Consider the following 144,179-nt stretch of genomic DNA (forward strand, 5'->3'; position numbering starts at 1 on the left):
ATGTGGCGGTGTAGGTTGACGTGGCGGTGTAGGTTGATGTGGCGGTGTAGGTGGAAGCAGCGGCGAAGGAGGAATAGGTAGCCAACACTGATTTGTGTTATTTTTTATTTTTAAATTGGGGTATCCCCCAAAATATTGGGACATATAACAAAATAAAACAAAGAATAAGTGCACTTGAGTACAAGAATGGATGGTTGAGGCTGGTATAAATGTCTATTCTGCACAAGGTACGGACAAGTCCTGTTGGATCCATGCCTGGTTCATTTTAATAAACGTAAGCTTGTCCACATTGGCTGTGGCCTGTGATAATGCTCTCTGCCGTGCTAAACACACGTTCACACTATACACTGGCTGCAGGGCAGGTCAGCACCTCCAAGGCTGACAAAGCTTTTCCACATTTGGGCCATGCTAACCCTGCCTTCTCAGGTGCTGGCAGTGCCTCAGCTGCGTTGGCGACCTCTTCCTCCTCCTCTGCCTTCGCCTTGTGCTTCCACTGTGCTCCCGATGTCAGGTGGGAATGCCATCAGCAGCGTGCACTTGTAGTCACGCATCTTCCGATCAGTAACAGATGTTTTCACTAAATTTAGTTTCCTGTCAGCAATGCAGAGCAGGGGTTCATTCACGGCAAAAGGGGGTTCATGTCACCCAGCAATAGAACAGAGGATTTTGAGAGATTTAGGCCCCTGTCACCCAGGCACAGCAGGGGTTTGTATACGCCAAAAATGGTAAAATGTCACCCGACAATTGAAAATAAGAATTTTTTCAATTTAGGGCACTAAAATTGGCACTTTTTTTGCATTAAAATGGCTCTAAAATAGTCCTTGAAAAGGCTAGAGGGATGTAAAAGGCAGTAAAATGTGCTTAAGAGCATGGCAACTGCTCTGCAAACAAATGTGGATAGGGAAATAATTTAAAATGAAATAAAATAACAAAAAATTACAAATTATTAACCTGCAACTCAGAGAAGGAGGAGGATATGGAGTCGGAGGTTGAGGAGGCGATGAATGTGGTGTTGTAGGTGGAGGCAGCAATGGAGGAGGAGGTAGCCAACAATGTTTTTTTTTTTATTATTGGGGTAGGTAGCCCCCAAAATATTGGGACAAATAAAAAAAAAAAGAAAACAAAGAATCATTGCACTTGACTTGAGTACAAGAATGTATGTTTGATGGTGGTATAAATGTCTATTCTGCACAAGGTACAGACAAGTCTTGTGGGATCCAAGCCTGGTTCATTTTAATGAACGTGAGCTTGTCCACGTTGGCTGTGGACAGGCCGCTGCGTCTGTCTGTAATGACGCCTCCTGCCGTGCTAAATACACGTTCAGAGAGTACACTGGCTGCAGGGCAGGCCAGCACCTCCAAGGCATACAGGGCAAGCTCTTGCCATGTGGACAATCTGGAGACCCAGAAGTTGAATGGGGCAGAACCATCAGTCAGTACGTGTAGGCGTGTGCACAGGTACTGTTCCACCATGTTGTTCAAATGCTGCCTCTTGCTAACACACTCCATATCAGCAGTTTGGGACGGTTGTTGCGGCGAGGTGACAAAGCTTTTCCACATGTCGGCCATGCTAACCCTGCCTTCTGAGGTGCTGGCGCTGACACAGCTGCGTTGGCGACCTCTTCCTCCTCCCCTGCCTTCGCCTTGTGCTTCCACTTGTCCTCCGGCGTCAGTCGGGAATGCTCTCAGGAGCGCGTCTACCAGCGTGCGCCTGTAGTCGCGCATCTTCCGATCACACTCCAGTGAGGGAATTAAGGACGGCACATTGTCTTTGTAACGGGGATCCAGCAGGGTGACCACCCAGTAGTCAGCACACGTTAAAATGTGGGCAACTCTGCTGTCGTTGCGCAGGCACTGCAGCATGTAGTCGCTCATGTGTGCCAGGCTACTCAGAGGTAAGGACAAGCTGTCCTCTGTGGGAGGCGTATCGTCTGCGTCCTCCGTATCCCCCCAGCCACGCACCAGTGATGGGCCCGAGCTGCGTTGGATGCCACCTCGCTGTGAACATGCTTCATCCCCATCCTCCTCCTCCTCATCCTCCTCCTCCTCCAGAAGTGGGCCCTGGCTGGCCAAATTTGTACCTGGCCTCTGCTGTTGCAAAAATCCTCTTTCTGAGCCACTTCTAAAAGACTGGCCTGAAAGTGTTAGAGATGACCCCTCTTCCTCGTCCTGGGCCACATCCTCTTCCATCATCGCCCTAAGTGTTTTCTCAAGGAGACATAGAAGTGGTATTGTAACGCTGATAACAGCGTCATCGCCACTGGCCATGTTGGTTGAGTACTCGAAACAGCGCAACAGGGCACACAGGTCTCGCATTGAGGCCCAGTCATTGGTGGTGACGTGGTGCTGTTCCGCAGTGCGACTCACCCGTGCGTGCTGCAGCTGAAACTCCACTATGGCCTGCTGCTGCTCGCACAGTCTCTCCAGCATGTGCAAGGTGGAGTTCCACTTGGTGGGCACTTCGCATATGAGGCGGTGAGCGGGAAGGCCGAAGTTACGCTGTAGAGCAGACATCCGAGCGGCGGCAGGATGAGAACGCCGGAAGCGCGCACAGACAGCCCGCACTTTACGCAGCAGCTCTGACATGTCGGGGTAGTTGTGAATGAATTTCTACACCACCAAATTCAGCACATGCGCCAGGCAAGGGATGTGCGTCAAACCGGCTAGTCCCAGAGCTGCAACGAGATTTCGCCCATTATCGCACACCACCAGGCCGGGCTTGAGGCTCACTGGCAGCAACCACTCGTCGGTCTGTTGTTCTATACCTCGCCACAACTCCTGCGCGGTGTGGGGCCTGTCCCCCAAACACATCAGTTTCAGAACCGCCTACTGACGTTTACCCCTGGCTGTGCTGAAGTTGGCGGTGAAGGTCTGTCGCTGACCGGATGAGGAGGTGGTAGAAGAGGAGGAGGAAGCCGAGTAGGAAGAGGAGGCGATAGGAGGCAAAGAATGATGCCCCGCGATCCTTGGCAGCGGAAGTACGCGCGCCAAACAGCTCTCCGCCTGGGGCCCAGCCGCCACTACATTTACCCAGTGTGCAGTTAGGGAGATATAGCGTCCCTGGCCGTGCATACTGGTCCACGTATCTGTGGTTAGGTGGACCTTGCCACAGATGGCGTTGCGCAGTGCACACTTGATTTTATCCGATACTTGGTTGTGCAGGGAGGGCACGGCTCTCCTGGAGAAGTAGTGGCGACTGGGAACGACGTACTGTGGGACAGCAAGCGACATGAGCTGTTTAAAGCTGTCCGTCTCCACCAGCCTGAATGACAGCATTTCAAAGGCCAGTAGTTTAGAAATGATGGAATTCAGGGCCAGGGATCGAAGGTGGCTAGGTGGGAATTTACACTTTCTCTCAAAGGTTTGTGAGATGGAGAGCTGAACGCTTCCATGTGACATGGTGGAGATGCTTGGTGACGGAGGTGGTGTTGTTGGTGGTACATCCTCTGTTTGCTGGGCGGCAGGTGCCAACGTTCCTCCGGAGGCGGAGGCAGCAGCAGAAGAGGGAGCAGGAGGGGCCTGAGCCCTTTCTTGGTTTTGAAGGTGCTTACTCCACTGCAGCCCGTGTCTCGCATGTAGATGCCTGGTCATGCAGGTTGTGCTAAGGTTCAGAACGTTAATGCCTCGCTTCAGGCTCTGATGGCACAGCGTGCAAACCACTCGGGTCTTGTCGTCAGCACATTGTGTGAAGAAGTGCCATGCCAGGAAACTCTTTGATGCTGCCTTTGGTGTGCTCGGTCCCTGGTGACAGTGGCCAGTAGCAGGCGAACTGTTTTGGCGACGGCTGCTCTGCTTTTGCACCCTGCTCCCGCTTTTGCTATGCTGTTGGCTCGGTCTCACCACTGCCTCTTCCTCCGAACTCTGAAAGTCAGTGGCACGACCTTCATTCCATGTGGGGTCTAGGACCTCATCGTCCCCTGCATCCTCTTCCACCCAGTCTTCCTCCCTGACCTCCTTTTTGGTCTGCACACTGCTGAAAGACGCAGCAGTTGGCACCTGTGTTTCGTCATCATCAGAGACGTGCTGAGGTGGTATTCCCATGTCCTCATCAGGAAACATAAGTGGTTGTGCGTCAGTGCATTCTATGTCTTCCACCCCTGGGGAAGGGCTAGGTGGATGCCCTTGGGAAACCCTGCCAGCAGAGTCTTCAAACAGCATAAGAGACTGCTGTATGACTTAAAGCTCAGACAGGTTCCCCGATATGCACGGGGATGATGTGACAGACTGATGGCCATGGGTTTCAGGTGCCACCTGTGCGCTTTCTGCAGAAGACTGGGTGGGAGATAATGTGAACGTGCTGGATCCACTGTCGGCCACCCAATTGACTAGTGCCTGTATTTGCTCAGGCCTTACCATCCTTAGAAAGGCATTAGGCTCGACCAAATATCGCTGTAGATTCTGGCGGCTACTGGGACTTGAGGTAGTAGGTTCATTAGGACATGTAGCTGTGGCAGAATGGCCACGTCCTCTCCCTGCACCAGAGTCTCCACCAACACCACCACCACGACCATGACCGCGTCCCTTATTAGATGTTTGCCTCCTAGTTAGCGTTCACAAAGCAAAGTAAAAAGTGGTTAAGTATGTTAAAAATAATTAACCGCCAATATAAACCCTGATGTAGGGTATTGCACTCTATTATTTTTTTTTAACTCTATATGACAGCGGTATTTGTGGCCAAAATGTGACAGTCACCTATGCAAGTGTAATCCCAGATGTGCAGTATATCAGAGGGATTTTTCACCACAGTATCCTAAAAGCCTTATTTGTGGCCTAAATGTGACAGTCACCTATGCATGTGTAATCACAGATGTGCAGTATATGAAAAAAAGTTTTTTTTTAACAACAGTAACCTAATAGCCGTATTTGTGTCCTAAATATGACAGTCACCTATGCAAGTGTAATCCCAGATGTGCAGTATATCAGAGGGATTTTTCACCACAGTATCCTAAAAGCCTTATTTGTGGCCTAAATGTGACAGTCACCTATGCACGTGTAATCACAGATGTGCACTATATCAGAGGGTTTTTTCACCACAGTATCCTATAAGCCTTATTTGTGGCATAAATGTTAGTCATTTATGCACGTCTAATCCCAGATGTGCAGTATATTAGAGGGTTTTTTCACCCCAGTAACCAAAAAGCCGTATTTCTGGCCTAAATGTGACAGTCACTTATGCTTGTCTAATCCCAGATGTGCAGTATATTAGAGGCTTTTTTTCACCCTAACCAAAAAGCTGTATTTCTGTCCTAAATGTGACAGTCACTTATGCACGTATAATCCCAGATGTGCAGTATATGAGAGGCTTTTTTCACCCCAGTATGACAAAGCTGTATTTATGGCCTAAATGTGACAGTCACTTATACTTGTCTAATCCCAGATGTGCAGTATATTAGAGGCTTTTTTCACCCTAACCAAAAAGCTGTATTTCAGTCCTAAATGTGACAGTCAATTATGCATGTGTAATCCCAGATGTGCAATATATTAGAGGCTATTTTCACCCCAGTAACCAAAAAGCTGTATTTATGCCCTAAATATGACAGTCACTTGTGCTTGTCTAATACCAGATGTGCAGTACATTAGAGGGTTTTTTCACCCTAACCAAAAAGCTGTATTTCTGTCCTAAATGTGACAGTCACTTATGCTTGTCTAATCCCAGATGTGCAGTATATTAGAGGGTTTTTTCACCCTAACCAAAAAGCTGTATTTCTGTCCTAAATGTGACAGTCATTTATGCACGTGTAAACCCAGATGTGCAATATATTAGAGGCTTTTTTCACTCCAGTAACCAAAAAGCCGTATTTATGGCCTAAATATGACAGTCACTTATGCTTGTCTAATCCCAGATGTGCAGTATATTAGAGGGTTTTTTCACCCTAACCAAAAAGCTGTATTTCTGTCCTAAATGTGACAGTCACTTATGCACGTGTAATCCCATATGTGCAGTATATGAGGCTTTTTTCACCCCAGTATGCCAAAGCTGTATTTCTGTCCTAAATGTGACAGTCACTTATGCTTGTCTAATCCCAGATGTGCAGTATATTAGAGGTTTTTTTCACCCTAACCAAAAAGCTGCATTTCTGTCCTAAATGTGACAGTCACTTATGCTTGTCTAATCCCAGATGTGCAGTATATTAGAGGCTTTTTTCACCCTAACCAAAAAGCTGTATTTCAGTCCTAAATGTGACAGTCAATTATGCACGTGTAATCCCAGATGTGCAATATATTAGAGGCTATTTTCACCCCAGTAACCAAAAAGCTGTATTTATGGCCTAAATATGACAGTCACTTGTGCTTGTCTAATACCAGATGTGCAGTACATTAGAGGGTTTTTTCACCCTAACCAAAAAGCTGTATTTCTGTCCTAAATGTGACAGTCACTTATGCTTGTCTAATCCCAGATGTGCAGTATATTAGAGGGTTTTTTCACCCTAACCAAAAAGCTGTATTTCTGTCCTAAATGTGACAGTCATTTATGCACGTGTAAACCCAGATGTGCAATATATTAGAGGCTTTTTTCACTCCAGTAACCAAAAAGCCGTATTTATGGCCTAAATATGACAGTCACTTATGCTTGTCTAATCCCAGATGTGCAGTATATTAGAGGGTTTTTTCACCCTAACCAAAAAGCTGTATTTCTGTCCTAAATGTGACAGTCACTTATGCACGTGTAATCCCATATGTGCAGTATATGAGGCTTTTTTCACCCCAGTATGCCAAAGCTGTATTTCTGTCCTAAATGTGACAGTCACTTATGCTTGTCTAATCCCAGATGTGCAGTATATTAGAGGTTTTTTTCACCCTAACCAAAAAGCTGCATTTCTGTCCTAAATGTGACAGTCACTTATGCTTGTCTAATCCCAGATGTGCAGTATATTAGAGGCTTTTTTCACCCTAACCAAAAAGCTGTATTTATGTCCTAAATATGACAGTCACTTATGCTTGTCTAATCCCAGATATGCAGTATATTAGAGGGTTTTTTCACCCTAGCCAAAAAGCTGTATTATCTGTCCTAAATATGACAGTCACTTATGCTTGTCTAATCCCAGATGTGCAGTATATCAGAGGCTTTTTTCAACCCAGTATGCCAAAGCTGTATTTCTGGACTTGCAGATAGCCTGTGCTGGTGCACTATCGTTGCATAAAATGGCTGCCGATCATGTATTGATATTGACTGAGGAAAAAAAAGTTTGTTTTCAGCAGTAGTTGGCTCAGGGCAGGCTTAAAAAAAATGTGCTCTGCACCCACAAAACACTTTTGCTGTAGATCGCTGAGTACAAAAAACAGTTCTTGATAAGATTTCTCCCTGATCTCTCCCTCACAGCAGCTGCAGCCTCTCCCTACACTAATCCGAGCAGAGTGACGGGCGGTGCTACGTGACTCCAGCTTAAATAGAGGCTGGGTCACATGCTGCAGTTGGCCAATCACAGCCATGCCAATAGTAGGCATGGCTGTGATGGCCTTTTGGGGCCAGTAGTATGACGCTTGTTGATTGGCTGCTGTGCAGCCTTTCAAAAAGCGCCATAAAAATCGCTGAACACCGAACCCGAACTTTTACGTAAATGTTCGGGTTCGGGTGCCGAAAACCCTAAAGTTCGGTACGAACTCGAACTTTACAGTTCCGGATCGCTCAACTCTACCCATCTGGGATCACTGTCCAGATCGACCATAGAATCCCTGACCGTAACAACCAAACCACCAGACACGACTATATCTGCTGGGGGGGAGGGTGTAACATTCAGGACGGTGCAGCAATCCCTTTATCCATCCAGCTGTTGCTCAACTCCCGTAACCGGAACCCTAATGACCTTTGTGTCTCTCTAACTGGGCCCTATTACTTCTTGTGTGGGCAGGCTGCTTACAGAGTCATTCCAACGAATGCTAGAGGGTCATGCTCCTTAGTCAGGTTAGTCCCCGCCTCCTACATTGCTGATGGCCACGAGGATCTTATGGTGCAGAGGAGGGTGAGTATGGGAAGAAGGACTAGGAGGGAGCTGTTCTCTGCAGGGGACCGTGCTTGGGCATAGTTTCCGGCATGGACCGGATGGGGTATAGAACTTATGAAGCTGCTGAACAAATTTTCTACCATAGTGGATGAGATGTTCAACGAGACAGTCGAAGAAGAAGTCTCCCCTGAACAGCAACAGTTAGAAACTCTTCTCCTCCAGGAGTAGATGGCTCTCGACTATCTTTTAGCTGAAAAGGGGGGTTTCTGTGAATTCATCGGGGAGGATTGCTGCACCTGACCTGGGTGAAAGATACTGGTGACAAGGTTCAGGCCCATCTAGATAGAGTTAAGGCGTTGCAGGGACAAGCATGTGTGATTGCAGATGAAGGTTGGAACCCCTGTAAAGGTCTGGGGGGCTTCGGTGATATGCTGTTCTCTATAGGATCATGGCTTAAGGAAATAGGAGTGTATGTCCTGTTACTGCTGTGCTTTCTATTTCTTTTCTATGTGGCGGTCAGAATGACCTGCTGCGTGATGAATCGAGTCACGAGGAGCCGTTCAAAGGACCACGTTATGATCGCAGAGAACCATCGCTTGGAGCAACCGGATTCTTACTCCAGGGAGGACCAAACCAAGAAGAACCACCGCATTTTAAGGAACCGTCATGGAGAATCACCCTTCCTTTTGAAGGCATTTCTTTATTAGAGACACTTTAGAGACTTTTCACTGTCACCACCCTTGCCAGACGTCGCGGTCAAGCAGTCGAAGAGGCCCAAGAATGATAGGCCAGGTTCTTCTTGTTAGTTCATCTGTAGTGTAGCATGTTCCCCTTTATATGTTTATTCCCTTTAGAGGTCTGGTTTGAGTGATTGTAGTGTTAGGAAGCCGCTGAAATGACGACATATGGCGAAAAAGGGGGGAACTGTTGTGGAAAAATTATTGTTCGCCGTATGGTCGCCATCTATCCTATGGAGATGCGCAGATTCGTTCGCATTCGCGTTTGCATCTGCGCAGAGACTTTCGCACGATGGTCTGGTCGTCCTGACCTGTAGCTGATTTGTGCCTGGTATTACAGCAGGATACCAGTGTCATAGCGCCGGCTGAGGCGGGAGGGATGGGGACCGTCAAACAAAGGTTTCTTCATCCACGAGGATAAGCGTGGAAATGGAAAGGGCGCAAATAAGTGTGCAAACGCGCGAACATAAGTTCGTGCGATCATTCACATCTTCGCCAGCCAATCACTTTATACCATAACCGGTCTCCTCATTGGTCATGATTGTAAGACCGCCTCCCATCTTCTGGTATAAATAAACCACGCCGTTGGAAGCAGGCACATTATTGGAACCTACTTCAGAACGTCTCTGTGATGTTATTTTGGAGGAATTGCGCACACATAGACGCACACTACACCAAGAATTTCCCGATTGTACTTCTGGCGGTCGTTTTTCGGTTGTGAGAACGAGACAAAGGAGCACACGGCGACATCAGAACCGGCCCGGATCGGCTTTACAGCCATACTAACAGCTGCAGTGCAACTGCAAAACTGACACTTCAGGAAAAAATCCGGTTCTTATCTTCCATCAAAGACGGCTCCTTTGTCACGAGGGTATCGAGAACCACGCCTGACTCCGTTATACCCTGGGTCAGGAAGTCGCAGCGGTTGGCTGCACGCTCTATTTAAGATAGGGCTGTTTTCCTTATGGTAGCTTTCTGGGTTTGCTTTGCAAACCCTTTTGGCTCACGCAGGGATCTGTAGCTCCTTCTCCTCAGCTGTTCCTTGTCCAGCACTCCCAAACCTCCTTATATTCCTCTCTCACACTTCTCTGGTTGCCAGAGATAGAACTTCCTGCCTGGACATCTATTCTGACCTTCTGGAGCTGTGTTGCTGCGTTCTCTGGTAGTTGGTCCAGAACGCTACCCTCCGGATCCCTGTTGGACCTTTGTGGTCTATTGTGATCGCCCACCTGGGTGTATGTGTTTGTCTGTCCTCTCCCTGGTGTTTCCCTCTTAGTGATAGTGGTGCGGACTAGCGATCCCACCGTCCCGTTCACTATCTAGGGCTCATTTTAGGGAAAGCCAGGGTTTAGGCATGTAATCGCCGCACGGGTGAGGAACCCGTCTAGGGGCATCAGGGCAGTCAGGTGCCAGCCGCAAGGTGAGTTAGGGGTCACCACCTTTCCCTCTCCCTTGGGCAGGGCTTTCCCTTTTATCCTCCCTGTGCGTGACGTCGGTCATTACATCCTTGTTTCTTCTTACATACCTCCCCCTTTGTTCAACCCTGAAGAGGTGAACACTTGCCAGACAGTGGACCCGGGACAGGGCATCCGCGTTTCCCTGTAACCTGCCTGCCCTGTGTTCCATGGAAAACTTAAAGTTTTGCAAAGATACGAACCATCTGGTGACCCAAGCATTCCTCTCTTTGGCCTGGCTCATCCATTTGAGAGGGGAGTGTTGGGTCACCAGACGGAACTTTCTCCCCAAAAGATAATAGCGGAGAGACTCGAGTGCCCACTTGATGGCCAGGCGCTCTCTCTCCACTATACTGTACCTAGTCTCTGCTGGGGTGAGCTTCCGGCTGAGGAAGACAACGGGATGCTCCTCCCCGTTAAGATCTTGAGACAGTACAGCACCGAGACCTACCTCGGAGGCATCGGTCTGCACTATAAACTCCCTTTTGAAGTCGGGCGTCACCAAAACCGGGGACCCACACAGGGCCGACTTCTAAGCGGAGAAAGCCTTTTCCGCCTGCTCATTCCAGTGGACCATCACTGACTTGCGTCCCTTCAAAAGGCCTGTCAATGGTGCGGCGACTGTAGCAAAATTGGGGACAAACGTCATATAGTACCCCACCATACCCAGGAACGATTTTACTTGCCGAGTAGTGACAGGTCGGGGCCAATTCCTAATTGCCTCAACTTTGTTCACCTGAGGTTTGATCATTCCACGCCCAATTACATACCCCAGGTACTTCTAACCCTATCGCACACTTTTTTGGGTTAGCGGTTAAGCCAGCCTTCCTAAGGGAGTCGACTACAGCCTGTACTTTAGGTAGGTGACTTTCCCAGTCGGTGCTATGGACAATGATATCACGTCAAACTTGGACACCTCATTCAGTTTGCTGAAGTCATTACAGAACCGCAATGTCCCTTCTGGCTTGGGTATTAATACTATAGGACTGGCCCACTCACTTTTTGACTCTTCAATGACACCCAGCTGGAGCATTAGCTGCACTTCCTCTGTGATGGCTTTTCGCCAAGCCTCGGGTACCCGGTACGGTTTTAACTGGACTTTTGCCTGAGGCTCAGTGATAATGTCATGCCGGATTACGGACGTGCGTCCAGGGAGGTTTGAGAACACATTAGTGTTCCGACGAATGAACTCCCTGGCTTCCTGAGCCTGTTTAGAGGAGAGGTTGTCAGCAATTTTCACTGCGGCAGCCGCTTCCCCTGCTTCAGACCGAGGGGCCGAAACCGCTTCCCCTAGGAACCCTGGTCATCGGCTGTCTTCCATACATGTTTCCCTTTCCTTCCATGGCTTGAGCAGATTCACATGGTACACCTGCTGTGGCTTTCGCCTCCCTGGCTGGTGTACTTAGTAATCTACCTCCAATTTTTTCAAGTACCTAGTAGGGCCCCTGCCACCTAGCTAAGAACTTACTGTCTACAGTCGGTACCAGCCCAGCACCGCCTGCGTCCTCCGAATCTCCTCCTTTCTTCACAGTCAGATTGGCGTAATCTTGGGATGCGCGAACTAGCGCACGTGCAGTGCCGGTATAGTGTTTCTTCCCTGTGCTGGCATCAGCCTCAGGGAAGGAACTGCGCATCGCGAGATTACGGCAATCTATCGTTGATGAAAGGAGGAGATTCGGAGGATGCAGGCGTTGCTGGGCTCCTTCACAGGGGGGCGTGGCTGGGCTCCAGGAAGGTTAGTGCAGCCCATTTGGCACCTTACAAGTAGGGATCGACCGATTATCGGTTTTACCGATATTATCGGCCGATATTCAGGATTTTGACCGTTATCGGCATCTATTTTGCCGATATTCCGATAACGTATTGGGAACACAGAACGCGCTGCTCAGCGCTCTCTGTGTTCCCTCCGCAGCACAGGGGAGAAGGAAGCAGTGTCTCCCTCCCCCTGTGCTGCCTGCCGCCAATGAGAGGAGAGAAGACAAGAGGAGGGGAGGGGCTGTGGCCACCGCTCCACCAATGAAGAAAAGTCTTTCATTAATTCATATACAGGAGGCGGGAACTGGCTGCAGAATCACATAGCCGGCTCCCGACCTCTATGAACGGTAGCTGCGGTCCGCGGTAGTTAACCCCTTAGGTGCCGCGGATCGCAGCTACCGCTCATAGAGGTCGGGAGCCGGCTATGTGATTCTGCAGCAGCTCCCGCCTCCTGATATGAATGAATGAGAGACTTATCTTCATTGGTGGCGCAGTGCGCCCCCCACCCCCGTCCCAATAGTAAAAACATTGGTGGCGCAGTGCCCAGAATATCGGTATAAATTATCGGCTATCGGCCTGAAAGTTCACAAATAATCGGTATCGGCACTAAAAAATCAATATCGGTCGATCCCTACTTACAAGGCTCATTTACATATCTCTAAAATCATTTTTTTAACAAAATAAAAGCACACAGCCCTATAGGACCGGTATATTGCGGACATGCTCGCGGCGGTCTAGCCGTGCATGTCCGCAGCTCTTTAACCGAAAACGGTTGTTGACCAGGTCCTAATAGAAAAGGGGATTTGGCCAAATCACTGTGAAGCAACTAAATACTATCACAGATCAATAACCAGACCAACAAATAATGGGAAATAGCCAGCTCCCATACATCATAGCATGTAACTGCAGACCGCACACAGTCCTGTCATTCCTACAACTACTGCTCTCAGCATGTAAGTACTACAGCCAGAAGGCCAATCAGTCAGCGGTCACGTGACTCGGCAGCTCTACGAGCAAGAGCTTTGCTTTCCTAATTATTATTGTCATTTGTGATAGGACCCAAACACTGCCAATCAAAAAAACAACCAATTTATAAGCAGCTAAACAAAACGCCTGGCTAGTACCGGTAACCAATAGGGGACAGGTAGTCTCATCCAATCAGCGTTCAGTTATCAGTATTCTATTTGTTATCCTAAACGGCATTGAGCCATCATAAACCCGCCCAGTCTGTGCTCTAACCAATTAAAATACAGCCCTGCCCCAAGGCCAATCAGGATAAAGGTTTCATTGCTGGTGCTTGTGTATCTGTCAGGACTTCAGAGCAATAAAAAGGTAAGTAGCGGTGTCAGGGCTCTAGCGAGCGAGTGTGAGGAATGGCGGCGGGCAGTCGGGGGTTGGCACCGTGCTTCTACCGTAGGGGCGTGCTCGTCTTCCCTCAGCTGTGTCCAGTGTGGCAGGTGATGGAGCGCTCCTAGGGTTACACGGTGTTCCTATATATTCAGTTACTGCGGTCATCTGCAATCCGCTGACAGGCGTGGATAGACGGGCTAGGAGCGGCTGCTATATGTGATTAGTCAGGACAGTCATCCACTGTACGTATAGGTGCAATCATCTGCCCATAAGGGCTCGGAGAGAGACAGGGTGCTACAACCGGATCCATCAACAGCAGCAGTGCTTATTATACAGTAAGGCCCCTTTCACACGAGTGAGTTTTCCAGGCAAGTGCAATGCGTGAAGTGAACGCACAGCCCCCGCACTGAATCCTGACCCATTCATTTCAGTAGGTCTGTGTACAAATACGGATGATGTCCATGTGCATTTGTTTTTTTGTGGAACGGAACATCTGGCCACTAATAGAACAGTGCAATCCTTGTCTGTTATGCGGACAATAATGGGACATGTTTTATCTTTATATGGAAACGGAATGCATACGGAGTACATTCCGTGTGGTTTTTTTTGCGAAACCATTAAAATGAATGGTTCCGTATACAGAAAACGGCAATGTAACAGAAACAAAAAACGTTTGTGTGCAAGAGGCTAAGTCTTACATTTTTCACGCACGTAAAAATTAAAATCACAATTGATTGCACTCATGCGGAAAAGACAAACACTGAACGCAATTGCATTCTCAACTGACTGAACTTGCTTGCGAGTTTCACTGAACGCACCCTGAGATCTGTATTTCTCATGTGAGAGAGGCCTAATGCAAGGCTCTTCAGTGTGTACCGTATTTCACGTATATACGGTACCTACTTCCAGGGTGTACATAAATGTTTCCACAGATCCCCGCTTACTAGATGGAGGGGTAAAGCGTGGCCCTTTGCCTCCACCAGATCTGTATGCAATTTTTATTTATTTTTTTTCATTCGCATAGCCCTATGAGGGCTTGATTTTGTAGGACAAGTAGTACTTTTGATGGCGCCATTAAAGGGTAGCTGTCTATTTTTATTTTTTATATTATTTTTTTGTAATTGGCTTGGTCTGACTAAGCCTACTTTCACACCTGCGTTAGGTGCGGATCCGTCTGGTATCTGCACAGACAGATCCGCACCTATAATGCAAACGCTTAGATCCGTTCAGAACGGATCCGTTTGCATTACCATGAACAAAAAAAAAAGATTTTTTTTTTTTTTTTTTTTTTGTTCATGCAAACTGATCCGTTTTGACTTTACATTGAAAGTCAATGGGGGACGGATCCGTTTGAAAATTGAGCCATACTGTGTCAAATTCAAACGGATCCGTCCCCATTGACTTACATTGTAAGTCTGGACCGATCCGTTTGCCTCCGCACGGCCAGGCGGACACCCGAACGCTGCAAGCTGCGTTCAGGTGTCCGCTTGCTGAGCGGAGGACAAACGGAGCCAGACTGATGCGTTCTGAGCGGATCCGCATCCACTCAGAATGCATTAGGGCTGGACGGATCCGTTCGGGGCCGCTTGTGAGAGCCTTCAAACGGAGCTCACGAGCGGAACCCCGAACGCTAGTGTGAAAGTAGCCTTAGTTTACCTTAGTTCCCTAGTTAATACTTTTGTATAGGTGTTAAATTACCCAGTAATTGCAGCTTGTTCTTTCCTCCCCCAGGCAGTGGTGCGGCTAAAACAGCCCTGCTAGGTGTCCTCCGTCCTCCATCTTCTATATACAGAAGACGGAGGACGTAGTAGTGGGCAGTCCCGAACGCTGCGTGCGCGCCTCCCGTCGGACCGGGATAGTGCCGATATTCGCGATAAAATTTGCAATCAACTACTCAGGAAGAAGATGGTGTGTTTTAAGTCTGAGGAAAGCCGATTGGTTGGGGTGAGGCTGTGCGTTCCTGAGATGAGCCGAATGAATTCTGGGTAGTTAGGGAGGGAGTTCTTACCTCAGGGGTAAGGCATCAGCGGCCATCTTGAGAAGATACTCGGAAAGAAGTCTTGTGAGGAGCGGTTGCTATGGACGGAATCTTATTAAACAAGTGGTATGTGAGCACGATAATGAGTAATTATGGATTATCACCACAACAGCAACAACATAGATGAAAATTTAATTTTGAGTGAAAATATGAGTTATCCTTTAACCACCTCAGCCCCCAGTGCTTAAACACCCTGAAAGACCAGGCCACTTTTTACACTTCTGACCTACACTACTTTCACCGTTTATTGCTCGGTCATGCAACTTACCACCCAAATGAATTTTACCTCCTTTTCTTCTCACTAATAGAGCTTTCATTTGGTGGTATTTCATTGCTGCTGACATTTTTACTTTTTTTGTTATTAATCGAAATTTAACGATTTTTTTTTGCAAAAAAATGACATTTTTCACTTTCAGTTGTAAATTTTGCAAAAAAAACGACATCCATATATAAATTTTGCTCTAAATTATTGTTCTACATGTCTTTGATTAAAAAAAAAATGTTTGGGGTAAAAAAAAAATGGTTTGGGTAAAAGTTATAGCGTTTACAAACTATGGTACAAAAATGTGAATTTCCGCTTTTTGAAGCAGCTCTGACTTTCTGAGCACCTGTCATGTTTCCTGAGGTTCTACAAAGACCAGACAGTACAAACACCCCAACAAATGACCCCATTTCGGAAAATACACACCCTAAGGTATTCGCTGATTGGCATAGTGAGTTCATAGAACTTTTTATTTTTTGTCACAAGTTAGCGGAAAATGATGATTTTTTCTTTTTTTTTTTTTTCTTACAAAGTCTCATATTCACTAACTTGTGACAAAAATAAAAACTTCCATGAACTCCACTATGGCCCATCAGCGATACCCTGGGGTCTCTTCTTTCCAAATGGGGTCACTTGTGGGTAGTTATACTGCCCTGGCATTCTAGGGGCCCAAAATGTGTGGTAAGGAGTTTGAAATCAAATTCTGTAAAAATGACGAGTGAAATCCGAAAGGTGCTCTTTGGAATGTGGGCCCTTTGCCCCCCTAGGCTGCATAAAAAGTGTCACACATCTGGTATCTCCGTATTCAGTAGATGTTGGGGAATGTGTTTTTGGGGTGTCCTTTTTACCTATACCCATGCTGGGTGAGATAAATATCTTGGTCAAATGCCAACTTTGATAAAAAATGGGGAAAAGTTGTCTTTGCCAAGATATTTCTCTCACCCAGCATGGGTATATGTAAAAAATGACACCCCAAACACATTCCCCACCTTCTCCTGATACGGAGATACCAGATGTGTGGACACTTTTTTGCAGCCTAGGTGGGCAAAGGGGCCCATATTCCAAAGAGCACCTTTCGGTTTCCCTCGTCATTTTTTAGAGAATTTGATTTCAAACTCTTACCACACATTTGGGCCCCTAGAATGCCAGGGCAGTATAACTACCCCACAAGTGACCCCATTTTGGAAAGAAGAGACCCCAGGGTATTCGCTGATGGGCATAGTGAGTTCATGGAAGTTTTTATTTTTTGTCACAAGTTAGTGGAATATGAGACTTTGTATAAAAAAAAAAAAAAAAAATCATCATTTTCCACTAACTTGTGACAAAAAATAAAAAATTCTAGGAACTCGCCATGCCCCTCACGGAATACCTTGGGGTGTCTTCTTTCCAAAATGGGGTCACTTGTGGGGTAGTTATACTGCCCTGGCATTTTGCAGCCTAGGTGGGCAAAGGGGCCCTAATGTGTGGTAAGTAGGTAAATGACCAGTGAAATCCGAAAGGTGCTCTTTGGAATGTGGGCCCCTTTGCCCACCTAGGCTGCAAAAAAGTGTCACACATCTGGTATCGCCGTATTCAGGAGACGTTGGGGAATGTGTTTTGGGTGTCTTTTTACATATACCCATGCTGGGTGAGAGAAATATCTTGGCAAAAGACAACTTTTTCCATTTTTTTTATACAAAGTTGGCATTTGACCAAGATATTTATCTCACCCAGCATGGGTATATGTAAAATGACACCCCAAAACACATTGCCCAACTTCTCCTGAGTACGGCGATACCAGATGTGTGACACTTTTTTGCAGCCTAGATGCGCAAAGGTGCCCAAATTCCTTTTAGGAGGGCATTTTTAGACATTTGGATACCAGACTTCTTCTCACGCTTTGGGGCCCCTAGAATGCCAGGGCAGTATAAATACCCCACATGTGACCCCATTTTGGAAAGAAGACACCCCAAGGTATTCAATGAGGGGCATGGCGAGTTCATAGAAATTTTTTTTTTTTGGCACAAGTTAGCGGAAATTGATATTTTTTATTTTTTTCTCACAAAGTCTCCCGTTCCGCTAACTTGGGACAAAAATTTCAATCTTTCATGGACTCAATATGCCCCTCACGGAATACCTGGGGGTGTCTTCTTTCCGAAATGGGGTCACATGTGGGGTATTTATACTGCCCTGGCATTCTAGGGGCCCTAAAGCGTGAGAAGAAGTCTGGAATATAAATGTCTAAAAAATTTTACGCATTTGGATTCCGTGAGGGGTATGGTGAGTTCATGTGAGATTTTATTTTTTGTCACAAGTTAGTGGAATATGTGACTTTGTAAGAAAAAAAAAAAAATTCCGCTAACTTGGGCCAAAAAAAAGACTGAATGCAGCCTTACAGAGGGGGGGGGGGGATCAATGACAGGGGGGGTGATCAATGACAGGGGGGTGATCAATGACAGGGGGGTGATCAGGGAGTCTATATGGGGTGATCACCACAGTCATTGATCACTCCCCTGTAAGGCTGCATTCAGACGTCCGTATGATTTTTACGGATCCGATCAGTCTATCAGTGGATCCGTAAAAATCATGCGGACATCTGAATGGAGCTTTACAGGGGGGTGATCAATGACAGGGGGGTGATCAGGAGTCTATATGGGGTGATCACCACAGTCATTGATCACTCCCCTGTAAGGCTCCATTCAGACGTCCGTATGATTTTTACGGATCCGATCAGTCCTATCAGTGGATCCGTAAAAATCATGCGGACATCTGAATGGAGCTCTTTACAGGGGGGTGATCAATGACAGGGGGGTAATCAATGACAAGGGGGGTGATCAGGGAGTCCTATATGGGGTGATCAGGGGTGATCAAGGGCTAATAAGGGGTTAATAAGTGAACGGGGGGGGGGGGGGGTGTAGTGTAGTGGTGCTTGGTGCAACATATTACTGAGCTGCCCTGTGTCCCTCTGGTGGACGATCCAAAACAAAGGGGACCACCAGAGGACAGGTAGCAGGTATATTAGACGCTGTTATCAAAACAGCGTCTAATATACCTGTTAGGGGTTCAAAAAAATCTCATCTCCAGCCTGCCAGCGAACGATCGCCGCTGGCAGGCTGGAGATCCACTCGCTTACCTTCCGATCCTGTGAACGCGCGCGCCTGTGTGCGCGCGTTCACAGGAAATCTCGCGTCTCGCGAGAGGACGCACCGGCGCGTCCACCCAGAACAACAGGACCGCCGCAAAGACGCAATCCTGCGTACGGCGGTCCTGAGGAGGTTAATATTGCATATGATGTAGTGGGAAGCTGGAAAAAAACATTCCAATACCAGGAGTGGAAGCTACACAGATATAAGATATAAGGGTGCTGGCACACAGTGCAGTTCTGACATGCATGCAGGATAATTTCGATACCCAATCGATACTTTTGTCCGGGATTTCCATTTTTTCGATACTGGGCTGCGCTGCTGCACAGTCTAGTATCACAGAACATGAGTGCACTCATGTTCCCTCAGCAGCACAGGGGAGAAGGAAGCAGTCTCTCCCTCCCCCTGTGCCGCTGCTGCCACCAATGAGGAGAGAGGAGTGGGCGCACTGCGCCACCAATGATAGCAGGACTTTAAATGGGTCCGGACTTTAAGTTACCAGGCTACATAGGGCGGCGCCCAGGGATCTCCCTGCACTTACTATTATTCCTGGGCGCCGCTCTGTTCGCCCGCTGTGCCCCCATTACTGTCTCCTGCTCCGTATGCTAATTACTACTATCGGAGCAATGGGCAGGAGACATCAGCTTCTCTCCTGGGCATTCCTTCTCCCTGGCTGTAGCGCTGTGCAATCGCAGCGCAGAGCGTCACAGCCAGGGAGAAGTCTTTAACTTTTAATACAGGAGGCGGGTGCCGGCCGCAGAATCGCATAGCCGGCACCCTGCTTCTGACAGGGAGCTGTGATCAGTGGCAGTTAACCCCTCAGGTGCTGCACCTGAGGGGTTAACTGCCGCTGATCTGCTTCCAGTACCTGCCTCCTGTATTAAAAGTTAATTATCATTGGTGGCTCAGTGCGCCCACCCCCCTCAACCCCCCCAGTATTAAAATAATTGGTGGCAGTGCCCACAGGGTCCCCTGCCCCTTATTGGTGGCAGTGGTAGCTTCTGATCGGAGCCCCAGCAGTGTAATCCCGGGGCTCCGATCGGTTACAATGGCAGCCAGGACGCTACTGAAGCCTTTGCTGCCATGGTAAGCCCCCTGCTGCTGTGTGCACTATGCAGGTGAAGTCCTATTCACCCTGATAGAGATCCTATAAGGGTGAATAGACCAGGGATGAAAAGATCCCAGTTCTAGCCCCTAAGGGTACTTTAACACTAGCGTTAGTGTGATCCAGCAGGCAGTTCCGTCATCGGAACTGCCTGCCGGATCCGCCGATCAGTGTGACAACTGACAGCATTTGTAGAGGGATCCGGGTGTGCATCTGTCTACAAATGCATTGCAAGAACGGATCTGTCTCTCCGCTTGTCATGCGGTATCGGACGGATCCGTCTTGCAGTCTTTTTCACAGTTTTCCCCCCGCCTCTGTGCATGCGCAGACCGGAAGACGATCTGTCCTTCGGTTGTTTTGCAATGCCGGATCCCGGCACTAATGCAAGTCAATGGTAGGCAAAAAAGAAAAAGGCAGAGCGTGCTCAAACCCTGTTGCACCGAGCACGGACCATGCTGGGAACCACAGCGTAACTTAAGTAAAGGAGAAAAATAAGTCCAGCTAGATTTAAAATGTTACCTTTTATTTTTCAGTGCAGATTAATGATGGCACAAGGGGTGAGCTGATGGCACTGGGGTGAAGGAGAGCTGATGGCACTGGGGTAACGAAGGGTGTTGGGACTAATGGTAGGGGGTCTGAGTTTTTATAAAGGAAAACAGTCTATTATTTTTTTCTTATTGATTACTCGATGAATCGTAAAAAATAATCGATAGAATACTCTATTACTAAAATAATTGTTTACTGCAGCCCTAGTTCACAGCAAGCACAGTATATGGGAAAGTACGTAAAAGTATGGAAAAAGGAAAATAGATTTCTCTTATATTTTTACTATCTCTTGTCCTGACACAGACGCTATTGCAGCACAGATGTGACAATTCACTGCAGGGACCGTTTATAGGAAAATTATGGAAAAAATATATTTGTTTTTCCCCTCCCCCACGACAGCACCTTAGAGAGATGGCTCCGCCCCAGGACAGGAAACCTGCAGCATAAAAAGGTGGAGCCGCTCTCCCACCTCAGTGAGGTTTCCTGTCCTGGTACGGGAGCCTGCAGTTGTCGTCCTGACCTGGAAGTCCCGGTAGATGCCGGAGGGTTGGAGGCGGCTTGTTTACCTGTCCGATCATCCCCACAGGCGTCGGGGGCAGGATACCGGTGAGAAGATCCCGGGTCACAAGGGCAGAAGGTGCTGGTCCCTCAGATGAGGAGGACCGCACCAACGGATCTAGGGTGGCCAGAAGGCCCCAGTATTGCTGCAAACCAGCCAGGACGCCACCGGATGTAGACGCTGGTGGGTGGCGTCTGGACAGGAAGTGCCATGCGTTCCACGGCCGTGCGCTTCCGGTCGGAAGCTCGGCTGCCCGGCAGTTTTAAAACCAACTACATACAGGTATGAGGGTGCTGGAGTTATTGGACGCCGTTGTCTGTTTTCGGTGTGCCTGAAGTGGACCAAGTTCCTGGGCTATCTTGGCGTGGAGAGGTTTGCCAGTAACTATGTATCCTCTCAGGCTGAGAGGAATTCTTGGTGGCAGTAGATAAACCTGGGCAATTATTTTTGCAGGTTACGTTCATTATGGATGAAGAAGGGAGATCTGAATGTGCAGATATTGAAATCTTGCCGCCGGTATTGTGAGTCTATTCTCGCTCCCTTTCAGGGTCTAGGCTGTTACTTAGATTGGGTATATTCCATTTTTCTTAGACGGTGCCTAAGAAGGTGGCCGACAAAGAAAAAGAACAAGAATGCCCTATCTGCAAGTGCTCGCTGTCTTCTACTTATGTCTAAGAAGCTCCTGTCAGAGTGCAATTGAGAAGACAGTGGCCGAGGAGACTCCGAGTCTTCTAAAAGACATTAAGTCTATTTGTCGAAGTCAAAAATTCCTTGAAAGCCGGTTAGGAAGAGCAGAAGAGAGTGAGACAGGAGTCGACGTGGACTCGGAACGCTAGTGGCTCCTCTCTCGGGGAAGGGGACTCTAATGATTCCTTCTCTTCGGAGGATGACACCAAAGAAGGAAAGTTCCTTTTTCCGGCAGAAGATACGGACAAATTGTTAAAGGTTATCCGATCTACCCTGGAATTGGAAGATACCAGAGAAAATAGATCTGTAGAGGATGTTGTGTTTGGGGGACTTAGGGAAAAGAAGCGTAGGTGTTTCCCTGTCCATAAATCGGTCTCAGCTGTGATAGAGAAAGAATGGAAAAAACCGGATAAAAAACCGTTTATTTCTAAAACCTTTAAGCGGAAGTACCCCTTTGAGGAAGAGGCATCTACATCTTGGGACAGGGCCCCGAAGCTGGATGTAGCCATTTCCAAGATTTCTAAAAAATCCTCTCTGCCCTTTGAGGACATGGGTTTCTTGAGGGATCCCTTAGATAAAAGAATAGATTCTGCCCTTAAGAATTCATGGGAATCTTCTGCGGCGGCTTTCAGGCCTAGTATAGCCGCCACAGTGGTTGCGAGATCTATGTCACTGTGGTTGGATAGGCTACAGGGGCAGATTAGGGATAAATGCCCTAGAGAGCAATTGTTGGCATCTATGCCCACTTTCCAGAAGGCCGCGGACTTTATTGCAGATGCCGCAGTGGACTCGGTGAGGCTGGAAGCGAGAGCCGCATCCCTTTCCAATTCCGCGCGACGTGCTTTGTGGCTTAAGAATTGGAAAGGGGGGGATATGCCGTCCAAGCTGAGATTGTGTAGCATTCCCTGTGATGGCCAGTTCCTTTTTGGGTCTGAACTTGACTCCTTACTCGAAAAAGCGGCAGATAGAAAGAAAAAGTTTCCCCAAGAATCTTTCACTCAATTTAAGCAATATAGACGGCCCTTTCGGAACCCGAGTGGATTTCAGAATAAAAAGCAGACGGGGGACAGAGAGCAGGGAGCAAGGCCTAGATCAGGAAGTAAGGGCTTTTTGTTTAGATCAGCCGCAGCTCGTGGGGGAAAAAAAGGAAAGCAATGACGCCATGATCCCAGTAGGAGGAAGATTAAGATTCTTTCTTCCTGCTTGGGAAAAGATGGCGGGCAGATGGTTGATAGGTCTTCTACGGGAAGGTCTAAGGTTAGAATTTTTGAGATACCCCGCGGAAAAATTTGTGATTTCAAAGTTTTCTATAATTATGCTGCAAGAAATAAAAAAACTAATAAACAAAAAAGTGTTACTTTCTGTCCCAGAGTCAGAGATAGGGAGAGGTTTTTATTCCACCCTGTTTCTAGTGAAGAAACCAGATGGGTCATACCGGACTATAATAAACCTCAAATACCTGAACAAATTCCTGAAAGCCAGGAAATTCAAGATGGAAACCATCAGGTCAGCAATATTTCTTTTATCTCCGGGTTGTCATATGGCGGTTCTGGATTTAAAAGATGCGTACCATCATATTCCGATTCATCCAGATCACCAGAGATTCCTCCGGGTGGCTGTAAGAACCGAGACTGGGCTTCTTCATTACCAGTTCCAGGCACTCCCCTTTGGCCTTTCCATGGCACCTCGAATCTTTACGAAGGTAGTGGCGGAGATGGCCTCCTTCATCAGGAAGGAGAACATCACATTTCTGCCTTACTTGGACGACTTTCTGGTGGTGGCCCAAACTCAAGCGGAGTGTGTCAGGGCTCTGAATCGGGTGATGGAGGTACTTCAGTCCCTGGGGTGGCTTTTGAATACCCAGAAGTCCAGGATGGAGCCATCATCAAGCCAGGTTTTCTTGGGTCTGGTTTTAAATTCCAGGCTGGAGAAAACTTTCCTCACAGAGGAGAAGGTAGCCAGGATTCAGGGAGTAGTTCGGCGGGTTCAGTCAGGAGGAACCCTGTCTATAAGGAAAGCTATGTCCCTGTTAGGAGTCTTAACATCCTGCATGCCAGCAGTCCAGTGGGCGCAGCGACACTCTCGCCAGTTACAGGGAGAGATTTTGGCTGCCGCAAGGCGAGCAGGGACGTCTCTGGAGTCAGTTATAAGTTTGTCCGACGTAACTCTTTCATCCCTAAATTGGTGGAAAGAAGAGAATCTGACTCAGGGACTTCCCTGGTCCTTTCCGGAACCGGTAGTTGTGACTACGGACGCCAGCCCCTGGGGATGGGGGGCTCACGTGGAGGATCAGATGTTTCAGGGAGAGTGGTCCCAGGGTCAGAAGCTGTTCTCGTCAAATCGAAAGGAGCTGAGAGCTGTTTTGTTGGCCTTGAGGGCAGTTCTTCCTATGATACAGAACAGACATGTGAGGGTGATGTCCGACAATCGGACAGTGGTCTCATATCTCAATCGTCAGGGAGGAACCAGGTCAGATTCCTTACAGAAGCAGACAAGATGGATTTTCGAGGAAATAGAGGAGAAAGTGCTTCATCTCTCGGCCATTCATATTCGAGGGGTCGAGAATTTTCAGGCAGACTTCCTGAGTCGCCACAGGCTACGTCAGGGGGAGTGGTCACTAAGTCCAAAGATATTCTCCCAGATAGTAGATTTATGGGGTCTGCCTTCGGTAGACATGTTTGCCACAAGGGAGAACAGAAAGGTGCCGGAGTTCTTCTCCCTCAGTCCAAAAGAGTGCCCATCTGGGGTGGACGCCTTCCTCCAGAGATGGGACTTCCCGCTAGGTTATGCCTTTCCCCCGCTACAAATGATTCCGTTAGTGATAAGGAAAATCAGATACGAAAGGGCGAGAGTGATTCTGATAGCTCCCTTCTGGCCGAAAAGGGCGTGGTTTTCCCTGTTGAGGGCCATGTCGGTTTCGGATCCATGGATCCTGCCGGGAATTCCGGACCTATTGTCACAGGGTCCAGTATTCCACCCGGAGGTAGAGTCTCTGCATCTTTCGGCGTGGAATTTGAGAGGTCATTTTTAGCCAGTCAGGGATTCTCTAAGGAGGTCATTTCCACTCTGATGAAAAGTAGAAAGGAGGTGACTAATATTATTTATGCACGGGTATGGAGGAAGTTCCTATCCTTTATAGGCACAGAAAGTGTTTCCTGGCCATTAGAATTTTCAGTGGTTCAGGTGTTGGATTTTCTACAGAGGGGATTGTCCCTAGGGTTGGCAAAAAGTACATTAAAAGTGCAGGTGTCAGCTTTGTCGGTCTTAGGGAGAAGGAGTTTAGCCATGGACCCTTGGATTGTTAGGTTTTTTAAGGCAGTAGATAGGATTACGCCAGTAGCAGGCCCTAGATTTCCTCCTTGGGACCTTAACTTGGTGTTAAATGCCCTAACTAAACATCCCTTTGAACCTCTAGTCTCTTGCTCAATTAAAGTGCTTTCCCTTAAACTAGTTTTGCTGGTAGCCTTAACGTCAGCCAGAAGGGTTGGGGAGATTCAGGCCCTCTCCATTAACCCTCCTTTCATGTCCATCAGAGAAGACAGGGTAGTTCTCAGACCAGATCCCGCCTTTATGCCGAAGGTTCCTTCTAGGACTAATAGGGCTCAGGAGGTAGCTCTTCCAGCTTTCTTTTCAGAACCAAAAGATGACAGAGAGAAGGAGATGCATTCCCTCGATGTCAGGAGGTGTATTTTGCAGTACCTGGAGGTGACTAAGGACTGGAGGAAGTCTTCTGCCTTATTTGTTCTGTTCGGCGGGGCTAGGAAAGGTAATACTGCCTCTAAGGCATCTATTGCCCGCTGGATCAGAGAAGCTATATCCTTGGCGTATTCAGTATCCGGTGTGTCTCCCCCTATTTCTGTGAGGGCTCACTCCACGAGGGCGGTGTCCACTTCTTGGGCTGAGAGGGCCAGCGTATCCATTGAACAGATCTGTCGGGCTGCCACCTGGTCTTCTCCGTCCACTTTCTATAAACACTATAGGCTTCAACTTGACTCTATTTCTGACCTTCTCTTTGGTACAAAAGTCTTGAGTACTGTTTCCCACCCTGAGGCTGATCTCTGAAATCTCTCTCTAAGGTGCTGTCGTGGGGGAGGGGAAAAATGATGATTACACTTACCGGTAATCGGATTTTCCTGACCCCACGACAGCAACTCTTTATTCCCTCCCTGTTGGTGTAAGTCTGTGTGTTCACGGGTGTTGCAAAAAAAAAAAAAAAAAAAAAAAAAGAATGTTAAACTGAACTAACGTAAGGGGGAGTCCCTCTCATGCTCTGGAAACTCACTGAGGTGGGAGAGCGGCTCCACCTTTTTATGCTGCAGGTTTCCTGTCCTGGGGCGGAGCCATCTCTCTAAGGTGCTGTCGTGGGGTCAGGAAAATCCGATTACCGGTAAGTGTAATCATCATTTTCAATAATCTTCCTATCTCTGCCCCTGACACACAGAAGGTATTGCTGAACAGATGTCACTGCAGACAAGTTCTATAGAAAAAGAATCTCAAAGTATGGGGGGAAAACAATCGAAGACTACTTTGCAAGATTAAATTGCTGCCACCACACCCTTAAAAGGACTTTTGGGTCTTTGAGACGTTTAAAAATTGAATAAATTGCGATCATAAACTCCCTACACTATCTGTCCCTTCCTAAGCACAGCTCTCCCTGACTCTCAATGAGCTGAACCAGTGTCATTGGGTGCTATATAGCACCCAATGACTTGTTCCGGCCAGCCAATCACTGGAATGGCTACTGGTATTACAGTGATGGCAGTACTTACCTGCATGTTTATTGGCTACTTAGCAGCTGCGAAACGTGCGGGGAGGAGACTCGAGCAAATTCGGTACTAGGCAGAGTACCGCCATGTGCCGGGCATAGCTATGCTCGAGCCAAACAGGTATTCGGCCAAGCATGCTCGCTCAACCCTACTGGCGATGCCTATGATGTTTATGGATCATCAAAAATGCTTCCATCATGATAATACAACAATCTGCATCCGTTCTGAACAAATCCAGTTGTATTATCTCTAAAATGACCAAGATGGATCAGTCTCTAAAACTGTCAATGGGGGACCGATCCGTTTTCTTGTCTTGCTCCGCAGTACATGGCGGACAGAAAAACTCTGCTTGGGGATGCAATCAAACGGAATGTATTCTGGTGCACTCCATTTCATTCAGTTCAGTTTTGTCCGCATTGACAACGAATGGAGACCAAACGGAAGCGTTTTCCCCTGCTATTGAGATCCTATGATGAATCTCAAAAAGGGAAAGCGCAGATGTGAAAGTAGCTATGATAAAATTATATAATATATAATTTTTATTTTTATTTTTTCCCCTTGCACCCATGACGGCACCCTTGAGAGACCAGGACAGGTAACAGGAACTTTCGTGGAGAGCTCTTGAGGGGCCCTGCCCCTATACCACCAGTCCCTGTTTCCTGTCCTATGGATAGGACGATATTTTATGGAGAGCAATATTTAGGCTGCAAGGAGCCTGTGAAGACCCTCTTGATAGTGGTTACCTGGTGCAGCGTAAGTCTCTACTAGGAGCCACCTGCAAAGTCTGGGGTCCTCCTTCTGGGTCCTGGATAAATCATCAGGCTGGTGTTCCTGGGCAGTCCCAGCATTACCTTGAGGTGATGCTGATACGCCGGATCTTCCTGTCCGTGTTTCAGCAAGTCCGGGGCCTTTCTCTGCCTGCCTGGGCAAACTTGGAGGCGGGGCGGAGAGTTTTGTTTCACGTGACCTGTGCGCGAACTGGAAGTTGCGCAGCGCAACTTCTGGTTATTTGGAACGCACGTGGTGAGCATTCCTGAAGTGGGGGAGGGACTCTTCCTACTGAGGCCACATGAGAGCACCGGCAGGGACCCAACAATAGGGTTATTTAAAACCCTTCAGCGTGCGGTCAGAAGGAGCCCAGCCAGCCTACAAGCATCGGTGGATCTCTTATGGAAGACTCTCTATTCCTGTCTGTTATAATGTGCGGATGGAGAGTAGTCAGCGCACTGATGTTCCAGGAGGAGGTCATGACACCAGACCAATACTCCCTGGTGGAGTAAGGGGGGTCAATCCCCTAACTTTTATTTTCCTCTGTCAGGTTCTAATAGGAGCTTGATCTCTAATTTAATTTTTAGAGTATCAAAGAGGTCCCTAGGAAAGTTACCACAAAGACCAGAGGGAATGAGTTTGCTGTATGCAAGAAAAAGCTTGCCCCTTCCTGATCCAAGTTATGTCAGCATTGTGTGGATAATGTGGTAGAAGAGGAATCCCCATCTGTGCTTCAGAGTATTAAGGATTAGAGTTGTTGCGATACCAAATTTTTGATTCGGTTTCGATACCATGAAAAAGTATTGCGATACTCGATACCATTCGATACCACGCGAAAAAAATAAAAAAAAAAGCCACGTGCATTCCTCATTTTTAAAAATGGCGAATCGCGCAGTTTTTATTTTATTTTTTCTGTTCCGGCATTCACCACCTAGATTTTTTTTTTATATTTTAATAGTTTGGACTTTTCTGACGTGGCGATGTAATATGTTTATTTATATATTTTATATGTGAAATTGGGAAAAGGGGGGTGATTTATACTTCATATTTTAGTGTTTGTTTTTTTTCACTTTTTATTTAATAACTATTTCCCCCCTTAGGGGCGAGAACCTGGGATCTTTCATCCCTTTTCCTATTCACCCTGATAGATCTCTATCAGGGTGAATAGGACTCCACACTGTCCCTGCTGCTCTGTGCTTTGTGCACACAGCATCAGGGATGTTACCATGGCAACCAGGGCTTCTGTAGCGTCCTGGCTGCCATGGTAACCGATCGGAGCCCCAGGCTTACACAGCTGGGGCTCCGATCAGAAGCTGCCACTGCACCACCAATGAGGGGGAGTGGAGAGGTCCCTGTGGCCACTGCCACCAATGATTTTAATACTAGAGGGTTGAGAGGGGCCGGCGCACTGTGCCACCAATGATTTTAATGGGATGGGGGGATTGAGGGGGGGGGGGCACACTGCACCACCAATGATTTTGGACCACCGCTGATCGCAGCTCCCTGTCAGGGGCAGGGTGCCGGCAATGCGATTCTGCTGCCGGCACCCGCCTCCTGTATGTGTTAAAGACTGACTACTGTATATGAGTCCAGACTTTCACTATTAGGCCACACAGAGCGGCGCCCAGCGATGTCTCAGCACTCACCATTTAGTCCTGGGCGCCGCTCCGTTCGCCCGCAGTGCCTAGGGTTGCCACCTTTTCTTCAAGCCAAACCCGAACAGAAGGGAGGGAGGGCCCTTTCCAGGCCCCACCCATGTCCCACCTCCAGCCACGCCCATGCCCCGCCTCCAACCACGCCCATGTCCCACCTCCACCCCTGATTGCTGTCGCACCGCAATCGTTACGCCCCTGATCCCACGCCTGCGCCGTACTGTTTAGTATTCGACGCAGACGCAGGATTTACGGGACGAAGAGGAGAACTCGGACGTCAATCAACTAAACATGGGCGTGCCACTGCCAAAGGTGAATGGACGGAGCCTCTAGGTGCTGCAGCAACGCCCTCATAGCACCTAGAGGCTCATTAGCATATCATGTCTTTATTTTAAAGGGCTTCTGTCACCCCACTAAAGTGATTTTTTTTTTTGGGGCTAGTTAAATTAGTTATATTGCGATATATGAAAATATAATGGTGTTACTTACTTTGATCCAGCAGTTTATTAAAAAAATGAAGTTTTATAATATGTAAATTCGGTCTCTACCAGCAAGTAGGGCGGCTACTTGCTGGTAGCTGCTGCAGAAATCTGCCCCCTCGTCGTGTTGATTGACAGGGCCAGCCGGCATTTCAAAAATCGCGCGCCTGTGTGGATTCGGCGCAGGCGCTCTGAGATGAGGAGGCTCGTCTCCTCAGAACTCCCTCAGTGCGCCTGCGCCGATGACGTCTTCTATTTTGGTGATGTCATCGGCGCAAGCGCACTGAGGGAGTTCTGAGGAGACGAGCCTCCTCATCTCAGAGCGCCTGCGCCGAATCAACACAGGCGCGCGATTTTTGAAATGCCGACAGGGCCAGCCGGAGGAGGAGATCCCGGCTGGCCCTGTCAATCAACACGACGAGGGGGCGGTTTTCTGCAGCAGCTACCAGCAAGTAGCCGCCCTACTTGCTGGTAGAGACCGAATTTACATATGATAAAACTTCATTTTTTGAATAAACTGCTGGATCAAAGTAAGTAACACCATTATATTTTCATATATCGCAATATAACTAATTTAACTGCCCAAAAAAAAAACAACACTTTAGTGGGGTGACAGAACCCGTAGAGAGAACGGGCAGCAGCAGGGAGTTATAAAACACACTGTATGCACTGCTGACATCAGCCCATCGCTAATGTCAATCAGCTACATAACATAAATGGTTTTTTCTGATTGACAGATTCAGAAACCTGAGGCAGTTTAAACACTGTTACCAAACATGCTTCAAATGTATTATATATTATACCTTTTTAGAGTAAAGTAAGTGATTACCTAGTGTCACAGTCAGACTCAGTCTTGGTCATGTTGAAAAAACTAGCAGGGCACAGCGGCACAGTCCTGGGCGGCACTATTTGGGCAGGCTGCTGGAGCCTGGAGCTGCTGGAAGAATGATTTCAAATCTCCCTCCCTGCCTCTCTCTGATGTCACTTCCTGTGGACTTGACTTAGTTCCTTATCAGAGAGAAGGAGGGAGGGACTGAGAGGCAGAGGAGGAGCGAGGAGACTGGAGACTACTAAACAGTGAGTGAGCTGCTGCGGCTGCGCTGCCTGCCTGGCAGCCGCATCACTGTAGTGATTGTAGACTGGAGGAGGAGGGGGACTGGGGGAGGGAGCGCTCTGCTCAGCTGATCATCAGTGACAGTGCAGTGCACTCAGACAGCAGCAGCTTAAATATGCGATCGGACGGACTCCACACTGACTGTCTGCAGTTTCAATGAATAGAATAATCCTGTGTCCGGGTCTAAGAAAGGCTTGTACCCGGGCACAGGATTGCAAACCCGGACTGTCCGGGTCAATCCCGGACGGGTGGCAACCCTAGCAGTGCCCCATTACTGTCTCCTCTCCTGCTCCACATGCTGCTGATTACTATCGGAGCGATGGGAGGAGACATCAGCTTCACTAGTGGGCGTTCCTTCTCCCTGGCTGTAGCGCTGTCCAATCGCAGCGCAGGGAAAAGGAACGCCCACTAGTGAAGCTGATGTCTCCTCCCATCGCTCCGATAGTAATCCTATCATTGGTGGCGCAGTGCGCCCGCCCCTCCTCGCCCCTCTCTTCTCATTGCCGCCCCTCCTCCACCCCCTCTCTTCACATTGCCGCCCCATCCTCCGCCCCTCTCTTCTCATTGCCGCCCCTCCACCGCCCCTCTCTTCTCATTGGTGGCAGCGGCAGCAGCACAGGGGGAGGGAGGACAGCTTCCTTCTCCCCCGTGCTGCTGAGGGAGAACATGAGCGCGCGATAGCAGCGCGCTCATGTTCAGAGATACTAGACTGCGCAGCAGCGCAGCCCAGTATCGAAAAAACGGAAATCCCGGTATCGTATCGATACCGGGACAAAAGTATCGATTGGGTATCGAAATTTCGATACCCGCAACAACCCTATTAAGGATATTGTCAAATCTGAAGTTTCTGATTTAATGAAAATGTTTGAGTGCCTCCCTTCCTCAGCCTCCGGCAAACAGAGTCCCTCTACCATGGTATCTGATTCAGATTCTTCAGACGAGAACAAGCAAGGAGAAATCCTAGAAGTTTCAAACTCTTCTTCGGATGAGAACCACGGGTAGACTTTATTTTCCCCTAAGGATATGGAATCTCTGCTGAAGGCTATTAGAGCCACTATGAAAGTGGATGAATCTAGAGAAAAAAGTCGGTCCAAGATATAATGTTTGGTGATCTGGGGCCAGGGTGAATAAAAATCAATGATATAAAAAAAATCGGATATTTTTTTTTAAATTTAAAATGCTTTTTAAGGAAAATATATTACCATCCAAAGGTTATTCCATCATGAAATAAAGATTAGTTTTTTAATTATGTAGAATAAGGCTGTACGTGGACTCCCATATTGTTGAATGGATTAAGCAGTGGCTGAGGGACAGAAAATCTGGCAACTAAAATTTAATGTGGATAAGTGCAAAATAATGCACCTGGGGTGTAAAAACCCAAGAGCAGAATATAAAATCAGTGATACAGTCCTAACCTCAGTATCTGAGGAAAGGTATTTAGGGGTCATTATTTCAGAAGACTTAAAGGTAGGCAGACCATGTCATAGAGCAGCAGGAAATGCTAGCAGAATGCTTGGGGAGAGGTATTACCAGTAGAAAGAGGGAGGTGCTCATGCCGCTCTACAGAGCACTAGTGAGACCTCATTTGGAGTATTGTGCGCAGTATTGGAGACCATATCTCGAGAAGGATATTGATACTTTGGAGAGAGTTCAGAGAAGAGCTACTAAACTAGTACATGGATTGCAGGAAAGATTAAAGGACCTTAACATCTATAGCTTGGAAGAAAGACGAGACAGAGGGGATATGACAGAAACTTTTAAATACATAAAGGGAATTAACAAGGTAAAAGGAGAGAATATTTAAAAGAAGAAAAACTGCTGCAAGAGGACATAGTTTTAAATTAGAGGGGCAAAGGTTTAAAAGTAATATCAGGAAGTATTACTTTACTGAGAGAGTAGTGGATGCATGGAATAGCCTTCCTGCAGAAGTGGTAGCTGCAAATACAGTTAAGGAGTTTAAGCATGCATTGGATAGGCATAAGGCCATCCTTCATATAAGATAGGGCCAGGGGCTATTCATAGTATTCAGTATATTGGGCAGACTAGATGGGCTAAATGGTTCTTATCTGCCGACACATTCTATGTTTCTATACGTGTATTTTTTTTTTTGGTAAATAAATTCCATTAATCCATTCACAATGTCATACTCTTCCAGAGGTTTTTGTAAGATTATTGGGCAGTTTCTCTGCCTACCAGATATTATCACAGATGCTTGGTTTACTTTTGCAGTTCTCAAAACTGAATTTGACTCGGCAGAGATCACATGCCTCTTCACAGCAAAAATGTTGAGAAAAATACCTTAATCCTAACTTCTACAAACCTATGAATGCAGAATCAACCTAATCAAACTAATATGAAAAGTTGTCCTAAAAATATTCATCTACTTGCATATTATAAGTTATACCCCCAAGAATTAGTTTATGTAGAAAACTATGATTTAAATCAAGCCTTACTGACTAGTGATTTAAATCATCTTGATTTAAATCAAATCCACCCTGTCTGGGGCACAAAAGATCAAGAGTTTTTTCCATTAAATTAAACATAACATTTTTTAATTCAGAAAAGAAAATGGAAAAAACCTGACAAGAATTTTTTTTATTCCCAAAAATGTGAAAAGAAAATACTCCTTTGATTAGGCTGAGTCCTCCTGCTGGGGATAGGCCTCCTAAATTGGATGCCCCAATCACTAAGATCTCAAAAAAAAATCTGCTGTGTTATTTGACGATCTTGGCACCTTAAAAGCTCCTAATGGCTAGACGAGCAGAAGTTTACCTTACAAAAGTATGGGAGGCCTCTACCCAGGCATTTAAACTGAATATTGCCACTACTTCTACTGCCAGATCGTTAAAGTTATGGCTGCAAGAACTGGAGTCCCATATCCAGAATAAAACCTCCAGAGACCAATTACTAGTAGTGTTCCCCAACATCCTTAAAGCAGTAAACTTCATCTCAGATGTTTCTGCGGATGCATTAAAATTAAATGCAAGGTCAGTGGCTCTATCTAATTCTGCCAGGAGAGCTATTTGGCTTAAAGGGTTTCTACCACCAGATTTTGACCTATTTAGCTGTCTGACACTAGCGATCTGCTAGTGTCTGCTGTACCTAACCGTGTGTTTGTATTACCTTTTGTCTGCTGCGGTTAACCTTAAAAATGTACTTTTATTGATATGCAAATGAGCCTCTAGGTGCTATGTGGGCGTCTTCAGCACCTAGAGGCTCCGTCTACTCGCCATGTCTGCCGCCCATCTCGTCTTTCCAGTCTAGATTGACAGCCTACTTCGCTCCATCCCGGCCGAATTCTCGCGCCTGCGTACCGTAACCTATGGCCGAAAACCATGCATCCTATACAACCAGATACAACCACATGCAAATGGATGGCATTGTTATTTATTGCTGTAAAGGAGTCCATGTGAGGGGTCCCTAAAGGATAGACCATCCATTTAAAATCCTCAAAAACTTAGTTTCTTGGTCATATCATACCTTGTGCATTGAGTTTATAGTCCTAGAACTCAGCCCGATGTGCTCTTCTTGCAGATTTGTCCACTCAGATAACTTGTTCACTTATGGTTGTGAAGGTATAAATTTATCACCCATCCACAGGAGTGTCCGATCGGCTGTAGTCCCATAAAGGCACACGTGCAACTCCATTCATACAGATGCAATGGAGTCCTTTCTAATCTGTGGGGTACCAGCAGTTGAGCCCCCCCCCTCCCCCTCCATCGATCAGATACTTATCCCCTATTCTGTGGACAGGAGATAAGATTTTAAAACTTGACATAACACCTTTAACCACACACACATGTACTGCAGTCACAGGAAGATAGTTACAGCGACCCCCTGCTTAAAAAATTAAAAACAATACACATTAGGGTGGGTTCGCACTAGCATTCTGCCATTCCGTTATAGGTTCCGTTTATAACTGAATTGATGATAGAAAGCAAAACGGAAGCCTTTAAGAGACATTCTGTTTTGCTCCGTCCTTATAGAAGTCTATGGGCAAGCATAACGCATCCGTCTGGACCAGTGTTTTATGGTTTTTTTTTCTGTCCTGCATAACAGAAACCATACGGATCCGTTATGCTTGCCCATAGACTTCTATTAGGACAGAGAAAAACGGAATGCCTCTTAAAGGCTTCCGTTTTGCATTCTGTCATCAATTCTGTTATAAATGGAACCTATAATGGAATGGCGTAACGCTAGTGTGAACCCACCCTTAGCTAGGAAACCTACAGAACACTTACCTGGTGACTTTCCTTGTCTTCCGCTAATTCTCAGACTACCTGATGCATACTGTATATTTGGTAGTCTAAAACACGTCCTGCTGCCCTCGGATTAGCCAGCATTGATCACATGAACAGTGCTGACCAATCCAAGAGCAGGGCTGATAGGAAGTGTCTTGGACTACCAATACAGTGTGCATCAGATGGTGTGAGAAGTGGTGGAGCCAGGGAATTGCCAGATCTGTAGCTGAAAGATAAAGAGGAGTTCACCATGTAAGTGTTCTGTTCATTCCCCAGTTAATTAAGTGAATAATGTTTCTTGAAGCAGAGGGCTGCTTTAAGTCATGTTACTGATTATCTGAAAATTCTGTATGGATTTATGCGCTGATGTTAATCCCTCTGCGCTGGTGCCGGATGCACCAAAGTTATGTAGAGGCTCAGGTCCCCCACATAACTTTGGCGCGTGGTGCAGCCGGCCGTGCGACATGATTTAAATTATGCCAGCTCCCTTGCTAGCGTAGTTTAAGGCAATTATCCACAGCATAAACTGGTGTGGAAAAAGATGAATGAGACCGGCGGGCCGGCCCGTCCTCTTCCTCGCCCCCTTTTTACTTTTTCCACCTCGGAAAATTCACAGATTCGACTGCAAAACCACTTTAATAAATTACCCCCATAGTTTGTATAACTAAACATTGGTTCAAGAGTTCTAACCAATGCATGGTGTCATTTTACGTAATTATAGGAGCTATCTGGGATTTGAGGCTTTTAAAGGGATTGGCCACTTTCTGATAAAATTTCAGAAATGTATAAACTGATGAAACTTAAAGGGTCGTTCCTTACTGCAGCACACATGCTCCCCTCTCTTGTCCATGGGTCACCTATGTAAATACTGGAAGCAGTGGCTGCCAAGTTCATAGCCCTCATAATGACAGCTGAACTAGCTACAGTTGGGTCCATATATATTTGGACACTAGCACAAATTTTGTTTTTATTACTTGCTTACTAAAACCTATTTAAGTTAGTTGTATAATGGACATAAAGTCCAGACTTTTAGCTTTCATTTGATTGTATCCACATTAAAATTGGATGAAGGGTTTGAGTTTCAGCTCCTTTACTTGTGGCTTACCCTGGAGTGGAGGAATTAAAAAATCCACTATTAAGTAATAAAAAAAAAAGTTATAGGGATAAGTTGGTGCATGCCGATCAGGGCAGTAATAAAGAGACATTGAGATGGAGTATACTTGCTACACAGAAGAGAGGCTAGTTTCTGTGCCTCCATTGTCTTCAATGTTCTCACATTCTAAAGGCCCTATATTTTATCATCTTCGCACAGCCCTTAAAGTGGAAGGTTTTTTTCACTTGTAAATCGACCAATGTAATCTATTTACTAAAATGTCCGTGTGGCTTATATATATATATATATATATATATATATATATATGACCATGCGAATGATTAGAGATCGAATATGCAAATACAAGTCGACAATAAGAACAAAGAACTTGCTGTTACCTCTTCCTTATCAATTTGACAAACACAAACATTCCATAGCACAGTTAAAATTCCAAGTGTTGGAACAAATAAAGAGACCTAGAAGGGATGGTGATATAAAAAAGCTTCTATTGCGCAGGCAGGTTATTGTAGCCCACACATTAGATACATTACATCCCAGAGGCTTGAATAGGGATTATGAAATAATGCGCTTATAAATGATCCTCCTTTTTAATTTAATATTTTCCTGATTGTTGCCGTTTCCTTTTTTCTATAGACTCTATCCTCACGTTAAATGTATCAACTGGTGACTATGTTATTCCTATGATGATACTGCTACATAGATGTGAAACTGTTGCCGATTTTGCTGTTTTGTAATTACCGCCCAGCGTGGGCATCTGACGTCAGATGCACATGATTTATTATCAGGGCTGTGGAGTCGGTAGATAAATACTCCAACTCCTCAGTTTTTGGTACTTCGGACCCCCTTAATATGCAAAATGTATTTTATACATTCCTTGAAGGAAAGAAAGGCAACATACATGTCATTACCACAGAACTACTGGCTAGGAAGCCGCTGCCTTCTCCCTTTGTGTGCTGATCTTCTGCTGAAGATAGAGCAGTGGGAGGATTCAGGAAGGGGCATTTATTTTAAAACCTGATTTCCCTAGTAGAATCCCATAGTCATGTTTAAAGTTTAAGCTAACAATCTGAGTTTACAAGTTTTTTATAGCTTTAGCTGAACGACAGCAGTTTTTTCAAATGGTTTACAGCTTCAGTCTTGAACTATTGACTATCCATTCCCTTCACTTATACAAGTGTCCTAGTCCTGCAAAAAACATATTTACTTAATCAGTTATCAGTGAGAGGCTAGGTTAACCATGGCGTTGCATTCCCCTTTAACCACCTCAGCCCCTATGGCTTAAACACCCTGAAAGACCAGGCCACTTTTTACACTTCTGACCTACACTACTTTCACCCGTTTATTGCTCGGTCATGCAACTTACCACCCAAATGAATTTTACCTCCTTTTCTTCTCACTAATAGAGCTTTCATTTGGTGGTATTTCATTGCTGCTGACATTTTTACTTTTTTTGTTATTAATCGAAATTTAACGATTTTTTTGCAAAAAAATGAAATTTTTCAGTTGTAAAATTTTGCAAAAAAAAACGAGATCCATATATAAATTTTGCTCTAAATTTATTGTTCTACATGTCTTTGATAAAAAAAAAATGTTTGGGTAAAAGTTATAGCGTTTACAAACTATGGTACAAAAATGTGAATTTCCGCTTTTTGAAGCAGCTCTGACTTTCTGAGCACCTGTCATGTTTCCTGAGGTTCTACAATGCCCAGACAGTACAAACACCCCACAAATGACCCCATTTCGGAAAGCACACACCCTAAGGTATTCGCTGATGGGCATAGTGAGTTCATAGAACTTTTTATTTTCCATTACGCCCCATGACAGCACCTGTGAGATCCTCCTCCTTCCGGACAGGAAACAGGAACTTCCCAGATCTTTAAATTGGTCCCATGCCTTCCACCTTCAGTTCTTTCCTGTTTCCTGTCCAGGGACAGGAGGATTTCTTTCCAGGTCTATTTTCGGCTGCAGGATCTCTAGGGTTAAAACGAAACCTAGTGGAGGTACCTGTCGGCGTAAGTCTCCACTAGGAGCCGCTGAGAAGCCCGGCGTCTGCTGTTTTTTCCCTTCTTCGGTGCCATGGGGGGAATCCTGTTGCTGCCTTGTGACCCTGCCTGCCGGCGAAGTTGCGGCGTGAGGGGGGGGTTCGTCTTCTCCTCTCATTGAGGCTGGCTGAGCTGGGCGTGCGCGTCGCACCGGAGGTGACGCGTGCGTTTCCACTGGCCGGAAGGGGAGGAGCTTAAACATGGCGGGCGCTGCGCGGCCCTTTGAAAAAGGAGCGCCGGCCAGCCAGCGTGGAGGGAGCAGCAGCAGCAGATACTGACCGGACCGGACGCCAGGCGGCACCTGCAGCCCTCCTTTTGCCCCCCTTGAGGCAGCATTATCATGCAAGAAGAGGGGGAAGTACAACAGCGCACCGACAGACAGGAGCAGCTTTCGGAACCAAGCATGGTACTCCTGGGGGTAAGAGGGGTTAACCCCCACCATCTCCCTTCGGGAGTTATTATTATGGTCAGGTTAGACTGATTGGGCTGTTTTATTAAATGCAGGTTAAGAAGCCCCAAAGAAAGCTTCCCACAAAAGAGCTAAAGAGTGTGGAATTTGCAAGCGGAAGTTGGATCCGTCTTACCCAAAAACATGTCAATCATGTCTGGATAAGTTAGTGGCAGAGGAGTCGCCATCTTTATTGCAAAGTATCCAAGATTTAGTTAAAAATGAAGTACGTTCTTCTGTGGAGGAGTTTAAAAAATCCCTGCTAGCTCATCCAGGCATAAGAGGGCCCAAAAGGCGATAGTGGAGGATTCTATGGACTCTGGGTCTGAGGAGGGCGCTATTGCAGACTCAGATTCCTCCTCTGAGGAATTTGACAGGGGAAGCCGTTATTTAGAGTGGAAAATACAGATCTACTATTGAAGGCAGTTAGATCCACGATGGAGCTTGAGGAAGAAAAGGAGTCCAGGTCTAGACCAGAGCTAATGTTTGAGAGCCTAAAGCCTAAAAGGTCTAGGGTGTTCCCCATTCAGGACTGTATCAAGGACCTGATTAGACGCGAATGGGAGAAAGCCTGATAAAAAATTCTTTATCCCTAGAGCGGTCAGGAGTAAGTACCCCTTTGACGATCAAGAAGTATCAGCTTGGCAGGGAGGTACCGAAGGTAGACGCTTCCGTAGCTAAGATAAATAAGAAGTCAGCTCTCCCGTTGAGGATTTAGGGTCCCCTTACAGATCCCATGGACAAAAGGGCTGATGCGTACTTAAGGAAGAATTGGGAAGCTTCCACTTCTGCCTTTAAACCAAATATAGCGACTACCCTCGGTGGCAAGGTCATTAAAGCTCTGGTTGGAGGAATTAGAGTCTCATATAGAGAACAAGACTCCTAGGGATCAGCTGCTGGAGGCTATACCAACTATGTCCAGTGCAGTGGATTTCATCTCTGATGCCTCTGCTGATGCATTGAGGCTTTCCGCTAAGGCGGCTGCATTATCCAATTCAGCCAGAAGGTCGTTATGGTTGAAAGGGTGGAAGGGCGATGTAGCTTCAAAATCTAAGCTCTGTGCCCTCCCTTGCCAAGGAGATTTTTTGTTTGGGTCAGCCTTAGATGATATTTTGGTTAAGGCATCTGATAAGAAAAAAAGGATTTCCAGCACCGTCTTTTCCTAAACAGGGGAAGCCATTTCGGATCAATGAAAGAAGGAAAGGTTTTGGGGATCAAAAGATAAGGAGGGAGTGGAGTTCTGATAAATCCAAAGGTGTGCTGTTTAAATCCAGACCTCAAACATCAAGTTCCACTCCACAATGACGCCAGACCCCAATTAGGCGGTCGTCTTTCCTTATTTTTTCCGGCCTTATTTTTTCCCTTATAAGGGAAGGCTATCGCCTAGACTTCAAGAGACTACCACCCAGGACATTCAAAATTACTTTATTAAACCAAAATCCTCCAAAACAGGTGACACCTTCGGAGGAAATAAACAACCTCCTGGAGAAGGTAGTCCTTGTTCCAGTCCCAAAGGACGAACAAGGAGAGGGTTTTTATTCAACCCCATTTCTGGTCCCCAAGCCCAACAGGCTGATGATAAATCTGAAGGGCCTAGTCTATGCTTTCCCTCCCATCACCCTATTGCCCAGAGTGATCCAGAAGATCAGGGGGGAACAGGCTACAGTGATACTAATAGCACCATTCTGGCCAAAAAGAGTTTAGTTTGCTTGGTTGAGGAGACTATCAATAGTCGATCCCTGGGTGCTTCCAGAAAGACAGGACCTATTATATCGGGGCCCTCTACGTCATCCGGAAGTCAAGAACCTCCACCTGACAGCTTGGATTTTGAGAGGACTTTCTTCAGGTCTAGAGGCCTATCAGAACAAGTCATTGGGACTCTCCTGGCTAGTAGGAAAAAAGTCACCTCCGAAATCTATCTGAGAGTATGGAAAGCCTTCCTTCGGTTTGCAGGTCCAGGCTTAGACTTGAACTCACCCAACATCCCGTTAATTTTGAACTTTTTGCAGGAAGGCCTTAACAAAAAGCTTAAACCCAGTACTCTCAAGGTGCAGGTCTCAGCACTGAGTGTCCGGTTTGACTTTCGATTGGCTACTCATCCTTGGGTCAAAAGGTTCATTAGGGGGTCCTCTAGACTATGTCCTATAGTTAAATCTAAGTCAGCCCCATGGGACCTTAACCTGGTTCTTTCTGCTCTAACCAAGGCTCCGTTTGAGCCTCTGGGGGACATCCCTTAAAGATGTTGTCCTATAAGACCGTATTTTTAGTGGCCATTACATCTGCCAGACGAGTAGGAGAGCTGTCCGCCTTGTCCTCTTCCCCACCATATACTCAGATTCTGGAGGATAGGATTGTTTTCAAACCAGACCCTGCATTCCTGCCCAAAGTAGTGTCGGTATTCCATAAGTCTCAGGAGATAGTTCTCCCTTCCTTTTGTCAGGACCCAAAAAATGAAGGAGAAAGATCCTTTCATACTTTAGACGTTAGAAGGTGTGTCTGTGCGTATTTAGAGTCTACGAAGGACTTTAGAAAGACCCCGCAACTCTTTGTTCAATTTCAGGGTCAGAACAGGGGCTCAAAGGTTACAAGCCGTACCTTAGCCAGATGGATCAAGAGAGCGATAGGTTTGGCATATTCACTATCAGATTGTCAGGTCCCTTCAGATTTTTCAGCCCATTCCACCAGGGCAGTAGCCTCTTCCTGGGCAGAAAAAGGGTGTGCTACCATAGAACAAATCTGCAGGGCTGCAACGTGGAGTTCCCCCTTTACGTTTTACAAGCACTACAGGTTGGACCTTTCATCTGTGCAGGATATGTCTTTTGGGAGAAAGGTGCTGCAGGCTGTAGTCCCTCCCTAATAGTTATCTAGTCTAGTCTCTCACAGGTGCTGTCATGGGGCGTAATGGAAATACTTCAATTACTCTTACCGGTAATATGTTTTCCATGAGCCCATGACAGCACCTACATAATTCCCTCCCTTAATAAAAAAAAAAAAAAAAAAAAAAAAAAAAAGAGATAAAATAATAATATTTTTTATAAAGAATGATGATGAAAAAGAAAAAGAGAGAAATTTACTCTTTAGTATGGTGCCAAAGAAGAGATATGCCTGGCATATATTTGGCGCAGAGTTTTTTTCTATTATGTTTTCTCGCCTATGTTGTTAGTTTTCACTATATATAGGTGTATTGCTGGTCCCAGGAATCTTGTCAAATACTGAAGGTGGAAGGCATGGGACCAATTTAAAGATCTGGGAAGTTCCTGTTTCCTGTCCGGAAGGAGGAGGATCTCTCACAGGTGCTGTCATGGGCTCATGGAAAACATATTACCGGTAAGAGTAATTGAAGTATTTTTGTCACAAGTTAGCGGAAAATGATGATTTTTATTTTTTTTTTTTTCTTACAAAGTCTCATATTCCACTAACTTGTGACAAAAAATAAAAACTTCTATGAACTCACTATGCCCATCACGAAATACCTTGGGGTCTCTTCTTTCTAAAATGGGGTCACTTGTGGGGTAGTTATACTGTCCTGGCATTCTAGGGGCCCAAATGTGTGGTAAGGAGTTTGAAATCAAATTCTGTAAAAAATGACCAGTGAAATCCGAAAGGTGCTCTTTGGAATATGGGCCCCTTTGCCCACCTAGGCTGCAAAAAAGTGTCACACATCTGGTATCTCTGTATTCAGGAGAAGTTGAGGAATGTGTTTTGGGGTGTCTTTTTACATATACCCATGCTGGGTGAGATAAATATCTTGGTCAAATGCCAACTTTGTATAAAAAAAATGGGAAAAGTTGTCTTTTGCCAAGATATTTCTCTCACCCAGCATGGGTATATGTAAATGACACCCCAAAACACATTCCTCAACTTCTCCTGAGTACGGAGATACCAGATGTGACACTTTTTTGCAGCCTAGGTGGGCAAAGGGGCCCATATTCCAAAGACCACCTTTCGGATTTCACAGGTCATTTTTTACAGAATTTGATTTCAAACTCCTTACCACACATTTGGGCCCCTAGAATGCCAGGGCAGTATAACTACCCCACAAGTGACCCCATTTTGGAAAGAAGACACCCCAAGGTATTCCGTGAGGGGCATGGCAAGTTCCTAGAATTTTTTATTTTTTGTCACAAGTTAGTGGAAAATGATGATTGTATGAAAAAAAAAAAAAAACATTTTCCACTAACTTGTGACAAAAAATTAAAAATTCTAGGAACTTGCCATGCCCCTCACGTAATACCTTGGGGTGTCTTCTTTCCAAAATGGGGTCACTTGTGGGGTAGTTATACTGCCCTGGCATTCTAGGGGCCCAAATGTGTGGTAAGGAGTTTGAAATCAAATTCTGTAAAAAATGACCTGTGAAATCCGAAAGGTGCTCTTTGGAATATGGGCCCCTTTGTCCACCTAGGCTGCAAAAAAAGTGTCACACATCTGGTATCTCCGTACTCAGGAGAAGTTGGGGAATGTGTTCTGGGGTGTCATTTTACATATACCCATGCTGGGTGAGAGAAATATCTTGGCAAAAGTTGGCATTTGACCAAGATATTTCTCTCACCCAGCATGGGTATATTCAAAAAGACACCCCAAAACACATTCCTCAACTTCTCCTGAATACAGAGATACCAGATGTGTGACACTTTTTTGCAGCCTAGGTGGGCAAAGGGGCCCATATTCCAAAGACCACCTTTCGGATTTCACAGGTCATTTTTTACAGAATTTGATTTCAAACTCCTTACCACACATTTGGGCCCCTAGAATGCCAGGGCAGTATAACTACCCCACAAGTGACTCCATTTTGGAAAGAAGAGACCCCAAGGTATTCGCTGATGGGCATAGTGAGTTCATGGAAGTTTTTATTTTTTGTCACAAGTTAGTGGAATATGAGACTTTGTATGAAAAAAAAAAAATGAAAAAAAAATCATCATTTTCCACTAACTTGTGACAAAAAATAAAAAATTCTAGGAACTTGCCATGCCCCTCACGGAATACCTTGGGGTGTCTTCTTTCCAAAATGGGGTCACTTGTGGGGTAGTTATACTGCCCTGGCATTTTCCAGGGGCCCTAATGTGTGGTAAGTAGGTAAATGACCTGTGAAATCCGAAAGGTGCTCTTTGGAATGTGGGCCCCTTTGCCCACCTAGGCTGCAAAAAAGTGTCACACATGTGGTATCGCCGTACTCAGGAGAAGTTGGGGAATGTGTTTTGTGGTGTCATTTTACATATACCCATGCTGGGTGAGAAATATCTTGGCAAAAGACAACTTTTCCCATTTTTTTTTTTTATACAAAGTTGGCATTTGACCAAGATCTTTATCTCACCCAGCATGGGTATATGTAAAATGACACCCCAAAACACATTCCCCAACTTCTCCTGAATACGGAGATACCACATGTGTCACACTTTTTTGCAGCCTAGGTGGGCAAAGGTGCCCAAATTCCTTTTAGGAGGGCATTTTTAGACATTTGGATACCAGACTTCTTCTCACGCTTTGGGGCCCCTAAAATGCCAGGGCAGTATAAATACCCCACATGTGACCCCATTTTGGAAAGAAGACACCCCAAGGTATTCCGTGAGGGGCATGGCAAGTTCCTAGAATTTTTTTATTTTTTGTCACAAGTTAGTGGAAAATGATTTTTTTTTTTTTTCTTTTTTTTTCATACAAAGTCTCATATTCCACTAACTTGTGACAAAAAATAAAAACTTCCATGAACTCACTATGCCCATCAGCGAATACCTTGGGGTGTCTTCTTTCCAAAATGGTGTTATTTGTGGGGTGTTTGTACTGGCCCTGGCATTTGAGGGTCTCCGCAATCATTACATGTATGCCCAGCATTAGGAGTTTCTGCTATTCTCCTTATATTGAGCATACAGGTAATGAGATTTTTTTTTTTCCGTTCAGCCTCTGGGCTGAAAGAAAAAAATGAACGGCACAGATTTCTTCATTCGCATCGATCAATGTGGATGAAAAAATCTCTGCCAAAAAAAGAAAGAGGGGAAAGGCGTCTGCCAGGACATAGGAGCTCCGCCCAACATCCATACCCACTTAGCTCGTATGCCCTGGCAAACCCGATTTCTCCATTCACATCAATCGATGTGGATGAATAAATCATTGCCGGGATTTTTTTTTTTTTTTTATATATACAAAGTGTTTGCCAAAGTATATGAACACCGCCACCTCCTCAGCTCATATGCCTCGGCAAACGTATCTTTTACTGCAGAGGAGAAATCTCGTCTTGCAGCGCCGCATACACCGACTTGCGTGTAATCTGACAGCTGCGCAATGCTTCTGTCAGAATGCACATCAGTGCTGCAGCTAGTCGATCGGTTGGTCCACCTGGAAGGTAAAAAAAACAAAACAAAAAAGAAAAAACCAGGCCGCAAAGCAATAACTTTATTAACTTTAGAACAGAACATTAACTTTTTTATTTACCGGTAATTTTTTTTTTGTTTAGTTTTTTTTACCTTTATAGAACAGACCTCTCCTTCCCCATGGGACAATGTGCAAAGCGCAAATCGCCCAAAGATGTGGCAAAGTACGTTATGCACTTTATCCCAGGTGAAAGGAGAGGTTTGCAGCAGCTGTGAGTAAAAGGGCCCTAATAGCCCTGTGTGCCTGTCCTGTGAGATGCAATCCCTATGCTAGGTGTACCTGTGTGTGGTACTTCTGGAAACACTCTCCTAAGCATAGGTCAGGACAGAAATAGCGGGTGTCACGCCTTATTCCACTCCTGCTACAGACACAACATTTTTTTCGGGGTGGCGGTTGGGTTGAGGTACCAGCAACGACACTGGGGAAATGTTGCTCGTGTAGACGGCTAACTACACTGGTGGATGGGGCCACGGAACCTCCTGGGTAAAGGAGGTTCTCAATGATCTCTTCCTGGAATTTGAGGAAGGATCCTGTTCTCCCAGCCTTACTGTAGAGAACAAAACTATTATACAGCGCCAATTGAATTAAATATACAGACACCTTCTTATACCAGCGTCTGGTTCTGCGGGTAACTAAATAGGGAGCCAACATCTGGTCATTGAAGTAAACCCCTCCCATGAGCGCATTATAGTCGTGGACTGAGAGGGGCTTTTCAATGACACGGGTTGCCCTTTCAATTTGGATTGTCGTGTCTGCGTGAATGGAGGAGAGCATGTAAACGTCACGCTTGTCTCTCCATTTCACCGCGAGCAGTTCTTCGTTACACAAGGCAGCCCTCTCCCCCCCTTGCAAGACGGGTGGTTACAAGCCGTTGGGGGAAGCCCACGCGACTAGTTCGCGCGGTGCCACAGGCGCAAATCCGTTCTAGAAACAAATGCCTAAAGAGGGCCACACTTGTGTAAAAATTGTCCACATAAAGATGGTACCCCTTGCCGAATAAGGGTGACACCAAGTCCCAGACTGTCTTCCCACTGCTCCCCAGGTAGTCAGGGCAACCGACCGGCTCCAGGGTCTGATCTTTTCCCTCATAGATCCGAAATTTGTGGGTATAGCCTGTGGCCCTTTCACAGAGCTTATACAATTTGACCCCATACCGGGCACGCTTGCTTGGGATGTATTGTTTGAAGCCAAGGCGCCCGGTAAAATGTATTAGGGACTCGTCTACGCAGATGTTTTGCTCAGGGGTATACAAATCTGCAAATTTCTGGTTGAAATGGTCTATGAGGGGCCGAATTTTGTGCAGCCGGTCAAAAGCTGGGTGGCCTCTGGGACGGGAGGTGGTGTTGTCGCTAAAATGCAGAAAACGCAGGATGGCCTCAAATCGTGTCCTGGACATAGCAGCAGAGAACATGGGCATGTGATGAATCGGGTTCGTGGACCAATATGACCGCAATTCATGCTTTTTTGTCAGGCCCATGTTGTGGAGAAGGCCCAGAAAAATTTTAAGTTCGGAAACTTGGACTGGTTTCCACCGGAAAGGCTGGGCATAATAGCTTCCCGGGTTTGCGGTTATAAATTGTGTGGCATACCGGTTTGTCTCTGCCACGACTAAGTCCAAGAGCTCCGCAGTCAAGAACAGCTCAAAAAATCCCAGGGCCGAACCGATTTGAGCCGTCTCAACCCGAACTCCAGACTGGGCGGTGAAAGGGGGAACTACTGGTGCGGCTGAAGTTGGTGACTGCCAATCAGGGTTTGCCAGCACCTCAGGGATTCTAGGGGCTCTACGGGCCCGTCTGCGCAGTGGCTGCGACGGGGTAACTACTGCACGTGCCACCGTACCAGCTTCAACTGCCCTTCTGGTGCTCGCTACTTCACCAGGTTGTACAGCAGTGCTGGTACTAGGTCCAGGAAGGGCTGCGCTGCTGGTGTATGCCTCACCACGTGATCCGGCAGCGACAGCCCCACTCTGCTGCTCTTGAAGCGGATCCTGCGTAACCTGTGGTCTAGCGACACGGGGCCGGGTACGCCTGGTGCTGCCAGGGACCTCAACCTCCTCGTCCGAACTTTGGGTCAGAGAGCCACTGCTTTCTACAGGTTCATATTCTGACCCGCTAGATTCGTCAGATGAGGGTTCCCATTCCTCATCCGACTGGGTCAGAATCCTGTAGGCCTCTTCAGAAGAATACCCCCTGTTTGACATTTTGGACTACTAAATTTAGGGGTATTGCCTGAGACTACCCAAGAAAAAAAGCAAACCTGTCTTACAAAGGGGAGGCTAGCGAAGTACCGGAGGCCGCTGCGGTTGATAAAAAATATCAAAACTGATTTTTTTTATCGCCGCAGTGCGTGTAAAGTGAATGTGCAGTGATCAAAAAATAATAATTTTTTGTGACTGCGGTGGGGCGGGCGTGGGTGAACGCACGTGTGGGCGACCGATCAGGCCTGATCGGGCAAACACTGCGTTTTGGGTGGAGGGCGAGCTAAGGTGACACTAATACTATTATAGATCTGACTGTGATCAGTTTTGATCACTTACAGATACTATAAAAGTACAAATGCTGATTAGCGATACGCTAATCAGCGAATAAAAGTGACTGCGGTGGGGTGGGCGCTAACTACCTAACCAAGGGGCCTAAACTTTCCCTAAAACCTAACAGCCAATACTAGTGAAAAAAAAGTGACAGTTTACACTGATCACTTTTTGTCTTTCACTAGTGATTGACAGGGGCGATCAAAGGGTTAATTGGGGTGCAGGGGGGTGATCTGGGGCTAAGGTGTAGTGTTGGTGCTACTCACAGTTCAGTCTGCTCCTGTGCTAGATCCAACCGACGAAAAGGACCAGCACAGGAGCAGAGAAGCCATATAACAGATCATATTTACTAATATGATCTGTTATCTGGCTTGTGATTCGATTTTTTTTAAAAATCAGCAACCTGCCAGCGACGATCATTGGCTGGCAGGTTGCTGATGCAATTCTCCTCGAACTTTTGCTGGCCCGCGATGCGCGGGCCGGCTGTGACCGAAATCTCGCGTCTCGCGAGAGGACGCGTCGGCGCGTCCACTCGGAATGAAACAACCACCTCCAGGACGCGTCTGTGCGTACAGCGGTCCGGAGGTGGTTAAGGCTGGGTTCACACTTGAGCGTATTTGATATGCGCGTTTTTGTCGCGCGTTTTTGTGCGCGTTTTTGTCCATAGTCAACGCGCGTATTACGCGCGTTTGTGTGATTGACAGCAGTGTCCTATGGCCGCAAACGCGCGGCAAAACGCCCCAAAGAAGCTCAAGAACTTTTTTGAGCGTAGGGCGTTTTTCAGCGAGTTCAAACGTGCTGTAAAACTCTCAAGTGAGAACCAGGGCCATAGGGAAGCATTGGTTTTCATGTGTTCAAACGCGCTGTAAAACGCTCAGGTCTGAACCCAGCCTTACAGCGGAACACAACACAATGGAAAGTACAAGTATTGCCGCTCCTTAACTGTGCGTTGCGTGCCATATAGTGAAGCATATGAAAAGCATGCTTCTTCATGGTCACTTAACGTGTTCCTTTTGCGGTAACGTGACTCACTGCATGCATTGGCCTTTATTCTTACAGTAGAGAAGTACCGTATTTTTCGCAAAAGTGGGGGAAAAATAGCAGTGCGTCTTATGGGGCGAATGCTGCGACCGTCCGATGAATAGGCTGAGAGGGAGGAGGGGCTGGGGGCCGGCATCATTTTCTGTAATGGCAGCAGGGCCCGGTGCAGTCACTATTCTACTACACCGGGCCCCGCTCACTGTAGTATACGGTAATCATATCTAACTTGTGGGTATTGTTAAAGTATTCCAATCATCTTAAATCTAGCGCTGTGCTACTTACTACTAACTTCTTGGCAGTCAGGAGGCCGGGTGGGCACTCGTAGCGTAGCTCACTACATCATGCGCCTGCTCCGCCCACTTTATGAATGAAGCAGGCATCTGGCCCCGCTGCTATTAGAGAAACAGACGCCGGCCCCCATTCACTACACAGGGACACTGTTATGGGGGGATCTGTGGATGACACATAAGATAAGATGCTATATACAGTTGCAAGAAAAAGTATGTGAACCCCTTGGAATTATATGGATTTCAAATTGGTCATAAATTGTGATCTGATCTTCATCTAAGTCACAACAATAGACAATCACAGTCTGCTTAAACTAATAACACAGAATTAAATGTTACCATGTTTTTTATTGAACACACCATGTAAATATTCACAGTGCAGGTGGAAAAAGTATGTGAACCCCTAGACTAATGACATCTCCAAGAGCTAATTGGAGTGAGGTGTCAGCCAACTGGAGTCTAATCAATGAGATGAGATTGGAGGTGTTGGTTACAGCTGCCCTGCCCTATAAAAAACACACACCAGTTCTGGGTTTGCTTTTCACAAGAAGCATTTCCTGATGTGAATGATGCTTCGGACAAAAGAGCTCTCAGAAGACCTACGATTTAAGAATTGTTGACTTGCATAAAGCTGGAAAGGGTTATAAAAGTATCTCCAAAAGCCTTGCTGTTCATCAGTCCACGGTAAGACAAAATGTCTATAAATGGAGAAAGTTCAGCACTGCAGCTACTCTCTCTAGGAGTGGCCGTCCTTTAAAGATGACTGCAAGAGCACAGCTAAAGACTTACAAAAGTCTCTGGCATATGCTAACATCCCTGTTGGCGAATCTACGATCCGTAAAACACTAAACAAGAATGGATTTCATGGTAGAATACCATAGAGGAAGCCACTGCTGTCCAAAAAAAACATTGCTGCACATTTACAGTTTCACAAGAGCAGCTGTATGTTCCACAGCAGTACTGGCAAAATATTCTGTGGACAGCTGAAACCAAAGTTGAGTTGTTTGGAAGAAACCAGGGTGGATAAAAATCAATGATTTTTATTTTTATTTTTTTTAGATAAAATGCTTTTTGATGAAAATATATTACCATCCAAAGGTTATTCCATCATGAAATAAAGATTAGTTTTTTAATTATGTAGAATAAGGCTGTATGTAGACTCCCATATTGTTGAATGGATTAGGCAGTGGCTGAGGGACAGACAACAGAGTGTTGTAGTCAATGGAGTATATTCAGACCATGGTCTTGTTACCATTGGGGTACCTCAGGGATCTGTTCTGGGACCCATATTGTTTAATATATATTGCAGAAGGCCTCGATGGTAAGGTGTGTCTTTTTTCTGATGACACAAAGATTTGTAACAGGGTTGATGTTCCTGGAGGGGTACACCAAATGGAAAAGGATTTAGGAAAACTTGAGGAATGGTCAAAAATCTGACAACTAAAATTTAATGTGGATAAGTGCAAAATAATGCACCTGGGGCGTAAAAACCCAAGAGCAGAATATAAAATCAGTGATACAGTCCTAACCTCAGTATCTGAGGAAAGGGATTTAGGGGTCATTATTTCAGAAGACTTAAAGGTAGGCAGACAATGTCATAGAGCAGCAGGAAATGCTAGCAGAATGCTTGGGTGTATAGGGAGAGGCATTACCAGTAGAAAGAGGGAGGTGCTCATGCCGCTCTACAAAGCACTAGTGAGACCTCATCTGGAGTATTGTGCTCAGTACTGGAGACCATATCTCCAGAAGGATATTGATACTTTGGAGAGAGTTCAGAGAAGAGCTACTAAACTGGTACATGGATTGCAGGATAAAATGTACCAGGAAAGATTAAAGGACCTTAACATGTATAGCTTGGAAGAAAGACTAGACAGAGGGGATATGATAGAAACTTTTAAATACATAAAGGGAATCGACAAGGTAAAAGAGGAAAGAATATTTAAAAGAAGAAAAACTACAAGAGGACATAGTTTTAAATTAGAGGGGCAAAGGTTTAAAAGTAATATCAGGAAGTATTACTTTACTGAGAGAGTAGTGGATGCATGGAATAGCCTTCCTGCAGAAGTGGTAGCTGCAAATACAGTTAAGGAGTTTAAGCATGCATGGGATAGGCATAAGGCCTGGAATTTTAGGGGCCCATATGCGTGAGAAGTAGTTTGCAATTAAAATCTGTAAAAAATGACCGGTGAAATCCGAAAGGTGCTCTTTGGAATGTGTGCCCCTTTGCCCACCTAGGCTGCAAAAAAGTGTCACACATCTGGTATCGCCGTACTCGGGAGAAGTTGGGGAATGTGTTTTGGGGTGTCATTTTACATATACCCATGCTGGGTGAGAGAAATATCTTGGTCAAATGCCAACTTTGTATAAAAAAAATGGGAAAAGTTGTCTTTTGCCAAGATATTTATCTCGCCCAGCATGGGTATATGTAAAATGACACCCCAAAACACATTCCCCAACTTCTCCCGAGTACGGCGATACCAGATGTGTGACACTTTTTTGCAGCCTAGGTGGGCAAAGGGGCACACATTCCAAAGAGCACCTTTCGGATTTCACCAGTCATTTTTTACAGATTTTGATTGCAAACTACTTCTCACGCATATGGGCCCCTAAAATGCCAGGGCAGTATAACTACCCCACAAGTGACCCCATTTTGGAAAGAAGACACCCCAGGGTATTCCGTGAGGGGCATGGCGAGTTCCTAGAATTTTTTTGTCACAAGTTAGTGGAATATGAGACTTTGTAAGAAAAAAATAAAATAAAAAATAATCATCATTTTCCGCTAACTTGTGACAAAAAATAAAACATTCTAGAAACTCGCCATGCCCCTCACGGGATACCTTGGGGTGTCTTTCCAAAATGGGGTCACTTGTGGGGTAGTTATACTGCCCTGGCATTCTAGGGGCCCTAATGTGTGGTAAGTAGTTTGAAATCAAAATGTGTAAAAAAAATTACCTGTAAAATCCTAAAGGTGCTCTTTGGAATGTGTGCCCCTTTGCCCACCTAGGCGGCAAAAAAGTGTCACACATGTGGTATCTCCATACTCAGGAGAAGTTGGGCAATGTGTTTTGGGGTGTCATTTTACATATACCCATGCTGGGTGAGAGAAATATCTTGGCAAAAGACAACTTTTCCCTTTTTTTTTTTTTTATACAAAGTTGGCATTTGACCAAGATATTTATCTCACCCAGCATGGGTATATGTAAAATGACACCCCAAAACACATTCCCCAACTTCTCCTGAGTACGGCGATACCACATGTGTGCCAATTTTTTGCAGCCTAGATGCGCAAAGCGGCCCACATTCCTTTTAGGAGGGCATTTTTAGACATTTGGATCCCAGACTTCTTCTCACGCTTTCGGGTTCCTAAAATGCCAGGGCAGTATAAATACCCCACATGTGACCCCATTTTGGAAAGAAGACACCCCAAGGTATTCAATGAGGGGCATGGCGAGTTCATAGAATTTTTTTATTTTTTTGCCACAAGTTATCGGAAATTTTTATTTTTTTTTGTATTTTCTCAAAGTCTCCCTTTCCGCTAACTTGGGACAAACATTTAAATCTTTCATGGACTCAATATGCCCCTGACGGAATACCTTGGGGTGTCTTCTTTCCGAAATGGGGTCACATGTGCAGTATTTATACTGCCCTGGCATTTTAGGGGCCCTAAAGCGTGAGAAGTCTGGAATATAAATGTCTAAAATATTTTACGCATTTGGATTCCGTGAGGGGTATGGTGAGTTCATGTGATATTTTATTTTTTGACACAAGTTAGTGGAATATGAGACATTTTTTTTTTTTTTCTTTTTTTTCTTTTTTTTCTTACAATTTCCTTTAACTTGGGCCAAAAAAATGTCTGGAGCCTTACAGGGGGGTGATCACCCATATGGACTCCCTGATCACCCCCCTGTAAGGCTCCATTCAGACGTCCGTATGTGTTTCGTGGATCCGTAAGTTTATATGGGGGACCACCAGAGGACCAGGTAGCAGGTATATTAGACGCTGTTATCAAAACAGCGTCTAATATACCTGTTAGGGGTTAAAAAAAAAAAATCGTATCTCCAGCCTGCCAGCGAACGATCGCCGCTGGCAGGCTGGAGATCCACTCGCTTACCTTCCGATCCTGTGAACGCGCGCGTCTGTGTGCGCGCGTTCACAGGAAATCTCGGCTATCGCGAGAGGACGCGTATATGCGTCCACCCAGAAGAGCAGGGCCGCCGCCAGGACGCAATCCTGCGTACGGCGGTCCTGAGGCGGTTAAAATGTAAAATCTGCCAAAAAAGTGAAATTCTGAAAATTTTCTCAGTTTTCCATTAATTCTTGTGGAACACCTAAAGGGTTAACAAAGTTTGTAAAATCAGTTTTGGATACCTTGTTGTGTAGTTTCTTAAAATGGGATCATTTTTGGGTGGCCTCTATTATGTAAGCCGCACAAAGTGACTTCAGACCTGAACTGGTCCTTAACCCCTCTTCAGGACACTTGACGTATCGGTACATCATGTGCTGTTCCGACCACGGCGGGCGGTGATCGGAACCCGGTGCCTGCTCAAATCATTGAGCAGGCACCTCGGCTAAATGCGTGGATAACCCCCCCCCCCGTGTCGGTCAGACCTGCGGCTTTTACCTGGTGCGGTGGTGCCATCGGGTCCCCATGGGGCTGTAGGGGGGACCCGATGGCATGGGAGGCAGCGCGATGCCTTCCTGTGACGTGCCTGTGAGATCCAGCCCCCTGGATCTCACAGGCCGGAAGCTGTATGAGTAATACACAGTTACTCATACAGCCAATGCATTCCAATAGAGAAGTATTGGAATGCATTGTAGAGGATTAGACCCCCAAAAGTTCAAGTCCCAAAGTGGGACAAAAAATAAAGTGAAAAAAAAGTTGAAAAAATAGTTTCCAAAAACTGTGCCAAAACGGCTATTTCTTGTTACCTTGCCTCACAAAAAGTGTAATATAGAGCAACCAAAAGTCATATGTACCCTAAACTAGTACCAACAATACTGCCACCCTGTCCCGTAGTTTCTAAAATGGGGTCCCTTTTTTTGGAGTTTCTATTCTAGGGGTGCATCAGGGGGGCTTCAAATGGGACATGGTGTCAAAAAAACAGTCCAGCAAAATCTGCCTTCCAAAAACCGTATGGCATTCCTTTCCTCCTGCGCCCTGCCGTGTGCCCGTACAGTAGTTAACGACCACATATGGGGTGTTTCTGTAAACTACAGAATCAGGGCCATAAATATTGAGTTTTGTTTAGCTGTTAACCCTTGTTTTGTAACTGGAAAAAAATTATTAAAATGGAAAATCTGCCAGAAAAGTGAAATTTGGAAATTGTATCTCTATTTTCCATTAATTCTTGTGGAACACCTAAAGGGTTAATGACATTTGTAAAATCAGTTTTGAATACCTTGAGGGGTGTAGTTTCTAGAATGGGGTCATTTTTGGGTAGTAAATGTAAGCCTCGCAAAGTGACTTCAGACCTGAACTGGTCCCTAAAAATTGTGTTTTTGAAAATTTCTTAAAAATTTCAAGATTTGCTTCTAAACTTCTAAGCCTTGTAACATCCCAAAAAAATAAAATATTCCCAAAATGATCCAAACATGAAGTAGACATATGGGGAATGTAAAGTAACAACTATTTTTGGAGGTATTACTATGTATTATAGAAGTAGAGAAATTGAAACTTGGAAATTTGCCATTTTTTACAAATCTTTAGTAAATTTTGTATTTATATAAATAAAAATTGAATTATATATATATTTTTTTTTTACTTCATTTTAGCAGTGTCATGAAGTACAATATGTGACGAAAAAACAATCTCCGAATGGCCTGGATAAGTCAAAGCGTTTTAAAGTTATCACCACTTAAAGTGACACTGGTCAGATTTGCAAAAAATGGCCTGGTCCTCAAGGTGAAATAAGGCTGTGTCCCAAAGGGGTTATTAAGTGGGTTTTGGAAATTTTACGAAAAATTTCAAGATTTGCTTCTAAGCCTTCTAACATCCCCAAAAAAAGTCATTTTCAAATTGATCCAAACATGAAGTAAGATCTTTTTCCACAGTTACGTAATGCCTTCTGTTCAGTGGACGTAGAACTGTACAAGTCCAAGGAATTTATCAAAACTAGACCAGTCCTGGAACACCTCTTCAAGAGGACCTGTCACCTCACGTTTTAGTAAATCCTTGTATTCTCAGAACTATACATTCTGTCATTCCTGTTATTCCTGTAGAAAGTTGACCGACTCTATTAGTCAAGTGAATCGGATTGAGCTGCGATGCCAAGTACAGCCACTATACAATGTACGGAACACAGGTGCTGTGGACTCTTTAGACCGTTGATCACCTATCCATGGATAGTTCATCACTACTTAAAGGGGTTATCCCATGACTAATGTAAAAAATGAAAATCAGACATCCTATAGTACAGGGCACTCTTTCTAACAGTGAGAACCAGCCCTGTACCTCACATGGATCCAGAGATCTCTCCATTCATTGCGCCAATTGTTCTGCTATATTTACTTCAAGCTGTCTGCTTAAGGGGGCATATCTTTTCTCAGGGGTGCGTTCTTTCTGCTGGTGGCAGTTGACAGATGGAAATGGGCATGACCTTCTGTCTAAGGTTATATTCACACAAATTAAATCCGCCATCAAACCTCCATTAGCTTTTCATTGACTGCAATGGAAAATAAAGTCACTATGTGTACACGGTGACATTTAAAAAAAAAAAAAAATTTCCACTGCTAAATTAAAATCCTTAGAATCAGATTGATGGAGGATTTTGTATTGAAGTCAATGGGGAAGCAGCAAAAAAAAGTTTAGTGGCATTTCCACCACCAAATAAGAAAACCGCTGGCAAAACCTCTTCTAAACACACTTCCAAATACTCCTCTAAAACCGCCACCAAATTGGAACTATTCCACCAAAAACTACCCGTTTTCAGCGCCTGATATTTCTGCCATGGATTTTGCCGTGCACACTTAGGTTCAGTGAGCAGGACATAGAAATTAGAAAAAGCGCAAACAGCAGGTGGCGCTATACAGATAGCTTTCAGTGAATAACTCAGTAGCTATGATACATTTTCAATTACATTCAGTTACAAAAGTATTCAGACCCGGGTGTTGGTTTGAAAACTGTAGAATATTTTTCATGGGGAAAACCCCTTTTAAGTCCCAGAAAACCCCTTTTGGTATGCCTAGCTTTACAGGATAACTCTAGCAGTGTATGCAGGAGCTATACACATGACACTGGTGTGTATCCTGAGCATGAGCTCGAGGGAGCAGATTTCTATGACAGAAGTATATGAAGGTGCAGATAATTTTGTGATATGTGCTTCAGAGCGGTTTTCTACAAGGGCCTTTTTCTCTGGAAGCGTATGGATTGTCCGTAACTTCCACATTTCTTGGAAGCAGGAGATCGGCGGCTGCTCTCTTCCGCTATTGCATTGATGTCGACTGACTCGATCACAATATTGTAACCAGCACCTGTTTCCTCTGTTATCCGATTTCAACATCTGATACTCTCCTCTCGTGTCTGTAAGTTGCTATGAGCAAAACATTTTGGACCATCAGGAATGACGTGCCGATGTGTTCACAATATAAAAGATGATGATTTTATGAGGCTGTTTTCAAGTTTTTCTGTATGGAGGATGTAAGTAGTGTGGGGATGTGCTCGTGGTAGGCTACAGTAGCGGCGGCAGTATTGAGGCAATCACAGACAGTCTTTGTGGTACACCGTGACTTTATTTACACCAAAGGCATAACAGGCAATGTGCAGACCACACAGGTGCATATCCACATAGTGCATAAAACAAAAGTCCTTCCATAGAAAATAAACAGCAGGTTTGAGTCACCTTGTTTTGAACAGACCACAGCAGTTCTGCAGGCTTGTAAGCTACCTGCCTTTGTCTCCCTCAGGCCAGAGCCCCTTCGGCTCGTAGCACCACAGGTCCCAGGACTATCCTTCAATGTGTGTTGCGCCCAGACTCTCCTTCACCAGCACTGACTGTGGAAATCTCTAGCACAGCAAGACACACCCCACCCCCATCATCAGCAGGCTGGGCTCTTTAAAGGCCCAGCTCCACCAAAAACCTGGGCTGGCCATGGGGAACAGGCACCCCCCAGCTCTTTACCTGTTCGCAGTAAAAACCGGCCCGGACACGCTGCGCCAGCAGCATACGCCGCTGTAACCGCAATGATCCGGTACTAACTCCACCGAAGCCAGGACCTCTGGTGGCACGTATCGTCCGTCCATTATTATTCCGGGGACTCTCCTACAGTAGGCTGTGGATAATAGCAGTCCCTCACTACAGGCAGACATCACTCTTGATCTAGAAGTTCATCATCCTGAAATATAACCACTAAACTTCTTGGCACTCTATAATTACATTTACGGATCAGCATTAGACATTTCCTGACACGAATGAGATCTGTCTGAAAATTGTATGTCGGGGGGGGGGGGGTTTCTATGGTTTTGAGTCCAAATCATGGAACTCCACCCCCCCCCCCAAAACAATGCCATTTTCAGACAGATCTCAGTCATGTCAGGAAATGTGATTATCTAGGGTCCAAATTTTGGACCCTAGATAATCAGATAAGGAGGTTGTCCGATTTTCTTAATGAAAGCATGTGCTGCACATTTGCCATGTGGCTACGTCTACACGACTACATTTGTTGCGCGACATTTTGTTGCACTAATGTCGCGCGACAATTTTTATAATGGCAGTCTATGGTGTTGCACTGCAACATGCTGCGACGCAACAGTCGCAGAAAATCCATTCGAGATGGATTTTTCGGCGACTGTTGCGTCGCAGCATGTTGCAGTGCAACACCATAGACTGCCATTATACAAATGTCGTCGTGTAGACTTAGTGAAATCTTATCTACACACTGCGAAAAAAGCAGCAGCGTAAATTTGCCTCCACCAGTGTCTTGGAAAACTTCTAATTAAAAAGACTCTTGAGCTAGCCACACTGAAAAAATCTAAAATGTACACAGGACTCAATTCACAACCTCAAAAAAGAAAAAAAAGATCCCTAGGACCACCCTTGTTTAGTCTCCAATGTCTTGAGCAATCTTCAATATCAGTGTCCCTTCCACTTGACAGCGGTAAACCTAATTCATGGACGCATTTACTCTTACATCAAAGGATGAATGAAGAGAGAAAACATAGCGCCATCCAGTGAATATAAAGTGCAATACTTTTTTTATTTCATATACTCACAAACAAGTTTAAAAAAAGAGCTCATTAACTAACATTTCATGTAGGACACCAAACCTGCATACCCTCTCCAGGTTTTAGCCTATGTAGCACCTTTTTTCTAGAAATAGCTATTCTTCCCCCACAAAACAGACAAGAATAGGACATGTTCCATAATTTGCATAATGGCCACATGGATGCGTACATCTCACGGATAATGTCCATGTGCTGTCCGTATACAGTCCTGATCAAAAGTTTAAGACCATTTGAAAAATTGCAAAAAATCATCATATTTAGCATGGCTGGATCTTAACAAGGTTCCAAGTAGAGCTTCAACATGCAACAAGAAGAAATGGGAGTGAGACAAAACATTTTTTGAGCATTCAATTTAATGAAAACAACGAATAAACTGAAACGGGCTGTTTTTCAGCTGATTAAAAGTTTAGGACCGCACCTCCAAAAAAAAATAAACCCCTCCCCCAAAACAGAAATCCAACTTCCAAACATGAACTCAGTAATGCGTAGCTCCGCCGTTATTGTTTTATCACTTCCAAAATTCGTTTCGGCATGCTTGATGCAAGCGTTTCCATGAGGAGTGGGAACATTTCTCCAAGTGGTGAAGACTGCTGCACGAAGGCCATCTACTGTCTGGAACTGTTGTCCATTTTTGTAAACTTCCCTTGCCATCCATCCCCCAAAGGTTCTCAATTGGATTTAGATCAGGGGAACATGCAGGATGGGCCAAAAGAGTGATGGTATTCTCCTGGAAGAAGTACCTTGTCCTGCGGGCATTGTGTACTGTAGCGCTGTCCTGTTGAAAAACAGTCATTACCACACAGATGAGGGCCCCCAGTCATGAGGAATGCTCTCTGCAACATCTGGACATAGCCAGCGGCCGTTTGACGCCCCTGCACTTCCTGAAGCTCCATTGTTCCACTGAAGGAAAAAGCACCCCAGACCATTATGGCACCCCCTCCACTGTGGCGCGTAGAAAACATCTCAGGTGGGATCTGCTTATCATGCCAGTAACGTTGGAAACCATCAGGACCCTCAAGGTAAAAAAAAATTCTCATCAGAGAATAAAACTTTCTTCCACCTTTTGAATGTCCCATGTTTGGTGCTCTCTTGCAAAGTCCAAACGAGCAGTTCTGTGGCGTTCAAGGAGACTAGGTCTTTGAAGGCGTTTTTTGTTTTTGAAGCCCTTCAGTCTCAGATGCCGTCTGGTTATGGGGCTGCAGTCAGAACCAGTAAGGGCCTTAATTTGGGTCGAAGGATCATCCAGTGTCTTGATGGACAGCCAATTGGATCCTCCGGCTCAGTGCTGATGACATTTTTTTCGGTCTTCCACTTGACTTTTTTGTTCCATAACCCTCAGGATCATTTAGGAAATTCCAAATGACTGTCTTCCTGCGTCCCACTTCAGCAGCGATGGCTCGCTGTGAGAGACCCTGCTTATGCAGTTCAACAACCTGACCATGTTCAAAAAGGAGAGTATTTTTGCCTTTGCCATCACAACGTGTGACTACCTAACAGAAAATGACAATGAATCCACATCTTTGCACAGATTTGGCCTTATTTCACCTTAAGGACCAGGCCATTTTTTTGCAAATCTGACCAGTGTCGCTTTAAGTGGTGTTGACTTTAAAACGCTTTGAATTATCCAGGCCATTCTGAGATTGTTTTTTCGTCACATATTGTACTTCATGACACTGGTAAAATTAAGTAAAAAAAAACCTCAATTTTTATTTATAAAAAAATACAAAATTTAGCAATTTTTTTTAAAAATGGCAAATTTCCAAGTTTCAATTTCTCTACTTCTATAATACATAGTAATACCTCCAAAAATAGTTATTACTTTACATTCCCCATATGTCTACTTCATGCTTGGATCATTTTGGGAATTATATATTTTTGGGGGATGTTACAAGGCTTAGAATTTAGATTGTTCAGAATTTTTCAAAAACACAATTTTTAGGGACCAGTTCAGGTCTGAAGTCACTTTGCGAGGCTTACATAATAGAAACTGTAACGGATCACCTGGCACCCCGACTGAGTACCTCCGTTGACGGATGCTCCTAGCGTTTCCTGAGGTTTCCAAGCACTCTGGCAGACACCACAATCACCGACCCGAAGAAGCATATAAATCCTCTCGAGCATATGAATGCTGTAGACAGTGGAATAGGAAACCATACGAATAGGTTTACGCTTCTAGCAGTCAAACTGGAACAGCATACCGTAAATCCTCCCCCAAGAATGAGACGACACTTCACTTTGAGGGTTAAAACAGGAACTGACTTTATTTAGACATGGAACACCTACTTTAAACCCCCCAACAGCCTCATTTACATACAATAGGGTACCTAGGACTATGGTACAAGGAAGGGGGGGGCCAGACAATTGCAAGGGCTGATGGGAGATTGAGGAGGGACAGAGCAGCTGGTTTAAACTGGTCTCCCAGTGTCCCTGCGACAACACCCTGCCGGGGAAACAATGGGACAGGAGAAAGGGGGAGGAGAAGAGGCACAGAACAGCAATGCCTGTAACATGCAAACATTACAGCAAGAGCAAGATATATACAGTCCACAACACACAGCAATACAATTTAACCGAACCCATAATAACACACACAATATTTAAGACAGCCTGAATGCAATCTGCTACACAGTCTCAAAGGGCATCGCTCCCAAAAGTCATAACATGTCCACGGATGGCCCCCAAAGGGCCAGTAGCAGCAATACACAATACCACATGCCCAAATTGCATTTAACGTACAAATTCACCAGGGGCCATAGTCAGTAGGTAGGAGGCGGGTAGCCAGGCCTCTCCAATGCCCAGTGGCGAGGCGGGTTCCGCCACAGAAACCACCCAAAAATGACCCCATTCTAGAAACTACACCCCTCAAGGTATTCAAAACTGATTTTACATACTGTCTCTCTATTTTTCCATTAATTCTTGTGGAACACCTAAAGGGTTAACAATTTCAAAATTTCACTTTTTTGGCAGATTTTCCATTGTAACTGAAAAAATAAATAAATATAAAAAAGCAAGGGTTAACAGCCAAACAAAACTCAATATTTATTGCCCGGATTCTGTAGTTTACAGAAACACCTCATATGTGGTCGTAAACTACTGTACGGGCACACGGTAAGGCGCAGAAGGAAAGGAATGCCATATGGTTTTTGGAAGGCAGATTTTGCTGGACTGGTTATTTTGACACCATGTCCCATTTTAAGCCCCCTTGATGCACCCCTAGAATAGAAACTCCATAAAAGTGACCCCATCTAAGAAACTACACCCCCTCAAGGGATTCAAAACTGATTTTACATACGTCGTTAACCCTTTAGGTGTTCCACGAGTTATTGGCAAATGGAGATGAAATTTCAGAATTTCAATTTTTGGGCAAATTTTCCATTTTAATCCATTTTTTCCAGTAACAAAGCAAGGATTAACAGCCAAACAAAACTCTATTTATGGCCCTGATTCTGTAGTTTACAGAAACACCCCATATGTGGTCGTAAACTGCTTCACGGGCACACTGCAGGGCGCAGAATGAAATAAATGCCATACGGTTTTTGGAAGGCAGATTTTGCTGGACTTTTTTTTTTTACACCATGTCCCATATGAAGCCCCCCTGATGCACCCCTAGAGTAGAAACTCCAAAAAAGTGACCCCATTTTAGAAACTACGGGATAGGGTGGAAGTTTTGTTGGTACTAGTTTAGGGTACATGATTTTTGGTTGCTCTATATTACACTTTTTGTGAGGCAAGATAACAAGAAATAGCTGTTTTGGCACCATTTTTATTTTTTGTTATTTACAACATACATCTGACCGGTTAGATCATGTGATATTTTTATAGACCAGGTTGTCACGGACGCGGCGATACCGTGTGTGTATGTGTATATGTGTGTATATGTATGTGTGTGTGTATGTATGTATATATATATATATATATATATATATATATATATATATATATATATATATATATATATATATGTGTATATATATATATATATATGTATGTGATTTCATTTTTTGAAGCAAAAAATATCATGTTTTAGTGTTTCCATAGTCTGAGAGCCAGATGACTGTTATTGGCACTATTTTGTGGTGCGTGTGACTTTTTGATCGCTTGCTATTACACTTTTTGTGATGTAAGGTGACAAAAAAATGGTTTATTTAGCACAGTTTTTATTTTTTACAGTGTTCATCTGAGGGGTTAGGTCATGTGATATGTTTATAGAGCCGGTCGATACGGACGCGGCGATACCTAATACGTATACTTCTTTCTTTTTTTCTTTTTTCTTTTTTTTTTTTACTTTATGTGGGACGTTCTCGGATCTTATTTTCCTTTTGTACACTAGACTTAGAGGAAAGGAGTCTATATTACAAAAAACGCAGAAGTACAAAAAGATGCATAACAAACGTATATAAAACGCAACATGATTATTTATAGTCCATTGAAATCCAGGAATCCACAGTTTGACCCAGACTGTGGGTATAAAAGGCGGAGGCCGACAAGAGTGCGATACCACTGATGAAGGGAAGGAGAGTTCCCAAAACGCGTCTGGGCTGGATCGCACATATTACAGAAGGAATACCTCCGCAAGGATTAGCATGGCCATGCGAGAATTTCAATAATCATAATTAATGCCTGGAATCAAGACTGACTTTGTTTTCGCTTGTTGCGTTGGATACAAGTCACGTGAGTCGGCCTAAACCGGAACAGAGCCTCAACTCCCTCGAGAATTCGGGTGAGTTAGCGGAAAGAGCACGCAGAGAGACGCCAACTGTGGCCCTCGCAAAACTAAAGGAAGGCTTGCAACAGAAATAAGGATGGTAAGGTGAGAACACCACCGTAATCCTTACAAAGACCGGCTATACTCGTACTATAGAATCGGAACTACATAAATATAAGGCTGCACGAGACGGTACCATATGCCAGCCATTTAGGCAATTGGAATATATGCGCAATATTATGCAAATGGATATTATCGAACATGGGTCACTGATTGGTAGACCAGACTGTGGGCTATAAATTGGAGACTAGATAAAGAGATGTGGTGTATACACTAGACCAGTAATGTCGAACCTTTTAGAGGCCGAGTGCCCAAACTGCAACCCAAACCCCACTTATTTATCATAAAGTGCCAACACGGCAATTTAACCTGAATACTATAGTTCAATATAGTATATATTCCATGTACTTTATCATTTAGCTATTAAAGCCTGCCTACATTCAGTGCCCTGCCTGTGGTGTTCATAGTGCGCCCTGCGCTGATGAATGGCAGGAAAGGTCTAAGGCATATTGGTACACCATAGACTTTTTTCACAGTGCGGGTGCCCACAGAGGGCTCTGAGTGCCGCCTCTGGCACCCGTGCCATAGGTTCGCCATCACTGCACTAGACATACACAAAACATTAGCCAGCGAAACCACAGAATATTTCACCATTGCGCTATATTATAGACTCTTCAGAAAAGTGATTGTGAAATTCCCTATAAGTGTATTTATGCGAATTGATAGATTTAATTATAGCATATAGAATTTTATGTACAATTGTAAATTTTATTATCAATTTTATTGTGTTTAATTAAACTTAAAAGTTTAAAAACTCCAGTTGTTGAGTGCTCACCCATCTTTCTGCTATATTTTATAAATCCTAATTGGAGGGTGGGTGTCCCTCTTGTGGGTTTGTAGCACCTATCCACAGTTTCGTCCGGAGTGAGCCACCATTTGTAAAGACGCAAATGACGTTTTTGTTTATTTTTACTTGAAACTTAATTTTTTGGGGGGGAAAACTTTATTTTTTCAACTTTTTTTTTTGTCACTTAATTTTTGTCCCACTTTGGGACTTGAACTTTTGGGGGTCTAATCCTTTACAATGCATTCCAATACTTCTGTATTGGAATGCATTGGCTGTATGAGTATTACTGTGTGTATTACTCATACAGCTTCTGGCCTGTGAGATCCAGGGGGCTAGATCATCATAGGCAAGTCACAGGAAGGCAGCGCGCTTATTTTCAATAATTGAATGCTCAAAAATGTTTTCTCACTCTCCTTTCTTCTTGTTGCATGTTAATCTACTTGGAACCTTGTTAAGATCCAACAATGTAAAATATGTTTTTTTTTGCCATTTTTCAAGTGGTCTTAAACTTTTGATCAGGACTGTATTTTGCAGAACGATTGAAATGAATGGGTCCATGTGCAATACACATAAAATGCATATCAGGCGCAGAGCAAACATATGATCGTGTGTATGAGGCCTAAATCTGCAGCGTGTCAATTTATGCTGTGGATTTCCAATATGCGTTTCACCTTTTGCGATTAATAGAGCGAAATCTGAGGCAAATCTGGAAGGAACCCACAACAGATCTGCCTTCTGTGGTCAAACAATAAAGATTCAGAATAGCTTAAAGGGAACCTGTCACCTGGATTTTGTGTATAGAGCTGAGGACATGGGTTGCTAGATCGCCGCTAGCACATCTGCAATATCTAGTCCCCATAGCTCTGTGTGCTTTTATTGTGTAAAAAACAACTATTTGATACATATGCAAATTAACCTGAGATGAGTCCTGTCCCTGACTCATCTCACGTACAGGACTCCTCTCAGGTTAATTTGCATTTGTATCAAAGTTTTTTTTTTTTTTTTTTTACACAATAAAAGCACACAGAGCTATGGGGACTGGATATTGCGGATGTGCTAGCGGCCATCTAGCAGCCCATGTCCTCAGCTCTATACACAAAATCCTGGTGACAGGTTCCCTTTAAAACTTCCTCAAAAAATCACCTCACCGGTCCCTCTGACGCGCTCATTTCATCGCTTTTTTCCTTTTGTTGTCTTCTGCTGTCTTTGGTATTTTAGAATTAGAAATAAACGGTAAAAAACAAAAAAAAGATTCTTACCCAATGTGTTTTATGAGGCTGTTGAATTTCACAGCGCCATAGATTATAATGTGCGTGAGGGATCCATAATCGGAGACAAAGTAGGGTATGACTCTGTGGTGTCACCACTGACCCACGATTCGTGGAAAACCACAGATGTGTGAATACACACATATTAAAGTCAATAGATACGTGAGCAGTTTGTGGAGACCATAAACAGTACACATGTGAATCACTGACATAAATATCCCAAGATATCCTTTAGGCCTCTTTCACATGTAAGAATCACTTCTGTATATTTTAATTCTGATTGCAAATTTGAGACAAAATAACATCAAGTAGATAATAATATTCAGGAGGCTATGTCACCAAGACATACCCCTTTAACTATGAACAGCTTCAGGATGTTCTTTTAAAATGTGTGTGTGTGTGTGTGTGTGTGTGTGTGTGTGTATATGTATATATTTATATTTTAGAAAAGTGCCAATTAGAGGTTTTTTTAAAGTTCTTTTGTGCACATATTCACAGCCAGTATCTTCGAGCTATTACCCATCCTTTATCAGACTTTAGACTGGGCTGTTAGAAAATATTACCTAAAGTTCCTCATACCCATTATAAACCCCCTTGGGGGACCAGTCGACTATCTGTGGTTATGAGGATGTCAACTCTTCTTAGATGGCAGATCCTGGGGAAAGAAGGACCAGCTAGTTGGTTTTCAACTTACCCGATTCCTTTTTCACAGGAGATAAGCCACCTCCAGAGGGTATCAGAATCTGATCGGTGGGGCTCCAACACCCAGGATCACCGACTATCAGCCATTTCAGAAGGCCCAGCGCTCCTCTGACTGCTTACCCTAGGCTAGTGACATCACAACCATCGGTCACGTGGTCTAGGCGCAGCTCAGCCCCATTCTTTTGATAGGTCATCAGTTACAAATTGTTAAATGACCCCTTTAAGATTGCCCAAAAAGTTTTCCTTCACCCTGCGTCCTTTCCTTCTTTTTTTTTTTTTTCACCCCATTACTATGGCTACATGGAAACATTTAGTTTACTGCAATACAACTTCAGTATTTACTTTATAGAGAACAAGGTCACAGACAACATTAAACCATTGTAATATATCCTGCCTGGTTTGACTTTTCTAATGGTCAAAGGACATCTGTGACCTTGTTTCCCTGAGTAAAATTTTGCATTATATGTTAATTTTTACATTTTATTTATTTTGTGTCCTGTTTTTATAGATGATTTGAGATGTTGATATGCACTTTGTCCAGTTGTATGGACCCCAGCCAAACATGGCATCTGAACTCTGCCAGACCATCTCTGTGGCCAAGCTGGAAAGGCACAAGAATCTCTTCTTGAATTACCGCAATCTAAACCACTTTCCTCTAGAACTGCTAAAAGGTGAAGGACTTAAGTATCTTGAGAGACTTTACATGAAGCGCAACTCTCTGACCTCACTGGTGAGTACAAATAGTGCTTAGAATTGTATTTTGCCCTCATTTTTCTAAGTTGAACCACAGTTCTGTAGGCTCAGGTCAGAGCAGCAATTTTCGAGATGCCATCCACATACCAACAAAGTCAGATGAGCTGGCACTTGTAAATCAGTACTAGGCCTAGGATAACCTCTTGAGATTTTGACATCTCTAGTAAAGGGGGACAAATTCTGGTCTTCAGTACAATGTCACTGTACTGGAATATTGTGCATCTTGTGCTTTGAAAAAGTATACATACCCCTTGAACTTTTTATTATTTAATGTTTATTTAACATTTCACATTACACCCACAAACTTAAATGTATTTCATGTGATAGACCAACACAAAGTAGCAGTGTGTGCAGTGTAAAGAAAAGACATGTTTTTCAAAATTCTTAATAAATAAATCTGAAAAGTGTGGCGTGCATTCGTATTCAGCCCCCGGAACTCTGATACCCCTAAATAAAATTCAGTGTGAACAATTGTCTTAGGTCACCTAGTTAGTAAATGGAGTCCACCTGTGTAATTTATTCCTAGTATAGCTGTTCTTTGAAGGTCTCTGAGGTTTGTTAGAGAACATGAGTGATCAAACAGCATCATAAAAACCAAGGAACACACCAGACAGGTCAGGGATAATGTTGTGGAAAAGTGTAAAGCAGGGTTAGGTTATTAAAAAAAAAAAAAAAAAATATCCCAAGCTCTGAACATCTCACGGAGCACTGTTCAGTCCATCTGAAAATGGAAGGAGCATGGCACAACTGCAAACCTACCAAGACATGGCTGTCCACCTAAACTGATGGCTCAGGCAAGGAGAGCACTAATTACAGAAACAGCCAAAGTCCAGATTTAAATCGCATTGAGAATCTATGCTTTCCATCCAATCTGACTGAGCTTGAGCTATTATGCAAAAAAGAATGGGCAAAAATGTCAGCCTCTAGATGTGCAAAGCTGGTAGAAACACACCCTAAAAGACTTGCAGCTGTAATTGCAGCGAAAGGTGGTCCTACAAAGTAGTGGCTAAGGGGGGCTGAATACAAATGCACACCACACTTTCCAGATTTTTATTTATTCCAAATTTTGAAGAACATTTGCCATTTTCTTTTCACTTCACACAGACTTGCTACTTTGTGTTCATCTATCACATAAAATGTATTTACCGTATTTTTCGCTTAGAAGACGCACTTTTTTCTCCCCAAAAGTGGGGGGAAAATGTCAGTGCGTCTTATAAAAGGAATACTAGTGAGCGCTTCCATTATGGAAGCGCTCACTAGTATGTATTAGGAGCGGGGAGTGAAGCGCCACAAGCGCAGGGAATATTTACCCTCCCTGGTCTGCGCCACGGCTCCTCTTCAGCTGTCGCGCTTCCATCTTTCTGGCCTGCGCTGCACTGTCCTGACCCCATACAGCGTCAGGACGTAGTGCGCACACTATGACCTGACGCTGCACGCAGTCATGTGACAGTGCAGCGCAGGCCGGGAAGATGGGAGCGCAACAGCTGAAGAGGAGCCGTGGAGCAGGGCAGGTAAGATTATTTTTTTATTTTAATCTGAGGTCTGGGGGTACTGATGGGCTAATCTGAGGTCTGATGAAAAATATTTTTTCTTGTTTTTCTACTCTAAAATGGGGTGCGTCTTATAAAGCGAAAAATACGGTAGGTTGGGGATGTAACATTAAAAATTTGGAAAAGTTCAAGGGGTATGAATAAGTTTTCAAGGCACTGTATAGACATAAGAGTCCACTAAATCCACAGCTCTCCCTCCACCTTCTTCCAAGTGACAGCTGCAGATTTATTTGCATGTACCTCTCTTCTTTAACCACCTCCCGTCCGCCCATCGAATATAAACGTGGTTCTCTATCTCTGAATGGATGTTTTAAAACGTCCATTCAGAGATCGCAGCTGCACGCTACTCGTGCAGCTGCTGATCGGGTTGCCCGCTTTTAGTGACAGCAGGGCAACCCTTAGAGAAGGCAGGGACAGTGCCCAGGTGTCCCTGCCTTGTAGATCGCTGTATACACAGCGCTCACCGAGCGCTGTGTATATACAGAGCAGGAAGCGCTATGCGCTTACTGTTCCGGCCCGGCGGTCATGTGATCGCCTGGGCCGGGAGAGTGCAGGAGCTGTGAGGTCTTTCAGAGACCTCGATCAGGCCTGCACTGAGGCTGTACAGCGCTGTATTGTGCTGTACAGCCTCTCGGGGGGGGGGGGGGGGGGGGGGTGCATTTCTCCTGTAACTGGGGCTACTATGTCAGCCCCAGTTACAGGAGAAATCAAGAGTGGGAAAAAAAAAATAAGTGAAGTTAAATGTCCCCCAGAGGTCTTGTATGACATTATGGGGGACGCAAAGTGTAGAAAAAAAAAAGGTTTCACATGTAAAAAAAAAAAATTCCCCATGTAAGGAATAAAAAAATGTTAAAAATAAAATGGACATATTTGGTATTGCTGCGTCCGTGACGGTCGGCTCTATAAATATATCACATAATCGATCCAGTCCGATAACGCCATAAAAAAAACTAAAAAAAAAGCCATTTTTGTCACCTTACATCACAAAAAGTGCAACACCAAGTGATCAAAAAGGCGTATGTCCCACAAAATAGTACCAATAAAACAGTCACCTCATACCGAAAATTAGCCCCTACATAAGAAAATTGCAAAAAATAAAAAATATATAGCTCTCAGAACATGGACACATTAAAACATAGCATTTTTAAAACAAAAAAAAAATTATGTAAAACTTAAATAAATAAGAAAGTATACATAGTAGGTATCGCCACGTCCATAATGATCTGCTCTATAAAAATGTCACTTGACCGAACCCCTCAGGTGAACGCTGTAAAAATAAATAAATTAAAAATTGTGCTAAAACAACCAATTTTTTTTGTCACTTTGCCCCATAAAGTGTTATAATGAATGATCAAAAAAATCATATGTACACAAAAATAGTACCAATAAAACTGGCACCTTATCCCCTAGTTTCCAAAATGGGATCACTTCTTGGGAGTTTCTACTGTAAGGGTGCATCAGGGGGCTTCAAATGGGACATGGCATCTAAAAACCATGTGGAGTTCCTTTTCTTCTGCGCCCTGCCATGTGCCCATACAGCAGTTTATGACCACATGTGGGGTGTTTCTGTAAACCATAGAATCTGGGTAATAAATATTGCGTTTTGTTTGGCTGTTAACCATCGATGTGTTAAAGAAAAAATTGGATTAAAATGGAAAATCTGCCAAAAAAGTGAAATTTTAAAACTTTATCTCCATTTTCCTTTAATTCTTGTGGAACGCCTAAAGGGTTAACAAAGTTTGTAAAATCGGTTTTAAGTAACTTGAGGGGTGTAGTTTCTACAATGGGGGTATCCACTATGTAGGCCCCACAAAGTGACTTCAGACCTGAACTGGTCCTTAAAAAGTGGGTTTTGGCAATTTTCTGAAACCTTTTAAGAATTGCTTCTAAGCCTTCTAACGTCCTAAAAAAAAAAAAAAAAAAAAATGACCTTTACAAAATGATGCCAACATAAAGTAGACATATGGGGAATGTTAAGTAATAAATATTTTGAGGTATCACTTTCTGTTTTAAAAGCAGATAAATAGAAATTTAGAAAATTGCTAATTTTTCTAAATTGTTGGTAAATTTTTTATTTATTTTTTCATAAATAAAGGTGAAATATATTGACTCAAATTTATGACTAGCATGAAGTACAATGTGTCACGAGAAAACAATCTCTGAATGACTTGGATAAGTAAAAGCGTTCCAAAGTTATTACCACATAAAGTGAGATGTCAGATTTTGCAAAATTAGGCCTGGTCAGGAAGGGGGCAAATGGCCCAGATGTGAAGTGGTTAATACAGTGGACTCCTAAAGTCTGACACTCTCTCTATTTTCTCTATGAATGGCATAGTACAAAATAATATGGAATGGTTTCATAAAATCCAAGTTCATTATACGCTTAATTATGAGTTGTCTCACCTCAGACATGGGTGGTATGCTGCGATTATCAGATAGGTGCAGGTCCCTCACCTATCTCTGGAACAGGACCCCGAAGTGAATGAAGAACCGCTGCGTATGCTAAGTCACGCTCCGTTTATTTCTGTGGGAGTTCTGAAAATAGTCAAGCTCTGTATCTCAAGCAGTCTTACAGAGGTGGATGGAGCAGTAGGCACTCCTACCCAGTGGGCTCTACATTCATTTCTATGGAACTTCCAAAAATGGCTGAGATTTCTTGCTCAGCTATTTTTGGAACTCCCACAGAAGTGAATGGGGAGCATGCTGAGCATGTGCAGTGTGTTCTTGTTCACTTTGGGGATCCTGTTCTTGAGCTAGGCGCAGGTACCCTCCCACCCTGGCACCCGCACATAGGACATTGTTGGTGTATCCTAGCGATTTACCACCAATGTCTGAGGGGACACAACCCCGTAAGTTTGGCATAGTAGCTCAGAGGACCTGATGTTTCGTGCTGCACCAGATAGTGGACGGTACTTTATCTTTCATGATATACTACACACTCTTGCTTATAGGCGAGTAGCTTTATTTTTTTTTTTTCTGTACCACAGTGGGTTCTCTTTCAAGGGGTGCTCTCTCATGTTCTTTCCATGACAAAAACTAGAAGAACATGAGCTCATAAACAACCAATTAAGAAAAAAATACTTTTATTGTTACTTAATATTTATTATGCATTTTACCATTAAAAAGTAGAGTAGGGAACAGACACCATCCCGGCATAATACAGACCACTAGACACAAAGTGCATATAATCAAAAGTTCATCAGTCAAGTGTGTAACATATCAATTCTCAGGTGAGCCCTCAACACAAATGGTATGAACAGGACAGAAATGGACCAACAGATGGCAACAACGCCACAAGTACAGAGGCCCTCCTATAAAACATATTGTAGATAGAGTATATGCAGTCCAAATCACAGTTAAATATGACCTGGTATCATGACATACAGACTGTCAGCCTAAGCGGTGTACAACAAGCCAAGTGGACTCACCTAGCAGTAGTGGAATCTGTGTGTCGGGGTGTACTCTCGTTTTTAATGGTAATATACTTACTTTATTGTTGCATAATAAATATTATTTTTTCTTCTAGTTTTTGTCATACATTTTAGTGAGCTTTTCCAAGTTATTTTTTATAGTGGCTAGTCCCTATATGTAGCCGCAATATTTCATTGGGCATTTTTTCGGCAGGGACACCTACAGTTGCAAGAAAAAATATGTGAACCCTTTTGGAATTATATGGATTTCTGCACAAATTGGTCATAAAATGTGATCTGATGGGGGGCGTGGCCTGACCGAGCTAGATGGCGGCTGCTTGTTAGCAGAGCTCTCGCCACCAGCACCCATCTAAACCTCATTCTTAGCGCTATCCTGACCTCGGTATGAAGATCCAGCCGAAGGACTGCATGCAGACTGCACCGGGACGCAGAGAGGACCCGAACTCCAGCCTAGAGATGGATAGATTCCTGAGTAAATTGGCAGCACAGCCGTCGGCGTTGCCTTCCAAGATGGCGCTGAAACCTCCCGGCTCGGCTACAGGAGACCATGCTTCCACCCAGATTCCAGGAGATGATGGAACATCGCACAGTGGCGAAAGGTCAGGTCTCACTAGGGAGATTCTTGAGGAGGCTTTACAGCGAGCCCTGGCCCCTTTAGCCGTGGATCTAGAGACGATCAAAGCGGACGTGCACCATATAGGTGACCGCGTTGAGACGCTTGAGCAGTCGCAGGACGCCATACTCACCTTTAATGCGTCTGTAAAGGATTCCTTGCTCTCGCATGCCAGAGCGATGAACACACTCCTGCTTCATATGGAAGACCAGGAGAACAGGAATAGAAGAAGGAACATCAGGCTCAGGGGGCTTCCAGAGGCGGAGGATAAAGAAGACCTTTTTCAGGTCATGGACTCCCTCTTTAGTATGCTACTAGGCCCAGAGCAAGCGTCACATATTACTGTGGAGAGAGTACATAGAGCATTAAAACCGAAGCCAGCGTCACGAGATAATCCAAGAGATATAATTTGCGGTATTTTAAGCTTCAGAGATACCGAATTAATACTCCAGGCGGCAAGGAAACAAGGAGAAGTGAAGCTCCAAGGGGCCCAAGTTCAAGTCTACCAAGACCTAGCTGCATCCACATTGCAAAAACGGCGCGTATTAAAGCCTCTCACTAATCTACTGCGGTCGTCCAAATTCCCATACAGATGGCTCTTCCCATTTGGGATCTCAATCACGATAGGGAACCGCCGTTACACCGTTCGATCGCCTGAGGACTTACCACCTGTTTGGGAGGCACTCCAACAGCCTCCGATCGAAATTCCCTCCTGGTTACCCGTCCTACCCGCGGAGGGGTAGGACGGGTACCACCGCTCCCCCAGGCGTCTAGATGGATGAAGCCAAAACCCCAGAGAACCGGGAAGAATAAAAGAGCATGGCCGCAAGGAGTCCCGGACTAAGGGTTCACTGTTAATGCATCTTTCTTTTTCTCCCATAGCAGTATAGCATTGTTGGCATAGTGGCGCTGCGTCCCTGTTGGATGTTGGCTACCCTACTTAGGCTTACCTTGCCTATTAAAATGCCCGTGGTAGTCAGTATCACTGACATTCTTTAGTATACTAGCATCTTGTCTGGATAGGGGCGCATGCCCAGCTGGGTGGCTAAGGGGCCTATCGCTATGCTCTGCCAGGCTGCTGTGTATTGTGCCTTCCTTATTCAACAAAATGTTGGTCAAGGATAGCTTTATTATAGCTTTATCATAGCTTTATCATAGCTTTGATATAGCTTTATCATAGCTTGGATATAGCTTTGTTATAGCTTTATTATAGCTGAATTATATACTAATGTGCACGAGGTTTAGAAGTGGGGTTCTGGGCTGGTTGGGATACACATGGTTTTCACATGTGCGATTCTTCCCCCCCCCCCCCCCCCCCGGCCCAAAAGGCCGTACTTCTTTGCTATTACCTTTTAAGTTATTGTTATTGTTTGAATTGGTTCTTTAACCTGTTTTGGTACATCAAAGTGGCCTAGTAAGACAAACGACCTAAATATACAAAATGTCACTTCTATGAGATGGCTCCATTAACTCTGTTTTTCCACCTTCAACGTACATGGTTGTAATAGCCCTAAAAAACATAGTAGAGTGTTTCAGGTTCTCAGGAGAATTGGTGCAGATATAATACTCCTCCAAGAGACCCATTTTTCTCATTCGCATGTTCCTAACTTAGAACATAGCCCTTTTAATGTGTGGTATCACGCTACCTCCAGTAGTTCTGCGGCCAGAGGAGTCAGTATAGGCTTTAGGCGGGGCACACCCTTTGCCTTCCAATCCGCAGTAAAGGACCCGGAAGGGAGATGCCTATTATTGAAGGGAGAGATAGGACACGTAACTGTCACAATATGTAATCTCTATGCTCCAAACGTGAAGACGGTTGGTTGGATGACAGAAGTGCTGGACAAAATTGGTCCATTTGCTGCGGGTCTATTGTTAATCGGTGGTGATCTTAATCTAACCCTGAACCCTTTACTTGACTCCTCTGCCCAGAAATCTGCCGTTTCTTTCCGAGCTCTAAAAACAGTTCAGTCACGTCTAAGATCTTTGCACCTTAGTGATGTCTGGAGGTCGGCGCATGGTGACAGGCGTGATTACACATTCTATTCTAATCCTCACAAATCATACCAGAGGTTGGACTACCTATTTGTGCAGGATAAATACCTGCTGGCTATTAAGTCCTCCACTCTCCACAACATCACGGTCTCTGACCATGCGCCGGTCTCCCTTGCCATAAATTTACCAGAATTGTGTAGTAGGGAGTGGACATGGACGCTAAATCACACCCTTTTGGATTCGCAGTCTAGGGTTGACTCCATATCACAGAAGTTGCGGTCATACTTTTCTACCAACACAACGCCCGATATATCCCAGGCAATAATATGGGAGGCACATAAGGCGGTGATTAGGGGAGAATTTATTGCATTGGGGTCCCATATTAGCAAACTAAGAACGTGTAAAATGTCAGACCTCTTATCTCATATTGCTAGCCTAGAATCATCCCACAAACGTTCTGGTGCACTTAGGCTGGGTTCACACTTGAGCGTTTTACAGCGCGTTCAAACGCGCTGTAAAACGCTCAACACATGAAAACCAATGCTTCCCTATGGCCCTGGTTCTCACTTGAGCGTTTTACAGCGCGTTTGAACGCGCTGAAAAACACCCTACGCTCAAACAAGTTCTTGAGCTTCTTTGGGGCGTTTTGACGCGCGTTTGTGGACATAGGACACTGCAGTCAATCACACAAACGCGCGTCAAACGCGCGTTTACTATTGCAAAAAACGCGCGTTAAACGCGCATATCAAATACGCTCAGGTCTGAACCCAGCCTTAGAGATCTAGAGGAGTTGAGGATAGTGAGACGTGAACTGCAGGAGCTGTTAAACATTAAGGCGTCTAAAGCCTATCTAAAAGTGAAGCACAAGCATTACGTCCATGGAAACGGGGGCGGGAAAATAATGACTGCACTTATTTAAAAAAACGAGAAGACCAGGTTTTCATTAAACGTATGAAGTCACAAGCAGGATTGGTTAAGACTGACTCAAGAGATATATCAAAGATCTTTAGAGATTACTACCATAATCTATACAGCCTTAGAGGGGAGGAACAGGAGGAGGTACGGATAGACCGCAAAAGGGAGATTGAGCAATTCCTGGGGACATTAAACCTCCCCACCCTGGATGACGCCTCCAAATTATCACTATTGGCCCCCATTTCATTAGCAGAAGTAAAAAAAAAAAAGTCCTGAACTCAACTCCATCAGGTAAGAGCCCAGGCCCGATGGGTTCACAGTGGCCTATTATAAAAAGTTTTTCCCGGATTTAGGCCCACAACTAGTAAATTTTTTCAACGCCCTTTTAAGCGGTTCCCACATAGCCAATCAAGCTCTAGAAGCACATATAATTGTATTGCCTAAGCCAGGTAAAGATGTCGAGATCCCCTCTAGCTATAGGCCAATCTCTCTGCTAAATGCAGATGTGAAGCTATGGGCCAAAGTATTGGCCAATAGGCTTTCACCCCTACTCCCAGGGATTGTATCCCCCGAACAATCAGGCTTTGTGGGGGGCAGGGAATGCACCTTTAGAGTGCTTCAAGCTCAACAATTCGCTTTAAAACAGGGGAAGAAGCTTGTGTTCCTCAGCACTGATGCCGAAAAGGCGTTTGATAGAGTGGCTTGGGATTATATGGAAGCCACTATGCATAAGTTTGGCCCCCCCCCCCCAATTTGTGGGGGCGGTGCTGTCCCTGTATTCTAACCCCTCCGCAAAAGTACAGGTGAACGGCATCTTGTCACCACCATTTAAAATCTTAAACGGGACACGCCAGGGATGCCCGCTTTCGCCCACCTTATTCATCCTGTGTTTAGAGACTTTTATACAATCTCTGAGGCAAGATCCTGAGATTCAGGGGCTCACAATAGGCAAGGACTTGCATACTATCACCGCGTTCGCAGACGATATGCTTATATTTCTGACCAACCCTGAAAAGGCATTCCCATCCCTCTTACGACAGTTAGAAGTATATGGAGCCCTTTCCAATTTCAAGATTAACCTTTCTAAGTGTACGGCAATGGGTATTAACATTTCTCACTCATCTATCACGAAATTGGAGAGGGATTTCCCGTTTGAATGGAACAACTCCCATATAAAGTACCTGGGTATTAACATAACTAAAGACCCTAACTTCTTATTATTCCACCAAAACTACATGTCATTAATCGATAGTATAAAACAACAACTAGTTGATATAAAAATTCCCTTCTTATCCTGGTTGGGGAGAAAAAATTTACTGAAGACCTATGTACTTCCTAGAATATTATACACACTCCAGACCTTGCCCATACCCCTTCCTCCAGTCTTTCCTAGCAAGAGTCCGGAGTCTTTTCTCCTCTTTTGTGTGGGGAGGTTGTAGGCCCAGGTTAGCATATAAGATTCTCACCAAACCCATATTTAAGGGAGGATTTGGTCTTCCTGATGTTGCAGCATATTATAGAGCTGTACAACTTAGGCTGCATTCTGAAATTTGCAGTCCTATGAATACAAAGCTCGGATGCAGGATAGCTAGGAATATACTAGGCCCTAGAGGAATGGCAGCATTATGGGACCCGAAACTAGCGACGAACCGTACCATAGGTAAAGGGGGACTAAATCCTCTACAAGGGGTTATGGTCACTTGGTCAAAGATATCGCCACTCCTGCGTAGCCTCCCATGCATGTCCCCGTACACTCCCATTTGCTACGTCCCGTATTTGGTTACTCAGGGATTTCAGGATGATTTAGGTTTATGGAAGGCAATGGGTAGTGTAGCAATTGGGGATATCTTGGGGAAAAAAGGGCAATCCCCTCTGCTCAAAGTTTGTCAAGGAGCTTTCCTCATATTCCTTGGTCGCCCACTCAATATTCACAGTTCCAAAAGGTATGCACTCTATATTTGGCATGTACCCCTAGTAAACTAGACCCTACTTGGTATGACACTTGTCTGCTTAGCCAGGGGAACAAGAAAGGAGCTATATCTTGGGTATATAATAAGTTATTGGAGGAAGAAGGCCATGAAAAACCTTGGTTTATTTCCCAATGGGAAAAAGACCTTAATACTACATTTGATGAGGGAACGGTAGATAGTATTCTGTGTCATTCACATGGATATTCTCGGTGCATCAGGATCCAAGAAAATGCATTCAAATTGGTAACTAGGTGGTACAACACGCCAGCAAAATTGCATGCCATGGACCCCTCGCATACGGAACAATGCTGGAGATGTAAAAGTTCTAGTGGCACTTTATTGCACATCTGGTGGACCTGCCCCTCGATAAAACCATATTGGGAGATGATTTCTAGGAACATATTGGAAATCATCCCTTCCTCTTCCTCACTGACCCCTTTAGTGGTCCTGTTAAATCTCCCTAATGATAAACTCATTCTTACCAAACACTCTCTATTATCATCCCTAGTAGCTGCAGCAAAACTTCTGGTTCCAGTCCATTGGCTTACCAATAAAATTCCAACAAATATGGAATAGGTAAACAAAGTTCAGGAGATTCACTTACTAGAAGAGCTGTCCAGCTGGGAATCTCTATCACACGAAAAACACCTGAAAATATGGGCTCCATGGCTGCAATGGCAGGCTAAAAATCAAAATGCTTTGGCACTGGGAGTGGCATCTGATCCTATCAGTAGTGATTAGTGTTTATTACATTTTTTGTGCATTGTGCTTCCTACCATCAGAAGGATGGTGATCTGACTTGTGTGTTGTGTGATGGAGGTGGAGTTTTTGCCCCCTGACCTTCCATTCCTATAGACAACATGTGTACACCATAATCATATGCTCATCAGTATTTCTTCCTATGCATTGTTCTGCTAATATGATTGTATGCATGCTATAATTTATATGCCATCTTGTGCCTACCCTACGAGTCGTATTGTCTTATACCTCTAAATATCTTTTATGATATACAGACCAAGGATGTATTGTTCATGTTTGTTAATATTTCTCAAATATGTAATGCACCTTTCTTTGCTTTGTAAATTGAAGATAATCTTAAATAAAGATTTTGTTTAAAAAAAAAATGTGATCTGATCTTCATCTAAGTCACAACAATAGACAATCACAGTCTGCTTCAACTAATAACACACACAGAATTAAATGTTACCATGTTTTTATTGAACACACCATAGAAACATTCACAGTGCAGGTGAAAAAAGTATGTGAACCCTTGGATTTAACTGGTTGAACCTCTTTTGGCAGCAATAACTTCAACCAAACGTTTCCTGTAGTTGTAGATCAGACGTGCACAACGGTCAGGAGTAATTCTTGACCATTCCTCTTAACAGAACTATTTCAGTTCAGCAATATTCTTGGAATGTCTGGTGGGAATCACTTTCTTGAGGTCATGCCACAGCATCTCAATCGGTTGAGGTCAGGACTCTGACTGGGCCACTCCAGAAGGCCTATTTTCTTCTGTTTAAGCCATTCTGTTGTTGTTTTACTTCTATGCTTTGTGTCGTTGTCCTGTTGCAACACCCATCTTCTGTTGAACTTCAGCTGGTGGACAGATGGCCTTAAGTTCTCCTGCAAAATGTCTTGATAAACTTGGGAATTCATTTTTCCTTTTTAATGGCAATCCGTCCAGGCCATGACGCAGCAAAGCAGCCCCAAACCATGATTCCCCCACCACCATACTTCACAGTTGGGATGAGGTTTTGATGTTGGTGTGCTGTGCCTCTTTTTCTCCACACATAGTGTTGTGTGTTTCTTCCAAACAACTCAACTTTGGTTTCATCTGTCCACAGAATATTTTGCCAGTACTGCTGTGGAACATCCAGGTGCTCTTCTGCAAACTGTAAACGTGCAGCAATGTATTTTTTGGACAGCAGTGGCTTCCTCTGTGGTATCCTCCCATGAAATCCACTCTTGTTTAGTGTTTTACGTATTGTAGATTCGCTAACAGGTATGTTAGCATATGCCAGAGACTTTTGTAAGTCTTTAGCTGACACTCTAGGATTCTTCTTCACCTCATTGAGCAGTCTGCGCTGTGCTCTTGCAGTCATGTTTACAGGACGGCCACTCGTAGGGAGAGTAGCAGCAGTGCTGAACTCTCTCAATTTATAGACCATTTGTCTTACCGTGGACTGATGAACAGCAAGGCTTTTGGAGATACTTTTATAACCCTTTCCAGCTTTATGTAAGTCAACTATTCTTAATCGTAGGTCTTCTGAGAGCTCCTTTGTGTGAGGCATCATTCACATCAGGCAATGCGTCTTGTGAAAAGCAAACCCAGAACTGGTGTGTGTGTGTGTGTGTGTGTTGTTGTGTTTTTTTTTGTTTTTTTTTTATAGGGCAGGTAACCAACACCTCCAATCTCATCTCATTGATTGGACTCCAGTTGGCTGACACCTCACTCCAATTAGCTCTTAGAGATGTCATTAGTCTAGGAGTTCACATACTTTTTCCACCTTCACTGTGAATGTTTACATGGTTTGTTCAATAAAAACATGGTAACATGTAATTCTTTGTGTGTTATTAGTTTAATCAGACTGTGATTGTCTATTGTTGTGACTTAGATGAAGATCAGATCACATTTTATGACCAATTTGTGCAGAAATCCATATAATTCCAAAGGGTTCACATACTTTTTCTTGCAACTGTATGGTCATATTTGTTTGTTTTCTTTCTAGCGTACCAGTTATTCACATTCTTTTTTGCAGCAGTTTGGCAAAACACCCACTACATCTGTACTCTTAGCTCTCAGTGTACCGTATGTATTAATGTCTAAACTCACCAGATGGAGGCCAAAAGACTGTCCTTTTGGCCTCCATCTGGCTATGTCTGAACATACTGCTTTTTCAGCTACATAGGGGAGCAGAACAGACTGCACTGAGGGCAACCACAATTGTAAAGTGTTAATTGTACAAAATTACAAAGCTTTTTTGTAGATATATAGCTGTAGGTCCTAGTATAAGAGTGTTTGTTTGAATTCAGTATTTCCAGGACTAAAAAAATCAACCTTCAAATCAAAGTCCATGCAAATTATATAATGTGTTTCCTATATTTTGCAGCCAGAAAATCTTGCCCAGAAGCTACCAAATCTTGTTGAGTTGTAAGTAACTATCTCCTTTTACGTTAGGGGTTATATTGAATTTTGGCCACTAGTGGGTGGTAAAGTCTCTCTTAAGAAAACTAAGGTCTACATTCACAGGCAGCATTATTGGTTAAATGTCGGAATCTAGCAGTAGCTCACTATGTTGGCTTTATAGTTATTACCCTCTATAAAGAATAAAGTCATGGTGCAAAAGTCTGAATTCTCACTTGTATCCAACTAGTCGGAACTCTAGAAGTTAGCTTCTATGCACGTACTTTAAGCTTTTAATGAAATAAACCATACTATAACCCATGGTAACATGCTTGCTGTTCCAGTCTTGAAGGCGGCACTAATAGCACTGATACATTGGGAGAAATATTTTTTGCATGATAAAATCACTGCAGGATCTTCTGCTACTGCTGGGCTTTCTCTGCTGGTCCTAAATTGTTATTGAAGAAGATACCACTGATACCTGCCTGCCTTGTGTGTTCCTGAAGAAGCCTCAGGGCGTGGAACAAGTAGGGTTTCCTTAGAAGTAAAAATAAGGGTAGTCCCGTAATAATCACTGATCAGAATAGGTAATAAGTGATGCATGGACCTTCACTATTCATGACAACAGGGCTCCCGTGTCCCATGTTTGAATGGAGCTGCGCTTGCACATGCACAATGCTGCTTCTTCAGTGTTTGTGGGACTGACTAGGTAGCCAAGCACTGTATTTTTTTTTTTTTTTTTTTTTAACTTTTTTTTTTTTTTTTTTTAACTTTTTTTTTTTTTTTATCTCTGTCAGACTTGAATGAAGTGACAGTGCTCATGTGCGACTGCTGCTCTATTCAAACGGGAGGGGGGGGGGAGAGACAGGACCCCGTTCTCATGACAAGCGAGGTTGCCAGCGGTTGCACCCCCAGTGATCAGACACTCCGCTACTATCCTGTGTGTAGGTGGTAAGTGTTGATCATGGAACAACCCCTTTAACCACATATTATTTTATTATAATTTTATGCTTTTTGTTATAAAATTAATTTTTATTTTAATATTACACTCATCTGCAGACAGCCTCCTTAGTGCAGAGCAGAGTACCGATCTGGCTGGAACAGCTGTCTGCAGATGGGTATCTAGTTTGGTTTACATCCTAAGTGATGTTTCAAGGCCTGTTTGAAGGGGGAGACATTGACTTGCAGGATAGCTGCCTTTCCAGCAAGTGGCGCTAGAGGAACAGGTTTCTTTTTCTTGTAAATACATTTATGCGTTCGCTGACAATGCCCAATGTCCTGTAGGTTATTTTTAAAATATATCGCATTCTCCAAGGATCACTCTAATATAATATGGGAATACATTTATGCACAAATCAATGATTGTATCTTTTTGTAAGATCACTAGAAAACTTCAGTTACATAACGATTTTTCCATTCTGATTTTCTGGATGATCATTGATATTCCACATATCCCTGGAAGCCACAATTTTCCACATTCAGATGCAGTATACAATCCATAGTGCAATGGGACAATTATGTAACCATTACTCAATTAATTATGTGCTTTAGTGAAAGATACTGGGTCTCAGTGCCCACACGAGCTGCAGCGTCAAAGCCACTTTAGAAATCAGCAGGAGTATCTTAAAGAAGACCTTTCATGGATTTATGTGTTAGAAACTGACATGCTTACCAGATACAGATGCAAGCTTTTTAGAAAAAAATAAATAAAAAATGCCCCTCCATTCCGGCGCTGTGTCCCCCTCTGTTTTTGGCGCTAGATATGTTAATTTAGACCATCGGTACAGGGAGGAGGATACTGCTGGGTTTCACAATGGGCGTCTCCTTCTCCCTGGCTGTAGTGCGGTCCAGTCGCAGCGGTACCGATATCTCCCTGTACCGATTATTCTAAATTAACATATCAGGGGCCAAAAACAGCAGGAGACACAGCGCCGGAACGGATGAGGTATTTTAAAGAAAAAAAATGTGCTGGAATCTGTAGGGGCCGCCCTATCTGGTAAGCATAGCAGTTTGTAACACATAATCCCATGATGGGTCCTCCTTAAACCTCTAAATGCCATATTCCCATTCACCTTTTCACCACACGGTCTGGGTTCTGAATTTGAGTCTGTGATAGAGAGCAGGACTGAGACATAGACAATCCAATATTTTTTTTTATTTTTTTTTGGACTCTTCTTGGGCCATGAATGAGACCAGGCCCTGGACATAACAGCCTTAATCTATGCTGTTCTGCAAATATGACGTTATGAAGCAGATGTGGATCTACTGTGTCACTGAATAGATTTGGCTTGGGGCTACTCCTCTAAGTGGCCCCCCCAGTCTTCACCTTTCAACCCTTAAACAGGGATTTGAACTCCACTGCAGGGAACCACCAGGCCACTAGTAGTCCCTGTTCAGGCGACGGGGTTCAAGAGACACCGGTCCGAAGCACCAAGAGATCAGGCACAACCTTAGTCAGGAAGAGGCTGAGGTCAGGGCAGGCAGAGTACATGCCATCTGACACAGTTCAAGGTCGGTGTAGGCAGCTCAGGGTCAGAAAAGAGATCAGGCATAGATCAGGTTAGACAGTGAAGGTTCATATTCGGGAAACAGGCAGAAGTTGGAATACAGGCAGACAAACATAGAAACAGCACATTAGTAAACTAGAACCTATTACTCAGGCACCCTCCCACAAGGTAAAGTGCCTCAAGTACTCTAAGGTGGACAGCCTTTGGCTGGTGTAGATTAGGGGGTGTGTGCTGGCCCTTTAAGAGCCTGAGGGAGCACATGCATGCCCTATGGGCAAAGCAGGAGCAGACCACAGCCTGCTGGGAGAAGTGGAGTGCTTCTGGCAGCCGGGCCTGCCAAGAATGAGGGGAGACACACTGGCGGGTCATGTCCGCAAGGAAACGGGTAAGGCTACTTTCACATTAGCGTTTTTTGCGGATCCGTCATGGATCTCCAAAAAGGTTTCTGTTACAATATTCTAACCGCAGGCATCCGTCATGAACGGATCCGGTTGTATTATGTCTTCTATAGCCATGATGGATCCGTCATGAACACCATTGAAAGTCAATGGGGAACAGATCCGTTTTCTAGTGTCAGAGGAAACAGATCCGTCCTGACACACAATGTAAGTCAATCGGGACGGACTACCTGTTAACTGTTGGTTGCCGGTACTAGCTCGGCCTTTTGTTTAGCTGCTTATAATTGGTTGTTTTTTTGATTGGCAGTGTTTAGGTCCTATCGCAAATGACAATAATAATTAGGAAAGCAAAGCTCTTGCTCGTAGAGCTGCCGAGTCACGTGACCGCTGACTGATTGGCCTTCTGGCTGTAGTACTTACATGCTGAGAGCAGTAGTTGTAGGAATGACAGGACGGTGTGCGGTCTGCAGTTACATGCTATGATGTATGGGAGCTGGCTATTTCCCATTATTTGTTGGTCTGGTTATTGATCTGTGATAGTATTTAGTTGTTTTTATGTCTTCTATAGCCATGACTGATCCGTCTTGAACACCATTAAAATTGTTTTCTATTGTGTCAGAGAAAACGAATCTGTCTCCATTTGTGTGTCAGGACGGATCCTTCTTGCTCCGCACCGTATCAGGGACAGAAAAACGCTGCTTGCAGCGTTTTTCTGTCCATGATGGGCATGCAACCAAATGGAACGGAATGCATTTTGGTGCATTCCGTTTCGTTCAGTTTTGTTCCCATTGACAATGAATGGGAACAAAACGGAAGTGTTTTCTTCCGCTATTGAGATCCTATGACTGATCTTAATAGCGGAATTGAAAACGCAGATGTAAAAAGTAGCCTAAGCAGAGCAGCGGCCATGCCAGGAAGCAGAACTGTGGCAGGCATAGCCCACCGCTATAATATTGGCTGCCAGAGGGTAGGGGCATTTGCAGATCTCCTGTGTAATGGAAAATCAGTAATTCAGTCTGAAATTCCCAATTTCCTTTGGGTTGCTAAAAATTGCAATATTTCTTGTGCCTTACTTTGTATGGAGTGCAAAAAAAATTAGTGGTCTAGTACTTTATATTATATAGGTGAAACGTTCACCTTTAAGGGGCAGTTTGTCTTGGCAAAGTTTAACATCACTTTTAATATTTGCACTTGTAGTATTTTACACAGCCCAAAATTGTACCTGACTCACCTGTCATAAGCATAAAGGACTCTGTGTCTTGCATATAAAACCCCCTTTACTACACTGTTTGTCAGTCATAGCTATAACCTTGGACCCTTTAGATCGGATATTTACCCTGACACATAAATCTTATTATTAATGAGCTGTGGATCTGGTAAGATTTCAAGGTTCTAACTAAAGCGTGGACTGCAGCTAATGAAAAACTTGCTGGGAATCAAATCTGGACTGTCTAGACAATGTAACGCCGGTGCACTGGCATTGTGACTTGCGAAGAGTTAAAATCACAATCTGCACTAGACCAGGAGGATTGAGGATGGTAGATTGCCCTTCAGACTGGTGGGACAAACAGCTGTCAGCTTTGTCCCATCTGAAGACAAGTGAAGGGCAGGCAAGATCGAGTATCTGAACATGGCACTGTCGCCAGCAGGAAGCCAGCCAGATCCCAGACACTAGGTTTTCAATGTGCCCTTCAGCAGGGTGAGAGGCTCCCTGGGTATCTTGTTGGGCACAGTCTCTGAACGCAGACAGACATAAGAGGACAGGGTCTGAACACCCTCTCCAGCATTAAGCAGAGCAGAAAAGTAACCATGACATGCCTCTGGCATGAGTGCAAATGCTGCTGTGAATTCGCTCTCTACGTTATCTGGCTGTGCCATGTCACTTTCTAGCTCCGTCCACGTAATGGCTGATCTGAAGTTTAAACCCTTCTGACTAAACCAGGACCATTTATAGTCGACGAGCTCTGTGCAGATTGATTTGGCTCTGTGAATACAGCATGAGCGATGGTCCCCTGTATTGTAGATTATACATATCGATTGGAAATATTTGCTTCCAAGGGCTTGTCCGCCACCTGCTAGATCATAAACTGTGCTTCCCTAATTTTCTTTAAAATAAATTTTCAGGAAGACTTGAGGCACAAGCTTGCATGTAGATTCCACCCACAGTCCCCGCAGCAGTGTGCTTCCATTAATAATGCTGTCAGATCTGGATTGTGTAATACCGAGCTCAAATTCCCTGCTTCCCTTCACAGACCATGGATTGAACTCGTGAGCATTTGGTTTCCTGCAGCCTCTGCTGGGGGAAATTCATACAGATATGTATGCACATGCATCATCCCCCATTTAAATGGAGCAGCGGTCAAGCCGGACGGCTGCTGCCCCGTTCAAAGTCTGCACGACTGATGGACAGAGCCGAGTGCAGTGCTTGGCTATCTTCATCAGTCCCATAGATTCTTATAAGGTACGGCCCATCCTATACTGCCGCTTCATTCAAACTGGACTACCATTCTAGTGATCAATGGGTGTCCCAGCAGTCAGACCTCCTCTTATTTAGCAGTTACCACCTATCCAGTGGATGAATAGTGTATTTTTATTACCAGAGTACCACTTAAAGGGAATTAGTAGGGCAGACTAGTTGGATCAGGTGTTTTTCCACCATCAGTCTTCTATGATATATATTTTTTTTTCTGTGACTGAATCCACTGACCAGTATACACCTTAGGCCTCATACACACAACCTTGTCCCGGTCATGCCTGTGCCACAGTCCACAACACATGGGCACCAATGGTGTGGCTCCTGTCTGCGGGCAGGGACCCATTCACTTGAATGGGATTTGCGATCCACATCAGACTGTCCACACCGCAAAAAAGTAGTGCATGCACTACTTTTTTGCGGTGCGGAGGCACGGAAAGAAAACCCACAGAAGCACTCCGTAGGGCTTCCGATCCATGCCTCTGTCCTGCACTGTATCTCCAGGATTGCCGAACTATTGAAGTAAAGTGAATGGGTCCGCATCCGTGATACGGTGTGCACACTACGGGCCGCAATACGAGCCGCCTATGGTCGTGTGCATGGGACCTTAGAAAGATCTACCACTAAACTTTTCAGACCACATCAGAGCCCAGTGCCTGGCTGGAGAATGACCAGTCATGTTATAGACATGACCATATAGAGATGTCAGAGGAGAGACCCGACTGAGCCATCACCAGAAGCCTGAATGCTGGTTGTAAACCTTTTCTGACCAAGATATATGCAGTTTATACTGTAGTACAGGTTAGTGACCTCAGTCGACGAGGAGCTTTTTGTTACTTTAGATTTCAAAAAGTAATGAGAAATGAGCACAAATGAGTTAAGCGAGGGGACAGCATTTAATTCCGCTTGCCTGCATCTCAGTAGTATACAGGAACAGTATCTCTTCTTTGCCCTTGATGATTCTAGTGTATTAACATGTCTGGAAATGTGTGTCCTAGCCCAAGTCCTTCAGGATAACAGCTGTTCTGTATTTTTTATTTTATTATTTTTCTTGTTTCTTAAGGTGTCTCCACTCCAACAACATTGTGTTTGTCCCAGAAGGTAAGTGTCTATTTGGCCTAATGCTTGGATGACATACTTACAACTATGATCGCCTATAAATGAGTCGTCTTCTCCTGGATAAGGCTGCATGCACACAGTCGTAAGTGTTTTGCGGTCCACAAATTGCGGATCCCGGCTGTGAGCATGATTCCTTTAGAATAGGCCATCAGTATCTGACTGGCTGGGGTCCAGCACCCTATACTTCTGTAGATCAGTTCTTCCGCTGTAGCTCCATCGTCTGAACTACACAGGTCCGTCCATTGTTTGTAGTGGACGGAGCTGCTGAGTGCAGCGCTGTGATAACCACCTCCATCCACTACACACAGCGGACGGAGCTGTAGTACCAGTGCTGGCTTCCATCGCTGGAGCTGCTACAAGACAGCTGTTCGGCAGAGGTGCAGGGTGTTGCACCCCCACAGATGAGATATTGATGACCAATCCTGAGGATAAGCCATCTATGTGGACTGGAAAACCACTGTAAAAGGTTTGCTGTTAAAAGTCTTTCTTATTACACCCCTGTTCTTCTAACAGAACATATGGCTGGTGGCAGTTGAAGATTTAGGGCTCATTCAGACGGCCATAGTGTATTGCAGATCTGTAAAACATGGATACCGGCCGTGTGCGTTCCGCTTTTTGTGGACCGCACATGGCCAGCACTATGATAGAAATGACTATTCTTGTCCATGATTTCGGACAAGAATAGGACTTGCTCTGCCTTTCTTGCGGGGCGGAACAGAACTACGGATACGGACTGGCGGACACGGACAGATGCTGTTCGCATCTTTTGCGGCCCCATTGAAATAAATGGGTCTGCACTTGTTCGGCAAAATTACAGAATGGATGCGGACTCGTTCATACAGTCGTCTGAATGAGCCCTTAAACTAAGCACGTTCAACCAGCTCAGTGAGACGGACAAAAAAAATAAGGAAAAGAACAAACTGCAGGTGGCGCTGTACAAATACATTTTATTGAATAACTCAGCGGCTATACAACATTTTCAATTACATGCAATTACAAAAGTATTCAGATCCAGATGCTGGTTTGAAAAATGTAGAATGTTTTGTGACACATCCCCTTTAAGTATCTATTCTGTAACAAAGTATAGGTATAACTATAGGACATGTGACTGATCTGTGTTTGCTGCAGCTATTGGTTCCCTGGTGAAACTACAGTCCTTGGACCTCAGTGATAATGCACTTGAAATCCTTTGCCCTGACATTGGACGACTTAAATCTCTGCGTCATTTACGGCTAACGAACAACCGCCTGCAATACCTTCCTCCAGGTAAGTTGTGACCTACATGAACATCTGTGCCAACCTCAGCAGGTGTCTGGGACCACTCGGATCTTGCCGCCTGAACCTTGTCTTGTAATGGAGAATGCTAGTGAAAGGAAATGCTGTGTGATTAATACTGCAACTGTCCAGGTACAGTCTGATTTCCTGGAAGTTCTTTTAACCCTGATATGTTGTTCATTGTGGCAGGAGGGAATAAGAGTGATGACGTAATGTCTTTGTACTAAAATTTACATGGTATTTTCTGAACATTTTGGTTTGTAACCACATAACAGATACATTTTGTGTAAAATGACTGAACAGTAGCAGCATATTGTAAAATGAAGCTATTTACCAGGAATTAACATATTACATTTTAAAGTATTGATATGAACCTCTACCTCATTAAATCCATTTATTTAAAGGGAATCTGTTTGAGCACATCATACATTGGTGACCGATACCCATAGTGATGCCTACTTGAATTCACCCATGTGTTTTGCCCTCAGCTCTGCCTGTCCACCCCCCCCCAATGATTGGTATCTTGATTGGCGCCCCGGTGTACACTGTGTATTGAACAGCTCCCTCCTCAGCCTGCCCTAGAGCTGTCCAATAGTGAATTTAGCTGCCTCAGTTTCAGTAAGTTACCCCGAATTTTGCTCAGGGTTTATACTGCCCAGGAATCACTCCAGCACCCATGTACAAGAGGATCCAACAGTAGGACTGAGCAACTGGGAATGTGTGACCACCAGAACTAGGCACACTAAGTGGGCATTCAAAAAGGGAATCAAAAGAACATCAAGGGGCAGCGTAACAAGTATATAACATGAATATCAATAATATTTAATCATGGGGCAACCCCTTTAGGGTGTTTTTTTTTTTTTTTTTTTGCAGATCTGTTACACTTTTCAGAAATAAACCCTTGGGCTACGTTCACATCACCGTTCTGGCTTTCCGTTCTCCTGCTCCGTCTAGGAGCAGGAGAACAAAGGACGGAAAAGGCACATAACTGAGTCAAACGGAGCTCTTAAGACCCCATAGATTATAATGGGGTCGGTTATGTTTCCGCTAAACAGAAATTACTCCATGTGCATTCCGTTTTAGTATGTCTGCATGGCTGTTCCCCAAAAAGAAAGTATAGGACTTTTCTATTAGAGGCCAGCTGTTCCTTTCTGCAAAATACAGAGTGCACATGACTGGTATCCGTGTTTTGCAGATCTCAAAACAACAATGGTCGTGTGCATGAGCCTAAAAGAAGTTATCCAGATTTTACTAAGTGATGGCCCTTCCTCAGAATGGACCATCACCAGCTGTTCAGATGTAGCATCGGTGCCAGAACTACATAGCTCTGTCAACTGTGTAGTGAACAGAGCTCATCACTGGTATCGGCGCTGTAGGAATGAGCTCCCTCCACTACAGTTGATGATGCTGTGTAGTAGATCTGGACATACATGCAGGCGAAGGAGGGCAGACAGACCAAATGGCATTTGAAGGCAGGTCCATTGCAAGCTGGAGAATCTGTTTACATCAGTGATGTCTGTTCATCTGCAGGCTTCTTAGTTGTGTAATGTGACATGTACTCGTTGTGCTCATGTTTGTAGAAATTGGAAACCTGAAAGAACTGCAGACTTTAGACCTTTCCATCAATCACTTGGCCAGTCTACCAGAAAAGCTGCACCTTTGCCAGTCATTGCGTTACCTGATGGTGGATCGGAACTTCCTGTGCAGTATTCCACGCCACCTCTGCCAATTAGCTAGTCTGAACGATCTCTCCATGGCTGGGAATTGCCTGGTATCTCTGCCTTTGGGTGAGTACAGCGGAGAAAGACAAAAGCCATAGGGGGAGACTTATCATGAGGGCAAAATGTGAAGTCCGTTTTGCTTGAGTCTGCGTTGGAGTACTTTTATGCCACATTTATCAGATGTCTCATGTTACTTGATAAATTTGTTTTCACCTTTTTGTTTTTCTGATGTTTTAAAAAAAAAAAAAGTCTGAATGATAAATCTGGAGTGAAACTCATTAACATAGCTAACCACAGAACAAAACTGGAGTCAGTGGTGTAAAAATGCAAGAAGTCGCTAAATTTTGCCCAAGCGAGCGCAAAGTCATCAAAGCCTTATTTTTGAGACTTTTTGACGCCAGAATTCTGGAGTGAAGGTATGATGAATGAGGGCCATAGTCTTCTTCAGAACTCAATTATGGCGTAGCACACAGACTGTTTTTAGATTTTAATAAATACAGACAGACTTACAAGAATACTAAGTCGATGAGAATTTTTGCTAAGCATCCTGTCTTCTCTGAAATAACCATATAAGATGAGTTCTAGAAGTGACTGATAAACTAAACCGAAAGAGATTTTGCCAAAAACCCTATACTGAACTACAGTATTATACGTGTTTTATCTGTGCAGACAGGTTGACTATTAGATATTGATGAGATCAGCAGTGCAGAAATGCAGAGATTTCATCCAGTGACGGCATTCATGTGCTGGGTCCGCATGCAGGACACAAACATGTGATAAGTAAATTGGAGTAGTGGTGTCTGTAGGGATTGGTAAAATGGCTGCCTGTCTCTAAGTGATGTTAATAAAGCTTAATGTAAAAAAAAAAATATGCGCACAGAGATCTGCTTCTACAGTGACAGACACGAGGCGCTGCTGCAGTTATTAGTACTATATACACTCACCTAAAGAATTATTAGGAACACCATACTAATACAGTGTTGGACCCCTTTTGCCTTCAGAACTGCCTTAATTCTACGTGGCATTGATTCAACAAGGTGCTGATAGCATTCTTTAGAAATGTTGGCCCATATTGATAGGATAGCATCTTGCAGTTGATGGAGATTTGAGGGATGCACATCCAGGGCACGAAGCTCCCGTTCCACCACATCCCAAAAATGCTCTATTGGGTTGAGATCTGGTGACTGTGGGGGCCATTTTAGTACAGTGAACTCATTGTCATGTTCAAGAAACCAATTTGAAATGATTCGAGCTTTGTGACATGGTGCATTATCCTGCTGGAAGTAGCCATCAGAGGATGGATACATGTTCTCATTCTGTTTACGCCAAATTCGGACTCTACCATTTGAATATCTCAACAGAAATCGAGACTCATCAGACCAGGCAACATTTTTCCAGTCTTCAACAGTCCAATTTTGGTGAGCTCATGCAAATTGTAGCCTCTTTTTCCTATTTGTAGTGGAGATGAGCGGTACCCGGTGGGGTCTTCTGCTGTTGTAGCCCATCTGCCTCAAGGTTGTGCGTGTTGTGGCTTCACAAATGCTTTGCTGCATACCTCGGTTGTAACGAGTGGTTATTTCAGTCAACGTTGCTCTTCTATCAGCTTGAATCAGTCGGCCCATTCTCCTCTGACCTCTAGCATCCACAAGGCATTTTCGCCCACAGGACTGCCGCATACTGGATGTTTTTCCCTTTTCACACCATTCTTTGTAAACCCTAGAAATGGTTGTGCGTGAAAATCTCAGTAACTGAGCAGATTGTGAAATACTCAGACCGGCCCGTCTGGCACCAACAACCATGCCACGCTCAAAATTGCTTAAATCACCTTTCTTTCCCATTCTGACATTCAGTTTGGAGTTCAGGAGATTGTCTTGACCAGGACCACCCCCCCTAAATGCATTGAAGCAACTGCCATGTGATTGGTTGACTAGATAATTGCATTAATGAGAAATAGAACAGGTGTTCCTAATAATTCTTTAGGTGAGTGTACAGTGTATATGTTCTGCTCCTCAGTACACTACTAGTCACCGTCTAGATATCTGGGCAGTTAACGGAAAGCCAGGTCACGTGATACTTTTGAGGGTCACATGACAGCTCACGTGACTGACACTATGGTTGGGCCTCTAGCTCTCCTACGGATGCATTTTACAGGAAATGGACTGTATTATTTATATATATATATATATATATATATATATATATATATATATATATATATATATATATATACACACTGCTCAAAAAAATAAAGGGAACACAAAAATAACACATCCTAGATCTGAATTAATTAAATATTCTTCTGAAATACTTTGTTCTTTACATAGTTGAATGTGCTGACAACAAAATCACACAAAAATTAAAAAATGAAAATCTAATTTTTCAACCCATGGAGGTCTGGATTTGGAGTCACACTCAAAATTAAAGTGGAAAAACACACTACAGGCTGATCCTACTTTGATGTAATGTCCTTTTAAAACAAGTCAAAATGAGCCTCAGTAGTGTGTGTGGCCTCCACGTGCCTGTATGACCTCCCTACAACGCCTGTGCATGCTCCTGATGAGGTGGCGGACGGTCTCCTGAGGGATCTCCTCCCAGACCTGTACTAAAGCATCTGCCAACTCCTGGACAGTCTGTGGTGCAACGTGACGTTGGTGGATAGAGCGAGACATGATGTCCCAGATGTGCTCAATTGGATTCAGGTCTGGGGAACGGGCGGGCCAGTCCATAGCATCAATGCCTTCGTCTTGCAGGAACTGCTGACACACTCCAGCCACATGAGGTCTAGCATTGTCTTGCATTAGGAGGAACCCAAGGCCAACCGCACCAGCATATGGTCTCACAAGGGGTCTGAGGATCTCATCTCGGTACCTAATGGCAGTCAGGCTACCTCTGGCGAGCACATGGAGGGCTGTGCGGCCCTCCAAAGAAATGCCCCCCCACACCATTACTGACCCAATGCCAAACCGGTCATGCTGGAGGATGTTGCAGGCAGCAGAACGTTCTCCACGGCGTCTCCAGACTCTGTCACGTCTGTCACATGTGCTCAGTGTGAACCTGCTTTCATCTGTGAAGAGCACAGGGCGCCAGTGGCGAATTTGCCAATCTTGGTGTTCTCTGGCAAATGCCAAACGTCCTGCACGGTGTTGGGCTGTAAGCACAACCCCCACCTGTGGACGTCGGGCCCTCATATCACCCTCATGGAGTCTGTTTTTGACCGTTTGAGCAGACACATGCACATTTGTGGCATGCTGGAGGTCATTTTGCAGGACTCTGGTAGTGTTCCTCCTTGCACAAAGGCGGAGGTAGCGGTCCTGCTGCTGGGTTGTTGCCCTCCTACGGCCTCCTCCACGTCTCCTGATGTACTGGCCTGTCTCCTGGAAGCGCCTCCATGCTCTGGACACTACGCTGACAGACACTGCAAACCTTGCCACAGCTCGCATTGATGTGCCATCCTGGATAAGCTGCACTACCTGAGCCACTTGTGTGGGTTGTTGACTCCGTCTCACCACTAGAGTGAAAGCACCTCCAGCATTCAAAAGTGACCAAAACATCAGCCAGGAAGCATAGGAACTGAGAAGTGGTCTGTGGTGACCACCTGCAGAACCACTCCTTTATTGGGGGTGTCTTGCTAATTGCCTATAATTTCCACCTGTTGTCTATCCCATTTGCACAACAGCATGTGAAATTGATTGTCACTCAGTGTTGCTTCCTAAGTGGACAGTTTGATTTCACAGAAGTGTGATTGACTTGGAGTTACATTGTGTTGTTTAAGTGTTCCCTTTATTTCTTTGAGCAGTGTATGTGTATGTGTGTGTATATATATATATATATATATATATATATATATATATATATATATATATATATATATATATAATATATATAAATAAATTTTACATTTCCTTTAGGGAGAGGCAAATGTGCGGATATAATAAAGGTCTGTGAGCAAAAATTTTTAATGTAAATTATAAAATTGTTCGACATCTGATTGTCTAAGGAAATAATCATAAAAACCGGAGTACCTCTTTAAAGGGTCTTAGCGTGTATATTAGAGTTACTCAGGGTATTGTGTTGAGTTGCACATTTTTGAAACCTTGACAACATGAAGCCCAACCATACTGGTTTTTCGCTTTTCATTTCATAATAAAAACTGTTTAATCCTACTTGGGCTATAAACCCCCAGTGTATATTAATAGGGAAGTGCTCCCAATCTGTCCACTGAGTAGCCTGTTATGCTTTTCAGTACAAATTTATAGGCGTACCATTGCATATGCTTGGAGAGAAAAAGTGAAGTTTTGGGTGGAAATAATTGGAATATGAATGTCCTTGATTTGGTCAGTTGCATCATGCAAATGTGTATGAACAGGAATAGTAAAAGACGCCCTAAGCTCTGCCTGTACAATCTACTGTCCTTTTAAACTCGTCTGCCAATTTTATGCTTGTAAATGTCGACATTATGAGACACCTCTTCCTTTAGACGTCTATAAACTGCCATTAATGATGGTGTTTATGTACTCATGAACTATGCCATTCATACACTGAGTGTCAAGGACATTCGCATATCGCCTCCTGGCCGAGGTAGTCAGTATTCGGACCAGACCAACCTAATGTAAAAATAATGGCCATCTCTATCTTATTAGAATTATGGTAGATTTACATGTGCAGATTGAGGGTGAACACTTGTTCCCGACAATCTGCCGGTCTAAAGATGCCGAAGATCACCCAAAAAGTCATTATTGCAGGCACCTAAAGTATAGTTTCTGGGCAGCGATCTTATGGTCTAAACAGCAATCTTCTGCCCAGAAACAATGCAGCTGTATGAGGACGAGTGATCGCAGTAGCCATCGCTCGTCCTCCTACTGTGGAGGTGATCGCTGTATGTAAATGCTGCTCTTCACCTCCACTGATGAGCAGCCAGTTGTCGGGGCTTCCTTCCTGATAATCGTCTGCTCCTCTGTGCATGTAAATCCACCTTTATGTGGACGAGGTGCCATCTTGTATGCTGCTAGTAAATCCCCTTATCCTGTGCTGTCTGGATTGTTATCCACGGTACATGGTTGTTCCTCTAGGTTATGGCTCCATACAGCTTCTGAATCTATGGGGTTAGGCTACTTTTACACTGGCGTTTCTGGGTCCGCTTGTGAGATCCGTTTCAGCGCTCTCTCAAGCGGCCCAAAACGGATCAGTTCAGCCCCAATGCATTCTGAATGGATAAGGATCCGTTCAGAATGCATCAATTTGGCGGTGTTTGGTCTCCGTTGCGTTTTTTTAGACTGTCACTAAAATGTAGCTTGCAGCATTTTGGTGATCGTCTGACGATGCCGAGCCAAACGGATGCATCCTGACTTGCAGTGTAAGTCAATGGGGAAGGATCCGTTTTTCACTGACACAATATGGTGCAATTGAAAACTGATCCATTCCCCATTGACTTTCAACGTAAGTCCGTTTTGACTTAGACTTTTTTTTTTTTTATGAATAATGCAAACTGATCCGTTATGAACGGATACAAGCATTTGCATTATTGGTGCGGATCCATCTGTGCAGATACAAGACGGATCCGCACCAAACGCGAGTGTGAAGGTAGCCTTACACTGTTCAGTCTCTCCATGTAACAGAGCAATAAGAAGGTTTTTTTTTTATGGACCCTGTATTAATCTGACAACAAAAATGTGTGGCATGTTCCCTTAGATGCTGTATTATGGAGGTAGCATTGGTTTTGAGTGAGAATATCTCCGTACCATACTGTAGGTCTGTACTGTGGACTCGCGTGCAAAATGCCTTATGCTAAGGTTTCTAGGATTATGCATAATCTGCGAGACTAGAACCAAAGGAAGAAATAGTATGGTAATTAAAAATGGATTATATTCTGATAAAAAAAAGAATATTGGGATATGTGGCCCCCTAATTGTAAGTGGGTCTTGATAGGGTTAATTCAGCTTGCAGCTTTACTCCGGTGACATCCCCAGCCCCAGAAATGCAGGAGTTAATGAATGAGTCATTTATCGCTACCTTCTCCTCCCTGAGATGTCTATTCTACCACATCAGTGTGCTCTTGGCAAGGTGCTGCCTCTGTACAAACATCATTTGCTTTGGTCCCTTCTGCACGGTTAGCAGAAGTTCCCATATTTGGACTTTGTGTGAGTTTGGCTATCACCACTCGTCCGGTCCATAGCTCAATGTAAATCGCAAGCATTACTGTCCAGACAATAGTGCTGCAGCTGCCAACATCTGAGCTGCGGTGATAAAAAGTAATGTGTTGGGCCGCGGCCAAGGGGCCAGCCAAGTGACAGCATACTGCGAGAGCAAGCGAGGCTTTCTCCGTACAGGATGGGCTGGTTAACACTGCGTTATGTCATCCCTGACAGGACACCAGGTGACAGGGTCTGTACTGTGCCTTCAGGCAGCATGCGGAGGAACCCTTTGCCCTCCAGCCTGAAGGTGGGAGATGCCCCGAGCCCATGTCCTGCAGGGCAAGGTATGCAGTAGAATGACAGTAATGTTTCTGCTTGGCTAAGATTCAGTGAACTCATGGAACAGCAACAGGCAGACATGTAAACCAGGAACGTTAAAAATTCACCTGTCTTCAACCTTTAATTATTAGGGCAGGTCACAACCTCTATTAATGCCCCACTATATTAAAGGAGAACAGTTTGTAAGGAATTAATAATGAGGAATATTTGAAGTCCGTTTTGCTTGAGTCTGAGTTGGTGTACTTTGTCACATTTATCAGAGGTCTCATGTTTTATACATTTGTCTTATCCTTAAAGGGGTCGTCTCACTTCAGCAAATGGCATTTATCCTGTAGAGAAAGTTACTACCAGGCACTTACTAATGTATTGTGACTGTCCATATTGCCTCCTTTGCGGGCAGGATTCACTTTTCTATCACATTATACACTGTTCATATCCAGAGGTTACGACCACCCTTGTAATCCAGCAGTGCTGGCCGTGCATACTATAGGAAAAAGTACTTGAAGCGCTGCTGGATTGCAGGGTGGTCGTAACCCCTGAATACAAGCAGTGTATAATGTGATGGAAAAATGAATCCAGCCAGCAAAGGAGGCAATATGGACAGTCACAATACATTAGTAAGTGCCTTGTACACATTTGTCTACATGACACTCTCCCAACCATATGTCAAAACTGGAGTGAGTGATGTAAAAATGCACAAAGGCGCAAACATTTTACACAAGTAAGGCTGCGTTCACTTCTCCATTTAGGAGATCCAGCGCTAATGTCGGCTGGACTGAAAACCATTGCATGCAACAGTTTTTGTCCAGCCGAAACATGGCATTTATGCTGGAAATCTGCCAGATCACCGCCAGATCTCCATTGACTCCATTAACATAGTAACATAGTACATAAGGCCGAAAAAAAGACATTTGTCCATCCAATTCGGCCTGTTATCCTACAAGTTGATCCAGAGGAAGACAAAAAAAAACTGTGAGGTAGAAGCCAATTTTCCCCACTTTATGGGAATAAAAAAATTCCTTCCCGACTCCAATCTGACTAACTCCCTGGATCAACGACCCTTCTCTAGTAGCTATAGCCTGTAATATTACACTCCAGAAATACTTCCAGGCCCCTCTTGAATTCCTTTTATTGTACTCACCATCACCACCTCCTCAGGCAGAGAGTTCCATAGTCTCACTGCTCTTACCGTAAAGAATCCTTTTCTATGTTTGTGTACAAACCTTCTTTCCTCCAGACGCAGAGGATGTCCCCTTGTCACAGTCCTGGGGATAAATAGATGATGGGAGAGATCTCTGTACTGACCCCTGATATATTTATCCATATTAATTAGATCTCCCCTCAGTCGTCTTTTTTTCTAAAGTGAATAACCCTAATTTTGATAATCTTTCAGGGTACTGTAGTTGCCCCATTCCAGTTATTACTTTAGTTGCCCTCCTCTGGACCCTCTCTAGCTCTGCTATGTCTGCCTTGTTTACAGGAGCCCAGAACTGTACACAGTACTCCATGTGTGGTCTGACTAGTGATTTGTAAAGTGGTAGGACTATGTTCTCATCACGGGCATCTATGCCCTTCTGATTCACCCATTATCTTGTTGGCCTTGGCAGCAGCTGCCTGACACTGGTTTTTGCAGCTTAGTTTGCTGTTTATTAAAATTCCTAGATCCTTTTCCATGTCAGTGTTACCGAGTGTTTTACCATTTAGTATGTACGGGTGACTTGCATTATTCCTTCCCATGTGCATAACTTTACATTTATCAGTGTTAAACCTCATCTGCCACGTATCTGCCCAAGCCTCCAATCTATCCAGATCCCTCTGTAGTAGTATACTGTCCTCATCAGTGTTAATTACTTTACACAGTTTAGTGTCATCTGCGAAAATAGATACTTTACTATGCAAGCCTTCTACAAGATCATTAATAAATATATTGAAGAGAATAGGGCCCAATACTGACCCCTGAGGTACCCCACTAGTGACAGTGACCCAATCTGAATGTGTACCGTTAATAACCACCCTCTGTTTTCTATCATTGAGCCAGTTACTTACCCACATACAGATGTTTTCTCCCAGTCCGAGCATTCTCATTTTATACACTAACCTTTTTATGTGGTAGTGTCAAATGCTTTGGAGAAGTCCAGATATACGACATCCATTGATTCGCCGCTGTCAAGTCTAGAACTTACCTCCCCATAGAAACTGATTAAATTAGTTTGGCATGACCGATCCCTCACGAAGCCATGCTGATATGGCGTTATTTGCTTATTTCCATTGAGATGCTCTAATATAGCATCTCTCAGAAAACCTTCAAACCGTTTACCCACAACAGATGTTAAACTTACCGGCCTATAGTTTCCAGGCTCTGTTTTTGGACCCTTTTTGAATATTGGCACCACATTTGCCATGCGCCAATCCTGTGGGACGCTCCCTGTCAATATGGAGTCCGCAAATATCATAAATAAGGGTCTGGCTATGACATTACTTAATTCCCTTAGGATACGGGGGTTTATGCCATCCGGTCCTGGCGATTTGTCTATTTTAATCTTTTTAAGTTGCTGATGTACTTCTTCCTGGGTCAGACAGGACACTTTTTTTAATGGGGAATTTATTTTTACATTCTGCATTTCATCTGACCGTTTATTTTCCTCAGTGAATATATTGGAGAAAAAAAAATATTTAACAGCTTTGCTTTCTCCTCGTCGCTCTCTGCGACTCCCCCCTCATTACTCTTTAAAGGGCCAACACCTTCAGATTTATACTTTTTTAACATTTATATAACTGAACATTTTAGGATTAGTTTTACTCTTTGGCAATTAATCTCTCGGTCTCTAGTTTGGCCGCTTTTATTAGTTTTTTAAATGTTCTATTTTTTTCCTTTATAGTTTTTCAGTGCTTCCGTGCTACCCTCCTGTTTTAGTGATTTATATGCTTTCTTTTTGTCATTTATTGCTTTCTTTACAGTTCTATTTATCCACATTGGTTTCTTTTTGTTCCTTAATCTTTTATTCCCATATGGTATGTACCTCTCACAATGAGATTTTAGGATGCTTTTAAAGATATCCTATTTTGTGGCTGTATTTTTATTTTTGAGGACTTTGTCCCAGTTAGTTAGGCCTATGGCCTCTCTTAGTTGGCTAAATTTAGCTTTTTGGAAGTTTGGTATTTTTGTTCCTCCCTGTAGTAACGCTCTTTTGACTGATAATTGGAAGGTTATTACTTTATGGTCACTATTTCCCATTGAAGTAGAGAATCCTGCAACGCTGAATCCATTGAAGCGAATGGGAGCAGCACTGTATTAGCCATCTCAATCCACTACACCGTGGATGGAGCTGTGTAGCTTATCAACAAAGGTGTCAGACCCTGCAGATAGGCCATCAATATTAAAATCCTGAAGTACCCCTTTTAGATGAGATTTGGTCTTCCATTTTTCATGCATTGGAGTTTGCAAGAAAAAAAAAATTGTGTAGAGTAATTTGTTTTATTGCAATTTCATTTGTGAGTGAATAGATTTATTTTTTTTGTCATATTTGACAGACTTGGGAAGATCTCGGGAGCTTCAGTATGTTTTTGTGGACAACAACAATCAGCTGAAGGGTCTTCCCTCCTATCTCTACAACAAGGTGATTGGCTGCAGTGGGTAAGTCCATCCCTATTTCTAAAGCATAATCTTGCTGATTTAAAGGGGTATCATAGCCTGAAGAAGTTATCATACGGGATAGGTGATAAATGGTAAATCTATAGGGACGCTGTGCTCGGCTAGATCTCTCATATCCTGAGGATAGGTCATCAATTTTAGAAGCCTGGAGAACCACTTTAAATATGATACAGGGAAAGAGGTTTCATGCATGCTATGGCTGCCATTACGGTTTTTGAAGGGATATTTAACTACTTTTCTCAGTGCTCTGAACAGCAATGACTACTCCTTTTGCAGCCATATGAGGGGGCTGTATCACTTTATTAACTAAGCTAAGGCTATTTTCACACTAGCGTCCTTGCTGGATCCGGCAGGGATCAGCAAAAAGCTTCCGTTACTGATTATACAACATCTGCATCCGTTATGAACGGATCCAGTTGTATCATCTGTAACATAGCCAAGACGGATCCGTCATGAACTCCATTGAAAGTCAATGGGGGACGGATCAGTTTTCTATTGTCAGAGAAAACAGATCCGTCCCTGTTGACTTGCATTGTGGGTCATGACGGATCAGTCTTGCTCCGCATTCCATGACAAAAAGCAAGCGACAGCATGCTGCAGTTTTCTCTCTGGTATTTTGGAGCATTCCGTTCTGTTCAGTTACGTTTTGTCTCCATTGACAATGAATGTGGACAAAACAGAAGCGTTTTTTTCCGGTATTGAGACCCTATGGCTGATCTCAATACCAGAAAATATTACCGCTAGTGTGAAATGGGGCTGAAACGATTCGACACAAAAAAATCCTCGATGCCAATTATTTGCATAGAGGATTAGTTTGTCATGTGACCACAGAGTGGGAGTGAAGCGCTTGCTATTACTCACCGCTATATGGTCACCCGCCGGCCCGTACCGCGCTGTACTGTATCCTGACACATCGCCAGGTCATAGTGCACATAAGTGCGCACTATGACCCGACTGTGTGATGTCAGGAAGATGATGGAGCTGTGGAGCGGCGCCCCTACAGGAGAGGTAAGTATTTTATTTCACTGGCGATAGGGACATGGCTAGGTGGGGCAGATGGTGGCACTGGGGACCAAGCTGGTGGCACTTTGGGCAAGCTTGTGGCACTGGGGGACACCTGGTGGCACTGGGAGGGCAAGCTAATGTCATGGGGAAACCTGATGGCATGGGTGGGCAGCTGATGGCACTAGGGGGGAGCCTGACGTTTTATAAAGAAAATTAGTTTTTTGTAAAAAGAAAAGTTTTTTTTATTTTTTTATTAGAGTACTCGATTAATTGTTAGATACTCAATTACAAAAATAGTCGATAGCTGCAGTCCTAGTGTGAAAGTAGCCTAAGTCGCCGTTCAGGAGTCTGGTAAAGCTGGGTGACAATCCCTGTGGAATCTCTAATGGTGCTTGCAGGGCTCGGTAGGGGCAGAGGTTAGCAGTCGCAACCAGGCCCTGATTCCTGAAGGGACTCGGACCATAATGCCTCCGAAGAAATGGCACAAAAGTAGCATTTGACCCCAGGAGCTTCAAGTTAATGCTTCAGGGTGCCTGTATTGATTCTCACTCAGCTTCCATAGAAACAGATATAAAGAAGAAACACATTTTAATCTAGGACTTTTATTTATAGGTGATTTTATTATGCATTTTAATGCAGATTGCTATAGTCATTGTTTGAGGTAGGTCTGATCTGGCATCCTTCTTTCTACTCTCCAGGCATATAAAATGGCTTCATTTTGTTTGCTTTCAACAGAGTTCAAAGGTCCTCATCGGATAAATCTGGATCAAATGTTGCCCACACCTCTGACGTCCCCTAGGGGCACATAACTCAAATATACTTGGAAGGAATAAAAAGTACACTAGAAGAAGTAGACTGATAAAGCAGAGTCGGGAGTGTAGAATAATTATGTGATGTATCTTGTCTTGTTTAACGCTCGGCACCAAGTCCGTCTGGAGGCAGGCCAGGCTGTGATCACTATTTTCCACTCTTAAGTGATTGAAAATGGCTGCCTGCTAAGAGTTTAGTTTAATTTTGTTTTTTCTAGGGTTAGCTGTTCTAGACGCGTAGCTGTCTTTGTTAGAGAATTCCAGGAAAGAAATACACCTTGTGATGTTAACAGTTTCCTTCCTTCCATCCTCACAGCTGCGGCTCGTCTTCTCCCATAGCTGAAACAAAGCTGCTTTCTTTCACCTCTGGGCCCCTGAGTGTCCTCCTTCCGGCCGAGGTGAAGTCCATTGGTCTGTCCACTGACTCAGTGTTGTCTCTGCAAGAACTGTCGCTGCGTGCTCTCCATTCTGCGTTCTGCTCGTTTTTACCAGGTGACGCTGACCTTTTTGCATATGGTTACTAGCAAAGCAGGGAAACCATTTCTCAGATATCATTACAGCCTGCAAAATGGCTGCCTACAACACATTTAGACAAATAAAATTAAGGCTACTTTTACATTAGCAGAAGCCTTCTCCGGCAGGCTGTTCCAGCGGGTGAACATGCCGTGACGCGGGCGGAATAAAACTATGACATGTGGGCAGTAAGCTATAAGGGAAACGTCTTATGCACACTGCGCGCCTTCCCTTCATACAGCTGATTGGCCTGGGTTCTCAGTGTCGGACCGCTGCCGATGACCTATCCTGAGGATAGGGCATCAATATTAAAAGACCAGAGAACCCCTTTAATGAAAACTTATTACTACAGATCTGTATAAATAAGGTTATGGATTCCCTAATAGAGTAGAAGAGCAGTTGTAAGTGCGTCCACTTATTAGACCTACAAATCTGGTTCCTCCTGCTGTACTCTTATTCATTATTATCCCTATCTCTGTATATGCATTAAAATGTATTTCCTCCAATGAGGCTCTTTCAAGAAGGCTGCCGTTAAAGCGAGACTTTATTAGTCTCGTGCATGCGCCATTACTGTAAGTAGTGGCACATGCATAAATGTATTCCATAACAAATCTGTAATGATTGCGGCGCGCGCCACAGATTAGGGTTTGGATTCATTATTAATACATTTATGCATCACTACTTATTGTAACGGCGCATGCACGAGACTAGTGAAGTCTCGCGTTAACGGCAGCCATCTTGAAATGGCCTCACCTGACACAATAAATTTTAATGCACATGGGCAGATAGGGATGATAATGAATATGATTGATGCAGATGAACAAATCGGGTTCGTCCACAGCAGGATGAACCAGGTTCGCTCATCAATAATCTAATGCACAATGTCAGCAATACAAAAGACTGCTCACACAAAAACCCCACACAGAGGAGTTACATATCACTGTATGTGCGTCCTCTGTGTTTATTTGGCACATTTTTAGGCATGTATTAGGCTGCCACAAAAGTGTCACCAGTATGCCTTCTATCCATTATTCAGCTTTGCTATAATGCCTGCTGTGCCGTAGAGCATACAGAGATATGCAAGTCACAGCTAAGTGAGTGGGTGCACGTGTGTACAGTGAAAAATGCCACACACAATATTTCCTTCATTGTCTCCAAATCAGTCCTTTTGCCGTGTATCCCCAGTATTCGCAACTACAAAGATGTGCTGAAAAAGTGGACCGGTCTGTTTTAGTAAATAATTGTATTTCCCATACAGTTCTGTAGCTTCATTCCTTATAACTCCATTCCTCTGTTAGGCTACTTTCACACTAGCGTTCGGGGCTCTGCTTGTGAGCTCCGTTTGAAGGGGCTCACAAGCGGCCCCGAACGCATCCGTACTGCCCTAATGCATTCTGAGTGGATGCGGATCCGCTCAGAATGCAACAGTCTGGCAGCGTTCAGCCTCCGCTCCGCTCAGCAAGCGGACCCCCGAACGCTGCTTGCAGCGTTCGGGTGTCCGCCTGGCCGTGCGGAGGCAAGCGGATCCGTCCAGACTTACAATGTAAGTCAATGGGGACGGATCCGTTTGAAGTTGACACAGTATGGCTCAATTTTCAAACGGATCCGTCCCCCATTGACTTTCAATGTAAAGTCTGGACGGATCCGTCTGAAGCTACTTTCACACTTAGAAATTTTTCTACAATATCATGCAGACGGATCCGTTCTGAACGGATCCCAAGTCTGCATTATATGAGCGGATCCGTCTGGGCAAACATCAGACGGACCCGCTCTGAACGGTAGTGTGAAAGTAGCCTTACTCCTCCCAGAAATGTATGAATACATTGACAACTGAGCTTTACTAACTGGGAGTGTCCCTACAGTTTGACATTGTTCAGTCAGAACTGCCAGTGCTAGACAGTGTATGGACACGTCCATTTGACAAGGTGAATGCTGATTATGCCCAGTTGTCAAATAATGCATAACTTTTAAGAGCAATAACTGAGGAATTTTAGGAAAAGAACAGGATTTCTAGAAAAAAGCTGATCCACAATTGATGTTTTGTGGGGAATACAAGTATTTACTTAAAATGTCAGGAGAGCTGACAGTTCCTCTTCTAACACACAGGCTGTCTGTCACATTAAACCAGGCATGCTCAACCTGCGGCCCTCCAGCTGTTGCAAAACTACAACTCCCAGCATGCCCGAACAGCTTACAGCTATGAGCCTACAGCAGGGCATGGTGGGAGTTGTAGTTTTACAACAGCTGGAGAGCCGCAGGTTAAGCATCCCTGCATTAAACCATTGACCATGTGCCTGGAGCTGTGCAATGACATGACGTCCAGACTTCTTTCAAGTTAGCAAATACTTCTTATTTTTTGTAGGATCAGGTCACAGGTAGTTACTTGCATTTACCGTGAAATAAAAATTCTGGAGCATCTTTTCTTAGAATGATGTTGCTTTTCCTACTAGAAATTTATGAATAAATTGCCAACAGAGTGTTACCAATTGGGGGGTGTCACTGCACAGCCTGACGTTGCCCAGTTGGTTCTCACAGTATCACAATGTGTAGGGACACCTCCCTAACTGACATCCAGTTGTACATTAGTAGAACAAAGGGTTAAGGACGGCTCACCTCCGATTTAAGATGGCCAGGTGCACCAAACAGGTGTTGTACCCAATCACCAAAGAACAATAGTAATAAAAATAGAATGGGCACTCATATATCCAGTTCACAAGATAGGCAAAGCGACTCAAACAATATATTAATAATATGTCAATTTATTAGTTTATTTGAGACAGTATAAAAGCGAATGGGTAGCGATAATATTATAACCATACGCAATGGGTATTGAAACCTAAACCAAAGCTGTGTCCCCAATACAGAATATTTAAAACTCACATAAAATATATATTAAAAGGCAATTTATCCACTGTTATAGCTAATAGAAACTGGAAAACCGGTCCGGCATATATGAAAGAACTAATATAATTCTGTTATCTAGAACAGTGGTGCAGCAGATATATCTCCAGAATATATAATTGAATAAATAAATGAACAATAAAAAGTGTGAATATCAAAATTAGTAGTGATAGTGCATGGTATAAAACATTAACATATAGTGCATATAGTGAAATACCTGTAGGATAAATATATTAAATAAATATATAAGTGTACAATTAATTAGTGAATATATATAATAAATCTCTGGAGAATCAACATTAATAATTAACTTGTTGCATCCCACTGATGGTTTTATTCCTAGGAAACAGTCTTTTACTGTTGGAGCATATAGCCTGGAAATCGGCTTGGTCCGCGCAATTTCCCAGGAGTATAGTAGATTTCAACAAAGTCAGCCGCAACAAATGTGGCAAGATAATTTGAGCAGTAATATAAATGTATCCACAGTGATGTGCCGATGATTGTGCAACAGCACCAGATTACTCACGTACAGTCCTGCTCTCACCGTGGCGTCCCACGTGGTAGAGATCCGGGGTGAACTTGTCTTTCAGTAGCGCAATCAAAATCTGCTAGATTTGTCTACTAGCAGTGGTATGTCCACCCGACTGTGGACGGAGGTGCTTCGTTGTAACACACTGCAGAGCTGCGTCAGGTTTCTCTGATTAGAATGGGTGTTCCACCTGTCTGGGTCAGTGCTGGTGGTGAGGATCTCACCCGTCAATCACTATAGTGTGTCCAGAAAAACCCGCAGTTCAGTTGCTCCTGGAAACCGCAATAGAGTTGTCCTTCAGAAAGCGCTTTCTCAGTCTAATAAATAATCGGAATTAAAGCTGGTATTTCATCAGGTCCAATTGCTCCTTTGGTGAGGAGCAATTGGACCTGATGAAATACCAGCTTTAATTCCGATTATTTATTAGACTGAGAAAGCGCTTTCTGAAGGACAACTCTATTGCGGTTTCCAGGAGCAACTGAACTGCGGGTTTTTCTGGACACACTATAGTGATTGACGGGTGAGATCCTCACCACCAGCACTGACCCAGACAGGTGGAACACCCATTCTAATCAGAGAAACCTGACGCAGCTCTGCAGTGTGTTACAACGAAGCACCTCCGTCCACAGTCGGGTGGACATACCACTGCTAGTAGACAAATCTAGCAGATTTTGATTGCGCTACTGAAAGACAAGTTCACCCCGGATCTCTACCACGTGGGACGCCACGGTGAGAGCAGGACTGTACGTGAGTAATCTGGTGCTGTTGCACAATCATCGGCACATCACTGTGGATACATTTATATTACTGCTCAAATTATCTTGCCACATTTGTTGCGGCTGACTTTGTTGAAATCTACTATACTCCTGGGAAATTGCGCGGACCAAGCCGATTTCCAGGCTATATGCTCCAACAGTAAAAGACTGTTTTCTAGGAATAAAACCATCAGTGGGATGCAACAAGTTAATTATTAATGTTGATTCTCCAGAGATTTATTATATATATTCACTAATTAATTGTACACTTATATATTTATTTATTTAATATATTTATCCTACAGGTATTTCACTATATGCACTATATGTTAATGTTTTATACCATGCACTATCACTACTAATTTTGATATTCACACTTTTTATTGTTCATTTATTTATTCAATTATATATTCTGGAGATATATCTGCTGCACCACTGTTCTAGATAACAGAATTATATTAGTTCTTTCATATATGCCGGACCGGTTTTCCAGTTTCTATTAGCTATAACAGTGGATAAATTGCCTTTTAATATATATTTTATGTGAGTTTTAAATATTCTGTATTGGGGACACAGCTTTGGTTTAGGTTTCAATACCCATTGCGTATGGTTATAATATTATCGCTACCCATTCGCTTTTATACTGTCTCAAATAAACAAATAAATTGACATATTATTAATATATTGTTTGAGTCGCTTTGCCTATCTTGTGAACTGGATATATGAGTGCCCATTCTATTTTTATTACCAGTTGTACATTTATTCGTAAAGATCTAGCAGGAATAATAGAGTATTGGCACAACATGGTTATAAGAAGGGATGCTCCAGAATTGTTAAGTGGGGAATGCAAGCAGTCTTGGAGTGTTCCTTTTAAGAGTAATATAAACTGACCATTGTGATTCTCTTTCATTAGATATAAGCTGCCTTTCCCACATCTCATTGCCCAGAAGAATCTTGGAGCAACTGCAGTGTCCTCTTGGGCACTGCCATCGCTGCAGCCAGTCCATGTTTACAATCGTATACCCGAAGCTCTTCCCTCTGAGGGAGACCCCTATGGCTGAAATACATCGAGGGTAATCCATACATTAGTAATGCGTTCAGTTAGACCATGATGGCGCAGGGGCAGTCCATAAGATTTTCGTGTCGATGAGAACTAGGTTTTGCGCAGTATTAGAAGCGGTTCTTTATCTAATGTTTTTGGTTGAATTAGAATCAGTAGAGTCAGAATAAAATGTGACCTGCATGGACTCTAAGTGTAGCTTAACATATCTCGTGTGAGAAGAAAGGATCAGGCATGTTGAAATCCAACATGCCCAATCCTTTTGCTCCCAACATCTGCTGTCAGGGGAGAGTCAGGACACCCTGATACACATCAGATGGTCCATTGGGTGGTCCTGTCTACACTGCCAGACTGCAGTGCAACAACCAACTGACCAGAAGATGAAGCTGCAGGAGACAGGACCTGATCAGACTCTAAAGTATATTTTTTGGTGAATCCGTTATTTATTAAGAGCATTTTCAGATTAAACCTCCAGGTTAAAGAAGTTCTTTAACAAGTGAAGCATTTAAAGGGGTTGTCCTGCCTAGGAGCCAACAACCCAAGTGGTCAGAAGGTGTGCCTTCTCTCAGTCCCAGTGCTGCTGTCCCATTCCCAGCCACTTCCAGTGACCTCCTAGATCGACAGCCAGTCACTGGCCTCAGACATCACATGTGCTGGAACTGCACATGCTGGTGCTAGTGGCATGCCAGACATGGCATATGTGACCATGGAGGCCAGTGGTGGGCCGCAGCGCTCACAGGACCAAGCTACTTCCAGTCTGGCCGGAAACAGGGCAGTGACTCTGCTGCAGACAGATTAAAGTTTGTTTGTTTTTAATCGGGTACACCTTCCAACCACTGTAGCTGTCACCTCTTAGGTCAGACAACCCCTTTTAAGTACCTTTTGGACACATTGTGTCCTAAAAAAATATCTGAAACGCACCAAGTGTAGTATAGTTATAAGAACTTATTTTAATAAATCATATGATGGTGCTTGTAGCTGTATAATGTTTTTTTTCTGAGAAAAGGAGAAAGTATGTCTATGAATAATAGCACTTGGGTGAAATATCAAAGTGGGATTCTGCATCCACCCCCGACACACATTTTGCTTTTTTCTTGCAGGAAAACATCTGTCAGTTTTGTGGCATACTGCTGCTCCATCCACTGTCTCCAGACGTTCGATCTACTGAGTTGATATTTATTTTCTCCGGCAATATTGGACTGTCCGACATTGCCCTTTCATCTTCAACTACGAAACAACAACCAGCAGTGATATATCTTACATGTGCAAATCAGTTTGAGTACAGGGGACTGCCGATGTTCGTGTGCTTTCCTGCAGATTCTTCAATAAAGGCCCTCTTCTCCTTGTGTGTATTTGGATGAATCATACATACCACAGGCAGGTGGATCTGCCATCGAAAACACTTATAAAAGATGTGCTTTAACAAACAGGCCCACACCAGCCTTAACCATTACTCAAAACTGACACCTTAAATAATAAAAAGATGAAGGCTCAGGCAAGGATTCATGTCATGTAAAATTTAAAAAAAAACGTGATTGCTGTTTGTCAACAGTATGTAAAGTCTGCAGGTAGAATGGCTTTGATGGAAATATCCATTGTAGCACATATCTGTTCTGTGGTTTGCAGTGGCCTTCTTCAGGCATGTTTCCTTGTGTATCAAAGACACCAGTCAGCAGTGTATGTCCGTATCAGAGACACCAGTCAACATTGTATGTCCATGACCAGAACACGAGGAGCAAGAAAGTCTTTACTGAATTATCAGACACCAAAAACCAAGAAATCCAGCAGGTAGACTATATAGTCATTAAATGTTCTTCTGATGGCGTTGCCAGTTTCCTTTGAATCCTCCATATCTTGACCGTCATAATGGTGCTTCATGAAGATAAAATATTTTACAGTCTTGCCTTTTAACTGTTTCACTGCCACTGACAAGAGCTGATCCATTATTGGTGATCCTACTAGGAAAGAAAAGTTTTCTAAATGGATGCAAGTCATCACACCGTAGCTTTTACCTGCGATCAAAAGGGTCGCAGATGTTTTCTGGATCACATGTGCTGACAGCAGACCTCTCAACACGGCGTGTTAGTAGAACACCATGGCTGCTGACCAGACATCTTATTAAAGGCACGGGAATAGCTCATTATTTCTAATGACCTCATCCCCAAAATGTCTCAACAAAACATGGACTGAAATAAAGCTGCTTTTTCTGTGAAACGCCCGCCTGTTCTTTGTACAATTCTGTCTTCAGCTGCCTTGTAGTTGAAGGGCAGGCACACTTTTCTGCGGCATTGAAAAAAACAATCCTACCTGTGCAGTCATTCATTAATTCCAGGACAACCATTGTAACTTGTGGCCATAACTTTATTGAAAACTAGTAATTGGCTCAGAAGCCTCAGTTGTCTGGAATTAAAGGTTTTTCCAGTAAGAAAAAAAACAATCTGCTCCATTATAATTAGAATAGTAACAGAACATGTATTTTTTCAATTCTTTGTGTTCTCCTGGTCTTCAGGTATGACCCCTGGTCCATGTCCCAGCACCTCCACTAGAACTAGTGTGAATATGAAGTTTTATTCTGCCAGATTCTGATCCTGCAAGTGCCCAGCATTGATCTGCTTTACAACCCCTCCCCTTTGAGTGACATCTGTAGCATCCAACCAGGAAAGCACTGCAGCGGTCACTCAGAGAGGAGAAGGGCTGTGAGGCAGCTCAATGTACAGAGCACTTCACAGTGAAGCTCTGATTTGGGCACTTGCTGGAGCAGAAGAATAAAACTTCATATTGACACTAATTTGTGATGATAGAAGCTCCATGAGAGCAGTTTCACACAAGTGTATTCAGTGCGGAAAATACTCTCCATGTCATGCACTTACCTGTTTTCACTCCCGTGGCGAGTCTGACCGCAATGTGGCATCCAGCCCCACTGACAGTGGTCAACCCATCAGGGGGCCGAAACAATGGACCAATCAGGCTCTGTGCCAGCGTCATGTGCTTCCTGATGTCTGCTATTTAAACAGATAGCTGCTTGCCACTATTGCCTGTGATTGGTATTCTGCCTCACTAGCTAGTTGTGTATTTACTACTCTGGATCAATTAACATTGCCACTGATTACTGATTTTGCCTTTTGATGTGACCTCCTAGTATTTGACTCTGCCTGTAATTTGACCTTGCTTAATTTTGGACACTGTTTCTTATTTGATTCTGCTAGTTTGTGACCTTGCCTTTGCCTGCTGACTTTGTCTCTGATGTTTTCTTCTGGTTTCACTTTGCTGTGTATTTGTATCTGATTTTGAATTCTGATCTGGTCCTAGTCTGCTTTTCTCTTCTTTCTGTCTGACTATGCTTTTCCTTTTTGGTTTAGCCCCTGCACTTAGCGAAGGCTACTTTCACACTAGCGTTTTTGCTGGATTCGGCAGGGTTTGGCAAAAACTCTTCCTTTACTGATAATACGACTAGGGATCGACCGATTATCGGTTTGGCCGATATTATCGGCCGATATTGAGGATTTTGGAAGTTATCGGTATATCGGCAAAATAGATGCCGATAACGTATTGGGAACACAGAACGCGCTGCTCTCAGCGCTCTCTGTGTTCCCTCCGCAGCACAGGGGGAAAGGAAGCAATGTCTCCCTCCCCTGTGCTGCTGCTGACGCTGCCGCCAATGACAGGAGAGAAGACAAGAGGAGGGGAAGATAAGCCTTTCATTCATTTATATACAGGAGGCGGGAGCTGGCTGCAGAATCACATTCACATAGCCGGCTCCCGACCTCTATGAACTGTAGCTGCGGTCCGCGGTAGTTAACTCCTCAGGTGCCGCAGATCGCAGCTACCACTCATAGAGGTCGGGAGCCGGCTATGTGATTCTGCAGCCAGCTCCCGCCTCCTGTATATGAATGATTGAGAGACTTCTCTTCATTGGTGGCGCAGTGCGCCCCCAAGCCCCCCAGTATTAATCATTGGTGGCGCAGTGCGCCCCCCACCCCCATCGTAAAAACATTGGTGGCGCAGTGCCCCCCCCCCCCCCCCCCCCCAGTATTACTCATTGGTGGTAGTGGCCACAGGGTCCCCTCTCTCCTGCTCCTCCGATCGGAGCCCCAGCTGTGTAAGCCTGGGGCTCTGATCGGTTACCATGGCAGCCAGGACGCTATTGAAGCCCTGGCTGCCATAGTAAGCTCCATGCTGCTGTGTGCACTATGCACAGAGCAGCAGGGACAGTGTGAGCTCCTATTCCCCCTGATAGAGATCTATAAGGGGGAATAGGACAAGGGTTCTAGTCCCTAAGGGGGCTAAAAGTTAGTAAAAAAAAAAAAACACAAAAATATTAAGTATAAATGAAAAAGATTTAAAAAAACAAAAATAAATACACTAACAATAAACATTAATTTTCAGCAGATTTGTGTAGGAAATTTTTTTTTTTTCTCAAATGAAAATTCCCAGAATATCGCTATAAATTATCGGCTATCGGCCTGAAAGTTCACAAATTATCGGTATCGGTCGATCCCGAAATACGACCATCTGCATCTGTTATTCGGTTGTATTATCTTTTACATTGCCAAGACGGATCCGTCATTAACTCCCTAAAGAAGGGACTGTGGTCCAGTTGTGGGCCGTCATTAGAACGGATTGTGCAAGTAGGTAGTGACAATGTTGCGTGTGGAGCACAGGGCTGCACTGTTCTATCTGTTCATACCCTTTCTTGACCGTATCTGACAGCAGTGTTTCCTGGACTGAACACTGCTCCTGTGACACAAACACACAGCATTGTAATGACTTTGGCTGTACTGTATTGTACTCGCATAATGCAGTCAGTATAATTCAGCACAGCCATGGTCTGGCAGGAACACAGCATTATAAATCACGTGGAGCATATTTCCCACACTAAATACTCTCAAGTAAAATTGCCCTAAAAAGCATATAGGCACTGCTCTCTCCAGGCCCTACCTTAATGTTATCCAGAGTTTTGGGGAAAATTAATCACATCTGTGAAAGGACAAGTGGAGTAGTTGTCCTGGGCACCAAGGCAAGCAATCCGGTTAATGATTTTATTTTCCAAAGTGTCTCAGAAAACTGAGAGGTGGACTCCTGATTTGTAAATACATTTTTCCCATCGTTTCAACTTCTAGCACTCACTACAGCAAAGTTGTCCCTAACCATCCCACTGTCAGCAGAAAAGGTGAGGAGTTATCTTAGCTAATAGTGAAGACCTGACCATGCTGAAGGTTTGAATAGGAACTTTGCAGAAAAATATGATAAACCACAATTTTAGCATTCCATCAGGATTGTAATTCAATTGCTTCACTGCAATATTTATAAAAGATGTTATAACCCTTTCCATAGAAAGGCTTTGCAGGATGTGTGTGACATATGCATGGTTTATGTTAAAATAACCAGAGAGCTAATGCATCTGAAAAATGTAAAATCATAGCTCAACAGATGCCTTTGAGGAAGCATTGAGATAGCAGCACCACTGTGACGTTAGAACCATGAATGGCCGCACTATTTTTATTCCATAATGCATCTGCAAACAGTACAGTTAGTGCTGACTACGTTCTCCACATAATGATATAGTGGTCACTATTTTTAGGTACATTTATATACGTACTGTACCTTCCACCAAATGTGTAAGGAGCTGCATCTCATGCACACTACTGACTAGATAAACAGCTATATAAAAAGTACAGTAATTGTAAACTCTGTATAGATAGTTGATTTCGCTCATGACCTTTGATGAATGTCTTTCGTTAGACGTTCTAATTGTAGGTATACATTGACATAAACCTACAGATTAGCGTTCTTTCTCCATCAGAACAAAATACTGTAGCTACAAAGTCCATCAGACCTACCTAATGCTGCCATGGCCTGAGTTACTTTCACTTTATGGGCCAGTTTGTAGAAGACCTGACAAGAGGTCGTACTGTGTTTCATGGGCTTTTCTACGGTATCAAAAGAAGGACCCAAACCCCAATGCATAAATGCCAAATTCCCACACCCTAGAGCTAAAGCCATGTTTTTTATTCACTAGACCAGGGGTCTGCAACCTTTAAGACATAAAGAGCCACTTGGACCCGTTTCCGAAGGGAAAAAAAAACTGGGAGCCGCAAAACCATTGCAACATTTAAAACAAATATAACACTGCATATATTGTTTCTTACCTTAATGCTATATACAGGATCGTGCAGTCAGCTGTCAATCTGAAGAAAAAAAGGACTTTTTCACTTAACAATGTAAAATATATTTTTGCAAATTAATAGCTAATTAAAATATTTAATTTACCTTTACCAGACCACCCCCCATCATGTGCCAGTAATACCAGACCCCCCTCCAATCATGTGCCAGTAATACCAGACCCCCCTCCAATCATGTGCCAGTAATACCAGACCCCCCTCCAATCATGTGCCAGTAATACCAGACCCCCCTCCAATCATGTGCCAGTAATACCAGACCCCCCCTCCAATCATGTGCCAGTAATACCAGACCCCCCAATCATGTGCCAGTAATACAAGACCCCCCAATCATGTGCCAGTAATACAAGACCCCCCAATCATGTGCCAGTAATACCAGATCCCCCCCCAATCATGTGCCAGTAATACCAGACCCCCCTCCAATCATGTGGCAGTAATACCAGACCCCCCTCCAATCATGTGGCAGTAATACCAGACCCCCCTCCAATCATGTGCCAGTAATACCAGACCCCCCTCCAATCATGTGCCAGTAATACCAGACCCCCCCTCCAATCATGTGCCAGTAATACCAGACCCCCCAATCATGTGCCAGTAATACAAGACCCCCCAATCATGTGCCAGTAATACAAGACCCCCCAATCATGTGCCAGTAATACCAGATCCCCCCCCAATCATGTGCCAGTAATACCAGACCCCCCTCCAATCATGTGCCAGTAATACCAGACCCCCCTCCAATCATGTGCCAGTAATACCAGACCCCCCTCCAATCATGTGCCAGTAATACCAGACCCCCCCCCTCCAATCATGTGCCAGTAATACCAGACCCCCCAATCATGTGCCAGTAATACAAGACCCCCCAATCATGTGCCAGTAATACAAGACCCCCCAATCATGTGCCAGTAATACCAGATCCCCCCCCCAATCATGTGCCAGTAATACCAGACCCCCCTCCAATCATGTGGCAGTAATACCAGACCCCCCTCCAATCATGTGGCAGTAATACCAGACCCCCCTCCAATCATGTGGCAGTAATACCAGACCCCCCTCCAATCATGTGGCAGTAATACCAGACCCCCCTCCAATCATGTGGCAGTAATACCAGACCCCCCTCCAATCATGTGCCAGTAATACCAGACCCCCCTCCAATCATGTGCCAGTAATACCAGACCCCCTCCAATCATGTGCCAGTAGTAATACCAGACCCCCTCCAATCATGTGCCAGTAGTAATACCAGACCCCCTCCAATCATGTGCCAGTAGTAATACCAGACCCCCCCCAATCATGTGCCAGTAGTAATACCAGACCACCCCCAATCATGTGCCAGTAATACCAGACCACCCCCAATCATGTGCCAGTAATACCAGACCCCCCCAATCATGTGCCAGTAGTAATACCAGACCCCCCTCCAATCATGTGCCAGTAATACCAGACCCCCCCCAATCATGTGCCAGTAGTAATACCAGACCACCCCCAATCATGTGCCAGTAATACCAGACCCCCCAATCATGTGCCAGTAATACCAGACCCCCCCAATCATGTGCCAGTAGTAATACCAGACCCCCCCCAATCATGTGCCAGTAGTAATACCAGACCCCCCCAATCATGTGCCAGTAGTAATACCAGACCCCCCTCCAATCATGTGCCAGTAATAATACCAGACCCCCCTCCAATCATGTGCCAGTAATAATACCAGACCCCCCTCCAATCATGTGCCAGTAATAATACCAGACCCCCCTCCAATCATGTGCCAGTAATAATACCAGACCCCCCTCCAATCATGTGCCAGTAATACCAGACCCCCCAATCATGTGCCAGTAATACCAGACCCCCCTCCAATCATGTGCCAGTAATACCAGACCCCCCTTCAATCATGTGCCAGTAATACCAGACCCCCCTTCAATCATGTGCCAGTAATACCAGACCCCCCCAATCATGTGCCAGTAATACCAGACCCCCCCAATCATGTGCCAGTAGTAATACCAGACCCCCCCATCATGTGCCAGTAGTAATACCAGACCCCCCATCATGTGCCAGTAGTAATACCAGACCCCCCCCCATCATGTGCCAGTAGTAATACCAGACCCCCCCATCATGTGCCAGTAGTAATACCAGACCCCCCTCCAATCATGTGCCAGTAATACCAGACCCCCTCCAATCATGTGCCAGTAGTAATACCAGACCCCCTCCAATCATGTGCCAGTAGTAATACCAGACCCCCTCCAATCATGTGCCAGTAGTAATACCAGACCCCCCCATCATGTGCCAGTAGTAATACCAGACCCCCCCATCATGTGCCAGTAGTAATACCAGACCCCCCCCCCAATCATGTGCCAGTAGTAATACCAGACCACCCCCAATCATGTGCCAGTAATACCAGACCACCCCCAATCATGTGCCAGTAATACCAGACCCCCCCAATCATGTGCCAGTAATACCAGACCCCCCCAATCATGTGCCAGTAATACCAGACCCCCCCAATCATGTGCCAGTAATACCAGACCCCCCCAATCATGTGCCAGTAATACCAGACCCCCCCAATCATGTGCCAGTAATACCAGACCCCCCCCAATCATGTGCCAGTAGTAATACCAGACCCCCCCATCATGTGCCAGTAGTAATACCAGACCCCCCCCATCATGTGCCAGTAGTAATACCAGACCCCCCCCATCATGTGCCAGTAGTAATACCAGACCCCCCCCATCATGTGCCAGTAGTAATACCAGACCCCCCCCAATCATGTGCCAGTAGTAATACCAGACCACCCCCAATCATGTGCCAGTAATACCAGACCCCCCAATCATGTGCCAGTAATACCAGACCCCCCAATCATGTGCCAGTAATACCAGACCCCCCTCCAATCATGTGCCAGTAATACCAGACCCCCCTTCAATCATGTGCCAGAAATACCAGACCCCCCTCCAATCATGTGCCAGTAATACCAGATCCCCCTCCAATCGGGCCAGTAATACCAAACCCCCCTCTAATCATGTGCCAGTAATACCAAACCCCCCTCCAATCATGTGCCAGTAGTAATACTAGACCCCCCCCCCCCCCCCAATCATGTGCCAGTAATTCCAGGGGCCCCCCCAAATTCCCCAATCATGTGCCAGTATAATACCATTATGTGCCAGACTGTCAGTTAAAAAATAAAAAAATTAACACTTATACTTACCTCTTTGGAGCGATGCGATGCAGGCATCTTCCGGCCTGTGTCCCGACTCCAGCGCTGTACGGCTCAGGTGGCGCGATGAAGTCATCGCGCCGCCTATGCCGGCCTCTGATAGGCTGCCGCCCTAGTAGTGCCGGCAGCCTATCAGAGGAACAGGAAAGGGACACACCTCCCTGCCCTGCTCATCCGCACAGCCTTCTGTTTGTATCGCTGTCCTGAGGACGGCGATGCAAACAGATCACTATGGAGATGAGCGCTTTGCTTCCACAATGGAAGCGCTCATCTCAGTGCCTTCCCCGCCGCCGCACACACACTGCTCAGGCCGCACACACACTGCTCATGCCCATGCCGGAGCCGCGGCAAAGGTTCAAAAGAGCCGCAGGTTGCTGACCACTGCACTAGACGGACATTACATTCAGCACCACCAAGCCTACAGGAATAAACGGCACTACATATATATAACATCCAGTGACTCTCAGATGACATCTCTGATTGTAAATGTTCTCTTTCATCATCAGACCACGATGACAACTTTTTCCAGTCACAACTAGTCTCTACAGAGTTAGCCGCACAGACATATTACGTTTACCATTTTTGCTTCATCCTCCCCATTCTGGTGCTCCAACAGTGTTATCATGATGCTACGCCCTGTACTGTGTCTTTTGTTCCCCCAAATACTATACTGCTGAAATAATGAATTAAGATATAGATCGTCCACCCCCCATAGTAAGTGTCCCCAAAGTAATAATTCTCTTCCAGTGTGTCCTCTTTACTAATAGTACCCCCAAGAGTGCATGCTTAGTAGCAGTGCACCTCATAATGTCCTATAATTAATAATGCCTCCCTAATAGTGCACATAGCAGAAATCATTTTCCCAATAATCATAATAAAGCACCCCATTGTGGCCCATGTACACTGCTCAAAAAAAATAAAGGGAACACAAAAATAACACATCCTAGATCTGAGTTAATTAAATATTCTTCTGAAATACTTTGTTTTTTACATAGTTGAATGTGCTGACAACAAAATCACACAAAAATTTAAAAATGGAAATCTAATTTTTCAACCCATAAAGGTCTGGATTTGGAGTCACACAAAATTAAAGTGGAAAAACACACTACAGGCTGATCCAACTTTGATGTAATGTCCTTAAAACAAGTCAAAATGAGGCTCAGTTGTGTGTGTGGCCTCCACGTGCCTGTATGACCTCCCTACAATGCCTGTGCATGCTCCTGATGAGGTGGCGGACGGTCTCCTGAGGGATCTTCTCCCAGACCTGAACTAAAGCATCTGCCAACTCCTGGACAGTCTGTGGTGCAACGTGATGTTGGTGGATAGAGCGAGACATGATGTCCCAGATGTGCTCAATTGGATTCAGGTCTGGGGAACGGGCGGGCCAGTCCATAGCATCAATGCCTTCGTCTTGCAGGAACTGCTGACACACTCCAGCCACATGAGGTCTAGCATTGTCTTGCATTAGGAGGAACCCAGGGCCAACCGCACCAGCATATGGTCTCACAAGGGGTCTGAGGATCTCATCTCGGTACCTAATGGCAGTCAGGCTACCTCTGGCGAGCACATGGAGGGCTGTGCGGCCCTCCAAAGAAATGCCACCCCACACCATTACTGACCCAATGCCAAACCGGTCATGCTGGAGGATGTTGCAGGCAGCAGAACGTTCTCCACGGCGTCTCCAGACTCTGTCACATGTGCTCAGTGTGAACCTGCTTTCATCTGTGAAGAACACAGGGCGCCAGTGGTGAATTTGCCAATCTTGGTGTTCTCTGGCAAATGCCAAACGTCCTGCACGGTGTTGGGCTGTAAGCACAACCCCCACCTGTGGACTTTGGGCCCTCATATCACCCTCATGGAGTCTGTTTCTGACCGTTTGAGCAGACACATGCACATTTGTGGCATGCTGGAGGTCATTTTGCAGGGCTCTGGCTGTGCTCCTCCTGTTCCTCCTTGCGGTCCTGCTGTTGGGTTGTTGCCCTCCTACGGCCTCCTCCATGTCTCCTGATGTACTGGCCTGTCTCCTGGTAGCGCCTCCATGCTCTGGACACTACGCTGACAGACACAGCAAACCTTCTTGCCACAGCTCGCATGGATGTGCCATCCTGGATAAGCTGCACTACCTGAGCCACTTGTGTGGGTTGTAGACTCCATCTCATGCTACCACTAGAGTGAAAGCACCGGCAGCATTCAAAAGTGATCAAAACATCAGCCAGGAAGCATAGGAACTGAGAAGTGGTCTGTGGTCACCACCTGCAGAACCACTCCTTTATTGGGGGTGTCTTGCTAATTGCCTATAATTTCCACCTGTTGTCTATCCCATTTGCACAACACCATGTGAAATTGATTGTCACTCAGTGTTGCTTCCTAAGTGGACAGTTTGATTTCACAGAAGTGTGATTGACTTGGAGTTACATTGTGTTGTTTAAGTGTTCCCTTTATTTTTTTGAGCAGTGTAGTAATAATGGTAGGAATTAAGAGATAAAACTATACATGGGTCAGATGATTACTCAAAAACAGTAAGAGCTTGGCTATTTTTGGTGGCCCCATAGAAATAAATGGAGGGTGGCCACGCATGGGTAGTGCACCCCCCATGACTTTCAAGGCTCCGTTTACGAGATAGGTGCGGGTCCTAGACCTTGCCCTGTGCAATGCAGAGAAAGGCAAAGGGAGCATCAGTGTAAGAAAATGCTCAGATGCTCCACTTGTAAAGGAGTGAAGGGGACCTTATATCTGGGTTCAGCCCTGAAACCAGACAACCCCTTTTAAGCATTATCTATGCGTTCTTTTCTCCATAAAATTAAGTTACAGGTTTTAGTTGATGCTACTAATTTAGTGCATTTTATAATGGCTGTGGAGAAGTTCATTGGTCATGTGGTCTAAGTGGACCCCCACCCATCTGACATCAATGTTTGAATCTCAGAAAACCCCTTTAGGAAATATAATTTGTAGTTGCAATTAAAACTGGTTCAAGGACTGTGTACAGAGAGCTGTGGTCAATGATTCCTACTCTGAATGGTTCTCTGTTATTAGTGGTGTACCCAAGGATCAATGCTGGGTCCACTATTATTTAGCTTATTTTTTTATTGAAGAAATGAATCATACTGTTTCTATTTTTGCAGATGACGCCAAGCTATGTAGTAATGTGCTGTTTATGTACGATGTCAATAAATTATAGGCTTATGCTTCTGGATACTAGTAATCTGCATGCAACATAATGTACAACCTAGGGGGAGTAAAACTGGGAGAGTTACTTGCTGAGAAGGATCTAGGTGTACTTGTATATCATAGACTAACAACATGAAATATCAATCAGCTGCTTCTAACGCCAGCAAGATACTGTTGTGTATTGGGCATGAATTTGAAGGTCCGGAACGTAATATTGGGCAACGGTTCATAGAAAGGACACTCTGGAGCTGGAATAAGTACAAAGACGAGCAACTAAACTGATAAGGGCCATAATGAATGACATTTATTTAGTCTTGAGAAGAGCCTTCTAAGGGGAGACATAATTTAGGCCTAGTTCAGAAAACTATTTTTCAGCCATGTTCTATCTGCATTTTGTTTTTCGTTTAGCACATTGACCCATCCATATATTTTGCGGACCTATGTGGCCGTTCTGCAAATTATTGAACATGTCCTATTCTTGTCCGTATTGCACACGAGAATAGTCCTTTTTATTGGTTAGGCCTCATGCACACGACAGTATTTTTTCACGGTCCGCAAAACGGGGTTCCGTTGGTCCGTGATCCGTGACCGTTTTTTCGTCCGTGGGTCTTCCTTGATTTTTGGAGGATCCACGGACATTAAAAAAAAAGTTGTTTTGGTGTCCGCCTGGCCGTGCGGAGCCAAACGGATCCGTCCTGACTTACAATGCAAGTCAATGTAGACGGATCCGTTTGACGTTGACACAATATGGTGCAATTGCAAACGGATCCGTCCCCTATTGACTTTCAATGTAAAGTCAGGAGTCCCTTTTATACCATCAGATCGGAGTTTTCTCCAATCCGATGGTATATTTTAACTTGAAGCGTCCCCATCACCATGGGAACGCCTCTATGTTAGAATATACCATCGGATTTGAGTTAGATCGTGAAACTCAGATCCGACAGTATATTCTAACACAGAGGTGTTCCCATGGTGATGGGGACTCTTCAGGTTAGAATATACTAAAAGAACTGTGTACTGCCCCCTGCTGCCTGGCAGCAGGGAGCAGCCCCCCCCCCCCCTGTATTTAACTCATTAGTGGCCAGTGCGGCCCCCCCTCCCTCCCCTGTATTTAACACATTGGTGGCCAGTGCGGCCGGCCCCCCCTCTCTCCCCTGTATTTAACACATTGGTGGCCAGTGCGGCCGCCCCCCCCTCCCTCCCCTATATTTAACACTTTGGTGGCCAGTGCGGTCGGCCCCCCCTCCCTCCCCTGTAGTACTGTAGATTCATTGGTGGCCAGTGGGCCTCCCCCTCCTAATTTAAATCTCCCCCCCTATCATTGGTGGCAGCGGAGAGTACCGATCGGAGTCCCAGTTTAATCGCTGGGGCTCCGATCGGCAACCAGGACGCTACTGCAGTCCTGGTTGCCATGGTTACCTAGCAATTTTTAGAAGCATTATACTTACCTGCGAGCTGCGATGTCTGTGACCGGCCGGACGCTCCTCCTACTGGTAAGTGAAAGGTCTGTGCAGCGCATTGCTTATAGCACAGACCTGTCACTTACCAGTAGGAGGAGCGCCCTGCCAGACACAGACATCGCAGGTAAGTATAACGCTTCTAAAAATTGCTAAGTAACCATGGCAACCAGGACTGCAGTAGCGTCCTGGTTGCCATGGTTACCGATCGGAGCCCCAGCTATTAAACTGGGACTCCGATCGGTACTCTCCGCTGCCACCAATGATAGGGGGGAGATTTTACCAATGAATCTACAGTACTACAGGGGAGGGAGGGGGGGTCCGGCCGCACTGGCCACCAATGTGTTAACTACAGGGGAGGGAGGGGGGCCCACTGGCCACCAATGAATTTAAAACTGGGGAGGGAGGGGGGGGTGCCCCCTCCTGCCTGGCAGCACATGATCTCTTACAGGGGGCTATGATACGCACAATTAACCCCTCAGGTGCAGCACCTGAGGGGTTAATTGTGCGGATCACGGCCCCCTGTAAGAGATCGGGTGCTGCCAGGCAGCAGGGGGTAGTCATGTACACAGTTCAAAGTAAATTCTAACTAGAAGCGTCCCCATCACTATGGGAACGCCTCTGTGTTAGAATATACTGTCGGATCTGAGTTTTCACGAAGCTCTGAAAAAGCTTTTATGCAGGCGGATCCATCTGTGTGAAAGTAGCCTACGGCCACGGACGCCGATCTTGTGTGCATCCGTGTTTTTTCACGGACCCATTGACTTGAATGGGTCCATGAACCGTTGTCCGTCAAAAAAATAGGACGGGTCATATTTTTTTGACGGACAGGAAACACGGATCACGGATGCGGCTGCAAAACGGTGCATTTTTCCGATTTTTCCACGGACCCACTGTTTCTATTTTTGCAGATGACGCCAAGCTATGTAGTAATGTGCTGTTTATGTACGATGTCAATAAATTATAGGCTTATGCTTCTGGATACTAGTAATCTGCATGCAACATAATGTACAACCTAGGGGGAGTAAAACTGGGAGAGTTACTTGCTGAGAAGGATCTAGGTGTACTTGTATATCATAGACTAACAACATGAAATATCAATCAGCTGCTTCTAACGCCAGCAAGATACTGTTGTGTATTGGGCATGAATTTGAAGGTCCGGAACGTAATATTGGGCAACGGTTCATAGAAAGGACACTCTGGAGCTGGAATAAGTACAAAGACGAGCAACTAAACTGATAAGGGCCATAATGAATGACATTTATTTAGTCTTGAGAAGAGCCTTCTAAGGGGAGACATAATTTAGGCCTAGTTCAGAAAACTATTTTTCAGCCATGTTCTATCTGCATTTTGTTTTTCGTTTAGCACATTGACCCATCCATATATTTTGCGGACCTATGTGGCCGTTCTGCAAATTATTGAACATGTCCTATTCTTGTCCGTATTGCACACGAGAATAGTCCTTTTTATTGGTTAGGCCTCATGCACACGACAGTATTTTTTCACGGTCCGCAAAACGGGGTTCCGTTGGTCCGTGATCCGTGACCGTTTTTTCGTCCGTGGGTCTTCCTTGATTTTTGGAGGATCCACGGACATTAAAAAAAAAGTTGTTTTGGTGTCCGCCTGGCCGTGCGGAGCCAAACGGATCCGTCCTGACTTACAATGCAAGTCAATGTAGACGGATCCGTTTGACGTTGACACAATATGGTGCAATTGCAAACGGATCCGTCCCCTATTGACTTTCAATGTAAAGTCAGGAGTCCCTTTTATACCATCAGATCGGAGTTTTCTCCAATCCGATGGTATATTTTAACTTGAAGCGTCCCCATCACCATGGGAACGCCTCTATGTTAGAATATACCATCGGATTTGAGTTAGATCGTGAAACTCAGATCCGACAGTATATTCTAACACAGAGGTGTTCCCATGGTGATGGGGACTCTTCAGGTTAGAATATACTAAAAGAACTGTGTACTGCCCCCTGCTGCCTGGCAGCAGGGAGCAGTCCCCCCCCCCCCTGTATTTAACTCATTAGTGGCCAGTGCGGCCCCCCCTCCCTCCCCTGTATTTAACACATTGGTGGCCAGTGCGGCCGGCCCCCCCTCTCTCCCCTGTATTTAACACATTGGTGGCCAGTGCGGCCGCCCCCCCCTCCCTCCCCTATATTTAACACTTTGGTGGCCAGTGCGGTCGGCCCCCCCTCCCTCCCCTGTAGTACTGTAGATTCATTGGTGGCCAGTGGGCCTCCCCCTCCTAATTTAAATCTCCCCCCCTATCATTGGTGGCAGCGGAGAGTACCGATCGGAGTCCCAGTTTAATCGCTGGGGCTCCGATCGGCAACCAGGACGCTACTGCAGTCCTGGTTGCCATGGTTACCTAGCAATTTTTAGAAGCATTATACTTACCTGCGAGCTGCGATGTCTGTGACCGGCCGGACGCTCCTCCTACTGGTAAGTGAAAGGTCTGTGCAGCGCATTGCTTATAGCACAGACCTGTCACTTACCAGTAGGAGGAGCGCCCTGCCAGACACAGACATCGCAGGTAAGTATAACGCTTCTAAAAATTGCTAAGTAACCATGGCAACCAGGACTGCAGTAGCGTCCTGGTTGCCATGGTTACCGATCGGAGCCCCAGCTATTAAACTGGGACTCCGATCGGTACTCTCCGCTGCCACCAATGATAGGGGGGAGATTTTACCAATGAATCTACAGTACTACAGGGGAGGGAGGGGGGGTCCGGCCGCACTGGCCACCAATGTGTTAACTACAGGGGAGGGAGGGGGGCCCACTGGCCACCAATGAATTTAAAACTGGGGAGGGAGGGGGGGGTGCCCCCTCCTGCCTGGCAGCACATGATCTCTTACAGGGGGCTATGATACGCACAATTAACCCCTCAGGTGCAGCACCTGAGGGGTTAATTGTGCGGATCACGGCCCCCTGTAAGAGATCGGGTGCTGCCAGGCAGCAGGGGGTAGTCATGTACACAGTTCAAAGTAAATTCTAACTAGAAGCGTCCCCATCACTATGGGAACGCCTCTGTGTTAGAATATACTGTCGGATCTGAGTTTTCACGAAGCTCTGAAAAAGCTTTTATGCAGGCGGATCCATCTGTGTGAAAGTAGCCTACGGCCACGGACGCCGATCTTGTGTGCATCCGTGTTTTTTCACGGACCCATTGACTTGAATGGGTCCATGAACCGTTGTCCGTCAAAAAAATAGGACGGGTCATATTTTTTTGACGGACAGGAAACACGGATCACGGATGCGGCTGCAAAACGGTGCATTTTTCCGATTTTTCCACGGACCCATTGAAAGTCAATGGGTCCGCGAAAAAAAACGGCACAACAGCTACGGATGCACACAACGGTCGTGTGCATGAGGCCTTAGGCCTATTGCACACGACCATATGGCTTTTTCAGTGTTTTGCGGTCCGTTTTTCACGGATCCATTGTTCCGTTTTTTGTTTCCGTTGTGTTTCCGTTTCTGTTCCGTTTTTCCGTATGGCATATACAGTAATTACATAGATAAAATTGGGCTGGGCATAACATTTTCAATAGATGGTTCCGCAAAAAAACGGAACGGAATCAGTAGACATACGGATGCATTTCCGTATGTGTTCCGTTTTTTTTGCGGACCCATTGACTTGAATGGAGCCACGGACCGTGATTTGCAGGCAATAATAGGACATGTTCTATGTTAAAACGGAAAGGAAATACGGAAATGGAATGCATACGGAGTACATTCCGTTTTTTTTGCAGAACCATTGAAATGAATGGTTCCGTATACGCACCGTATACGGAACGCAAAAACGGCCAGTAAACGGGGGAAAAAAAACAGCCGTGTGCAGGAGGCCTTAAGCCTCTTTCACACTACCGTTTTTTTTTTTCGTTTTGCGGGCTGTTTTTTGTGTTCCGTATACGGAACCATTCATTTCAATGGTTCCGCAAAAAAACGGAATGTGTTCCGTATGCATTCCGTTTCCATATTTCCGTTTTTCCGTTCCGTTGAAAGATAGAACATGTCCTATATTTGGCCGCAAATCACGTTCCGTGGCTCCATTCAAGTCAATGGGTCCGCAAAAAAAACGGAACACATACGGAAATGCATCCGTATGTCTTCCGTATCCGTTCCGTTTTTTTCTGAACCATCTATTGAAAATGTTATGGCCAGCCCAATTTTTTCTATGTAATTACTGTATACTGTATTTGCCATACGGAAAAACAAAACGGAAACACAACGGAAATAAAAAAACGGAACAACGGATCCGTGAAAAACGGAACGCAAAACACTGAAATCGACATACTGTAGTGTGAAAGAGGCCTTAGTGTGAGAAAAATACAGGAGTGCAAATGGAAGGTATCTCTATTTTGCAGACCAAAATACGGCCACGGTCGTGTGCATGAAGCCTAACCTATATAAATAGCTCATTCAAAAATATGGTGAAAAGCTGTTCCATGTAAAATTCTGCTTGTGCCTACAGAAAAAAAGATTCAATCTCCAAAAGCAACAAGGCTTCTTTACCATAGAAACTGAATTTGTCAATAATCGGCTCAGGAGCTGGTTACAATAGGAACAGCTGATGGATTAAAAAAGACTCAGATATAAGATTAAGGTCTCTTGCATACGGCCTTTGCCGGCCGTGGCCCGTATTGCGGCCTGCAAATAGTGGGGTCTAAAATCCGGAAGGTGCAGTCCAGACAGGAGGCACAGAAGCACTACGGAGCGCTTCCATGGGCTTTCTATCCGTGCTTCCACACCGCAAAAAAATAGAACATGTTCTATTTTTCTGCGGTGCGGACGGATCATGGACCTGTTCAAGTTGAATATAGGTCTGGATCCATCGCGGTTCCCAATGCATGGAACAGCAGCCCAACGGCCATGTGCAAGAGGCCTAACACTTATGTAAATATATAGGATTCCTATTTTGAATGTACGGTTGCCAGTTGGGGTTGGGAAGGAAAATGTCCCCTTTTTAGGGAAGATTGGTTCATGCGTTAAGGGTTTCCTACATTCCTCTAGATCAATGGGAAACTATTGTCTTAAGTTTAACTAGACCCCTTCCCTTCATCCACAGCCTCTTTCATCCCTTAGTTGAACTTTTTTTTCCAACCATAACTCTGCAGCTACGCAATTTTCAAGTGGATACATCCAGGTCCTCCATCTTTGGTGCTATGTTTTGAAACATGTGAAGGAACTTGACTTATGCCCATCCTTGACAATAACTTGGTTCTGCTGCTCCTTTGATCATACTTGCTTGCGGCACTTTTCTAACCATTAGCTCCAAAAAATTCTGGAAAAAATTGTTAATATAAGGAGAAGCAAAAAGGTTTAACTGCTTTGACTTTCAAAATAGATTTTCCGGAAAAGTAAAGCTAATAAGCTCATTCTGATGACCATAATGTGACTGCATTTTAACACTGATACTACATTGGCAAGGCCCCTCATCTGCACTTCCAGTGAACAAAACTTTGATCACCACAGAACAGTGGGGTCTTGAGACTGTAACACAGATGCGTTAGTTATTCCCATATTTTCTATTTATGACATATCCACAAGATATTCACACGGATGGGACCCACACTTATTCCTAGAACAGGGGTTCCTTGGGGGAGTGGCCTCTGACCACTGTGTCCACGCAAGGACTGAATGGAGAGTTGACTGCACATCATGGCAGTGGCTCTTCTATTCACTTCTATGGGAGTTTCCATGCCTCAGAGAGAGGTTAAAGGGGTTGTGTCACTTCAGCAAAAAGCATTTATCATGTAGAGCAAGTTAATACAAGTCACCTACTAACGTATTGTTATTATCCATATTTCTTTGCTGGCTGGATTCATTTTTCCATCACATTATACATTGCACGTTTCCATGGGTACGACCACCCTGCAATCCATCAGCGGTGGCCGTGCTTGCACACTATAGAAAAAAAAGCACCAGCCTATGTGCACTCCCATGGTCTGGGCCACCGGAGAGGCTGGCACTTTTTACTATAGTGTGCAAGCACGGCCACTGCTGATAGACTGCAGGGTGGTCGTAACCCCTGGCTATGAACAGTGTATAATGTGATGGAAAAATGAATCCAGCCAGCAAAGGAGGCAATATGGATAATCACAATACGTTAGTAGGTGCCTTGTATTAACTTTCTCTACATCATAAATGTCATTTGCTGAAGTGAGACAACCCCTTTTAATGAAGAGTCTCTGTCTCACCAGATAGGATAAAAGCCAGGGGATCAGTCATTAGGGCTAGGGATGAGCGAATCGACTTTGGATGCTTCATCCGAAGTCCATTCACATAAAACTTCATTAGAATACTGTACCGAGCTAGCACTCCGTACAGTATTAGAATGTATTGGCTCCAATAAGCTCCGTACAGTATTCTAACAAAGTTTTATGCGAATTGACTTCGGATGAAGCATCTAAAGTCGATTCGCTCATCCCTAATTAGGGCATATAGCATAAATATTAAGGACTAGCAGAAGGACCCAGCTTCGCTCGGGTATATTTAATCTATTTCATTTAATGTTTGTGTGTGTCGTTAAAAGATATAAACACTATCCACTATAACAGTGACATCTACAGCACTCCGCCCCCAAAACAGTGACCTCCACAGCCCCCCACCCCTTAACACTGAACCCCTCCCCCACAGTGCCCCATCCCTTAAAAATTGGACCTCCACAGCAGCCCACCCCCTTAACTTTGACCTTTATAGAAGCCTTCCCCTTTAACAGTGACTTTCACAGCACACCATCCCCTTAACAGTGCCCTTTACTGGATCGGGGGCATGTCCTTTTAAAAAGCTCACTCTAAGAGAGCAGCACTGTACTGTCTGAGTGTGAGCTGCAGGGAGAAAGTCACCCTCCCACCCCTGCAGCTGACAGAAGTTGATTTTTACCTTCATTTACCTTTTAAATCCCTGTCTGCTCAGGAGTGGGAGGGGGCGTGGCCTAACCAGATCTGGGTGTGGCTTATTGAGACCTAGAAGTTGATTTTTAACTTCATTTTTTTCAATCTCAAGTTGGCTGAGAAGTGGGAGGGGGCGTGGTCTAACCAGATCGGGGCGTGTCCTTTTGAACAGCTGTGCTGTCTGAGTGTAAGCTGCAGGGAGAAAGTCAACCTCCCACCCCTGTAGCTGACAGAAGTTGATTTTTACCTTCATTTTTTCAATACCAGTCGGCTCAGAAGTGGCAGGGGGAGTGGCCTAACCAGATCAGGGTGTGACTTAGCGGGGCCTGGGGGCGGGGTTTTAAGTCTTTTTAGGGTGGAAACATTGTGGCAGGGGGCGTGTCTGGGCTCCTTCCTGCAAGAGTGACGTCCCTCTGGGCACATTACTGGCTCATTTGCATACTAAATAAACTGGATTTTCAGAGGATAAAAACATCTATTCCTGGAACAAAGGCACATCTTGAAATAAGGTACTAAGTGCTATTAGGCTATGGCTTTACTTCAATAGCGATTATCCTGGTGACAGATTTCCTTTTAAAGCTCTCCTACAGCAGTGAAGATAAATGGCTGGGTTGTTATGGAAACCTAGAGTAAAACTGTGTGCATGTGGAGACTGGAGGACCTGCGAGCTTCTATTGGCTGATAAGGGTCATGTGACCAAGCTTCTATTGGCTAATGCATTTTTTGGGAATATCTCAGGATGGAACGGGTACATCCTAGAGAGCTGAGACCTGGTCTAAAACCTTCCCGGACACCTGATGTACCTGTGTGCCAAATTTCGTGATTGTTAATGCGACGGTGTGGATTCCTTTAGCGGACACACACACTCAGCTTTATATATTAGATGCACCAAATTTTCTATTTTTTTTCTAAGTTTATACCAACTTTTGGCTTCCTTTGCAACAGGATTTGACGCCAGAATTGTGCCATAATTTTGACACAAAATGACAGGTCCCAGGCCATACCCACTTTCCCAGCCAGTATTTTACTTTATCTGGCCACACTGGTCTAAGGCTACTTTCACACTAGCGTTTTTACTGGATCCGGCAGGGTTCAGCAAAAATGCTTCCGTTACTGATAATACAACCACCTGCATCCATTATGAACGGATCCTGTTGTATTATCTGTAACATTGCCAAGACGGATCCGTCATGAACTCCATTGAAAGTCAATGGGGGACGGATCCGTTTTCTATTATGTCAGAGAAAACTGATCCGTCCCCATTGACTTGCATTGTGGGTCGTGATGGATTTGTCTTGCTCCGCATCCCATGACAGAAAGCAAACTGCAGCTTGCTCTTCGGTATGAGAACACAACCAACCGAAAAGGAATGCATTTTGGAGCATTCCGTTCTGTTCAGTTACGTTTTGTCCTCATTGACAATAAATGGGGACACAATGGAAGCGTTTTTTTTCCAGTATTGAGACCCTATGACGGATCTAAATACCGGAAAATATTAACGCTAGTGTGAAAGTAGCCTTCTAGAAGAAACCTCAGCTACTTATGAGCAGGTTGTGAATATGACTTCTCTCTGGGCAGCTGCCCAAAAATCCACAGAGACAGATCTAAGTGGTTACTTTAAGTGAATATTGATTGAATTCCTGCCATCAATCTGCTTTAGCTGCTCAGCTATATACAGTATATGTACATATACATAGTTATTAGCCTTAAAGGGCATCTCTGTACCTATGACACTGGCTGACCTGTTACATGTGCCCTTGGCAGCTGAAGACATCTGTGTGGGTCCCATGTTCATATGTGGCCGCATTGCTGAGAAAAATGATGTTTTAATATATGTAAATGAACCGCTAGGAGCAATGGGGGCGTTGTCATTACACCTAGAGGCTGTGCACGCTCTGCAACTGCCCTGCTCTCTCCATTTTGATTGACAGGCCCAGGCAATAAAAATGTGATCCTGCCTGGCCTTGTCAATCAAAGTGCAGAGGGCGTGGCAGCTGCAGAGAAAACGGTGCCCCCCATTGCTCCTAGAGGCTCTTTGCATATAATAAAACTTCATTTTTCTCAGCAATGCAGGCACATATGAACATGGGACCAACACAGATGACTTCAGCTGCCAAGTGCACATGTAACAGGTTAGCCAGTTTCATAGGTACAAATCTGCTGACAGATGCCCTTTAAAAATTCATGGGATAGACATGTCTTCAAGAAGAATGGGATAAACATTTATAAACACCTTGGGGGCATTTATAAGACCAGCACTTTACAATAGATGTCACACATGCCTCTTCACAATTGTGCCACATCTGTTCAGGTCTGTGCGCCAGCAAGGGAGCTGGTTTGCTTTTGTTTCTAATTTACACAAGTTTGCTGGCATAAATTATAATAAATGGGCAGCTCTGAGAAGCACACTCCTCCCACTTTTTTTGAAAAGTGGTAGACAAGGTGCAAATCCCCTAAAAAGTCAGATATTTTTGCGTAAATATGGCCCAAATTTTGCAAATTTTTGATGCCAGAAAACTGGCCTAGGGCAATGATAAATGTCCCTCACATGGGCTTCATTCATCAAAACTGTCTAATAGTAAGACTGGCTTTGTTGCCCAAAGCAACCAATCATGACTCAGCTTTTATTTTTTAATCTGCTCAGGAAAAATGAAAGCTGAGCTCGGATTGGTTGCTGTAAGTGACAAAGACAGTCCTAATATTATGCAGGTTTGATAAATGAGGCCCATTTTTTAATATGCTAAAAAGTAGACATAAATGTCGTACTTAGCAATATGAAAACGGATATACAATATCAAACAGGGAGAAAGCATTATACATGAGCTCCAGTGTATTATTATAGTTATGTTATTTGATCACATTCAGCTTGAACCTTGGGGGCTCCATAACAGAAGTTGTATTAGTCCAAAAACCTTGACATGTACTTCAGTTTGTTATGTTTTCATGCTGGATTCTCCATATACACTCACCTAAAGAATTATTAGGAACACCTGTTCTATTTCTCATTAATGCAATTATCTAGTCAACCAATCACATGGCAGTTGCTTCGATGCATTTAGGGGGGTGGTCCTGGTCAAGACATTCTCCTGAACTCCAAACTGAATGTCAGAATGGGAAAGAAAGGTGATTTAAGCAATTTTGAGCGTGGCATGGTTGTTGGTGCCAGATGGGCCGGTCTGAGTATTTCACAATCTGCTCAGTTACTGGGATGTTCACGCACAACCATTTCTAGGGTTTACAAAGAATGGTGTGAAAAGGGAAAAACATCCAGTATGCGGCAGTCCTGTGGGCAAAAATGCCTTGTGGATGCTAGAGGTCAGAGGAGAATGGGCCGACTGATTCAAGCTGATAGAGGAGCAACGTTGACTGAAATAACCACTCGTTACAACCGAGGTATGCAGCAAAGCATTTGTGAAGCCACAACACGCACAACCTTGAGGCGGATGGGCTACAACAGCAGAAGACCCCACTGGGTACCACTCATCTCCTACAAATAGGAAAAAGAGGCTACAATTTGCACAGGCTCACCAAAATTGGACTGTTGAAGACTGGAAAAATGTTGCCTGGTCTGATGAGTCTCGATTTCTGTTGAGACATTCAAATGGTAGAGTCCGAATTTGGCGTAAACAGAATGAGAACATGCATCCATCCTCTGATGGCTACTTCCAGCAGGATAATGCACCATGTCACAAAGCTCGAATCATTTCAAATTGGTTTCTTGAACATGACAATGAGTTCACTGTACTAAAATGGCCCCCACAGTCACCAGATCTCAACCCAATAGAGCATTTTTGGGATGTGGTGGAACGGGAGCTTCGTGCCCTGGATGGGCATCCCTCAAATCTCCATCAACTGCAAGATGCTATCCTATCAATATGGGCCAACATTTCTAAAGAATGCTATCAGCACCTTGTTGAATCAATGCCACGTAGAATTAAGGCAGTTCTGAAGGGAAAAGGGGGTCTAACACCGTATTAGTATGGTGTTCCTAATAATTCTTTAGGTGAGTGTATATGAAGTAGATTCCATTCTCAGAGGTACTATAATAGCAGATCATTATATCTAGCTTTTGTTTGGATATGCTCAGCCCACTATAGCATTCATGATATTTGGATCCCTGCAGAACTGACTGTTCTCTGGAATGGTACTCCACGAGATCCAAGCTCAGTGGTCTCATAAGCGCCCCCACCTATCTCATTCTCTATTATTACAGTATTCTGCTACTAGGTATATCACATTGAGAATTATAGTGATGATGACTTTAACACACATATGAACCCCGTCTGTACCTGGCAATAATGTCTTACCACCTAGCGCAGGATCTGGGAAATACTGCTAGTTATACAGTCAGGTCCATAAATATTGGGACATCGACACAATTCTAACTGTTTGGCTGGATTTGAAATGAAACGAACAAGATGTGTTTTAACTGCAGACTGTCAGCTTTAATTTGAGGGTATTTACATCCAAATCAGGTGAACGGTGTAGGAATTACAACAGTTTGCATATGTGCCTCCCACTTGTTAAGGGACCAAAAGTAATGGGACAGAATAATAATCATAAATCAAACTTTCACTTTTTAATACTTGGTTGCAAATCCTTTGCAGTCAATTACAGCCTGAAGTCTGGAACGCATAGACATCACCAGACGCTGGGTTTCATCCCTGGTGATGCTCTGCCAGGCCTCTAGTGCAACTGTCTTCAGTTCCTGCTTGTTCTTGGGGCATTTTCTCTTCAGTTTTGTCTTCAGCAACTGAAATGCATGCTGAATCGGATTCAGGTCAGGTGATTGACTTTGCATAACATTCCACTTCTTTCCCTTAAAAAAAACTCTTTGGTTGCTTTTGCAGTATGCTTTGGGTCATTGTCCATCTGCACTGTGAAACGCCGTCCAATGAGTTCTGAAGCATTTGGCTGAATTTGAGCAGTTAATATTGCCCGAAAAACTTCAGAATTCATCCTGGTGCTTTTGTCAGAACCTGTTCCATTGGCAGCCATGCATGCCCACGCCATGACACTACCACCACCATGCTTCACTGATGAGGTGGTATGCTTAGGATCATGAGAAGTTCCTTTCCTTCTCCATACTCTTCTCTTCCCATCACTCTGGTACAAGTTGATCTTGGTCTCCTCTGTCCATAGGATGTTGTTCCAGAACTGTGAAGGCTTTTTTAGATGTCGTTTGGCAAACTCTAATCTGGCCTTCTTGCTTTTGAGGCTCACCAATGGTTTACATCTTGTGGTGAAGCCCCTGTATTCACTTTAACACACATACACCTACCTCCTGGAGAGTGTTCTTGATCTGGCCAACTGTTGTGAAGGGTGTTTTCTTCACCAGGGAAAGAATTATTTGGTCATCCACTACAGTTGTTTTCCGTGGTCTTCCGGGTCTTTTGGTGTTGCTGAGCTCACCGATGCGTTCCTTCTTTTTAAGAATGTTCCAAACCATTGTTTTAGCCACACTTAATGTTTTTGCTATCTCTCTGATGGGTTTGTTTTGTTATTTCAGCCTAATGATGGCTTGCTTCACTGATAGTGACAGCTCTTTGGATCTCATCTTGAGAGTTGACAGCAACAGATTCCAAATGCAAATAGCACACGTGAAATTAACGCTGGACCTTTTATCTGCTCATTATAATTGGGATAATGAGGGAATAACACACACCTGGCCATGGAACAGCTGAGAAGACAATTGTCCCATTACTTTTGGTCCCTTAACAAGTGCGAGGCACATATGCAAACTGTTGTAATTCCTACACCGTTCACCTGATTTGGATGTAAATACCCTCAAATTAAAGCTGACAGTCTGCCGTTAAAGCACATCTTGTTCGTTTCATTTCAAATCCATTGTGGTGGTGTATAGAGCCAAAAATGTTAGAATTGTGTTGATGTCCCAATATTTATGGACCTGACTGTATCTTGCACTTTAAACAAGCAATGGGATGTTATGCTTTTAAAATGTGTTAGGGGGGAGGGAAGGGGAACATGCATGGACTCTTAGGGGTTAATCAGCCATGCAGTGTATGGGGAGAGGTTTCTACCATGCATCGCTCATCAGGGTGACATTGGGAGGCATTCTCTATAAAAAAATAAAAAATAAAATTTCTTCAAGATGCAATTCTGCTGTGGGCGACCGCATGATAGCAAAAGCAGTGGGTGCATGCAACAGTTGGCACAGTGCTAGGTTGAGTATCGGGGTACAAAATGGACTTGAACTGTGTGTAATGAAGAGACTAAGGCCTTGTTCACATCTCCGTTAGGAGATCCAGCAGGCTGTTCCAACACAGAGAAGCCTGACAGATCTTGCAGAATCTGGCGCTGCTGGATGCTCCATTTCAACGACGTATCCCCATTGACTGCAATGAGGTCCGGCAGTGATCCAGCCAAATATCGGCATAAATGCCGGGTTTCAGCGTGCAGATATTAGGCAGCCTGTGCTCTTCCTATCCCTCTAAAGGCTCATGCACATGACTAATGTTTGGGTCTGTATCCAAGCTGCATTTTTTGCGGCTCGGATGCGGACCCATTCACTTCAATGTGGCCGCAAAAATGCTGCTCTGTTCCGTGGACCCACAAAAAAAATAGAACGTCCTATCCTTGTCAGTTTTGCGGACAAGAATAGGCATTTCTATGATAGGCTGCCCGTTCCGCAAATTGCTGAACGCACTCCGTGCGTGTTTTGTGGATCCACAATTTGTATTAGTGCATTCTCTGTCCCTGCCACGTGATGGACCCTGCATCAAGTTGCAAGCTCACCACATAACAAGTTGCAGAGTCTGACATGTCACTGTATGTCAGGGATCGGGCGCTGAGACTCCCACCATTCACCAGATCAAACATGTTGCAGGGCTCTGATGAGCATTGCAGATCCTGTGTACAACCCATGATGGCCGCCGCACGGCTCAGCCCCCACACATCGCTGCTTCACAGACTAATACCTGTCATGTATTTTTCACTTAAACCATGGTAAGCAATTTTTGTGCAATTGGTGCTAACATCATGACAGATATGTCTACCTCACACTGTAAAATTATAATTTCTTTCGTTTTTAACGCCTCCTTTCATTAAGCCCAAAAATGTGCTAGATAGAAAGTAGGCTATTTCATTATGTCCAGATAATACAGATGTGGCTGACGTCCACACGTGCAGATTTCCATTAACGGGCGCTGTAAATTATTAGTTCACACATTTGTGTGCAAGAAAATGAAATCATCCGGAGGCCAGTGGAGCCCCCCAGCCTACAATTAAAGCTGTCTTCCTGCTTCACGTAAAAAAGGCAAAATTCGAAGGTCATTAATGCATAACGATTCAAGGCCATTAATAATCATAGAAAGAATGGTTATTGATTTCTTTCTACTGAGGGCAGTATAATATGTACAAAGGACACAGAAAATATGTTCAGAAATAAAAGAGCTACAGTAGATTACTGTGTTCATATGTTATTATTTAGTCTCAGGTTACATGGTGCCTGATCCAGACACCATTGGTGACAAACTTGTGTATTTTGTGCACTGGTCCATTGTCTAAGGCCAGTTTCAGATTAGTGTTAAAATCTTCCAGCAGAGGAACAGCCTTCTGGAGTTCATCATATGCGGCACAGCCAGATACTGCCCGCACTGCCAGAGCCCACTCACTATGATGGGACCTGGCAGGAATCTGGCCTGTTGCTGGTATTAAGCCGGACAAAAAAATGCTGCTTGTAGTCAATGCTGCTTGGCTGTGCTCTGGCCCTTGTCAGCTATGCTGGAGACCATGAACTTTGGCAGGCTGTTCCTCTGCTGGAAGATCTTAACGCTAGTGTGCAAGTAGTCTAACGGCTCATACAATCAAGCGTATTTAAAACAGACAGCATCCGCAGTGAAAACTGACCCATTAAAACGTGCCCCCAATGCCCGGGCCTCTCGTATACATTATACTTACCTGCTCCCCAGCACCCGCGTCACTCCTAATCTGCGCATGGCCGCCACTGCATCTCCCGGTCGCGCCGATCAAAACATTCGGTGATGGGGCAGAGCAGCCAATAGCAGGCCACGACATAGACGAGCCTCCCTAGCATCGCGGGGTAAGTATAATTTATATGATGGGCCCGGACATTGGGGGGCATGTTTTAGACTTTGGATAACCCCTTTAAAGTCAATGAGGGTAATTTATCATGAAATTAATGTATGAAGTCAGTTCTGCATTGGAGTACTTTGTGACAAATTTATCAAAGGTCACACGTTGTTTGTTACATTTGGTTCTTCTCTAAATCTAACACTTATGTCTGGAAATTGTACTAATTATCATAGCTTAACCATGCCTACTTTCCCACCCACTTTTCTAAATTGAAGTGGTGTAAAAATGCAAAAAAACAAAAACAAATTTCAAGTATTCCCAAGAATTTGCAATAAACCCTATAGCAGCGTTTTGAAGCCAAAATTCTGGAGTGTGGTGCGCGATAAATTCCTCCCAATGGGTTTATGTACATGGGCTTTTTTTTCTCAAGCATGATTGCTCTGCAGGAAACAAATGCAGCATGTTTTATCATATGAGTTGTTCACACAGGAAGGACCCCATAGAAATAAATTGGTCTGCATGAAAAAGGCATGTGTTTTCAATTCAAGACAATGGGTCAGTGATAAATACTGAACCATTCTAAAGGATGATCCATTTTTCACTGATGGTTGCAAGTAGATGCTGTGTTTTATTCTTCGTGGGTGTGTTCACAAGGACTATACAGAATCGTGGAACACAGAGAACCTAACTGAAGGAAAATCATCAGTTATTCAGTGCCAGAACTGCCAGAGAATATCACTTGTTTGAATGAGCCCTAAAACTGGACAGAAATACCCCGCATTTAACATTTATCTATACAGTGCGGGGAAACATCCAGTGTCACAACTGATACCACCAGACACAAAGCTGTTCTTACAGGGAACTGTAGGATCAGTTTTGTCATTTGTTTCCCTCCATCAGAGGAACAGCCTGCCAAAGTTCACCGTATCCAGCATAGCCATATGATGCCATTCACCGCCGGAGCCCATTCACTATAATGGGACCCGGCCAGTTCCAGCATGATTGCAAGCACAGGTTTTTGTCTGGTCGAATCCTGGCACCCATGCTGGAAACAGAATGGATCCTCGCTGGGTCCCATTATAGTCAACGGGATCTGACGGTGCACTGGCTATGCCATGTGAAATTAGCCTTAGGGTACGGCCACATAGTCAGGTTTCTTGATGCGGTTTTGGAAGCCAAAACTGGGAGTGTATTCCATACCCCCCATACTTTTAAACATTCTGCCCCCTCACAGTAGTTATTGTATGCCCTCATTGTGCCCCTTCACAGTAGTTATGCCCACATTGTGCCCTTTCACATTAGTAATGTTCACATTGTGCCCCTTAATGCCCACACTATGCCCCCGGACAGTAGAATGCCCTCATTGTGACCCTTCATACTAGTTATGCCTATAGTGTGCCCTACTCACAGTAGTTATCCCTTCATTGTGCCCCCTTCACAGTAGTTATGGGCTTATTGTGCCCCCTCACAGTTGTTATACCCTCTTTGTGCCCCTTCACAGTAGTTATGCCGTCACTGTGCTCCCCTCACAGTAGATATGCCCTCTTTGTTTCCCCATAAATGTTGTTATGCCCCCTTCACAGTAGAAATGTCTTCTATATGCCCCTCAGTGTTAATAAAATAAAACTGTAACTACTCACCTTGTCCCATTCCTGATGATCCAATCACCTCCAAAACTCCCCTGCAGGCATAGATCATGCTGCAGCACTGTGTGGGAGGAGTGCACAGGCATATTCCCGGACTCCTCCTGCACAGTCTGGCAGCCCGATCTGTGCCTGCAGGGATGAATGGTGAAACGGAGCAGGCGGCCTAGAGGAAGGAAGGAGTGCAGGGAACTGAGCGGTCAGCAAGTGAAAGGACCGCCAGCCCTAGCAATGAGCGCTTCCATCTGTGTTTCAAAGGTCACTGTCGGTAGAACACTACGTCGTCATGGTTTCACATCATGCATTGCACGGGAGGTTCCCCTGCTCAAGTCATCACATGTCCGTCTAAAGTTTGCCAATGACCATCTGGATGATCCAGAGGAGGCATGGGAGAAAGTCATGTGGTCAGGTGAGACCAAAGTAGAATTTTTTGGTCTAAACTTCACTCGTCGTGTTTGGAAGAAAAAGAAGGATGAGTTGCATCCCAAGAACACCATCCCTACTGTGGTAACATCATGCTTTGGGGGTTCTTTTCTGCGAAGGGGACAGGACGACTGCACTGTATTAAGGAGAGGATGAATGGGGCCATTTATTGTGAGATTTTGAGCAACAACCTCCTTCCCTCAGTCAGAGCATTAAAGATGGGTTGTGGCTGGGTCTTCCAACATGACAACGACCCGAAGCACACAGCCAGGATAACCAATGAGTGACTCCGTAAGAAGCATATCAAGGTTCTAGAGTGGCCTAGCCGTCTCCAGACTTAAATCCAATAGAACATCTTTAGAGGGAGCTGAAACTCTGTGTTGCTCAGCGGAGATCTGTGTGGAGGAGTGGGTCAAAATCCCTGTTGCAGTGTGCAAACCTGGTCAAGAACTACAGGAAACATTTGACCTCTGTAATTGCAAACAAAGGCTTCTGTACCAAATATTAACACTGATTTTCTCAGGTGTTTAAATACTGTTCAGCAGTGCAAGACAAATAAATTCTTTAAAAATCATGCAATGTGATTTCTTAAAAAAATAATTAAAATTTTGTCTCCAGATGGTCATTGGCAAACTTCAGACGGGCCTGGACATGTGATGACTTGAGCAGGGGAACCTTCCTTGAAATGCATGATTTGAAACCATGACGGCGTAGGGTTCTACTGACAGTGACCTTTAAAACTGTGGTCCCAGCTCTCTTCAGGTCATTGACCAGCTCCTCCCTTGTAGTTCTGGGCTGATTCCTCACCTTTCTTATCATCAGTGATACCAAACGAGATGAGATCTTGCATGGAGCCCCAGTCCGAGGGAGACTGATAGTCGTCTTTAGCCTCTTCCACTTCCTAACAATTGCTCCAATAGTTGATCTATTTTCACCAAGCTGCTTGGCAATTGCCCCGCAGCCCTTTCCAGCCTTGTGGAGGTCCACAATTTTGTCTCTGGTGTCTTTTGACAGCTCTTTGGTCTTGCCCATGGTTGTAGTTGGCATCTGACTGACTGTGGGGTGGACAGGGGTATTTAAAGAGCTCATGCAGGTGCTACTAAGTTATATTAATGAGTGGAGTAGAGGTGGACTTTTTAAAGGCACAGTAACAGGTCTTTGAGAGCCAGAATTCTTGCTGTTTCTCAGGTGTTCAAATACTTATGTTCAGCAGTGCAAGACAAATAAACTCTTTAAAAATCATGCAATGTGATTTCCTGAATTTTTTTATTCTGTCTCTCAGAATGGGAATGCACCTACAATGTGAATTTCAGACCCCTCCATGATTTCTAAGTGGGAGAACTTGCAAAATCACAGGGTGTTCAAATACTTCTGTTTCTCACTGTACATACATCATATATATGCAACACACATACACAAATACACCATATACATGGTGGTACACATACATAAATACACCATATATATACTACACACACATACCACCCAACTAAGGAGCTAAACTATCAGCGGCGCACAAAACAATGGAAGTGAACCTCTCCAGCTGCCCTGCTGCCGTCAGAGCACCAGATCGGGACTCAGCCGGTAACACGGTTCTCAGATCCAGTTGTAATTTTAATAACCGGATCTGGAGAACTGGAGGGAACTGTCTGAATCCCATGCCTTACAGGACCGCTTCACATTTAATTTTGTGCTCATTAGGGTACTTTATGTGGACACCCTATATAGTCCCAAGGCTTCATTTTATTACATTATGCAGGATACATAGCTCCCAACTGTCCCAGATCTGGCGGGATAGTCCCGGATTTCAGTGATTGTCCTGCGTTCCTGGAAGGGCTGAGGTATGTCCCGCTCTCAGCTGTCTCTGCATCCATAAGACACAGACAGCTGATTGTAATGGTGAAGCAGAGCCTTCCGCTTCCCCCATTCAGCTGCCGGCGCTCCACAGCAGCAGGAAAATGTACACATTGCGCTGCTGGTCTATGTAGGAGGAGCCAGGAATCAGCCTATGGACTCCTCCTACACAAACCAGCAGTGCAATGTCTGCAAGTTTCCTCTTGGGGAGTGAGCTGGGAGCATCGGAGGAACTAGGTGAGTATTTGCTGTTTTTTTTTTTGTTTTTTTTACTTCCTCCTAAGGGGGCACATATGTGATGTAACTTTGAGGGGGCACATACAGTATCTGGGCATAATTACTGTAAGGGAGCACATATCTAGAATAATTACTGTGGGGGGCACATATCTGGCATAACCACTGTGAGGGGGCACATATGTGGGCATAATTACTGTAAGAGGGCACATATCTGGAATAATTACTGTGAGGGGGCACATATCTGGGCATAATTACTATGAGGGGCACAATGTGGGCATTACTACTGTGAAGGGGTTGAGGATAGATGTTTTTTTGCCTAGAAAGTGCACCCAGTTATAGTGACAGCCAGACTACCTGCAAATACAGTACAGCAATAGCCAAAGTGATATGATCCCTCAAATATTGACAGTCATATTCCACCCAGATATAATGGCATCTACCATACCAGCATGCCTCCTCTGTCCCTCTTTTGGAGGGACAGTCCCTCTTTTTGACCCAAGTCCCTCTGTCCCTCTTTTACTATCTGTATGGTTTCTACCTGTATATTAGACTACAACTCCATTATTTGGTGCAATTTGGGCCTTAGAATATCTACAATCTGATGATTCATGTAATAATATTTAAATGGATTTGAAGCGCAAGAAGAAAATTGTCCCACGGGCTCCACATACTGTAAAAAAAATAAGGGAACTTACACTAATCTAACCAATCCCCAGCTACTGCAGTTGTGACGGAGTCAGTAATTATGCTTTGGGCGGAGTTAGAGGCGTGGCCTGGTATGTAAAAATGCGCGTCGCACATTTTGTCCCTCTTAGCAATTTTCAAAAGTTGGGATTTATGCACCAGGGTTATTCGCCTTCTTTTCCCATAGAGTGATGGCTGTCTGAACAGGAGGCAGAATTGGCAATAGAGAGGAGACTTTCTGCTAGTGCCCCCTTCTGGCTGTACTTGTTATATGTCTTATATTAGAAATACAGTCTACTCAACCAGCACAAAGACCCAAAATCTACCAAACTAGGTCTGGACAGGGTAATAAGATAAAACCTACTGGCTTGCTAATAAAAAAAAGCCACCAAATTGTAAGGAACCTAAGTTATCCAAATCGTTCTACAAAAAAAAATGGTCTTGTTGCTGGTAGCAAACAATCAGAGCTCGGCTCAGCATTTCTTTAGCTATTACTGTGAAAAAGACTGGTTGCTATGGGCAACAAGACCAGTCCTTCAATATTACAGATCAGGCCCGTGAGCTTTGCATAGCTGCCAATAGTCCCACATTTGCCAGGATTGTACCGAATTTTTGAGACAATACCAGCAAATTTTGCTTGTCCCGATACAACAATGGGTGGGGCTTGATTAAACCCTACCCATAGGTAGGCATTCTCAGATGAATGTGGATGGGCAGGACTTAGGGTGGGTTCACATCACGTTTTATGCCTCTGTTTGACGTAAACGTTCTTGTATCCTGCAGAGTCCAGTAAAAAGAGGTATATATTTTTTTAAATGGAACTCTATGATGAACAGATGCCGCTGTATGGCATCAATCTGAGGCATCAGTTTAACATATATGGTTTTTGTATATGTTAAACGGATGGGAAAAATGTTATGTGAACCCACCCTTAAATGTTTCTAACTTACCAACAGAAATTTTGGTAAGTATGCCTGGTCATTATGGTCATGTGCAGTTAATTTAAACAGTTTCATAGTAGTTTAGTTGGTCAAATTAAATGGGTTGTCTGGTTTCATGGTACTGATGACCTACCTACAGGATAGGTCACCAATTTCAGATCGGTGGGGGTCGGACTCCTGGCAACCCTGCCAATCAGCTTTTTAAAGATCAACAGCTCTCCTTGGCCATGTACATGCCACATTGCGGTGTGGACCCTTTGACTTCAACGAGTCCGCGATCTGCATGTTGCGGCCAAAGTTAGGACAAGACTATCTTTTGCGGCATGGTTGCACTGAACTGGAAGCGCACAGAAGGGCATCCAGGTTCCATGCAGCCACATGGCTATCTTTGGCCACACCTATTGAAGTCAATGGGTCCGCACTGCGATGCGGCGTGCATATACGACTGTATAGTATTTTTAAAGTGACGCCACTCACTAATGTATTTGTATTAAAAATCCTCAGCTAGTTCTTTACAGGGACCTAAAGGTAAATTCAGAAGACAGCATTGCAAAACCGTGTCAACTGCATGGTTCTCTGCCAGATGGCAAAAATTGCTATGCCTATGGGCACCGTTGTGTTTCTAATATATCTGCCACTGCAAAGAGAGATAGGTCCGATAGGTCATCGAAGAAAGGTAAGATGAGCAGAGGTGGCGTTAGGCCAAGTTGCACACTGTGCCTGATAGAGCCTCCAGCGTTTGACCTTTACATCGCCATGCCTCTGGGGGATGGGTAACAATGGTGTGTGATATGACTGCATCTGTAATCATATCCAGTGATCCATCCATGTAACCTGCAGTAAGTACAAGTACCGCCTATGTAAGCTCTTTGAAGTGTAATACTATTTTGTGATTGAGAGAATCCTAAGAAGCTTATGGGGTTAACATGAGTCAAGACTCTAACATCCTTCAAGAAGTGCAATGCCCTCTTACCCTATACTTGTCCCATGACCTTCCATCACTGACCATGTGTGGGGTCAGAAGCCCTTTCACCCCCTGTTGATTCTGGAATGCTTAGACACATCTACCTAATACAGCCACTAAAAGTGCCACAATGCTAAAAATCAGCTATAATTAATCACTGCAGTAATATATAACTATGCAACAAGACTTTCAATTACTCCATTTCTGTATAGTCTAATATTTATATAGCAGAGGGCCCCGGTGGGTAAAAATATGTGGGCCCCTTGTTTGTAGGTGGTCATTGTCTAAATCTGCATGACTCCCTAGCAAATCCTTACCAGTATGCTATTTTTTTCAGGAAGTGTCCAGTGGTTTTGTGAGCTATTCCATAATTTTCATTGTTGCGCAGCCCCTGCCATAATCTGGTTCTCATGTCCATTGCTTTAGGCCCAGGGTTGCCAACCGTCCAGAAATTTCTGGACAGTCTGTAAAAATAGGTGACTTTTTTTTAAGGTTGTTGGTACTTGACTGGATTATTTTGGTGTTAATTTTCATCATTTTACAGCTCTCAGTAAATGCTGGTAATGAGTTATTCTCAGTACATTGAGCTATAGACATATATTACTTATATTTTTTTATCATTCATTATGGTTTTCTAATTTGTCTGTAAAAAAAATGTTGGTTGTTCATGATTTGGGGAAAGTTGTCCAGAATAAGCACTGCACAGACTGTCGCTATCCAATCAGTCCTGCCACATTAAGACTATGCAGGGACACCCCCCCCCCCCCCCCCCAATAGTGACACCCATCTGGACCTTTATTGCAAACTGCTAGCAATTCAATAATAAATTCCCACAGGAATAATAAAGGAACTGCACAACCTGTATACTCCATAATTGTTATTATATGGGAAATGCAAGTAGTTACTCAAACAGACAAATCAGGAGAGATGACAGGTCCTCTTTAATTGCCCCTGTCTGCAACAAATAATAGGAACCATAGTAATTTGGGCTTTATTTCCAACGTCTGTGCCAGTAAAACACTGCCACCATTCACCTGGAGTATGCCAAATTAGTACCATATAGCATTAGTATACCAGTTTGTTCACTGTATAGGAAACACAGAGGTAGACTTATCAAAACTGGTGTAAAGTAGAACTGGCTGAGTTGCCCATAGCAACCAATAAGATTCCACCTTTAATTTTTCACAGTGCAACGTGCCTCCCTCTATGGCCCTATCGCGTCCCAGGTTTAGTGGAATGCCAAGTGGTGTGGTGCGGCCTATATGTCTCTATGTGTCACGGTGCTCTTACCTGGATACAGTGGGGCCCCAGGCTTTGGCTCCGTGGCATTGAAAAGGGGAATAATTGAGGAATGAAGGAAAAAAATAACTCCAGACATTGTTGTGAAGTTTTACTTGAATAAACTTTCATCCAAATGATTTGCAGGCTTTGTCTTGGTTCAAGCAGGCTTTAGCATAAACTGGCAGGCAAACTCAATAACTCTGCTTGCTCTCTTTCTATGCTGTACTGACAGGCTTACTTAAATACTTTGCTTTTCTTTCTCTGTGCTGCACTAAACTCTGCTTAAGTCTGGTTTCTTACTTTAGGTCTCTTCTGGTATCCTTGGATGGGGTGCCGTTGACTGTTATTCCCCTCCTGACACTCAGCAAATAACTTATCTTCAGCCGAATAACTATTCCTCTTTCATATATCTCCTATGGTGGCCTATTCCTCTGGCCCCTATGGCTTCCAGACATCTTTCTTCATGGCC

The 144,179-nt window shown here is 44.5% G+C and overlaps 1 protein-coding gene across 1 annotated transcript; it reads left to right on the forward strand.

The window, feature by feature from the left end:
• Positions 1–13,136: 13,136 nt before the first annotated feature.
• On the forward strand, positions 13,137–108,956 carry LRRC28 (leucine rich repeat containing 28). The gene is made up of 10 exons (XM_040414223.1): positions 13,137–13,220; positions 65,713–65,934; positions 79,542–79,582; positions 85,997–86,034; positions 87,181–87,318; positions 88,908–89,114; positions 99,050–99,152; positions 101,301–101,476; positions 106,596–106,755; positions 107,843–108,956. Exons 2-10 carry the CDS (start codon positions 65,731–65,733, stop codon positions 107,913–107,915), a joined length of 1,140 nt encoding a protein of 379 aa, XP_040270157.1. The 5' UTR covers positions 13,137–13,220; positions 65,713–65,730; the 3' UTR covers positions 107,916–108,956.
• The last annotated feature ends 35,223 nt before the right edge of the window (positions 108,957–144,179 follow it).

Source organism: Bufo bufo, chromosome 1 (genome assembly GCF_905171765.1).
Source record: "Bufo bufo chromosome 1, aBufBuf1.1, whole genome shotgun sequence".
NCBI classification, from domain to species: Eukaryota; Metazoa; Chordata; class Amphibia; order Anura; family Bufonidae; genus Bufo; species Bufo bufo.

Bases quoted from the DNA above. Each gene is read 5' to 3' on its own strand.
- LRRC28 (XM_040414223.1), top strand. From the start codon at position 65,731: ATGCACTTTGTCCAGTTGTATGGACCCCAGCCAAACATGGCATCTGAA. The intron at 86,035-87,180 runs GTAAGTGTCTAT...TGTTTGCTGCAG, and splicing joins CATTGTGTTTGTCCCAGAAG to CTATTGGTTCCCTGGTGAAA. The intron at 101,477-106,595 runs GTGACGCTGACC...CTCTTTCATTAG, and splicing joins GTTCTGCTCGTTTTTACCAG to ATATAAGCTGCCTTTCCCAC.